Raw genomic sequence first — 144179 nt, forward strand, 5'->3', positions numbered from 1 at the left:
GTTCGCTTGAGAGGGAGCTACACTTGCATGCAGATGAGGAGCTATTAGTTCCTAAAGATGAGCTTCAGGATGTGGATCAGCCACAGGACGAAGTTCATGGAGTGGAAGAGACCACTCATGCAGCGCCAACCATTAGAGGGAAAAATCACTTGACAGAAGCTGAGCGACTGGCTCAAGATGCAGAGAAAGTTGTAGGACCACCTACAGCCCAACACAGGCAGAGAAAGTCACCTGATCGATACACTGGATACATGGATCTTATGAGCAAATGTGTTGTGATTGAGCCATCCTCTTTCGAGGAAGCTGTGGAGGATCCCGCATGGGTAGACGCCATGGTGGAAGAGTATGATTCGATTGTTAGAAACAATGTATGGGAGATTGTCCCAAGGCCGGAAGGGAAATCAGTGGTGGGTTCGAGATGGATATACAAAGTTAAGCAGGTAGCTGACAGGAGTGTGGAGAAGTACAAGGCAAGATTTGTTGCCCGAGGCTTTTCACAGATAGAGGAGATCGATTATGAGGACACCTTTGCACCTGTCGCAAGGTATTCTTCCATACGACGGATTCTTGCTCTCTCAGCGCAGATGGGGTGGCACATTCATCAGATGGATGTGAAGACTGCGTTCCTCAACGGAGTTAGGACGAGGTGTACATTGAGCAGCCCGAAGGTTTTGAGATCTTCAGCAGCGAGTTGCATGTGTGCAGGCTCAAGACAATGCTGTATTGGTTGAAACAAGCTCCACGTGCTTGGTACACATAGATAGACAGTTATTTCATCGGACTTGGATTCTCCAAGAGTGAGGCAGATCCTAACCTATACCAAATTGTGGTGGAGGGTAAGTTTCTTATCATTGTACTTTATGTAGATGATTTGATTCTAACGGGTGATGAGATGTTGATACTTTCATGCAAGGATGATCTTGCTAAGGAGTTTGAAATGAAGGACTTGGGCCTCCTTCATTATTTCCTGGGATTGGAAATTTGTCAGCCCAGTGATGGACTATTTGTTTCTCAGGGTAAGTATACTTGGGAGATACTAGAGAAGTTCAACATGCATGGCTGCAAGCCTGTTGATACTCCTCTTCCTGGAGGTTGGAGGAAGGACGATGCCACTTCAGCAGAAGAAGTGGATGCCACTGTTTATCGACAGTTGGTGGGGTCACTTATGTATCTAGTCAATACACGACCCAATATATGCTATGCTATTAACCAGCTTTCACAAACTTATTATATAAATGTGGTGAGTACACACTGAGGGGTGCACTCCCTTCATTTCTTTGTAAATCCAAGCAAAGGCATCCAGATGTTCCTTTAGCATGTTGCACAACTTTTATTCTTGGTGTATAGAAAGAGATGGGTTGATCTTCAAAGTTCTCTCAGGGCCGAATTTTATGTTTTTGACATGGGTAGGGTTTGAACCAACTAAGCATAGATCAATTTTCTAGTTGTTCTAGGTTTCCTTTACTACTTCCTATAAGGACAATTTGTTGGCAGCTGGACTTTGGAGTATGTGTTCCATCAAATCATCTTCCTCCGGTTGTCCTCCTCGCATGGTTTTTTCTAAGGTATAGAGTTGGGCCAAATAAATTTCATCTTCTTCCTCCTACTCCAGCCATAAAGTTAAGTCATATTCTAGAGATGGCTAGGTAGGAGGGTACAGGGCCAATTTCTTGGACATATGCCCATTTTTTTATAGTCATATTTCTAGCCCTACAGCTAATGTAGGCATCAACAGTGGCTAACCAAGGCCTCCCAAGGATGAGAGGGTAATCATTAAGCTTGGCCTTAGACTGGAGAACTAGGAAATCTGCAGGGTACTCCCAAGTCAATGGAGACCATCACATCCTCCACAATCCCCTTAGGGGTCACTGTGGAACGGTTTGCAAGTTGTAGGATTTTTGTGGTCTTTCTCAATGAACCCTAGAGGTTGACCTTGAGCATGGTGTCCTTGGTAATCACATTAATGGCAGCCCCAAGATCAATCAAAGTGTGTGGGACAATGGTGCCATTGATGTGCACATCTACTACAAGGCTTCTAGGGTCCAAATACTTTGGACAAATTACCTACCCCAGCATTAAATCGGACAGTTGTCCAATGACATTAATGGTAGGGGCATCTCTTTTTCGCCTCCCTGGATGCTTGAAGCACTTCTCCTTAATCTCCTTGTTGTAAATACGTACATCTTTTATAGCTTGGAGAAGTGGAATTTTGACACATAGATTTTTCAATTCTCCCAGAAGTTCAGTCTCTTCCGAGGTAAGATGGATTGGTTGAGTTAATCTCTCAGGAAAGGGTGGTGGATTTACTTTAGGCATGCTTTCCTCTCTTTCTTCCTCACTCTCCCTAGGTGGAGGTAGAGGTTGGTTTTCTAGGAGTACTCTCCCAGATCTCAGGTTGATTTCCTGAATCTCCACAGCATAAGCAGGATAGGATGTCTCTCCACTGTATACTTGTTGTTCCTATCTATTGTTTGGGTTCGGATTTGGCTAGGTATGAATCTAGGGTTGTTTCGGTGGAGCAGGGTGTAAAAGTTGTGGGTGAGAAGGTGGTGAATGCAATAAAGTTGGAGCATTGTTGTATGGGAGCCTCCACCCTTGGGGTGGTGCATTCCACTGAGGCTGTGGTGGAGCATATGGCTGAAATAACTGGCTGGTCAGCTAGGAATGATACTGAGGTGCAAAGGACCAAGGAGGAGGTGTAGACGAGGAAGGATGAGCAGGGAGCCCCAAGAGGGAATGGATGTGGTCTGGTTGGGGTTGTAATACGCATGGGATGACCCTTTCATTCCCTATTGGTATGGTTGAAGACCATTAGGTCTCCTTTGATTTATGTAGTAGAGTTGTTCAATCACCCCTTTAGCTCCGTGATATACAAATGTTAGTCCAGGTAGAGAAGGGCACTTGTATGTGGAGTAGTTTTCTTCACAGACTGAGCAGACTTCAATTGAATTCAATGAAATTCATTCCTAGGGTGCTTCCTTGTGCATCTAGGGCAGAAAATGGCTAAGGCTCTCTCTACTTCCTCCTGTTTTCTATAAATGTGCATAGTGTCCATCTATAGGGAAAGGGTTTGTAGCATCTCACTTTTGAAATCTTCAAGCATGCTTCCAATTTCACCCTTGATGGATGTATTGGAAGAGGATGGACTGATCATAGGTTGACTACCCCTACCTTTTCCTAACTGTCCTAAAATGGTTTCTAAAGATAGTTTTGATATCCTCATAGAGTAATTGGTAGATATCCCTTCCTTTTAGCAAGTTTAGGGTATCCAGAAGATCTTCCCTTGCCCCTCTAAATAGGACTAGCTTCAGTGACTCGGGGTCAAGTGTGCACCTAGCCATTTTATAGCTAAGCTGGAATCTTTCTTCATATCCTCTAGGGATTCGTCTTGCCCTAAGGTAATCCTAAAAAATTCCTCTTTAGTGTCTTTAGACCTGCAGTAGTATCAATACTTTTTGTTGAAGGATTTTTGCATCTGAGCCCAAGTTGTGATGCTATCCCCACGTAAACCCATGAACCAGCGCAAAGTTGCATCCTTGAGAGTGGATGGGAATAGTTTCAACTTATGCTCATCATTGGTGTAATCATAGGTTCTGCATATGACATAAAACTCAAACAAGAAAGTGTCTGGTGTAAGAATTTACAGGGTAAGTTCCTCAGACAGAACACCAAAGGACACCACTCACAACCAGATCGCAGATCAATACACCAGTATTTTTGACGTGGTTAAAACCCTCAAAGAGGGAAACAGTCCACGGCCTAAGCCAACGCGGCCACTTCAGGCAATTTATTAATAAAAGAATGAAAATTTACATAAGCTTCTCTCATAGATGGATTACCCTACAAATGACCCTCCATGCGCTTTAAATAGAAATCATGGACCAATCGGGTGTCAAGCCACAGATCAAGTGTCGGTAATACCGAGGAGAGAATGAACCGTCGGATCACTACATATCGTGACCGTCAGATTGTAAGTTACAAAATGTACAAGGTAAAGAAACACACTTTACCTAACTCTATACTAGACCAAGTTGTACTTAACTATTTCCTATGTGTCGGAATATCCTAACATCCCCCCTTAAGAACAACTTAGGATAGGATTGAAGGATTTAAAAATATGACACAATAGGAGAAGGGGGGAGGCACTAGAGCCTATCCCCCCTTAGTGACAACTTCCTGAACTCCAACCATAAATCGAAGTTTAGTGAACTTCGCCTCTATGAGAGCCTTTGTAAAGATGTCTGCAACTTGATCATCTGTTGAACAATATTGCACTTCAAGAACATGGTCATGAATGAGCTTTCTGATGAAGTGCATGTGTAGTTCAATGTGTTTGCTGCACTGATGTTGGACTGGATCTTTGCATAGGTGAATGGCACTTTGATTATCACACCAAAGTGTAGTCGGATGCTGCTGCTGAAAGCCAAACTCTGACAGGATCTAACGAAGCCACAAGGCTTCCTTACTAACTCCTACGGCACCACGATACTCTGCTTCTGCTGAAGAAAGAGAAATGGCACCTTGTTTCTTGCAGGCCCATGTAATAGGTCCTGAACCAAGAGTGAACACATAACCTGCAGTAGACTTCCGATCATTAGGGTCACCAGCCCAATCGGAATCAGTGAAACCAACCAATAGAGGAGATGCTTCGGCACTGTAATGAATCCAAAACTGAACTGTATCTCGAACATAATGAAGTATTCTTTTAGCTGCTTTCCAATGACTTTCACGTGGATTTTGCATAAACCGAGCAACAAGGCCAACAACAAAGGAAAGGTCAAATCGAGTATGGGTTAGATACAAAAGTTTTCCTACAAGTTGACGGTATAAGGTAGCATCAACTTCAGGAGAAGTACAAGTGACTGAAAGTTTGACTCCAGACTGAAAGGGAGAAGGGGCTGGCTTCCAATCTTCCATGTGAAAGTGGCGTAGAATATCACAGGCATACTTGGACTGAGAAAAGGAAATACCTTCCTTGGATTGCAAGACTTGAAGACCGAGAAAATAATGTAAGTGTCCTAAGTTTGTCATTTCAAACTTCCTTTTAAGGCTAGGCTTCACATGGTTTATAAGGTTGGGATCACTACCAATCAGGATAAGATCATCAACATAAAGAACAAAATGATAAGAGACTTGCCCACTTTCTTGGTGTAGACAGTATTGTCAGAATGACACCTAGAGAAGCCAGATTCTAAAAGAAAGTTATCCATTTTGGCATACCAAGCTCGAGGAGCTTGCTTGAGACCATAAAGGGATTTCTTAAGCCGACATACAAGGCTGGAGTCTGTTTTTATAAAGCCAATAGGTTGTTCCATATAGATTTCTTCATGCAAGTCCCCATGCAAGAAGGCGGATTTAACATCCATCTGATGGACTTCCCATTTGAAAGAGGCAGCAAGGGAAAGAACAAGGCGGATAGAGTTCATTTTGGCAACAGTGGAGAAGGTTTCAGTGTAGTCAATGCCTTCAACTTGTGAAAAACCTTTAGCAACAAGACGAGCTTTATGTTTATCAACTTTCCCATCTGGTCCATACTTGGTTCTGTAAACCCATTTGCATCTAACAAGTTTTCGTCCCTTTGGTAGAGGAACAAGATCCCATGTATCATTTGCCAATAATGAATGATATTCTTCATTCATAGCTGCTTCCCAATCTGGATGGCCTGAAGCTTCTGCAAAGGTGTCAGGATCATAATTTACTGGAGCTTGAGCTAGTAAGGAAGAGGCTCCGTCAAACTGAGAACGTGTGCGTCACTGATCTGTAGGATCACTGACAAGATATCCTGCTGCATCTCGAGTAGTACGAACCCATTTTGGAAGCTGAGGAGCTGAAGGAGGATCCTGAGATGGTGGGGGAGGATTTTCATCCTCACTTTCATCATCTGAAGAAGAAATGTTTTCAAAAGTAGAAGAGATAGGGAGAGGTGGCACATCCGTCGGACTAGGCTCACAGGCCGATATATTTTCATCAAATTTTACATCTCTTCTTATGATAACATTTTTGGACTTAAATGGAATAATTCTATAGCCTTTGACATCTTCAGAATATCCAACAAAAGTACATTTTTCACTCTTAGGTTCTAAAGCTTTATGCTTTTCATCTGGAATATGGGCCCACGCTTCACTTCCAAAAACACGAAAGTGACTTACATCTGGTTTGATTGAGCTCCATGCTTCTTCTGGAGTGATATTCTTTAAAGACTTAGTAGGAGTGCGATTTATTATGTAATTTGCACAGTTAATTGCTTCTGCCCAAAAACTAAGACCAAGTCCTTTAGATTGTAGCATACAATTAGCCATTTCCTTTAAGGTGTGATTCTTCCTTTCAGCTACACCATTTTGTTGTGGAGTATATGGAACAGTATGTTGCATTTGAATTCCATTCTTAGTGCAAAAGTTGATGAATGTGTTTTTAACATATTCTCCGCCATTATTAGATCTTAGCTTAAGAATTTGATGTCCATATTGTTTTTCAAGAAAGGCCTTGAAGGCCAAAAATGTGTGAAATACTTCACTCTTGAGTTTTAAGAAGTATACCCAAGTGCGTCTGGAGAAATCATCAATGAAAGTTAAGAAATACTTGCAGCCAGAGAATGAAACAACAGGAAGTGGACCACATAAATCACTATGCACAAGCTGTAAAGGGGCCGAGGCGTGCCAAGAGGCACGTTTTTCAAAATTGTCCCGATGATGTTTTCCGAGTACACATCCGGAACAAACACCATCTCTGCAAGATACCATAGGAAGACCTGTCACCATATTTTCTTTACATAGATGCTGAAGGGAGCGATAGTTTAAGTGACCAAATCGCTCATGCCAAAGTTTGCTCACTTCATCGCTATGAGCAACAAATACTGAGGGAAGATTTGATGACCCAAAGTTGTGAAACTTATACAAACTTGTAGAATCATCAGCAATGCCAGTAGCTAAAATCTGTTTAGGATCTCTTAGGTCCTTGATTACAACATCATGAGGTGAAAATTCAACGATTTTACCTTCACCTGAATGGGTTATCTGATATACAGATAGAAGGTTGTAGGATAAGGTTGGAACACATAATACATCATTAAACTGACCATTGTCTAGATGAACAGTTCCAGTCCCTACAACACTAAGAGATCTATTATCACCAACATATATATTTTTGGTGTTACAATCATTTAAAGAAGAAAACATGGCTTTGTTTTTGGCCATGTGATAAGAAGCTCCAGAATCAATGAGCCACTCATGAGAATGAGAAGAAGAAGATACATTTAGTGCATAGCCAGACCGAGATGCTTGACAACCACATGTAGAAAGTGCCATTCCTGAAGATGAAGTTGAAGTTGAAGATTGCTCCAAATGGATGTTATGCTTCTTCATTGTTGCTTCCAAGGCTTCCATCTTCTTAAAGCATTTGGATTCTAAGTGGCCATCTCGATTACAAAGGCGCAATGTCTATTAGTCTTCTTCCCTTTGTTTTTATTTGTCTCATCATTTTGTTGAAATGATTTTTCATTTTGAGGCTGAAATTGCTTAGGACCCTTGTTTGGTTTAGGACCATTCTTTTTAGGATATGAATTCTTAGGATTCTTTGAATTTGGTTGCTGCTGGGCGGCTAACGCTTTCTTGGAAGAGTTCCAAGATTAAGAAGACCAAGGTGTAAGAGTTTTTTTGTTCTCTTATTAAAGAATCACAAAAAGAGTCAAAGGAAGGGGACTTGTAGTCTGTTCCTTGAGAAATGAAGGCTTCTCTTGTAGAATGGAAGGTGGAAAGTAGGCTGGTCCCAACTTAGTAAGAATGAAATAGATAAGGTTACTATCTTCTTTCTTAACCTTAACACTTTCCAAGAGATATCTAAGGGTCTTGAACTTGGACAAGAAATATTCAATGCAAGAAAAATTATTAGGGTCCAATGTAAGCAATTCATTTTCAAGTTGATGGGCTCTAAGTTCATTTTTAACTCCAAAAACTTTAGTGATTTGTTTCATTACTTCATCAGGAGTATCAAATTCTGCAATATGGAATCTAAGATCTGGAGAAATAGACATCCCTATCAATCCACGTGCTTGATCTTGCCTATTTTCCCATTTAGCAGCCTTATCTTCATCCTTCGGTTTCTTTTCTTGGCCTGAGGCTATTCTGTAGAGACCTTTACTTCTATGTAAATCCTCAATGTAGGACAACCATTGGAAGTAGTTGGTGTTGTCAAGGGTAACTTGGTATTGACTTTCCATTTCAACAGAAACTAAAGCTAAAGATGCTAAAACCAAGTGTTCCAATGGATAGATCTCGAAAAATTAGGCTAGTTTAAAAAAAACAGCTCTGAAAACGGCTTCCGGATGAAGAAGTTATGGCTTTTTGAAAACAAGTTGTTGAAGTCGCCAACGAAGTGCGGGAATGTGCGGAAATGAAATCCGCCCGCAAAAAATGGAGACTTGAACCCAAGACCTCTACTCTCTTAAAATATCTTTGAACCAATTGAGCTATACAAAAAATTTGAGAGAGAGAGAGAGAGAGAGATGGGGGGGGTGCTTTGGGTTGCGTGCTTGCTTTGAGAAGGCTCTTTTTCCCTACAAAACAAAAAGCACAAAACCCAACACGGACATACAAAAAAAAACGAACCTTGCGGCTCGAAGTTAGCTTTAGCTGAAAAACTAAATATTTTCAAAAATGAACATTGTGGCTCAAAGTTAGCTTTAGTCGGAAACTAAATATTTTCCTCAATGTTTCTGATTTTCCGAGATCACACTAAGGCGCAGGGAAAAGAGCATACGCATGAGAAAAATCCTTCATTTCTGTTTCTAATTTGCCCAGATCGCACAGAGTCACAGGGCAAAGAGCATATGCAGAAATGAAAGGTATAGATCCGGTAATAAAAAAGGCTAAATAAACTGAAACCGATATAAACAGAGAGAAAATAACTGTAAACTGCAAATAAACATTGCATACCTCCAGATCTTAAAAATGACGCAGCTAGGGCTATCGGAAACCTTTTCACGTGAAACAAAAGGGTTTCCTCACTGGAACAGATGCTCCCAACACAACAGAGCAGTCCTCTCGGCCCGAAAGCAGTCAGAAATAGTAGATCTAGGAAATGACAATCGAATGCAGTCCTACCGGCTTCAGATTTGGATCACCAACGGACGCGGCCCTCAAATAGCTCTGATACCATATAGGAATTTACAGGGTAAGTTCCTCAGACAGAACACCAAAGGACATCGCTCACAACCAGATCGCAGATCAATACACCAGTATTTTTGACGTGGTTAAAACCCTCGAAGACGGAAACAGTCCACGGCCTGAGCCAACGTGGCCACTTCAGGAAATTTATTAATAAAAGAATAAAGATTTACATAAGCTTCTCTCATAGACGGATTACCCTACAAATGACCCTCCATGCGCTTTAAATAGAAATCATGGACCAATCGGGTGTCAAGCCACAGATCAAGTGTCGGTAATAACGAGGAGAGAATGAACCGTCGGATCACTACATATCGTGACCGTCGGATTGTAAGTTACAAAATGTACAAGGTAAAGAAACACACTTTACCTAACTCTATACTAGACCAAGTTGTACTTAACTATTTCCTATGTGTCGGAATATCCTAACATCTGGATCTTCTAAGGTTAGGCCATGGAAATGAGGAAGGGAAAAGTGGCTCATATTCTTCATCTTGGTATCCCCATTGGTGTCCCTTATGGGGAAGGCATCCTCAACTCTTTTTCTATTTCCTCTGTCATTTCTATTTTCGGCCATTTGGTCAATTGGAATGGGTTCTTCTTCTTCTCCTCCTCTTTTAGGCTCTTTAAATATCTCTGGTTGCTCACCTAAGGGTTCCTCCAATTCATAGCCATCAAAGAAGAGGGAAGGTTGGTTGTTTGAAGCGATCAGGGTATTTGGAAAAAATTTCCCTAAGTTATCCCTATTCCTACGAGGCATGAAAGAAGTGTTTTTGTTTTGTCTTGTGTTTTTAAAGATTTGAAAATAATTGCAGAATTGAAATTGCATACTGAATGAAAACTGAATCACTAAATGAAAACTAATTGCTTAAATGAAATCTTACTTGCAGAATGGAAAGGAAAGCAAAGAATGCATAATGGAAACGAAAGCAAACTAAATTACTATTGCAGAAATGAAACTAATAGTAGAATATCATATACAATAAATGGAAGAAAGAAAGCAGTAATCACATATTACTCAGACACCTCCCCGACAATGGTGCCAAAAAGTGATGAGCACCAATATTACAGCAAGAATGCTACAACTCCTGGGCTACATACACAAGTAAATGTGATGGGTCTACTCTTTGTCACTGTTATGTTGGCGATAGACCACCAAGGTTTCTCAAACCAGACTTCTATGTATTCATAAGAATCTTGATTACCAATGAGGGATTGAAAAATCTACTCTAAGAGAAAGCTTTTCTACTGCAGTAAGGAAAAAGACTGAAATAAAATGCTAAAACACACCATTTTATAACTAACTTGCTAAGAGACTATGCTTCAAAAGAATTCTAAGTTAACATGCATGCAATCCTACTCTCTTAAGCATGCAAATTCAAAGCATTAAACATTCTACTGTTGTGCATGTACATGAATAAAATAAATATGTTTTTCATTTTGTCATTTTTTATGTGAAAGTGTGAAAGCTAATCTCTTTTGGTGATGTGGCAGATGTATTAGGGATGATGGTGAATGGTTAGAAGGTTGGGGATACCAGTAGGGCTCCTTTGCTAGCTTCCTAGAGGCTTTTTCCTCAATTTAGCCTAAAAACAAGCCACTATAGGAAAACCTACAAGATGTCCTAGTGTGTTCTACAAGATGTCCTGAAAACCTACAGGATCCCCTGTATTTCTATAAGATACAGCCAATAGCAAAAGGATGGGTGATGAATGTGATGGATGGCTTAGGGAAGGTGGTTGGTGGATGGAATGAGGTAAGGGAAAGCCTAGGACCACTTCATAACTCAAAACCAAAGTTGGGAGATGGCTGGATTTTCTCAACAAGCTTGGAGAAGTTTCCTTGAGAAATGATGATATTGGTGTGGGTTTTAGTGAAAGAAATTAAGGACCATGGATGGATGAGGTTGGAATGATGTTGTTAACTATGAAATCTCTCTGTACTTTTGAAACACCTGCAATACATCAAACATTGACATTTACACAAAAATCATGCAAACAAGAAGAATTTCAATTATCTAAGGAAAATAGAATTTCATGAGCTAGCTACCTACTTCATGGATGAGGAAAACTTGCAGAATAAGATGGAACATTGATGAGATCTAATGTAGTACTGAATATAGAAGAAATGATAACTAAAGCCTACTCGTGCAAGCTGATCAAATGATGGCCTAAGTACAAAAAACCCTAAATTCCATGAGAAAGTATAATTTTGTCTTTTTGGGGTTGCATAGGAGTCCTTTACTCAAACCATGATCCATGAAGGAAGGAGTGAGGCCGAAACCACATATTGATAGCTTTTTGATGTTCCTTTATCTCTTCTAAACTACTGCTAAAGTAAAGCACAAATGGAAGTAAACTAATAAGCAAAATAATAAAATCTACACTGCTTGCAATGAAATAATTCTAAAGACAATTCAACCATTAATCTATGAAATCAATCTAAGCATACAAATACAAGAAGAGGAGTATTTTTTGATAGGGTTGGGCCCTAACCCAAGAGCTTTAGCCCTCTGAGTTAACTTAGTGCTAGATCAAGGAAACTCTCATTCTCATTATCAAAACAGAAAATTACATAACAATGTCTTCCACAAGTCTTGAACTTGAAAATGACTAGTGTTTTTACAACAAAAATTTGAATCCTAATGAGGCTCTAGGCCTCTTTATTTATATAGCTGAATTATCCAACAAATTCCTTAAATCTAGGGAGGCTCAGCTCCCAAACTCAAGATAAACTAACTCTTTAACTTTCACTTCTGCGACTGCCTTTTGATCTCCATGACTTGGCTACTTGTACTCACAGCTAGTGTGATTGATGGAGGAATATTCAAATGAGGGAGGAGTAAATGAGGAGGATCTACCTCCTACAATCTCTCCTCCTTGTCTCATTCAATTTTCAGCCCTTAATTAACCAAAATTCCATGATTTTCACTCACAAAATTGCAATCAATGCACATTAGTCCACTATGCCTAATATCTCTTTTTGACTCATCTCATTAAACAAAATACAATCAAAATATGTAATAAATTGTGAGAATAGTTGATTTGACTAAGCTAGGAGGTGGATTAAGCTCAATACAGTTACCCAATGATGAGGCTCATCAACCTCCACCAGTAATCCTTCTCTTCATCCACAACTTTATGTTGAATCCAACCCAAATACGAACAATAGGGGGGGATCAACAGGTTGAGACACTCAACCTTCCTGCATACAGTATTACCACCATGATGTCGCCAGCGTAAATGGCCAAAAGAAGAAAACAAGGATTGTGCTACTACTATGATGACAAGTACTCTCTTGGACATAAATGCAAGAAACCCAAATTCTTTCAAAGTGATGCTAATGATAACATTTCACATGAGGAAGCTCCATCCCTTTAGTTGCCGAAGGAAGAAGTTGTGTAAACCCAAACCGAAAATGATCTCACAACTACGCTAAATGAGCCAGTTATCTCACTACACACTTTGGTTGGAATTTCTTCAACTCAAACTCTCAAAATTGGACACTTTATTAAACATTGACCAGTCGTGGTTTTGATTGATAGTGGAATCACTCATAACTTTATCCATAAGTGAGTCAAAAAAGTTATTCATTTCTTTGTGTGGGTAGTAGATAATTTCCAAGGCATTATCACTGATAGGGGGGCCATGAAATGTGAAGGCCAATGTGAAAATATTAAGCTTCGCACGGGAGACTACCACCTAAAGACCCACATGTTTGCTATTGAAATGGGTGGTTTCCACATTGTGTTGGGTGATGAACTGCTTCACACACTGGGCCTGATCACAATGGATTTCCAGGAGTTATATATGATCTTTAAGTAGAACAACCACATTCATAAATTACATGGACTCCATTCAGGTGCTCCTACTATCATTGGTTCGCATCAAATCGAAAATATTTTGAAAAAAGGCCATCATGGAGTCATTACCAATTTAATGCCATCCAGTCATTTAATCCACTACTCGTCATATTCATCCTAAGATGCAATAGGTCTTAGACCGCCACCAATAGGTATTTGACAAACCTAAAGAGCTTCCATCCTCTAGGGGTGAACATGAGCATAACATCCCTTTGGTCCCGGGGACCCAACCACCTGATGTGCGCCCTGTTATCACTCACGTTGTTCCCCAAAAGTAGTGGAAAAGGGAATATGGCTGAGGTAACCACTAACCAGTCTTTTAGATGCAGATTCTAGCCAATCTGCAGCTAGAGAGGGCTCTCACATTATGATTTAGCTTTGTTTAGCTATATGTTAGGCTAGTTATGAAGTACAAGTATTTGTTTGGTGTTTGGATGGTGACATTCAGTAGAACAGGGCTGCAAATTATAAGAAGTTCAGACCATTGGGTTAATGAAGTCAATGAAAATAAACTTATGGGTATGGTTTCTTTGGCAAAGGAGGAACTACAGAGCAATATAATTAAACATGGAACAATTCTCGAGCTGGAATAGGATGAAATGGAGTCAAGGAATGAAAGGAAATTAAGGATCTTTCATTATGCTAACAGAGGGAAAATGAATAAATATTACCAAGGAGAAGTTAAGAATTCCTTAATTATATTTAGGGTCTAAGAACCAGGGAGACATGAGCAATCAAGAATTCCTACCTATGCTAGTTCTCAAGAAAACATAAAAATTGACAGGAATTGAACACAGAGTACAGTAAAGTAAATTCTGGGCTATTCTTTTTTCCTGCAATTTAGAACATGATACTTAGATGATATATAAAACATAGAAATATTAAAACAAGAGTTAAAAAGACTTATTGATCCATGCGATAATCCAAGAATTCTGCAACATGGGCTTCAACCATCAATTCCATAACCAGAGAGTTCATCAGCAAAGCATTCCAGCAATATTTATTCAGAAGGGTTCTCAAAATTTACAGCGCAGGTCCAGAATGATATTCACCAACCAACACTAATACATCTCTAGAGAAGGTATTTATAAAAAAAGAGTTACAAAATATCTCATAGAGAAAACATCAAGCAATAACTTATTCATCTACTTCTTCAAAGAAGTAAATGACATGGAAAACAGAGCGCAATGAATGTAAGAGTAACTTCTGTTGTACTGGCTGCCTTAGGTGGTATTATATATTTGACTTTTTAAACTCAACAAGTCGGTTGGTAGTTGTCTCTTTAATTTGCGTTGCTACGTTGTTGTTCTAGCCTTTTCATCTGCACCTGATTCCGCTTAAATGAGCTACAGTTCTAGCTTGATTGCCTTCCTCTGTTGTTTTCATCTTTATAATATGTGGCACGCGCATTAAATTTGTTTAAATCCAGATGATCAAAAAGAGAACTAAAACTACCTTGGTAAAACCTCTAACATACCCTTCCACCATTGGTCTGTTGGCAACTGGTGTCTTTGTAGTTTTATTAATGTTTCATCAGCTTCAGTATACCTGTAGTAATTGGGCTGGACTTCAAAAAGATGTGTTATTTCATGCTCGATATAGAACAAATTTTCCAACTTGTCATATAAGCTCTATCCAGAGGGAGGTACTATGTCTTTTGAAGTGCTTGATGAAGTTGTGATCTGGTTGGTAACATATGTATTCACCCTGTGAGCATATTGTTCATGTGTCAACAGTCTCTGATTCATGGAAAATTTTAGGGGCTAATGTTCGCCCAGTGGGCTAATTTTCCATGATTTTTCCACAAAAAAGATTCGCCAATTTCCAATTTTATAAAAGATGATTCGCCCAAATTTTAGAATATAAAATTATTTTACCTTAAAAATCGCCAACATTATATAGAGACTATATATAAAATAATTATAAATTTGAATAATTTTACAAATATATCAATAAACATTTATAATTTGCATATTAGGGATTAGTGAGATTCGCCAATGTTTTAAACTTCAAGAAAATTTTCCATCCTTAAAATTTTCCTTGCTCTGATTGCTGGTTAACAAACTGGGTAGACCCTTTTGCTGTAAGATTGTAAACTTTTCTATAAAAGAATTTATTTCTATCTCCATTTCTTGACACTTTCTCTCTAGATTTTGTATAAAATTCCTCATAGTCAGCACCCTTTTAACTATCAAAATAGTGCCCGTCCTATCCCTAATATCTAGAGCTACCAGTTCTTCTTTGGTGTGAGTATTCAAAAAATTGATTAATCTGTTGGCCTGCTTGGGCATGTTTCCTAATAATGTCCTGGCCTTTTGAATCTCTATTTGGGCCATTTCTATCAGTTCAATTTGCTCATGGATAGTTTGTATTGATCTCCATTAGTCTGTGATGGACTGGCCAATTTTAGTCCACAAAATTGTTTCGATTTCCGATAGAGTTTCATGAAGGGTAAGATCTTTCTCCAAGGATTTTACCATAATTTCCAAGGCCTTTACCTCTCTTGTTTTTTCAGCCACAATTATTTTGGATTTATCATAGCTTACCTCTAACTTGGCCAGTTTTTCTTTGGCTTCCTTCAGTTCTTCCATCTGGAGTTCTAACTCTTTTATTTCCTTCATCATCTTTTCCATGCTCATGCTGGTATCTGGTACTGTTGTTGTTGCTACTGTTGTTGATGTAGTGCTTGGTGTTGTTGATGCCTGATCAGTGGAAGGGACTGCTGATGTGACTGTAGAAGGAGAAGTTGTAACAATTGGAGCTGTTTGAGATGGTTGAGAGGCAACCTCTCCCTGTTTTCCTTGTAGTGCTTCCTTCAATTCCTTCTCTGTTTCTGCCAATCTCTCATTCATCCTCATCAGTAAACCCATCATGTCATCCTCTACTCTCTGTTGTGAAACTTCTGTGGTTTGAGGGTGCATTGTAATCGGCAGCTTTAATTGCTTTTTGAGGGCTGCAATATCTTCCTCCTTCTTTCTTATTAATGTCTGTATGCCCTTGGGATCCTTGGGATCATGTCTTAGCTCAATAATAATTTCCTCCAAGGATTTGATCCTATTATCCTTGCATGATGAGGAGGCCTTTTCCAACTCCAATTGGGCAGAGGTGTTATGTAATGAATTTTGTAGTTTGTGAGCTAATAATGCTTTGTCTGCCAAGGTGGAGTCCACCATTTCTCTAGTCTGTTTATGTAATTCAATCTGGTCCATTGGGTGGATGTCTTTAGAGAGAACTTCTATAATGGTCCTGATATAATCAACAACTGACTGTGGCTACTGCAATGTGAGCCTGAAGTGGCTAAGGGTCATTTTCCCTTCTTGAATATCATAGGCTGCCATTAGCCTTTGTTGATTTGTGGGGGCCATTCTCAGCAATTGATTATAAAGTTGGATCCTTGTTGGCTCATTTCTAGCCTTTATTTCAGTGAATGCTTTCTTGATATCTGAGCCTTGCTTGCTCTGTTGTTTGCTCTGTGGCGTGGTGGATGTAACCTCCACACCATGCTGCCTCTCTAGCTCTTAGTGATATGAGCTAGTTGATGTTTCCAAAATTGGAGGAGTATGTTGTTCAGTTCTTCTCTCACCTCTCAGGTTGCCTGTTCTCTCTTCCGAGAGTTCCTCTTCAGAGTAAGGATTTAACCTTTGCCTCTTTTCCCCTTGCTGTTCTACTGATCCACTTCTAGGTGTGTCTTCCTGCCTGTCTCTTTTCTTGGCTCTTTCCTCATTGAGAGGAGTTTGTAACACAAGGATCTCAGTTGCCTTTGTTTGTGCTGAAGGACCTTGCCCCTTTGATGCATCTAGCTGGTCTACCATTGTTTCCTGCTTTGAATGCAGCACTTCTTTGCCTTTAGATGTCTCTGCAGGTGGAGTACTTTCTTGGGCAGGTTGTTGTGAAGTTGTGGCAGATGATGTGCCCACTCCAATGTGTTGAGGAAATTTGAAAGGGACCTGTCCAAAAGAGTCCAGGTCAAGTGTTTTTTCAAGCTCTTTCATTTCTTTTTCCAATCTCTCTTCCTCAGTAATCTCTTCTACTAATGTGCCTTCTACCCATTCTTGTTGGTTAGCATATTTTTGGATTTTAGGGATTTTGTGGTGAACATATCCTGTAAGCTTGTTTTTGACTTTTCTATAACTTATGAAATGTTCAGGGTCATATGGTGACCAATGAAAACTTAGTTTCAGCATAAGTTGATCCCTTAAAATTTTATCTGCTTCCTCCCAGGCTTCCCTTTTATTGAAGATAAAAGGGCCCAATTGATTTCTTATCTTGAGCTATTCCTTTTTCCTAGCTCCATAGAAATGAGTCAAATCTAAACTAATAAATTTCCTAAAGTATTCCAGGGCAAACAGTCTCATAGGGACATACTTTGGCAGCTTGTAGGGGGATAGTTCACAGCCATAAATCCTGATCACAGTGTGATTTTGGTAAAAGTACCAGTCACAAATACTGTAGTCCTTTGAGAGATGCAAAATTTTTTGCATTTCAGTAGAGAGTCTAGCGGGAGGAGTTATCAATAATAGATAAGTAGATGGATATATGAACAGATCAACAAACTCACAATATGTATAAGGGGAGTTGTGTACTTCATGGAATACTGGGGTCCAGAAAATTACAGATCTCCTTTCTCCTTTGAGGTCCAACTTTCTAAAGGGAATCTGAAAATTATCAGGTTGATTGTACAACAGTAAAATATATATGTAGGATGTGTATTTAAACACTCTTTCTCTGTCCAAGTTCATGAATTGCTCATGGATTTTATTGGCTATGAAGGTGGCATAGTCATATTGGATAGCAGGGGGCTGTCCTGGAGTGAATATGGACATCAACACTAAGACAGTTTCATCAATATGCTCACTGGTTTTGAAACCCAAGATATAGGAAATCATATCAGTAATGAATACACCAGCTTCATTGAACCAGACCTGATTAAAAGGGGGTGGCTGCCTGGGCTGGCTTTCTGGTCTCATGAATAATTGAGCTATTCTAGTTATCTCTGAACTGGGCAGTTTGGCAGCTTGGTCAAGCAAGAATTCCATGGTGAGAGGGGCCAGAGGTTGAGTTGGTTTAAAATGCAGCATCTCATTTATGGATTGAGGGGTAATATAGAAGAGGACAGTCCCAAATTGAGCCATAACTGCTCTTTGTATGGGGTCATAATTTGTACAGCACAAATGGATGAGATCTGGTAGCACATTTACTGAAGGGAGGTAGTAGATGGGCATGTTGGACTCCCAAATTCCAAAGACATCGATATTGCTTCTGTAGCTATTCCTAATTTCACAAAAGGCTTGCAGGTGAGGCTTGTCACCCATCATATCCTTAATTTGGAAATCCCTGTCAGCAAGGGGCATCCATTCCAATTCCTTATGTGGTGCATTCAAGGGGGCAACATTCAGGGCCACTGGAGCCTCCATTTTTTGAATTATTTTATGACTCTTCAACTTGTAATTAGGGCTTTTTCAGCAACAGTATGGTAAAATGATAATTTGTGGGCTTTTCTGCGGAAATTGCAAGCGGAATAAGCTTAATTTCAACTCGATGGGCGAATTTGCAGAGGGAAACACAGTTCACAGGTTTTCTTTGGAAAAAATGGGTAAAGTGGTGACTATAATGCAGAGGTTTGAAGGCAGCACTATGATTTTAATTCGAAATTTGGTTATGCGGGCAATTTTTAGAGAAAAACTTGGAAAAACAGGGTTTGGGAGAAGAATTTGGGTAAATACATGCTTTATGGACACCTGGTGCACAATGTGGGTGGCAGACCAAGCTGAGGAACTGAGCTACAGAGTGAATTTCCCTGGGTGGCGGACTGTGAAGCGAAAATGACATTTTGGACGTCAAAAACCATGCAAACATCGTGCAGAAGAAACAAAGTGGAATGAAAAAAAAATGATGTTTAACGGCTTTTTGACAAAAATTTTGATTTTGGCGGGTTTTTGGTGCGCTTTGTCAGGTGATGTCAGCATGACGTCATCTTTTTCGGGTAGCACGGGTACGGAAGGTGACTTGGCACTGACGCGGCGGACACAGCGGATGAAACAATGACGAGGTGGTAGCTGACGTGGGCGCCGACGTCGACAATGACGTGAGCGCTGACGTCAGTGTTATCGGTAAATCTAGTGTCCACTCAAATCTGCTAGTCCCACTAAGACTGGTAGCTTTCTTAGAAACAAACAAACTAAAACTACTTTCATTTTCATTTATGAGAAGTAGATAAGAGGGGAACAAAGGAGACCAACCTCTCTCTTGCGCTTGGTTCCTTGCTTGATTCCTCTCCCTTCTGATAGATCTTTGTCACTCGCTTCCTTGTCTTCCCAGCTTCAAAGAGCACCTGTGGAATCAAAGCAGCATAACACTGTCGAAGAACAGAGATCTACTATCATAAACAATATAGGACCAGATATATATTGACCACACAAATGCATATATCATCAATCATACAAGAATGTGGAGGAAAACTTGAATAGCTTTATTAATATCAAGAATAGCAAAGAGGATTACAACCAATTGTTCTGACCCATCATCATCCTCTCAGAAAGAAAGCCCTTCTTCACCTCATGAAAATCTTAGATCACCCAACACTATGATGTTACACCAAGAAACCAGCAGCACTTCCTTACAAGATACAAAATTCCCCCCTTTGGATCTTTGGGATGAGGGATCCATATATAGATGTTTTCAAGGGGGGTGAGTTAGCTTCTAAGATTTGATTAATGTCCTCTCTCTGATAGTTCTTGATTCCACTTGGAGATTTATGATCTCTTACTCATCCCTGGGTGAATGCAGAGAGGCAAGTGTCACAGGAGAAGTTTCTGGAAGATTCCATGATCATCCACCTCGCAAATTGACTCTGCCATTTGTCCACTCTCACCCATCGCACCCCATAGAAGGGCTTTTTAGTATGCATCGCACCTCCCGTGTGCATTTAGGTGGGATGCAGCGCACTTTAACCATGGAGCAGGTGAGATGGTCCAGTTTTGACCAGTTCTGAGTAGTTTTTCATGGAGAACTTCTAGGAGATGATGTAATCAGTTGACCTTATTCTTTTAGGGGTTGGAACAACACTTTTAGGGGCTTAGGAGCCCTTGGTTCATGGACATATATGATTGGGGTTGCAGTGCCCAAAAATGTCTATAACAGTTTCCCCCTAAAGCATGAGGTCGTTAATCTTTTAATGTCGGGTGAAATGCTTTATCATGAGGATCTGAAGTTTTTTCGAGCTGGAAGGCAACCTGTAATAAGATATAATACAATACATTATCTTCATGATATTTTCATGATCTAGCTGAGGCAGTCATTCCCATGCTCAGCTTTATAAATTAATTTTCATGTACATAAGACAAACAATCGTCTATGTGCAGAATTGATGATTTTGGTAGAGCCATCATCCCTTAGATTGGATGATTATCTGTGCAGCAATGATGTACATTTGATGTCTTTATTTTCCTGAATATATATCGCAACCCGGATGGATGAAACTAGATCCGGGGTCTTCAATCTCGTTCGATTTTCACTCAAAGTACAAGTCGATCCATGTGAGAGATGTTCTAGAGTCGAACATGGAAAGACATCGCCTAATTACCAGCCAATGATGTAAGTTGTTAACAGGCGTGAGAGGAATCACCGATAATGATGATGACCATCAAGATACTACAGTACAATTCACATGGTGTAAATAAGGGACTTGGTGTCGAACACCACGCAAAATCTTTCGGTCGAAGGCCATTGATGTAAACCTGTCGTCGGAAGTGAGAAACTTGCCATTGAGGCATGCAAGCTTCAAAGTACTGAAAGTGTTGTCCCTAAGTCGACTTCTTGGATAATGAGTTGATGTCGACAAGAAGTGACCTGCCATAGGAGGTCCTTAATGAATCCCACATCTACGGCACGGAACAGAGTAAATGATTTTGGAGGTGAAAACGGTCTGATGATATAGGGTTCAGGGTGGCGATCATGAAAGAATGGAGCGTAAATGTATTGCAGTGGATGAGACACAGGTGAATTCTCTGAGCGACTTCTCTTGAACATATCGGCGACACTGACATGATGGATTGGTGGCGTTAACCCCAAATGTGGATGGTGTGATGGACCAATGGTGATATGACCAGTGAACGGAACAACCCAACCCAACTCAGATACAGAGCGAAAGTGTCATGTTCAAGAGCGACTTCCTACCAATAAAGTTTCTTCAAGTTTTCTTCCCAATTTTTCCCTAGTCATTGCTGACTAGTACCTCTTTATTTTTGTCAAGCTTGAGGAGGATAACATATGCTTGTTCTATTATTTTCCCTTCGGGCAAACCCATCGCTATGTTTTAACGAGCCTAGCGATAGTGAAACTCGTTCTTGTCTGTATGGACACGTTTGTCGCTATTTGGTTTTAACGAGTTTAACCACAAAGATAACTTGGTCCTTTTCAATTTTAGAGAGTCTGAAAGGGACATAAAGAAAACTCCAATAATCCTTTTTTGTCATATAATCCCTTAAGTCCAAAAAAGTATAAAATAATACAAAAGGGATGAATTGTCGGTAATTTTAACGAGCCAAACAAACAAGCGCTCGATTTTTGTGTGTAATAATCCCTCAGGTCCAAAAAGATTAAAATCTAAAGGAGGGATAGCACTTCTGGTCACTTTAACGAGCTGGAGAGGCCAATTACTCACCAATCTTTTCATATTTTACGAGTCAGATGAAAAGAGCTTAAAGGAGACTCGTTTTTCGAGGAACGAGTGATAAATTTGGGTAGCGGCTAATTCCAGGTAAGGTTTGGAACTTTCCAATCATGGCAATGTCACAAGGATGGCTAACAGGATCACTATTTGCGGCTGTTCCTCAAAAAGGGTAAACAATCAAGTGGTGGTGAATGATCGGCCAAAATAGAGTGGAGGTGATGATGAGAACATGACCAAGGCTTCAAAGGCGGAAGATAATGTATTCACGATGGTTATTTACTGGAAATTGGTTCATTTTTTAATGAATGAGCTTAAACTCTGGGGTAAACATTTTCTCATTGCTTATGTTTAATTTTTAACGAGCTTGAACTCCACATAAAAACTGCTCGATATAATGGTCATTAATTACCTTGATTTTACCATTGACAACTTTGTTCCTTCAAAGGTTGTACTGCCTATTCAATTGCTTCATCAAACTAGTTAGAAACGAATAATATATGCTTGGAAAATGAGTCAAAACACTAATATTTTACTTGAATTACGTGAAAAGTAATTTAAAAGTGGTTTTTACCTCTCATTTTACCATTTCATTTGAACTTTGGTTTGTTGGAGCTTTGGAGGTGCTTTCCCCCTTGATTTTCACTAGCCTATTCCGGGAGATTATATGGATGATTCTTGGCGTCGTCTGGACCAGGTAAGAGCTAAACCTGAGCTCTTCAGTTTCATTCTTTCCTTTTTGAATTCTGAGCATGTTTCCAGGATTTTCTGAGCCCCTGGGGTTTGAAGAATTCGCCCTAGCTCCATCGCACCTTTCCTATATCGAAAGGTGCGATGCATGTTGGCTTGGCCATTGGCCAGTCAGCATGCATCCCACCCAATACACTACTGGGGGTGCGATGGGCGCAAGGAGGGAAACTTGTGCATAGTTTTTCATGGAAATTTTTACCTATTTTTTACCAAATCAGGATCCTGACTCTTCTCTTGTTTTTTTTCAGAGATTCATTGGAGAAAAATGCCTGTTACATGGCAAGAACATGAGCATGAAGAAGAGGACATGCTTGCTTTACATGATCCGGTTACGGTAAATGCATTGCGGAACTGTGGCCTATTCAAGTTTTTCCACATCTCTAGCATGAGGCAAGAAATCAACTTGTTGCAATATTTTCTCGATGCATGTGATCCTACCAACCAGGTGTTCCAGATTAGGGGCAAATCCATCCCTTTGACTGTCATGGACATCTATTTTTTGACCAGCTTATCGAGGCGTGGTGCCCCTATCTCATTATCAGGTTCGGCCCGTTGGGGTGAATCCGTGAGAGATTATATTCGTCGGTACCACAGAGAGGGATCTCAGCCGAGTAAGGACGGCAAGATCAATATCCGAGATGTCACTGACAGGTCTTTGAAGACCATTCTGTTCACTTTTTCTAGACTGGATGGTAGTGCGGCTCTTCGTGTGGCCAAAAGGTCTTATATGCAGTATGCCTTGGAATGCCTTGAACCAAAGGCGTTCAACTGGTGTGATGCAATACTCTCTATGATGAAAGAACAATTGACCAAGGTAAAAAATGGAAGATTGAAGAACTTTGGTTATGGTTCTATTTTGACCGCTTTTTCCTTGGAAAAGATCCTGCTAATGCAGCCGCAGTACGTTTCACTTGGTTTACCTCCACCGACTAAGCCACAGATACAAAGATGGGTTGACTTTATGGCCAGACATGCTGGTCAGTCCCAGGTTTCCTTTTCTGATACCTTCTTTGAGTGGTTCAATCATCAAGAGATGGTTTTTTCCGAGTATCCATATGCTGGTATGGATTTTCGGGGTGACCCGGATTTGGTGCTGCCGGCTGGCGAGCAATGAGGTGCCATCGGTAAATTCTCTGACCATATCTCTATTTATCGTTTCTTTTTATAATGTTCTTGTGCTTTCTTCTATCAGGACTAATCAAAAATCATGTGCTCATGCAAATGTTGGACCAGTTCAGCCAGTAGTACGCCTGAGAGTGCGAGCTACCACTCCTACAGGAGAGGCTGTGGGAAGGGCTATCCTTCGCGACCTTGATGTGGCCGAGACTCTTTCAGCATTGCAGGATCAGGTCGAGGGCCTCACTCTTGGTATTCCAGACTTGAGGACTGACGACCTGCCTCTAAGGTTGCAACGACATACTACCGGCGTGTCGAGTCGATGGACTAAGCTTTTACGCATGATTGCACAGGCAGTGACTTGTTATCACCAACATAATTAGACTAGGGTGCCCCCTAGCATTTTGAGTTTTGGGTCATCTGACAACTTTTGTCTTGGTCATAGAACATTATATGTAAACCATAAACAGTTATATATATATTTTGATTTTCAGAGTTTTATTTTGGTTAAGTTACATGATCCTGATGCAAATATTGATGAAATGCTTCTTTTTATAAATGTTGCAAATGTCTATATAACACATAATTTGCCAATGAGTCTGTTAATGTGTTTAAATTTTTGGAAATATGTTGATATTCAATAGAATTAAACTGCCTTTCCAAAATCTTGACACTTAGGAACATGCAATATATAGCTGGATTTGAGACGGAGTAGATACCAGTGAGTTGTAGGATGACGAGTTGTAGGATTTCAGACGGAGTAGATATAAACGCGCTATATTCAGCGATGATATTTGTTGACCGACCAATACATACCCCTCTAAAACTTACTAACTCGCCGCTTGGATAAAAAATGGACCAGGCCGCAGAAGATAGGTTTCGCAAACTACGACTCGCTCCGTCGGCGTATCCAACAAATGATTCCAATAGGTTCGACATCTGCAACAAATGTAAAAAGTGGATTACTTGACCAAAAAAATTACCCTTAGCGAAAACAAAAATGTAACAAAAGCATAGGAGTTACTACACTGAATCATGCGTCATAACACTTAAGGTATAACTCGTTACGGGGTTGCGCCAGTGGAATCCTGTCATAATCCGCTAACTCGTAGGCCCCTTTTGCTAATACACATTTAACAATATAGGGGCCCATCCACAAAGACTTGAATTTACCTGCTCCCAATTTATCGGATTCCTGGTCATAAAGTAACACCAAGTCACCTTCTGAGAAGACACGAGGTTTTCAGACAGAGAAGCATTATCATTGGCAACCAGATTTGTTCCTGGATTTGGAAACGGATTAGTTAATACCGCCAAGGTTTTCGAATTCTTGAAGAATTTTTTAATCTCAGCTTTATATGGACAATCTTTTACCCAATGATCCTCATCACATATAAGACATGGACGATTTGGTTTCTTATCTCCAGAAGCGTTTGTAGAAGATTTTTCAGGTGATGATTCCTCGTTTTTCTTCTTCTTCCCTTTGTTTCTCTTCTTGCCTCCTGGTTGCTTGGTTTCTTTGCCCTTGTCTGTTGATATGGCATTTACTTCCGAGGTGAGAAGTTCTTCTTTTGCATTTTGACTAGAAATCTTATGGGCCTTTTTAGATGTAGCCTTTGTTGATTTCGTGTCTGTCGTATCAATCACGCCATCACCGGCATGAGAGTCATTGTTCGATTTAGGAGGAGGAGGAACGGAAAATTCTGGTCTAGGAGCGTCAGGGATTTTATCATAGAGCGTGCCAGACTGAGTAGAAATCAAGTCTAAATATTGCGCACGAGCAATAACTTGCTCTTCAGTGATGACTCCTCCCTTTGCCACATCTTCTGTAATGAAAAGTAATAATGACTTAATAAACCATTCAGCTAAAAGCTGATCAGGAACATAAGTTTTTGCCATTCTATGACGACGTCGCCACTCATGAATATGATTGGATATGTGAGTGGTCGTCATTTGCTTGAAATTGGTAAGAAGTTCTGTTCCCATTTCGTACCTTATGGGTAACTGAAAATGGGTTAAAAAGGTTGTGGCTAGGGTACTGAAGTTATCAAACGAAGCTCTAGGTAATTCATATACCATTTTGCTGTTGGACCAGTTAACATTCTCTGAAAAAGGTGAAACCTAATCAAATCATCGTTTAGGGTGTTTGATGAACACCACAGATGAAAGGTCATCACATGATTCGACGGGTCTTCACCCGGATTTCCATTAAATTTAGGAATATCTGACAGAAGTTTATGCGGAATCGCTGGCCACCAAGGGGCGTAAGCAATTGGATCGTTCGTTAGCCGATTTAGATCCGGTAACTCTAAAGTCACCACAAAGGGTAACTGTTGATTCAGGTTTGGCGAGGCATACCCAGGATAAGATGGAATCGCCTGGGCAGTTGGTCTTTGCATACCAGCATAATGCATTTGATGTTGGTAACTTTGGTAAGGTTGATGGGCATAACCATTGTAGAATGGTTGATTTTGACCGTTTTGAATATATGAGTGCCCATTATTTGCAAATATTTGTTGCTCAGATCCTTGGTAAACTTGTTGGAATTGCGGTTGTTGATATTGCACCAGCCCTGGTTGTGAAGCCATGTGTTGTTGTCCAATACTAGCTTTTTGACCAAGATGAGGGGTAATTGCATTTGGGCCTGTGTCATTCCACTAGTTGGCGATTGTGGTTGAGTCGCAGGGATAAGAGGCTGTTGCATTACAACCTGAGAAACCTAAGGTTGGCATACAACAGGCAATGCTTGTACTTGCGACACTGTCACAATAGCTGGCGTAGTTGGTATATTTGACACAGGTAAACATTGTTGCATCAAGTATACAACTCTTGGTTGTTGAGGCAGTATTGGCACCCAACCGCTAGATGTAATTCCAGCATAACCTGAATTTTGTTGTGAACTCTCGTATGGTTGTCCTCCCAGAGGAGACAATGAAAGGGTATATTGCCCTTGATACGGCGATAATCCGGTACTTAAAGGAATGGTTTGCCCTTAAGGACCGAACTGCCCAAATTGACACCGTGAAGGATCAATTTGCTGAGACTCAACATAAGAGTCCCCAGATATTATTCTGGATGAACAAACGGGAACGGACCATACTGTCGAAATAGCCCTTGAGTGGGCCCCATCTAGCTATTGAGAGCTAGTTGGGACAGATGGTATGCCGGCGAACATTGTTGGAGTGACAGCAGGAAGTTCTACCGTCGCTGTGTCAGAAGACACAGTCCTAGATGTCGACGGTTGTTCAGACATTTCTAGTCTATCCAAAAGATTTCCTAGCGATTCTACAGGAGCTTCCGATAACGGTAGACTAATTTCTGATGAAGAAGGATATAGGGTGATCCCGACTCCAAATTGCGAAGGAGTACTAGATGGAGGATCCTCCAAAATCTCTTCTATAGCAATCAAACCAGGTGGAAGAGGTAGACCATCAGGTCCATAAAATATTTTCGGTGTCGAAGAAGGTATAAATTCTGCAGCGACAGATGTTTGGGGAATAACACCTTCCGAATCAGCTGTAGATGGAGCTAGTTCAGTAATACAAGTGTTTACCTTCACACTAGGATCAGCTCTACTGTCCTTTGGTGGCTGCGGAACTTCTTCTATAAAGGTAGGGATACCAGAAATGTTTGAAGTAACCGGAGTCTCCGATGGTGTTGGAACACTTGTTATAACTTTACTAGGGGATTTCGAACACGGTTAAACGAGTTCGCTTCGTCCGTAACAGTTTTGATTCTAGAGACAAAGACGGTTGACTCGTAAGCCTCCGTGAATGATGGGGCTTCAATTGACTTTCTTCCACGATTACGGATTACTCGATCAACTAAAAATTAAGGGGAAATATGTTTCTGAATTAAATTAATTTTAGACGCTTTGACACAACTTGCTTTTTCAATTTTTAAGAGTCGAAAAAAAATAAAAGATGACTCTAGTCACCTTCGATTTTTAATGAGCTTGAAGTGACAAGTGCTCAGATGGACCTTTTCCTTTAAGGAGTCTGAAAAGGAACGAAAGAGACTACTCTGGAAATCTAGACAGAGGGATTACCAAACCAATCACAAAACTGCAAAATACTTTTTACGGTACGACAGTCAATCTTCCCAAACGCTGTGTTCAGTGCATTGTGATCGATAGGGCGGCACAAACGGCGTCCTATGGATAAAGGATATAGCCTATCGTGGTCTCCCAATATATACTCAACAGTACGTGGGAGCACAAGTCCATACTGGCACTTGTCATCTCAAGGTGGAGGAATCACCCAACCAGCAATGAAAACAACAGTTATCAGGCTTTACAACACCGGAATATGTCTTTAGCCTAGACTTCTAAATGTTGTGCGTTAGGTTCCAAAGCGTTTTTAGATTCATTAAATTTATTTTACAGTTGATCATGCTTAAGAAATTTTCCTTTTAGGTTCATCGCGCGATGTAGATATACAATTCCTAAAATGCAATCTAAGATGATAGACAATCATTTAATCTTCTTTTTGCAATGAAAATCCTAGCTACTAAAGAAAGAGAGATGATATTCTTTCAACATAGAGTAGAGAGCACACACTATATGCATTGTCCTAAATCAAACCAACAAATAGTCTAAATGCAAATGCACATGCATGTATTTGTTTTCAGCCGTCTTAATGTGTGAATGATAAAAAGAAAGCTAAGCGCAAATCTGAATTGTTTTTCAAAGCGACATTACTAACAAGCTTCTTTTCAAGACAAAATGAAGACAATGACAACACTTTGTGATTTGGAATTGAAAACTTGCTTTCGACACTTGAAAAACAACTAATTCAAATCAAATACAAGAGTAATAGTGTAATCGACTATCAAGAACAATTGGATTCTCTTCTATGACTGCAAACAACACTTGCGACACTTCCAAATCAAGAAACGACAGTTCAATTACGCTACTTATTTGTAAAAGAGAACTGAAAATGGCTCACAATACATAAAAACATTTACAGTTCTTTGCACAATGGAGGTGGAATAATGGCAAGGAAGGGAGTTTCCAACAGAGGTATACTGACTACAGACAGCAAAACTCCTGAATAGAGCTGAAAAGAGTGAAGAAAAACCAAAGTCTGGAGGCAAAATTAGCCTTTTCTTATCAGCACACCTGTTACACAGGGATTCCAGTATGCATCCCACCTACAGCACACAGGAAGTGCGATGCATACTGATATCCTTGAAGAGAGGGTGCGATGGTACAGTGCGAGACTTTTGATCCAGTTCTTGATCACAGTTTGCAGCACAGTTCAGGGATTTAGGCCGAGCAAGTGATAATCAGTAAACAAATCACAGGGGTGTTATCGGGAAATCTAGTTTCTATGCAGAGCTGCTAGTCACACTAAGGCTGGTAGCTACCTTAGAAACAAACAAACTAAAACCACTTTCGTTTTCCTTTATGAGAAGTAGATAAGAGGGGAAAGAAGGAGACCAACCTTTGTCTTGCTCTTGGTTCCTTGCTTGTTTCCTCTCCCTTCTGATAGATCTTTGCCACTCGCTTCTTCGTCTACCCAACTTCAAAGAGCACCCGTAGAATCAAAGAATCATAACACTATCCAAGAACATAGATCTACTATCATAAACAATAGAGGACTAGATATATATTGACCACACAAATGCATATATTATCAATAATACAAGAATGTGGAGGAAAACTTGAATAACTTTATTAATAATCAAGAACAGCAAAGAGGATTACAACCAATTGTTCTGACCCAGCATCATCCTCTCAGCAAGAAAGCCCTTCTTCACCTCATGAAAAGCTTAGATCACCCAACACTATGATGTTACACCAAGAAACCAGTAGCACTTCCTTACAAGATACAAAATTGCAGCCTCTGGATCTCTGGGATGAGGGATCCATATATAGATGTTTGCAAGGGGGGTGAGTCAGCTTTTGAGATTTTATTAGTGTCCTCTCTCTGATAGTTCTTGATTCCACTTGGAGATTGATGATCTCTTACTCATCCCTGGGCGAATGCAGAGAGGCAAGTGTCACAGGAGAAGTTTCTGGAAGATTCCATGATCCTCCACCTTGCAGATTGACCCTACCATTTGTCCACTCTCGCCCATCGCACCCCATAGAAGGGCTTTTCAGTATGCATCGCACCTCCCGTGTGCATTTAGGTGGGATGTAGCACACTTTGACCATGGAGCATGTGAGATGGTCCAGTTTTGACCAGTTCTGAGTAGTTTTTCATGGAGAACTTCTGGGAGAAGATGTAATAAGTTGACCTTGTTCTTTTAGAGGTTGGAACAACACTTTTAGGGACTTAAGAGCCCTTGGTTTATGGACATTTATGATTGGGGTTGCAGTGCCCAAAAATGTCTATAACAATTGCCCCCTAAAGCATGAGGTTGTTAATCTGTTGATGTCGGGTGAAATGCTTTGTCATGAGGATCTGAAGTTTTTTCGAGCTGGAAGGTGACCTGTAATAAGATACAATACAATACATTATCTTCATAATAATTTCATGATCAAGCTGAGGCGGGCGTTCCCATGCTCAACTTTATAAATTCATTTTCATGTACATAAGACAAACAATCGTCTGAGTGTAGACTGATGATTCTGGTAGAGCCATCATCCCTTAGGTTGGATGATTATCTGTGCAGTAATGATGTACATTTGATGTCTTTATTTTCCTGAATATATATCGCAGCTCGGACGGATGAAACTAGATCCGGGGTCTTCAATATCATTCGATCTTCACTCAAAGTACAAGTCGATCCATGTGAGAGATGTTCTGGAGTCGAACATGGAAAGACATCGCCTGATTACCAGCCAATGATGTAAGTTGTTAACAGGCACGAGAGGAATCATCGATAATGATGATGACCCTCAAGGTACTATAGTACAATTCACGTGGCGTGAATAAAGGGACTTGGCGTCGAACACCACGCAAAATCTTTCGGTCAAAGGCCATTGATGTAAACCTGTCGCCGGAAGTGAGAAACTTGCCATTGAGGCATGCAAGCTTCAAAGTACTGAAAGGGTTGTTCCTAGATCGACTTCTTGGATAATGAGTTGATTTCGACAAGAAGCGACCCGTCATAGGAGGGCCTTAGTGAATCCCACATCAATGACATGGAACGGAGCAAATGATTTTAATGGAGGTGAAAATGATCTGATGATATAAGGTTCAGGGTGGAAGTCATGAAAGAATGGAGCGTAAATGTATTACAATGGATGAGACACAGGTGAATTCTCTGAGCGACTTCTCTTGAACATATTGGTGACACTGACATGATGGATTGGTAGCGTTAACCCCAAATATGGATGGTGTGATGGACCCATGGTGATATGACTAGTGAACGGAACAACCCAACCCGACTCGGATGCAGAGTGAAAGTGTCATGTTTAAGAGCGACTTCCTACCAATAAAGTTTCTTCAAGTTTTCTTCCCAATTTTTCCCCAGTCATTGCTGACCAGTACCTCTTTATTTTTTTTAAGCTTGAGGAGGATAACATATGCTTGTTCTATAATTTGCCCTTCGAGCAAACCCATCGCTATGTTTTAATGAGCCTAGCGATAGTGAAACTCGTTCTTGTCTGTATGGACAAGTTTGTCGCTATTTGGGCTTTAACGAGTTTAACGACAAAGATAACTTGGTCCTTTTCAATTTTAGAGAGTCTGAAAAAGGTATGTAAAAAGAACTCCAATAATCAGTTTTCGTCATATAATCCCTTGAGTCCGAAAAATTATAAAACAATACAAAAGGGATGAATTTTCGGTACTTTTAATGAGCCAAACAAAACAAGCGCTCGATCTTTTTGTGTAATAATCCCTCAAGTCCAAAAATATTATAATCTAAAGGAGGGATAGCACTTCCGGTCACTTTAACGAGCTGGAGAGGCCAATTGCTTGGCAATCTTTTCATATTTTACGAGTCAGTTGAAAAGAGCTTAAAGGAGGCTCGTTTTTCGAGGAACGAGTGATAAATATGGGTAACCACTAATTCTAGGTAAGATTTGGAATTTTCCAATCATGGCAGCGTCACAAGGATGGCTAATAGGATCACTCTTCACAGCTGCTCCTCAAAAAGGGTAATGTTATAGACATTTTTGTGCCTATCAGCATGGAGCATGAAATGTCAATAATCTGAGGGATCCAAAGTCCCTAAACATGTTATTCTTACCCTTAAAGGAACAAGGTCTGCAAACCACAGCACTAAAAATCAGTTCTCCACCTGAAAACACTCAGAAACAGGCTATTTCTAGATCATGTCAGCTGCTCCACTGAGCACTTGCGCTGAATGTCAACTGCTCTTCCTTGTACCTGCGCTGAAGGTCAAAATCAATGAAGGCTACCTGCGCTGGGCGAGATTGGCCAAGTGGCACAGTCATTCTGCAAGGTGTCAACTGCCCAGGAACCTTCCAAACTAACACTTGGGTCAAGGAATTCGCCTAGTGATGAGTAAGAGGGTCTTGAACTCCAAGTGGAAGCAAGATTCTCCAAGTGGACTCAAGAACTGAAGATTAACTAAAGTGGGAGAGGACACAAGTCACCTTCAGGCCAGTCTCAAGATGACTCATCCTTTCTCCAAAAACCTATATATAGATCTCTCTCATGAGGTCTAGGGAGGCTGGAATTTTGTGCAAGTAAGGAAGTGTTGTTGGTTTGAGAACAGAGCTATTGGGTGTTATTGCTTGAAGGAGGTGAAGAGGAGATTTCTTTCAGCTGGGAGGTGTTGCTGGATTGGAGCCCATTGTGGTTGTAACTCTCTCAGAACTTTACTTCTATTATTAATAAAGCTTTGAGATTCTTCTATATGCATGTATCTTGATGATGAATTGATGCTTGTATATTTGGTTTATGCTAATCCTTAGATCGATTACAGATGTATGCTTCTTGTAGTTTCTTTTTCTTGTGCTTTTACAGGATCTGTGTGTAGCTGGGCCGGTGAAAGGGCAAGGAGCTAGGAGCAAGCGGCAAGGAGTGAAGACTGGATCGACTATTAAGCGCAAGATAACGGTTAGTAGATCATCCTTTTCTTCCCTCTCTCATCTCGTAAAGAAGAAACTTTTCATAGCTTTGCATTCAGTTGTTGCTGAGGTACTATCACCCTTAGAGTGGGATAGAGGCATTCTGCATTAGATACTTTTCCCCCCAACAAACTGGCGACTCCGCTGGGGAGCGTATCTTGTTGGTTTGTTGTGTTTCTTGCTATTCATTTCACAAACAAGGAGAGTACCGAATCGAACTGTGTTTGAATCCATCAAATACAAAGTAGAGGGCAGCTACTCTGGCTCAGTTTCTGAGCAAGTTTGTGATTTGAAGAGCTGATCCACAAGGACTCTAATAAGCTCTTTGTGATAGCTTTTCATCCTCCTTTACATCCCTTAGTGTTTCCTTGACTGATAGCTTCTGATTTGAGCAAAAACCGTGAATTTTTGAGCAATCTGTGACCCGGAGACCAAGACGGACGAAAGTCTCGTTCTTCAGTGCAGGTTGTACAAAGGCAGTCTGCATTTCAGCGCAGTTCCCGAAGGGGCTACCTGCGCTGAAGGTCAAACAGGCAGTGTTACACCTGCGCTGGACCAGTCTAGGCTTGAGCTGCTGGGGTTTTCTGTTGAGTCTTGCCTTGTTTTCACTGTTGTTTTTGCTGTTTGCTGCCAGTCAGTGGGTCTATCTGAAACCATCTTCCTTTGTCATTATTCCGCCTCAGTTGTGTAAAGAAACTGTATTTGTTCTTTTGTATTTCTTGTGTCATTTACAGTTTCCCATAACGATAGCGAACCAGTCTTGCATTGACCTCTTAGATCTATACCTGTGATTAAGTGTCATTCTGATCTTAAGAGTTAGTTTATTTGTTGTTCATAGCTGATTGAGTTTGTCGCTTTCGTTATATGGTTTGGATTTATAAATTTCTAAGTGTCGAAACAAGTAAATCGTAAAGGTGTCTTTCGATTTTTGGACAAACTTGTTTGTTTTCGCTTGAAATTGAATTCAAAGTTATACAACAACTTTCTTTTTGCATTTCATCAACATTAAGAAAGAGAAAAGAAATACTTGCATTGTGCATGTGCATTATGACAGTTTGCATGTTGATTTAGGAAAGTGCATTAGTGTGTGTTCTATGATCTGTGTGAAAAGGTGTTATCTTCCTTCTCCCTCAGTAGTTAAGGTTTTCAAAGTTGAAAGATTGAAAAGCTTGCTTATCATCTTAGGTTGCATTCAAGAGTGTTTCTATACATCACGTGGTGATCCATAAAGGCAAACTGCTAAACAAGATCAACCTTAAAATAAATTGAATTTACATAACAACGCATTGAAACATAACACAAACATCTAGAGGTCTAAGCTAGAGACGTGTTCCGGCGTCGTTAAATGTGGTATCTTAGCGTTGAGTGGTTGGGTGATTCCTCCACGGTGAAGCGATAAGTATCAATACGGACTTTTGCTCCCACGTACCGTCGCGTATATATTGGGAGACCCCTATAGGATCAAAGCCTTTATCCATAGGAAACCGTGTCGGTCGCCCTACTGATCGCAATGCAGTGAACACAGCATTCACGAAGATCGACCACTCGTACCGTAAAACGTATTCTGTGGTTTTGCGAAAGGTTTGGCACACCCTCTGCCTAGAACTCCAGAGCAGTTTCTTTTGGCCTTTTTCAAACTCTATAACTGAAAAAGTCCATCCGAGCATTTGTCACTTCGGGCTCGTTAAAACATCGAAGGAGACTAGAGTCAAATTTAGCTTTTTCTCGACTCTTAAAAAGTGAAAAAGCAAGTTGTGTCAAAGCGTCATCATAAAATTTATTTTAAACGGAACATAATCACCTCCTATTCCCGCGTTGATCTTTAAGTTGAGAACATGGAACGCCCCAACCAAGGAACTTCACCTGATGGAAATTCTGGTCCTTTCTTCTCTTGGGGAGAAGTTGGTGCACCCCACATGGCCACTTTGTCGCTTCCAGGACTGACAATTGGCCTGCCTGTTTGGCTATTCTCAACTAGTGTAGTTCAGAACACCATGGTTCCTGAGCAATCGAGTCAACAGTTAGATGAGTCTAGAGCTTCCCACCAGCCTTCTACTTCCTCTAACCCTTCCTCCAATCCTTCATCTTCGAAAGGTAAAGCTGGAAAAATCCAAGCTCCCACGGAGAAGAAGGAAAAGAAGAAGAAAGAGAAGAAGAAGAAGGAGCCTAAGGCGACTGGGGGCAAGCAAAAGACATCTAACAAAAACCCACACACAGCACAGACCGGGCCTAAATTGCCATGTGTCATATGTAGAGGAGACCATTTCCATAGAGATTGTCCCTGTATTCCCCGAATACTAAGGGATTGGTCCCCTCGTTTGCACAATTCGGGAGCTTCAACCTCTGATAGTCAGGTTGAGTGCTTACCGTCAACCAGCGAAAGTGAAGGATCAAGACAAAAGGGGGAAGCAAAATCCCCCTGTAGACTGTGTGAAGGCGATCACGCCATCCACCGTTGTCCCTTCTTAGACGAAGCGAAGAGAGTTTTGGAAGATCGTCCGGTTTCACCGTTGAGACTTCCTCCTGGATACAAAAAACTCGTGCCAAGTCCTTCGTTGGTTGAAAACACAGCTGGCCCGCTCAAGTGGTCAACTGAAGAGTCAGTCATTGAAAATGAACCCACTAAATCCAGACCAGACGAAAGTCTAAAGGTCGATACGGCAGTTGACCCGGTTCTTCCTTCAGAGGTTTCATCCTCAAATGACACCGTCACTGAAGATTCATCTTCAAATGACACCCTCACGGAAGAGAATAAGGATGACACCATCCAGATTCTTTTCATCAACACAGATTCTGATGAGCATCAGGGCAGTGCGCCCATTCCTTTATCGCAGGAAGGAACATCGTCAGGATCATATTTGGCCGTATATTCGATCCCACCACCAAGCAACCTGGTTGTGTCCTTTGATTGGAACCAACTGGGCAGACCCCGGTTACCAGCCAGTATACCATTCAGAATCATAGTCCAAATTTATAGAATGATGATGGCTGGAACTATCATTGATGAAGGGGCATCTGTGAGTACCCTTTCCTCTGTTGCTTGGAAAGCACTGGGTTCCCCGGCGCTTTTGCCTGAGATAAGAAATCTCTCGGGCTTTAATAAAGGAACCAGTCGACCATTAGGGATCCTCCCCAATGTGCCTATTACATTGAAAGGGAAGACCGTTAATATGAACGTGATGGTCATTCAAGGACCCTTGGATTATAACCTACTCCTTGGACGTGACTATATATATTGCATGGGAGCTATAGTCTCCTCACTCTTTAGAGTAATGTGTTTTCCACACGAAGGAAGGGTGGTCAAGCTCGTAGACCAACTTTCATTTCCGGGATCACGCATCGCAAATAGTCAAATACCAATCCTCAATGGTCTATTTTCTCAAGAAATGCCTCTACCCCCAGTCCTCCTTCCCGATGAATGTGAGTGATTCGGAAAGATAGGACTGGAACCCAGGGGGCATGCATCCTGGTCTGCTTCGGGCAGAGGAAACCTTGGGTATAAAGTAGAATTTCCGCGAAAGAATATGACTAGTCCGTACCCCGTCCGTGGATGGAAGAGGGGTTGTTCTAGAATAGGATTCTTTTGTCAAAGTTATGTGTTTGAAAATTTGTAGTCATTCACCTTTGTCTAAACAAGTAGGCTACCAAAGAAAGATATTCTATTGCGGCAGCAAATAGTAACCATCTTTGGGTAAAAGGCAAGCCTCACCCATTAAAACTAATGTTTTAAAGGATAAGTAGGGGCAGCCTCCAAAGAAAGAGATTCTTTTGCTGCAACAAGTAGTAACCATCTTTGAATAACCTAATGATAGACATCGCCGAAGAAGTGTTCAGTTTGAAAGATTAACAGAACAATCTTTGGGTAACCTGAAAGAGGTAGGCCTTTCCCGGTAGGATGTTTGTTCTACCTGCAAATTGAGGGGTAACCTTGAAATTTTACTTATACCTGGGGGCATGCAACCTTTTGGAATGCAAGCAAGGGACGACTATTTATTTTTTAAATTTTTAGGTCCTCCCTTTAAACCTGTAGGTCTAACCCTTTAAACTCGTAGGATTAGCGGTTTCCGAACTTGCATAAAGAAAGGATGAGAAGGAGCATAGCTTAGTGAAGATGAAGCTCTATAAAAAATAGAGATCTCACAAGAGACATTTCTTATTTTATGACTGGTATATCGAGCAGTTTTAGCATAAAGTTCATGCTCGTTAAAAAATAAACGCAAGATCCGAGCAGTTTTAACGCGGTCTTCATGCTCGTTAAAAAATAAATAAAAGCAGTGAGCAATGTTTCCTCCAGAGTTTAAGCTCATTTTTATCTAAAAAAAGAACCCATTCCGGTAAATAACCATTGTGATCGTAAATTTATTAGCCATAAAAGCCTTGGTCGTGTTTGTGCACCCGCCACCTCCATTTCATTTGGCCAATCGTTCACCTCCATATGATTGTTTACCTCTTTTGAAGAACAGCTGCGAAGAGTGATTTCACTTAGCCATCCTTGTGACACTGCCGTGGTTGGAATATTCCAAACTGTACCTGGAATCTGCTGCTATCCCTGTTTATCACTCGTTCCTCAAAAGACGAGTCTTCTTTAAGCTCTTTTCATCTGACTCGTAAAATATGAAAAGATTGCCGAGTTTTGGCCTTCCAGCTCGTTAAAAGGACCGGAAGAGCTATCCCTCCTCTAGATTTTAATCTTTTTGGACCTGAGGGATTATTGCACAAAAAGGTCGAGCGCTTGTTTTATTCGGCTCGTTAAAGTTATCGAAAAATCATCCCTTTTGTATTGTTTTATACTTTTTCGGACTTAAGGGATTAGATGACGAAAAAGGAATTTTGGAGTTAACTTTCTGTACCTTTTCAGACTCTCTAAAAATGAAAAGGACCGAGTTGTCTTTGTCGCTAGACTCGTTAAAATGATTAAATAGCGACAAACTTGTCTTTAGACGAGAACGAGTTTCCCTATCGCTAGGCTCGTTAAAACATAGCGATGGGCTTGCCCGAAGGGCAGGTTATAGAACAAGCATATGTTATCCTCCTCAAGCTTGACAAAAATAAAGAGGTACTGGTCAGAAATGACTGGGGAAAAATTGGGAGAATCTCAAAGCTTAATGGTAGCAAGTCGCTCTTGAACATGACACTTTGTCCTCCGTACCACATCGGGTTGGGTTGTTTCATTCGCCGGTCTCATCACCATGGTCCTCGCCAAACCATCCGTATTTGGGGTAATGCTACTGATCCATCGCATCAGCGTCGTTATATGTTCAAGAGATGTGTTCAGAAAGAGTCAACCGTGTCCCATCCACTGCCATACATTATCCGTCATCCACCCATGATCGCCACCCTGAATCATATCTCACAAATTGTTTTCACCTCCACTAAGTCATTAGCTCCGTTCCGTGTCACTGATGTGGGATTCATTAAGGCCCTCCTTTGACGGATCTCTTCTTGTCGACTTCAGCTCATTATCCAAGAAGTTGATCTAGGAACAACCCCCCCAGTACTTTGAAGCTTGCATGCCTCAATGGCAAGTTTCTCACTTCCGGCGACAGGTATACATCAATGACCTTCGACCAGAAGATTTTGCGTGGTGTTCGACGCCAAGTCCTTTATTCACACCACGTGAATTGTACTGCAGTACCTTGAGGGTCATTATCATTATTGGTGATTCCTCTCGTGCTTGTTAACGGTTTACATTATTGACCAGTAATCAAGCGATGTCTTTCCATGTTCGACTTGTACTTAGAGTGAAGATCGAACGAGATTGAAGACCCCGGATCTAGTTTCATCCATCTGGGCTGCGATATATATTCAGAAAATATAAAGACATTTGATATGTACATCATTGCAGCAGATGATCATCCTACTCAAAGGATGATAATTTCAGCAGAGGATTATCAGTCTATCATTAGACGGTCGTCTGTTATATGTACCAAAATGACTTTATAAAGCTGAGCATGGGAATGCCCGCCTCAGCTAGATCATGAAAGCAGAATGAAAAATAATGTATTGTATTGTATTTTATTGCAGGGCACCTCTCAGCGATTGAATGAACTTCGGATCCTCCTAATAAAGCATTTCACCCGATAAACGACCTCATACTTTAGGGGGCAACTGTTATAGACATTTTTGTGCCTATCAGCATGGAGCATGAAATGTCAATAATCTGAGGGATCCAAAGTCCCTAAACATGTTGTTCTTACCCTTAAAGGAAAAAGGTCTGCAAACCACAGCACTAAAAATCAGTTCTCCACCTGAAAACACTCAGAAACAGGCTATTTCTAGATCATGTCAGCTGCTCCACTGAGCACTTGCGCTGAATGTCAACTGCTCTTCCTTGTACCTGCGCTGAAGGTCAAAATCAATGAAAGCTACTTGCGCTGGGCGAGATTGGCCAAGTGGCACAATCATTCTGCAAGGTGTCAACTGCCCAGGAAGCTTCCAAACTAACACTTGGGTCAAGGAATTCACCTAGTGATGAGTAAGAGGGTCTTGAACTCCACGTGGAAGCAAGATTCTCCAAGTGGACTCAAGAACTGAAGATTAACTAAAGTGGGAGAGGACACAAGTCACCTTCAGGCCAGTCTCAAGATGACTCATCCTTTCTCCAAAAACCTATATATAGATCTCTCTCATGAGGTCTAGGGGGGCTGGAATTTTGTGCAAGTAAGGAGGTGCTGTTGGTTTGAGAACAGAGCTATTGGGTGTTATTGCTTGAAGGAGGTGAAGAGGAGATTTCTTTCAGCTGGGAGGTGTTGCTGGATTGGAGCCCATTGTGGTTGTAACTCTCTCAGAACTTTACTTCTATTATTAATAAATCTTTGAGATTCTTCTATATGCATGTATCTTGATGATGAATTGATGCTTGTATATTTGGTTTATGCTAATCCTTAGATCGATTACAGATGTATGCTTCTTGTAGTTTCTTCTTCTTGTGCTTTTACAAGATCTGTGTGTAGTTGGGCCGGTGAAAGGGCAAGGAGCTAGGAGCAAGCGGCAAGGAGTGAAGACTGGATCGACTATTAAGCGCAAGATAACGGTTAGTAGATCATCCTTTTCTTCCCTCTCTCATCTCGTAAAGAAGAAACTTTTCATAGCTTTGCATTTAGTTGTTGCTGAGGTACTATCACCCTTAGAGTGGGATAGAGGCATTCTGCATTAGATACTTTTCCCCCCAACAGGTAAACAATCAAATGGAGGTGAATGATCGGCCGATACAGAGTGGAGGTGATGATGAGAACATGAACAAGGCTTCAAAGGCTGATGATAATACATTCACGATGGTTATTTACCAGAAATTGGTTCATTTTTTAATGAGCTTAAACTCTATGGGGGGAAATTTTCTCATTGCTTATGTTTATTATTTAACGAGCTTGAATTCCGCATTAAAACTGCTCGATCCAGTCGTATAATAAGGATGTCTCGTTTAAAAATGGCATGTTTTCAAAGCTTTTCCTCGCATCCTTTCTTTATGCAAGTTAGGAAACGACCAATCCTACGAGTTTAAAGGGTTAGAGGACCTAAAAATTTATAAAAAATAAATGGTCGCTCTTCGCTTGCATGCCAAAAGGTTTGCATGCCCCCAGGTATAGTGAAGTAGAGTTTCCAGGTTACCCCTCAATTTGCAGACAAAACATTTGTTTTATCGGGAAAGGCCTACCTTTTAACAGAGGTATCTTATTCCGATCTAACCCCATTTTCCTAAATGGACGGGTGTGTCAACCAATCATATATCCTTCATGGAAACCTACCCTATACCTAAGGTTTTCTTGTCGAAACAAGCCAGGGTGCATGCTCCCTGGGTTTCAGTCATATCTTCTGAATCACTCGCGCTCATCAGGAGGACGGACTGGGGATTGATGAGACATTCCTTGCGTGAAAAGACCATTCAGGGATGGTATATGAATATTTGCTATGTGTGAACCGGGGAATGAAAGCTGGTCTACGAGCTTGACCACTCTTCCTTCATGCGGAAAACACATTACTCTAAAGAGTGAGGAGACAATGGCTCCCATGCAATAAATATAGTCACGTCCAAGGATTAGATTATAATCCAGGGGTCCTTGGACTACCATTACATTCATGTGAATGGTTTTCCTTCTCAATGTTATTGGCACATTGGGAAGGATCCCTAACGGTCGACTGGTTCCTTTCTCAAAGCCTGTTAGATTTCTCATTTCAGGCAAAAGCGGTGGTGAACCAAGCACTTTACAAGCAGTTGAGGAAAGGATACTCACAGAAGCCCCTTCATTAATGATGGTACCGGCCATGACCATTCTGTATATTTGAGCAATGATTCGAAATGGTACACTAGCCTGTAAGTGAGGTCTGCCTAGTAGATTCCAATCTAAGGAAACAACTAGGTTGCTTGGAGGTGGGACCAAATAGATGGTCGGATATGACTCTGACGAACTTCCTTCCTGCGGTAAAGGAACGGGTAGGGCTAAGGCTGGTAGATACCTTAGAAACAAACAAACTAAAACCACTTTCGTTTTCCTTTATGAGAAGTAGATAAGAGGGGAAAGAAGGAGACCAACCTCTGTCTTGTGCTTGGTTCCTTGCTTGATTCCTCTCCCTTCTGATAGATCTTTGCCACTCGCTTCCTCGTCTACCTAGCTTCAAAGAGCACTTGTAGAATCAAAGCAGCATAAGACTATCCAAGAACATAGATCTACTATCATAAACAATATAGGACCAGATATATATTGACCACACAAATGCATATATCATCAATCATATAAGAATGTGGAGGAAAACTTGAATAGCTTTATTAATAATCAGGAATAGAAAAGAGGATTACAACCAATTGTTCTGACCTAGCATCATCCTCTCAGCAAGAAATCCCTTCTTCACCTCATGAAAAGCTTAGATCACCCAACACTATGATGTTACACCAAGAAACCAGCAGCACTTCCTTACAAGATACAAAATTGCAGCCTCTGGATCTCTGGGATGAGGGATCCATATATAGATGTTTGCAAGGGGGGTGAGTCAGCTTTTGAGATTTTATTACTGTCCTCTCTCTGATAGTTCTTGATTCCACTTGGAGATTGATGATCTCTTACTCATCCCTAGGCGAATGCAGAGAGGCAAGCGTAATAGGAGAAGTTTCTAGAAGATTCCATGGTCCTCCACCTTGTAGATTCACCCTGCCATTTGTCCACTCTCACCCATCGCACCCTATAGAAGGGCTTTTCAGTATGCATCGCACCTCCTGTGTGCATTTAGGTGGGATGCAGCGCACTTTGACCATGGAGCAGGTGAGATGGTCTAGTTTTGACCATTTCTGAGTAGTTTTTCATGGAGAACTTCTGGGAGAAGATGTAATCAGTTGACCTTGTTCTTTTAGAGGTTGGAACAACACTTTTAGGGACTTAATAGCCCTTGGTTTATGTACATTTATGATTGGGATTGCAGTGCCCAAAAATGTCTATAATAGTTGCCCCCTAAAGCATGAGGTCGTTAATCTGTTGATGTCGGGTGAAATGCTTTATCATGAGGATCTGAAGTTTTTTTGAGCTGGAAGGCGACCTGTAATAAGATACAATACAATACATTATCTTCATAATATTTTCATGATCTAGTTGAGGCGGGCATTCCCATGCTCAGCTTTATAAATTCATTTTCATGTACATAAGACAGACAATCGTCTTAGTGTAGACTGATGATTCTGGTAGAGCCATCATCCCTTAGGTTGGATGATTATCTGTGCAGTAATGATGTACATTTGATTTCTTTATTTTCCTGAATATATATCGCAGCCCGGATGGATGAAACTAGATCCGAGGTCTTCAATCTCGTTCGATCTTCACTCAAAGTACAAGTCGATCCATGTGAGAGATGTTCTGGAGTCGAACATGGAAAGACATCGCCTGATTACCAGCCAATGATGTAAGTTGTTAACAGGCGCGAGAGGAATCACCGATAATGATGATGACCCTCAAGGAACTACAGTACAATTCACATGGTGTGAATAAAGGGACTTGGTGTCGAACACCACGCAAAATCTTTCGGTCGAAGGCCATTGATGTAAACATGTCGCCGGAAGTGAGAAACTTGCCATTGAGGCATGCAAGCTTCAAAGTACTAAAAGGGTTGTTCCTAGATCGACTTCTTGGATAATGAGCTAATATTGACAAGAAGTGACCCGTCATAGGAGGGCCTTAGTGAATCCCACATCAATGACACGGAACGGAGCAAATGATTTTAATGGAGGTGAAAACGATCTGATGATATAAGGTTCAGGGTGGCGGTCATGAAAGAATGGAGCGTAAATGTATTCCAGTGGATGAGACACAGGTGAATTCTCTGAGAGACTTCTCTTGAACATATCGGCGACACTGACATGATGGATTGGTAGCGTTAACCCCAAATATGGATGGTGTGATGGTGTTAGGCCCCTATACTACTAGTGTAACCCCTTATTGTTATTAGTACAACCAACTTATTATATTGATGTACCCATGTCGTGCCCATATTGTTACTATTGTGCCCCATAGAAGCCCACTATTGTTATTATTGTCCCCTTACATTATTATTGTTATGTCTGCTCTAATTATGTTATGACCTCTTAGACTCCTATATATAGAAAGGAGGTATTTTCATTTGTATCATCCAAGAATTGTTCATTTATGTAATGTAAAGGAGGTTGCCCTCTCGAAGAGGCTGAATTCTAAGGCGTAGATTTATCTTTTCTATCTTTTCTTGAGCTGGTTTCATAACATTTGGTATCAGAGCTTTGGATTCTAGGGTTTCGCTGCTCCAAACAGGTCATCGTGGCAGTTTTTCTATAACTTTTTTTCTGTGACGTTTCAGAAGTCGAAAAGAAAACCCATTTGATAAGAAATCGTGTTGAACCTTGGGTCAAACTTTCAGAGCTTTTTACGTGATATTTGCGGAGATATGATCTGAGGAAGTTGGTCTTTTTGCAGAATCCTGAATTACATTCAAAACAGGTGACCTGGGGAAAATCGTCATAACTTTCTCTCTGAGCATTGGATTAAAATTTCGTAAGAAGGTACAAAAAGAGGACAGACTTTAGTTTCCTGTATATATTTGTTAGAGCCAAAGGTCGAAAAATTGACACGTGGAACTTCATACAAGTTCGCTCTTCTGGAAAGGTCTATAATCAGGTCATCTTGGGAGATTGTGCATAACTCTTTTTTGGAGAATCCAATTTGGATCAGACTAGTGGAATTGGAAAGAAGGCACAGAGGGCTACTACAGGTAGCAATTTTAGAACTTAAATATCCGCAAGTACAAAGATACAGTCATTTCAAATCAAGGTCCTAAAATCAAGAAAAAGCAAGATGAGGAAGTTTGATGGCAAGGATCCGGTAAATTGGATACTTCAGATGGAGCAATATTTTTATCTACATGGTGTACCATTGTTACAAAAGGTATGTATTGCATCTTCATATTTAGAACCGGATCAATTTTTATGGTATAAAGGGCTTTGTTCTCGTAAAAAACTTGTTACGTGGTCAATTCTTACGGAGGAAATAATAGCACATTATGAGGGTACAAAGAGCAACACGTTACACCTTCTTTAGAGCAACACCACAACAATTAGAAAGAGTAAAAGGGCTTTGTGACATATTTGAAAGTAAAATTATGGAAACAAGGAAGTCTACCCCTCACAACTTTAAAGATGGACGTGTTGTTTCTCCTAGCATTCCACAACCTACAAGGGTTACACCACAACAATTGGAAGAAAAAAGAGAAAAAGGGTTTTGTTACAATTATGACAGCAAATGCACTAAAGGTCATAAGTGTGTTGAGAAGAAATTATTTTACATAAGAGTATGAAGAGGAGGAAGAAAAGGATCAAGAAATATCAAAAGAAGAGGATATACGCCAGGACCCGACCCCAGAGAAAGAAGAAAGGAATCAGAACATATCTTGTAAACTATTGGCAAGAATGACCACTCCTCAAACTCTCAAGATAGAAGGACATATCAAGAAGAAAAAGGTGCAAGAAATGAAAGATCACATCAAGAAAGAAGAAATGAATCTAGCCATATCTTGTAATTCACTGGTCGGAATTACCACTCCTCAAACTATCAAGATAGAAGGACATATCAAGAACAAAAATGTTCAAGAAGTGAAAGATCACATCGAGCGTCAAGAAATGAATCCGACCATATCTTGTAAAGGATTGGAAGAAATTACCACTCCTCAAACTCTAAAGGTAGAAGGACATATCAAGAAGAAAAAGGTTCAAGTAGTGAAAGATCACATTGAGCATCAACAAAAAGTTCTCCAACTTTTAAAGGATAACGCCACTTCGGTGCAAAATCAAATGAAGCAACAGGTAGATCAACATCATAGTGAAAAATGTTTTGATTTAGGTGACTGGGTATTTTTACTGCTACATCTAAAGCAAGCTATTTATAATAAGGAAATGTTGGCAATACTACATGCACTTAAAAAATGGCGACCTTACCGAATGGGAAGACTCTTCAAGGATGAGGATGTGGAAGCATTGTTTTGTGTTATTTCTATTATCCAACCAGATTGGATAAACGAAGCAAGGGATGAATGGAAGAAGGAAAAAGAAGTATGGCCACTTATTCAAAAGTTACAAAAGATACCAATTCAAACAATATTGCCAAATATTGAAAAGGAAGGAAAAATCATATTGGAACCTGGAGCAGTCACAGAAACAAGAACCCGGCAGCTACAAAATCGATCAATTTCAGAGTATCTCATCAAGTGGAAGAACTTACCCACTGAAGATTCCACATGGAAGGACAAGAATTTTATACAGAAGCATCAAGAACTACTCAAGTGTTGAGGACAATGCTTTTTGAAGGAGAGGGGCATGTTAGGCCCCTATACTACTAGTGTAACCCCTTATTGTTATTAGTACAACCCACTTATTATATTGATGTACCCATGTAGTACCCATATTGTTACTATTGTGCCCCATAGAAGCCCACTATTGTTATTATTGTGCCCTTACATTATTATTGTTATGTCGGCTCTAATTATGTTACGACCTCTTAGACTCCTATATATAGAAATGAGGTCTTTTCATTTGTATCATCCAAGAATTGTTCATTTATGTAATGTAAAGTAGGTTGCCCCCACGAAGAGGCTGAATTCTAAGGCGTGGATTTATCTTTTCTATCTTTTCTTGAGCTGGTCTCATAACAGATGGACCCATGGTGATATGACCAGTGAACGAAACAACCCAACCCGACTCGGATGCGGAGTGAAAGTGTCATGTTCAAGAGCGACTTGCTACTAATAAAGTTTCTTCAAGTTTTCTTCCACATTCTTGTATGATTGATGATATATGCATTTGTGTGTTCAATATATATCTGGTCCTATTTTCTTTATGATAGTAGATCTATGTTCTTGGATAGTGTTATGCTGCTTTGATTCTATAGGTGCTCTTTGAAGTTGGGTAGACGAGGAAGCGAGTGTCATAGATCTATCAGAAGGGAGAGGAATCAAGCAAGGAACCAAGCGCAAGACAAAGGTTGGTCTCCTTCTTTCCCCTCTTATCTACTTCTCATAAAGGAAAACGAAAGTGGTTTTAGTTTATTTGTTTCTAAGGTAGCTACCATCTTTAGTGGGACTAGCAGCTCTGCATAGACACTAGATTTCCCGATAACAAAATGGCGACTCCTCCTTCATTGACCACTCTTCCTTCATGCGGAAAACACATTACTCTAAAGAGTGAGGAGACAATGGCTCCCATGCAATAAATATAGTCACATCCAAGGAGTATATTATAATCCAGGGGTCCTTGGACTACCATTACGTTCATGTGAACGGTTTTCCTTCTCAATGTTATCGGCACATTGGGCAGGATCTCTAACGGAGGACTGGTTCCTTTGTCAAACCCTATTAGATTTCTCATTTCAGGCAAAAGCGGTGATGAACCAAGCACTTTCCAAGCAGTTGAGGAAAGGATACTCACAGAAGCCCCTTCATTTATGATGGTACCGGCCATGACCATTCTGTATATTTGAGCAATGATTTGAAATGGTACACTAGCCTGTAAGCGGGGTCTGCCTAGTAGATTCCAATCGAAGGAAACAACTAGGTTGCTTGGAGGTGGGACCGAATAGACGGTCGGATATGATTCTGACGAACTTCCTTCCTGCGGTAAAGGAACGGGTAGACTGCCCCCATGTTCATCGGAGTCTGTGCTTACGAAGAGAATTTGGATGGTGTCGTTCTTGTTCTCTTTGGTGACTGTATCATCTGAAGATGGATCCTCTGAAGGCAAGACCGGGTCAACTGCCGCCTCGACCTTTTGACTTTCGTCTGGTGTGGATTCAGATGGTTTATCTTCAATGATAGATGCTTCGGCCGACCGTAATGGCGCGTCAGCCGGATTTTCAACTAGTGACAGACTCGGCAAGAGTTTCTTATATCCAGGAGGAAGTCGTAATGGTGAAACCGGATGGTCATCCAAAACCCTTTTAGCCTCGTCTAAGAAGGGACAACGGTGGACGGTGTGATCGCCTTCACACAGTTTACAAGGAAATTTACATTTTCCTTTTTGTCCAGGGACTTCACTTTCACTAGTCGACGGTGTATTTTCAACATGATCATCAGAGGTTGATGACACCGGATTGTGCAAACGAGGAGACCAGTCCCTTAAGATCCGAGGGATGCAAGGACAATCTTGATGATAGTGGTATCCTTTGCAAATGACACATGGCAATTTAGGCCTAGACGGTGCAGTGTGTGGATTTTCGCTAGACGATGCTTGGTTGCCCCTTTTCGCCTTTGGCTCCTTCTTCTTCTTCTCTTTCTTCTTCTTCTCCTTCTTCTTCTCAGTTACTTGATTTTTGGCTTTACCAGCTTCATCAAGCAAAGTGGAAGGAGGAGAGGAAAAATTGGACGAAGTAGAAGGTTGGGGGGTAATTCTAGTATCGTTTAGTTGCTGACTAGATTGTTCAGGAGTCACGATGTTCTGAACGACAAAGGTTGAGAAGAGCCATACGGGTAAGCCGATTGTTAATCCTGGAAGCCACAATGTGGCCATATGGGGTTCACCAACATCTCCCCAAGAGGAGAAAGGACTAGGATATCCTCCAATGGAAAATCCTTGGTTGGTGGACTCCATTTTTCTCAACCTAAGACCAACGTAGGAAAGGTGATGTTTATTCCGATTAAATAAATTTTAGACGCTTTGACACAACTTGTTTTTTCAATTTTTAAGAGTCGAGAAAAAACAAAAGATGACTCTAGTCGCCTTCAATTTTTAATGAGCCTGAAGTGACAAGTGCTCAGATGGACCTTTTCCTTTAAGGAGTCTGAAAAGGAATGAAAGAGACTGCTCTGGAAATCTAGATAGAGGGATTACCAAACCAATCGCAAAACTGCAGAATACTTTTTACGATACAACAGTCAATCTTCCCGAATGTTGTGTTCAGTGCATTGTAATCGATAGGGCGGCAGACATGGCTTCCTATGGATAAAGGATAAAGCCTATTGTGGTCTCCCAATATATACTCGACGGTACATGGGAGCACAAGTTCGTACTGGCACTTATCGTCTCAAAGTGGATGAATCACCCAACCAGCATTGAAAACAACAGTTACCAGGCTTTACGACGCCGGAATACGTCTCTAGCCTAGACTTCTAAATGTTGTGCGTTAGGTTCCAAAGTGTTCTTAGATTCATTAAATTTATTTTACAATTGATCTTGCTTAAGAAATTTTCCTTTCAGGTTCACCACGTGATGTAGATGTAAAATTCCTAAAATGCAATCTAATATGATAAACAATCGTTTAATCTTCTTTTTGCAATGAAAATCCTAGCTACTAAGGAAAGAGAGATGATATTCTTTCAACATAGAGCAGAGAGCACACACTATATGCACTGTCCTAAATCAAACCAACAAACAATCTAAATGCAAATGCACATGCATATATTTGTTTTCAGCCTTCTTAATATGCGAATGATAAAAAGAAAGCTAAGCACAAATCTGAATTATTTTTCAAAGCAACATTACTAACAAGTTTCTTTTCAAGACAAAATGAAGACAATGACGACACTTTGCGATTTGGAATTGAAAACTTGTTTTCGACACTTGAAAAACTACTAATTCAAATCAAATACAAGAGTAACAGTGTAATCGACTATCAAGGACAATCAGATTCTCTTCTATGACTGAAAACAACACTTGTGACACTTTCAAATCAAGAAACGACAGTTCAATTACGCTACTTCTTTGTAAAAGAAAACTGAAAATGGCTCAAAATACATAAAAACATTTACAGTTCTTTGCACAATGGAGACAGAATAATGGCAAGGACGGGGGTGCCAATAGAGGTATACTGACTACAGACAGCAAAACTCTTGAATAGAGCTGAAAAGAGTGAACACAGAAACCAAAATCTAAGAGCAGAAGAGGTCTTGTCTGATCAACGCACCTGTAACATATGGAAAGTGAGATGCAGCACACCTACTACACTTAGGAAGTGCGATGCATCCAGATTCCAAAGAAGAGACAGTGTGATGGTCCAGGGACGAGACTTCAACTGGGTTCTGGGTCACAGTTTGCAGCTCAGTTCAGGGATTTAGGCCGAGAAAGTGGTAATCAATAAATAAATCACAGGGGTAGATCTAAGGAGGCTACTAGAGCCACCACAAGGGCAATTAGAGAGCTTATAAATCGATTGTTCAATTCATAAACAAAACCCAGAGATAGACTAAAGCAGCATTGATCTACTTTGCACTTGCATAGAAAATGCAGTTCGAAGGCTAGCTGGCTTGACTTCAGGCTCCGTCTGTAAGTTTATAAAGAAAACAAATATAGACAAACAAACAATCTATTCGCTCCACAGTGGAGTCGCCATTTTGTTATCGGGAAATATAGTGTTTATGCAGAGCTGCTAGTACCACTAAGGCTGGTAGCTACCTTAGAAACAAACAAACTAAAACCACTTTCGTTTTCCTTTATGAGAAGTAGCTAAGAGGGGAAAGAAGGAGACCAACCTCTGTCTTGCGCTTGGTTCCTTGCTTGTTTTCTCTCCCTTCTGATAGATCTTTTCCACTCACTTCTTCGTCTACCTAGCTTCAAAGAGCACTTGTAGAATCAAAGCAGCATAACACTATCCAAGAACATATATCTACCATCATAAACAATATAGGACCAGATATATATTGACCACACAAATGCATATATCATCAATCATACAAGAATGTGGAGGAAAACTTGAATAGCGTTATTAATAATCAAGAATAGAAAAGAGGATTACAACCAATTGTTCTGACCCAACATCATCCTCTCAGCAAGAAATCCCTTCTTCACATTATGAAAATCTTAGATCACCCAACACTATGATGTTACACCAAGAAACCAGCAGCACTTCCTTACAAGATACAAAATTGCAGCCTCTGGATCTCTGGGATGAGGGATCCATATATAGATGTTTTCAAGTGGGGTGAGTCATTTTTTGAGATTTGATTAGTGTCCTCTCTCTGATAGTTCTTGATTCCACTTGGAGATTGATGATCTCTTACTCATCCCTGGGCGAATGCAGAGAGGCAAGTGTCACAGGAGAAGTTTCTGGAAGATTCCATGATCCTCCACCTTGTAGATTGACCCTGTCATTTGTCCACTCTCGCCCATCGCACCCCATAGAAGGGATTTTCAGTATGCATCGCACCTTCCGTGTACATTTAGGTGGGATGCAGCGCACTTTGACCATGGAGCAGGTGAGATGGTCTTGTTTTGACCAGTTCTGAGTAGTTTTTCATGGAGAACTTTTGGGAGAAGATGTAATCAGTTGACCTTGTTCTTTTAGAGGTTGGAACAACACTTTTAGGGACTTAAGAGCCCTTGGTTTATGGACATTTATGATTGGGGTTGCAGTGCCCAAAAATGTCTATAACAAGGGGTAGATCTAAGGAGGTTACTAGAGCCACCACAAGGGCAATTAGAGAGTTTGTAAATCGATTGTTCAGTTCATAAACAAAACCCAGAGATAGACTGAAGCAATATTGATCTACTTTGCACTTACATAGCAAATGCAGTTCGAAGGCTAGCTGGCTTGACTTCAGGCTCCGTCTATAATTTTATGAAGCAAACAAATATAGACAAACAAACAATCTATTCGCTCCCCAGTGGAGTCGCCATTTTGTTATCGGAAATCTAGTGTCCACTCGGATCTGCTAGTCCCACTAAGAGTGGTAGCTATCTTAGAAACAAACAAACTAAAACTACTTTCGTTTTCCTTTATGAGAAGTAGATAAGAGGGGAACAAAGGAGACCAACCTCTGTCTTGCGCTTGGTTCCTTGCTTGATTCCTCTCCCTTCTGATAGATCTTTGCCACTCGCTTCTTCGTCTACCCAACTTCAAAGAGCACCTGTGGAATCAAAGCAGCATAACACTATCCAAGAACAGAGATCTACTATCATAAACAATATAGGACCAGATATATATTGACCACACAAATGCATATATCATCAATCATACAAGAATGTGGAGGAAAACTTGCTTTATTAATATCAAGAATAGAAAAGAGGATTACAACCAATTGTTCTGACCCAGCGTCATCCTCTCGGCAAGAAAGCCCTTCTTCACCTCATGAAAATATTAGATCGCCCAACACTATGATGTTACACCAAGAAACCAGCAACACTTCCTTACAAGATACAAAATTCCCGCCTCTGGATCTCTGGGATGAGGGATCCATATATAGATGTTTGCAAGGGGGGTGAGTCAGCTTCTGAGATTTGATAAGTGTCCTCTCTTTGATAGTTCTTGATTCCACTTGGAGATTTATGATCTCTTACTCATCCCTGGGCGAATGCAGAGAGGCAAGTGTCACAGGAGAAGTATCTAGAAGATTCCATGATCATCCACCTCGCAAATTGACTCTGCCATTTGTCCACTCTCGCCCATCGCACCCCATAGAAGGGATTTTCAGTATGCATCGCACCTCCCGTGTGCATTTAAGTGGGATGCAGCGCACTTTGACCCTGGAGCATGTGAGATGGTCCAGTTTTGACCAGTTCTGAGTAGTTTTTCATGGAGAACTTCTGGGAGATGATGTAATCAGTTGACCTTGTTCTTTTAGGGGTTGGAACAACACTTTTAGGGACTTAGGAGCCCTTGGTTCATGGGCATATATGATTGGGGTTGCAGTGTCCAAAAATTTCTATAATAGTTGCCCCCTAAAGCATGAGGTCGTTAATTTTTGATGTCGGGTGAAATGCTTTATCATGAGGATCCGAAGTTTTTTCGAGCTGGAAGGCGACCTGTTATTCTAGCTTGGTACATTCTTTTGACTTCCTTTTCAATGAGAGGAAGGAGGACTGGATTAACCCTTCTAGGTTTTTGTTTGAAAGGCTTTTGATTTTCTTTTAAAGGTATTGTGTGTTGGATGACCGAAGTATCATAGGACTTGAGGTTTTCATAGCTCCATGCAAAGACATCTTGAAACTCTTTAAACAGCTCAATGTATTTCAGTTTTTGATTTGGAGGCAAGGCTTTGGACAATTTTACCATTTTAGGGTCCTCTGCAATTCCTATATTAAATTCCTCGATTTCTGCATTTAAAGGTTGCATTTTTGGCTTTCTTGGTATATCATTTGAATCAAAAATATCCTCCAAAGGAGTCAAGCCTGTGGGCAAAAAATTATCCTTCAACTCAATTACTTCAAATTCTCCCTCAGCAATTTCATCAAGGTCCATTTGTTTCAACTCTTGTAAATTTTTGCTGGTAAAGATTTTTGGATGCAAAATGTGATTTGTTGTTTCAGCGGATATATTTTTCTCAATTTTTTCTATTTGCTGTTGATCACAAATGGTTCTTGTGTCTATGTTTGTGCTTGAAAATTCCTCTTTCAATGTCAAGAAATTATTAATTTGTGCATCGTTGTGAAACACCTGCCAATTTTTAACATTTTCTGGAACAGCAAGTCTGTGTTTAATCTCAGCAGTAAAGTGATGTTGGGCTCGAATGGCTACTTACAAGTGCTGGCAAATGTCGCCAAACTGTGAGCATGTAAATTGTGGTTTATCGGAATTTTGGTTAGCTGAGAGTCTAAGAAGGTGTTGAGTATTTCAATTGCTGCCCCTCTATAAGCCCTTAGCCTAAGATCGTTTGTAACAAAGTTTCTTTTCATCTGTTGGATAATCAAATCTAAGTCCCCTAGAATTGAAATCCTAGTTGCCCCTAGACTTTTAATCAGTTTGAGACCTAGCAACAGGGCCTCATATTCAGCCATATTGTTAGTACATCTGAAATTCAACCTATATGCATGTCCTTGAGCATGATCATTCTGCAAGTTGTATCCAAATCCCTGCCCCTGCTCCTAATTTATTCACTGACCCATCAAACTATAAGTACCATAAGATGTATTGCTTACAACTATCATCAATAATCTTGGAAACTGTCTTATTGGGCAAATTTGGATTTTATAACTCATATGGTATGCCTTGTTTGTTTGTTGCATCAATCACTTCAACAATTTTTTGATCTTTAGCAATAGATTCCTCATTTATGTTTCTTGCTTGTGCTGATTGTAGAAGCTTGTGATCAGTTTTGAGACACATTTCAGCATTGTATAAGATAAATGAATCCATATTAGAATGCATGGAATAAATGGGGAAGTTTTAGGGTTTCTCTTGACTTTTGACCACGTACTTCATCAATGTTTCCCAGTACAATCTCTTTGGTTGGCCAAAGAGTGAAATGGTGGCATAAGACATGTCTAGCTGCAAAGATCCTTAAAGTTTTGCACCCCAAGATCTAGACAAAAGCATTCCATACTTTGGTGGGATATCAGCTACCACTACATCCATTAAAATAGTCTTGGCAGGGTATTGCACTAGAGATACACACAAACCTTTGATTAGGCCTAGACACCTGACCTGGCTGGAATCAAATGAAAACAAGTCTTTATATGGTTGTGTGATATCTAGGTCCAATCTTTCCATCACAGACTTAGGCATTAGGTTATGGGAAGCTCCTGAATCAAACATTGCATTATGCAGCACTTTTTCATGAACATTTAAGCTTACATAGAATGGAGGGACTCCTCCATCTACTGTTTTACCATTTACCTCAGGACCAAAAATCAATTCTAGTTGGTCATCTAAAACATTCACTGCATCTCTATTGTCTGATAATTTAAGTGACCTATTGATTTGTTCCCTATAAACCTCATGTTTAGCCAATTCGGGCAGTGGAATGGCTATTTTTAGCTTGCCTATTTATGTTTCTAGGTTGAAAGGTTTTTCCACTTGAATTTTTGTATTCCGGGCAGCAAGGTTTTCCTTTTCTGGTGTGTTTTCAGTGGTTTTTTCTTCATCAGGAGAGCTGTTATGAACTAAATCTGCTTTGAATTTTTTTTCTGGAGAGCTGTTTACATTCTTTTTTGGAGGAAAGGAGGTGGATGGCTAATCACTTGATGGTTGCAAGTCTGATATGTCCTCAATCGTGGGTTCTTTTGGGTTGAGGTCTGTTTTAGCAGGGAGTTCTGTCAGGGAAGTTTTATCCTTTTCTTTTTTAGGCTACTTGGTATCTTTCAGCTTGCTAGGTTCAAGCACATCTACCGTTCCGCTTCTCAGTTTGTACTGTTTGTGAACCTCATAGACAGTTGCATCATATCCTTCTCTGAAATCAAATGATTCTCCAAATTTGGTTTGAAATTGGTTGAAATTATGAGCTTCTTGGTCATCTTGTGTTAAAAAGATTTGTTGTTCACTATTTAAACCCATTAGGTTGATTTAAGTGTCCTCTGTCGGCTCACTAGAGGTTGAAGCTTCGACATAGTTCTCTTGGAATGGAGGTCTGATGTTCTGGTCAGGACCAGCTTTCCCGGTGTTAGGATTTTGATTTTTTCTAAAGTTTGGATTTCTAGTGGTGTTACTTGGTTGACCTTCCCAAGAAGATTTTCTTTCAATGGTTTCTACTCTATCACCGAATCTATCCATTCCTTTGATATTTGCATCTAGTTTTTGCTCAAATGCAGAAGGCTCTTCTTTGAAGGGAGTCCTTCTTTCAACTCTAGCTCGAGCTATTTTAGAGATCAGATTGGCCTCTACGCTAACAGCTATGCTCTGCATGTCTTCTAAGCTTGGAGGAGCTCTTTCCCTTAGTTGATATGCCATATTAGAATCAAATCCATCGGGGAATTTGATCAAGGCTAAGTCAGGTGGAGGTCTAAGGTTCTTAGGAATAACATTGTAGACGTTATTGAATCTAGCACAATAGTCTTGGACAGTTTCTTGTGGGCCTCTTTTCAAACTCTCATATTCTGATAGGATATGCAATGGGTCCTTCTTCTTTTCCCATCTGTTCAAAAAGGTTTGGTACAGGGCATCCGGATCAGCAATTGTGCTTGTAGCAAGTGCCCTAAACCAGGTCCTCACATCACCTGTTAGGCTTTGGACAAAAATTTTCATCCTCACATTGTTATCATCAATTTTATAGTTCTCAAAATAGTCCATCATTTTCTTGGTGTGTTGTTGCGCTGTGTAGGATCCAGTACCATCAAAATATGTAATTTTTCTTTGATAATCTTGAGGCATAGCCCCTGGATTTGCAGGGAACTGCAGAGGAGCATATCGGTTTGCCATATTTACAGGTATAAATGGGACAGCTGGAAGCACAGGGATAGCAGTTGAGATAAACGGGGTGGATGGGGAAGTGGAAAATGTGCTTTGAAGTGATGATGGTGGACTAGAAGAAGCTGCAGCCACAGTAGAAAGGACTGTTACTTTTCCAGGAGGTGATTGGGTAAGGTTTTGCTGAAGTATATCAATATTTAAATCAGCAGAATTTTCTAGACTTTCTTGTCTTCTAAGGTTCTTAGAGATCAAGTTAGGATTTTCAAAAACAGCTGGAGGATTAGGATCTGGATTTGATCTAGTGTGACGAGTTTTCTTCTTTGGAACCAGCTTCTAAGTCTGTTTTTGGTATTTTCTGGAAGTAGTTGAAAAACACAAGTTTTAAGATATCTTGCTAGGAAATTATGAAGTATAACAACTTTGAGATTTCCTGAAGATTTTTTGAAAATAAGAGGAAACTGATTAAATTTTGAGACAGTTGTTTAAAGCCTAAAGCTAGGCTGGAGATTGACTGAAGCAGCTTTTATTTACTCCTGTAATTGCAAAGAAAAAATAGTTTCAAAGGCTACTTGGCTAACTTCAGGCTCCATCTGTAGCTTTAGAAAATAAATAGCAGTAACACACACAGTCATTCAGTCCCTAGTGGAGTCGCCAATGATTTTATCACTCAGGTTGTTCCCCAAAAGTAGTGAAAAAGGGAATACATCCGAGGTAACCACTAACCAGTATTTTAGAAGCAGATTCTAGCCAATCTACAGCTAGAGAGGGCTCTCTCTTTATGATTTAGCTTTGTTTAGCTATATGTTAGGCTAGTTATGAAGTACAAGTATTTGTTTGGTGTTTGGATGGTGACATTCAGTAGAAAAAGGCTGCAAATTATGAGAATTTCAGACCATTGGGTTAATGGAGTCAATGAAAATAAACTTCTGGGTATGGTTTCTTTGGCAAAGGAGGAACTACAGAACAAGATAATTAAACATGGAACAATCCTCGAGCTGGAATAGGATGAAATGGAGTCAAGGAATGAAAGGCAATTAAGGATCTTTCATTATGCTAACAGAGGGAAAATGAATAAATATTACCAAGGAGCAGTTAAGAATTCCTTAATTATATTTAGGGTGTAAGAACCAGGGAGATAGGAGCAATCAAGAATTCCTGCCTATGCTAGTCCTCAAGAAAACATAAAAATTGACAGGAATTGAACATAGAGTACAGTAAAGTAAATTCTGGGCTATTCTTTTTTCCTGCAATTTAGAACATGATACTTAGATGATATATAAAACATAGAAATAGTCAAACAAGAGTTAAAAAGACTTATTGATCCATGCGATAATCCAAGAATTCTACAACATGGACTTCAGCCATCAATTCCATAACCAGAGAGTTCATTAGTAAAGCATTCCAGCAATCTTTATTCAGAAGGGTTCTCAAAATTTATAGCGCAGGTCCAGAATGATATTCACCAACCAACACTAATACATCTCTAGAGAAGGTATTTATAAAAAAAGAGTTACAAAATATCTCATAGAGAAAATATCAAGCAATAACTTTATCCATCTACTTCTTCAAAGAAGTAAATGACATTGAAAACAGAGCGCAATGAATGTAGGAGTAACTTCCGCTGTACTGGCTGCCTTAGGTGGTCTGATATATTTGACTTCTTAAACTCAACAAGTTGGTTGGTAGCTGTCTCTTTAATTTGTGTTCCTACGTTGCTGTCCCGGCCTTTTCATCTGTGCCCGATTCCGCTTAAATGAGCTACAGTTCTAGCTTGATTGCCTTCCTCTGTTGTTTTCATCTTTATAATATGTGGCACACGCATTAAATTTGTTTAAATGCAGATGATCAAAAAGAGAACTAAAACTACCTTGGTAAAACCTCTAACATACCCTGCCACCATTGGTCTGTTGGCAACTGGTGTCTTTGTAGTTTTATTAATGTTTCATCAGCTTCAGTATACTTGTAGTAATTGGGCTGGACTTCAAAAAGATGTGTTATTTCATGCTCGATATAGAACAGATTTTCCAACTTGTCATATAAGCTCTATCCAGAGGGAGGTACTATGTCTTCTGAAGTGCTTGATGATGCTGTGATCTGATTGGTAACATATGTATTCACCCTGTGAGCATATTGTTCATGTGTCAACAGTCTCTGATTGCTGGTTAACAAACTGGGTTTTTCTGTAAAATCATTTATTTATATCTGCATTTCTTGACACTTTCTCTCCAGATTTTGTATAAAATTCCTCATAGTCAGCACCCTTTTAACTGTCAAAATAGTGCCTGTCCTATCCCTGATATCTAGAGCTGCCAGTTCTTCTTTGGTGTGAGTATTCAAAAAATTGATTAATCTGTTGGCCTGCTCGGGCATGTTTCCTAATAATGTCCTGGCCTCTTGAATCTCTATTTGGGCCATTTCTATCAGTTCCATTTGCTCATGGATAGTCTGTATTGATCTCCATTGGTAAGTGATGGACTGGCCAATTTTAGTCCACAAAATTGTTTTGATTTCTGATAGAGTTTTATGAAGGATAAGATCTTTCTCCAAGGATTTTACCTTATTTTCCAAGGCCTTTACCTCTCTTGTTTTTTCAGCCACAGTAATTTTGGATTTATCATAGCTTACCTCTATCTTGGCCAGTTTTTCTTTGGCTTCCTTCAGTTTTTCCATCTGGATTTTTAACTCTTTTATTTCCTTCATCATCTTTTCCATGCTCATGCTAGTATTTGGTACTATTGTTGTTGCTGTTGTTTTTTTTGTAGTGCTTGGTGCTATTGATGCCTGATCAATGGGAGGGACTGCTTCTGTGACTGTAGAAGGAGTAGTTGTAACAATTGGAGCTGTTTGAGATGGCTGAGAGGCCAACTCTCCCTATTTTCCTTGCAGTGCTTCCTCTAATGCCTTCTCTGTTTCTATTAATCTCTCATTAATAGTCATCAGTAAACCCATCGTGTCATCCTCTACTTTCTGCTGTGCAACTTCTGTGGTTTGAGGGTGCATTGTAATCGACAGCTTTAATTGCTTTTTGAGGGATGCAATATCTTCCTCCTTCTTTCTTATTAATGCCCATATGCCCTTGGGATCCTTGGGATCATGTCCTAGCTCAATAATAATTTCCTCCAAGGATTTGATCCTGTTATCCTTGCATAATTAGGAGGCCTTTTCCAACTCCAATTGGGCAGAGGTGTTATGTAATGAATTTTGTAGTTTGTGAGCTAATAATGCTTTGTCTGCCAAGGTGGAGTACACCATTTCTCTGGTCTGTTTATGTAATTCAATCTGGTCCATTGGGTGGATGTCTTTAGAGAGAACTTCCATATTGGTCCTGATATAATCAGCAGCTGACTGTGGTTGCTGCATTGTGGGCCTGAAGTGACTAAGGGTCATTTTCCCTTCTTGAACATCATAGGCTGCCATTAGCCTTTGTTGATTTGTGGGGGCCATTCTCAGCAATTGATTATAAAGTTGGATCCTTATTGGCTCATTTCTAACCTTTATTTTAGTGAATGCTTTCTTGATATCTGAGCCTTGCTTGCTCTGTTGTTTGCTCTGTGGCCTGGTGGATGTAACCTCCACACCATGCTGCCTCTCTAGCTCTTGCTGATATGAGCTAGTTGATGTTTCCAAAATTGGAGGAGTCTACTATTCAGTTCTTCCCTCACCTCTCAGGCTTCTTGTTCTCTCTTCTAAGAGTTCCTCTTCAGAGTAAGGACTTAACCTTTGCCTATTTTCCCCTTGTTGTTCTGCTGATCCACTTCTAGGTGTGTCTTCCTGCCTGTCTCTTTTCTTGGCTCTTTCCTCATTGAGAGGAGTTTGTAATACGGGGATCTCAGTTGCCTTTGTTTGTGCTGAAGGACCTTGCCCCTTTGATGCATCTGGCTGGTCTGCCATTGTTTCCTACTCTGAATGCAGCACTTCTTTGCCTTTAGATGTCGCTGCAGGTCGAGTACTTTCTTGGGCAGGTTGTTGTGAAGTTGTGGCAGATGATGTGCCCACTCCAATGTGTTGAGGAAATTTGAAAGGGACCTGTCCAAAAGAGTCCAGGTTAAGTGTTTTTTCAAGCTCTTTCATTGCTTTTTCCAATCTCTCTTCCTCAGTAATCTCTTCTACTAATGTGCCTTCTACCCATTCTTGTTGGTTAGCATATTTTTGGATTTTAGGGATTTTGTGGTTAACATACCCTGTAAGCTTGTTTTTGACTTTTTGATAACTTATGAAATGTTCAGGGTCATATGGTGACCAATGAAAACTTAGTTTCAGCATAAGTTGATCCCTTAAAATTTTATCTGCTTCCTCCCATGCTTCCCTTTTATTGAAGATAAAAGGACCCAATTGATTTCTTATCTTGAGCTGTGCCTTTTTCCTAGCTCCATAGAAATGAGTCAAATCTGAACTAATAAATTGCCTAAATTATTCCAGGGCAAACAATCTCATAGGGACATACTTTGGCAGCTTGTAGGGGGATAGTTCACAGCCATAAATCCTGGTCACAATGTGATTTTGGTAAAAGTACCAGTCACAAATACTGTAGTCCTTTGAGAGATGCAAAATTTTCTGCATTTCAGTAGAGTCTGGCAGGAGGAGTTATCAATAATAGAGAAGTAGCTGGATATATGAACAGATCAACAAACTCACAATATGTATAAGGGGAGTTGTTGACTTCATGGAATACTGGGGTCCAGAAAATTACGGATCTCCTTTCTCCTTTGAGGTCCAACTTTCTAAGGGGAATCTGAAAACTATCAGGTTGATTGTACAGTAGTAAATGATATATGTAGGATGTGTATTTAAACACTCTTTCTCTATCTAAGTTCATGAATTGCTCATGGATTTTATTGGCTATGAAGGTGGCATAGTCATATTGGACAACGGGGGGCTGTCCTAGAGTGAATATGGACATCAACACTAAGACAGTTTCATCAATATGCTCACTAGTTTTGAAACCCAAGATATAGGAATTCATATCAGTAATGAATACACCAGCTTCATTGAACCAAACCTTATTAAAATGGGGTGGTTGCCTGGGCTGGCTTTCTGGTCTCATGAATAATTGATCTATTCTAGTTATCTCTGAACTGGGCAGTTTGGCAGCTTGGTCAAGCAAGAATTGCATGGTGAGAGGGGCCAGAGGCTGAGTTGGTTTAAAATGCAGCGTCTCATTTATGGATTGAGGGGTAATATAGAAGAGGACAGTCCCAGATGGAGCCATAACTGCTCTTTGTATGGGGTCATAATTTGCACAGCACAAATGGATGAGATCAGACAGCACATTTACTGAAGGGAGGTAGTAGATGGGCATGTTGGACTCCCAAATTCCAAAGACATTGGTATTGCTTCTGTAGCTATTCCTAATTTCACAAAAGGCTTGCAGGTGAGGCTTTTCACCCATCATATCCTTAATTTGGAAATCCCTGTCAGCAAGGGTCATCTATTCCAATTCCTTATGTGGCGCATTAAAGGGGGCAACATTCAGGGCCACTGGAGCCTCCATTTTTTGAATTATTTTATGACTCTTCAACTTGTAATTAGGGCTTTTTCAGCAACATTATGGTAAAATGATAATTTGTGGGCTTTTCTGCAGAAATTGCACGTGGAATAAGCTTAATTTCAGCTCGATGGGCGAATTTGGAGAGGGAAACACAGTTCACAGGTTTTCTTTGGAAAAATGGGTAAAGCGGTGACTATAATGCAAAGGTTTGAAGGAAGCACTGTGATTTTAATTCGAAATTTGGTTCTGCGGGCAATTTTTAGCGAAAAACTTGGAAAAACAGGGTTTGGGAGAAGAATTTGGGTAAATACATGTTTTATGGACGCCTGGTGCACAATGTGGGTGGCAGACCGAGCTGAGGGACCGAGCTGCAGAGTGAATTTCCCTGGGTGGCAGACTGTGCAGCGAAAATGGCATTTTGGAAGTCGAAAACCACGCAAACATCGCGCAGAAGAAACAAAGCAGAATGAACAAAAAAGGACGTTTAATGGCTTTTTGAGAAAAAAAATTATTTTAGCGGGTTTTTGGCGCGCTTTGGTCGGGTGACATCAGCATGATGTCATCTTTATCTGGTAGCGGCGGTACGGAAGGTGACTTGGCACTGACGTGGTGGACACGGCAAACGAAACAGTGACAAGGTGGCAGCTGACATGGGCGCCGATGTGGGCAATGACGTGGGCACTAACGTCAGCGGCGGGAAAGGAGAGTGGTTTATGGTTTTATCTCACCGCTTTATGTACCATGGTGGTTTTGGGCCGAACGGATGCAATACAACATGGTCACGACACGTGGACTTTGTACAGTGGAAAAACCGTCGTTTTCCGGGAGCCTATCGTTCGGTCATCGGGGCGCCTCCGATATCGACGTGGATTGTCCGATGGGAAAGCCCAGATCGGACGGCTAACGGATGGGTGGAGCTGGTGGTGTCTTATGACACGGGGACCCGCCATAATATTAATGTTTTATATGTTTTGTGGGGTATAAAACTTTGGTTATCGAGGTTATTATATGGTTTATGTTGGCGGCCTTGGTTATTTGTTTAACCAAATGTTAAACAAATCCCGATGGAGTGCGTGGAGGGTTGTTATTGGCCCCAGGTGGACCAATAGCTCCCGACAAAAATTACAATATGGCCATAACTTTAGCCGCGGGGGGAGATATTTATAATATTTTTGGGATTTTTTTATGTATTTTTATAAAATAGGGGTGGGGAGACATTATAAAGGAGCTATACAATAAAGTTAATGTTAATATGGTTTTATGAATGTAGGAGGCTAAGTTTGTAAGGTAAAAACTTAGGTTTTCAGGGAAATGGAGGGATCTTTTTACACAAGAAATGTGGCTTGTTTTGGCTAAGTAAACACAGAGTTCCACTTAGTATTTTTCATGAAATGAATTGAACTAGGAATAATGAACAGATCTTAATGTCCTTGTAGGGAGGTTAGTAAATTATTTTTGGGGAAATGAGAAGGGAAATTAGTCATGCTCCAACTATTTTGCAGCCACTTTGCCATGGTACCTGTGATATCCATGAGATAAATCTTATTCAAAAAGACAAAGCTGATCACAAACTTGCTTCTGCAACACCAAACTGCTTACCCAACCTAATACACCTAACATTTTTTTCTTCCTTTTGATTGGGTGCATTTGAACTAGCAAACCCTTTCTCTTTTGTTTTCTTTTAGCTGCCCTCCTATCTAAGTTTGCCCTTATCTCTTCTATGGGCTCAGATTTAGGTGTTGAGCTTCCTTGCTTCTCTACCTAACTAATGATCTGCCAAATTTAAAATGTTTGAACATACCTTATTTTCTAATGCTAAAACAAGAAATTTAACCATGGACTAGCCAAGATTGAGCTATTTGGCCATCCATCAAGTGTAACAAAAGTCACTGATTGCATATTTGAATTTCTTTGCAAAAAATAGGACAGTAGTGGCATTTTTGCTAGCACACTTTCCTGGTCTTTTCTTTGGGGTTCATTTTCTTTCTTTCTTGACCAATTCATTCTTTTTTCCCTTTGATTGTTCTTTTAGGGCATACCCTTTTTACATTTTCTAAATTTTTGATTTTTGAAAATATGGAACCTTTGCAGCATGGAAAGGATGATCATATTTGGCATTTCCACAGTTAATCATGAAATATGACACCTATTGGTATAGGAACCTAACACGCCCATACCAATATCCTTTCACCCAAAATAATGAAATTGAAAAAATCATCAAGGAACTTCTCAAATCTGGGTTATTCGTCCCAACATCAGTCCTTATTCATCACCAGTTGTCATGGTGCTAAAGAAATATGGAGAATGGCGCATGTGTCCAAACTTTCGGGCCCTCAACAAGCTCACTGTCAAAGACAAATTTACTATTCCAATTGTTGATGATCTTCCTGATGAACTGCAAGATGCTTAATTCTATACCAAGCTAGATCTTCACTCTGGCTATCACCAAATATGAATGAAGGAAGTAGACATTCCCAAGACTGCCTTTCGAACTCTTGAAGGTCATTATGAATTCTTGGTCATGCCATTTGGTCTTTTAATGCTACGTCTACTCTTCAATGCCTCATGAACCACCTTTTGAAACCATAGCTCTAAAAATTTGTCCTCATCTTCTTTGATGACATTCTCATCTACACCATAGCCTAGGCAAAACATCTTCAGCATCAAGACCCGATCTTGCAACTTCTCCAGAATCACAAATTAATTGTCAAATTTTCCAAGTTCTCTTTTGGTGTGGAAGAAGTCAAGTATTTGGGACACATTGTGTGTCGTGAAGGAGTGAGGATTGATCCAAAAAAGATACAAGAAATGCAAGATTCGCCCCAACCAAAAACCTTGAAGAGTTTTACAGAATTATTGGGTCTCACTGGCTACTATCCCAAATTTTTCCACAATTATGATTGCATTACTAGACCCCTCACTAATGTTATCAAGAAATATTAATTTCTCTTGACTGATGCAGCTTAGCAAGTGTTCGTGGCTCTCAAACAATCCATGTGCTCCACTCTCATATTAGCCCTACCAAACCTCACCAAATCTTTTGTGGTTTATTGTGATGCTTCTGGTACTGGTATTGTTGTTGTATTAATTCAGGAAGGTCGACCATTGGCCTTCACTAGCAAAAAATTGAGTTGAAAACATCTGTGTCAATCTACCTATGAGAACGAAATGATGGACATCTTACATGCAATAGACACCTGGAAACCATACGTGTTGGGATGACATTTCCAAATCCACATGGACCATCAAAGCCTAAAATATTTTTTGGAGAAACATCTATCATCGCCATAGCAAAATAAATGTCTGGCCAAAATGTTGGGATATGATTATGAGATAATTTCTAAGAAAGGGCGTGACAATGTAGTAGTTTTTGCTTTATCATGCCAATTTGAGGATGAAAGCACCCTATTATCAATCTCTTTTCCCATACCAGATTCGATTGAACAGGCCCGCAAGGAATGGTTCTCACACCCCTCTCTCTCCCACCTTATTAATAACCTAAGAGAAGATCTTAATTCCTCAGCTGACTACTCTTGGAATGATGATATTCTTTGCTACAAGGATCGAGTAGTTATATCACCGACATCCACCCTCAAAACCCCCATTTTGGAATAGTTTCACTCATCTCCAACTTTAGGGAACTACGGATTTCACAAGACTTATGCTTGCACTCATCATTCTTTCTTTTGGACTGGCATGAAAAATGTCATTCTTACTTTTGTAGTTGAATGTGATGTGTGTCAATGCAACAAAGGAGAAACAGTCAAGTTGTTAGGAACCTTACAACCATTTCCACTCCCTACATCTGTCTGAAGGGATGTTTCCATGGATTTCATCACTGGCCTCCCAAATTTGGGCAAAAAATCCATCATCATGGTGGTTGTGGATAGAATTTCTAAATATTCTCATTTTTTCACTCTACCCCACCCATTTACCCCCACTTTGGCGGCTCTAGATTTCATGGACAAGATCTTCAAACTGCATGGCATGCCGACTTCCATTGTGTCTGATCATGACCTGATGATCCTCATAAATGTGTAATTATATGGGCTCATTTTACCTCCTAACCTAGTCAAATCAACCATTCTCTTAGCTTATTATATGCTTTTCTGATTATATTTATGATTATAGAGTGAGTTGAGTTAGTTACGATGCCATGTGGTCTAATATGTTTTTAATGCATTATTGATGAATTTTGTGGTCAAATTCAAGGATCCAGTGGACAAATGGCAGCAATAACTCGAAGTGGACAAAGGGGAGGACTTATAGGATGGAATCCCCCTCAATTATTACTCCTCACTTTGAATTCCCCTTCATTCAGCTCAGAGTACAAGCAGCCAAGTCATGCACTAGAAGGCAGCTGAGCAAGTGGAGGATGACTGATGATTATCTCAAGTTTTGGGAGCCAAGCCTCCCTGATTTTAAGGAAGCTATTGGTAGCTTCATTTGTATAAGTAGAAAGGCCTAGGGCCTCACTAGGGTCGAATTTTCATCAGACTTTCATCGGATTTTTGTTGGATTTTTGCTTATGTAAACTCTGCTCAACTTCGAGCCTATTATTTTGTGACAGTTTCATGTAATCTTGTTATTGTTTTGGAAATAAAGATGGAATCCTTTTTGAGTTAGCACTAAGTTACCTCAAAGGGATGAAGCTCTTGTGTTAGAGCCCAATCCAAGCAACCAAGCTCCTCTTTACTTGTATTTGTATGTTTTATTTCAGTTGTAGATCAGGTTGTTGTTAGATGAATTTCTTTTATGGTTAAGAATAGGTTGTTTTTGATGATTCAGTAGTTTGCTTCCATTTGTGCTTTCTATAGCAGGTTAAGCAGTGATAAAGAAAAGATTAAAAAGGATAGAAATAGTGCCTTTTCCTCTCTTCCTCCCTTTGGGACCATGATCTAAGGAAAAGACCCTCTTGTTACCCCAAAAACACAGATTTCCCTCATTCATAGGACTTCTAGTGTTTGCAGTTTTTAGTCGTTTAATAGTCTAGTTTTCTTTGCTTCAGAACTTCTTCGTCACGCTCACTTCTTGGTTTACAATAGTCTTCTTTCATGCTTTCCTTTCTTGAAGCAGTTATCAACATATCCTTTCATAGATCACAGTTTAGACTAGTTTGATGCAAAACTCTGTTTTTTAAATGCACTTATTTCATTGCTTGCTTAATCTCATTGGTTGACTGTTAGTTTTTTATGCAGCAGATATCCTCTAGTATCAGGCTAGCCTATTATCAATCCCATCCTCCATCTGCTCAATTCCCTACAGGTCGCCCAAGTCTCCCCTCAATTCTGTCTTAGTTTCCTACATTTTCCATAGAATTCCTTCCTCTCTCCTTGAGCAAATCCAATCATCTTTCTCTCTCCTAACTATTCTTGGTAGACCCTAGGTGCCTTGACACTTCATTCCAACCTTCATCCACCTTTTCCACCCACTCTCATACCCTAAAAATAGCCAAAACTTCTCTCGCCCTCCTCTTGTAGGCCTCCTGTAGAACCTTGTATTTCCTCCTATAGATTTCATGTGCCCTCCTGTAGATTTTCTTGTAGGCTTTATTTTGAAGTCCGAGTGTGGGAAAATCCTCCAGAAGGCCACTTGAGACCTCCTAGGACCCATCCACACCATCCTACATCCTCTCAAGTCCCAAAACCACACTCCAATGCCACCTATTCACTGCCACATTCAAAAACAAATAAGTTTCATGCATGTCAAATTCACATAAAAATCCCAAAAGATTATTTTTACTCATTTACTTCTAGAAATAGCTTAGTTAGATGTTGTTTACCTCTTTGAATATATAATGGAATTCTTTTCATGGTTTTCATAGTGCTTTTTTAAAAATTAGGGTTAGTTGGTTAATTAGGATTTACCTGGTTTGCTTTACCTTTCAGTCTTTCTCCTTTCTACAAATTAGAATAGCATCTATTTTTCTTTCCTTTCATCACATATAGAGCTTCTTCTGGAATCAATAGAAGTTGGCTTAAGCTCCTAGTGATCTTGCGCCGGCTAACCAAGTGAAAACCTGCAATAAGAACTAGTAATTGTGCATACAACACTGTCACTTCCAAGTTTGTTATGAACTAACGGGTTGATAAGAGTAAAGTAGGCAGCTTAGGAGGTGTAGCATTATTTCTACAATACTGGTGCTCACCACTTTTTAGGGTCGTTGCTGGGGAAGCGTTAGAGTATTATGTGATTACTGCTTTCTTCTATTTTTCTTCTTGCAACATTCTGCTAATAGTTTATTTCAAAAAAAGTAGACTAGTCCTTTCTTTTCCTTCAGTTCTGCATTTCCTTGCTTTCCTTTTCAATTCTGCAAATTTCATTTCAGCAAAAGTAGACTAGTCCTTTCTTTTCCTTCAGTTCTGCATTTCCTTTCTTTCCTTTTCAATTATGAAAATTTCATTTCAGCAAGTTCATTTCGGTTAGTTGCAATTTGTTTTGTTCAATCAATTTCAGTTTTGCAGGTACTATCAGTGTGGGGAAAAAGAAACAAAAAACAACCAAAAGGATTTCCTTTCATGCCTCGTAGGAATAGAGATAATTCAGGAAAAAAATTTCCCAACACCCCCACTGCTTCACACAGGGAACCTTCTCTCTTCTTCGGTAGCTGCAATCAAGAAGAACCCTTAGGTGAACAACCATACATATTTGAAGAACCTATAGGGGAAGAAGAAGAAGAAAACATTCCTTTGGAGCCAATGGCTGAACACAAAAATGCTAGGGGGAATGGAGAAATAATAGAGGGTACCTTTCCCATTCAAGAGACCAATGGGGACACCAAAATGAAGAATATAAGCCCTTCTATCCTACCTCATTTCCATGGGTTGACTACAGAAGATCCTGACACCTTCTTCTTTGAGTTTTTTGTTATCTGTCAAACCTATGACTATCCAGAAGATGAGAAAATGTTGAAATTGTTCCCTTCTACTCTCAAGGATGCAGCATTCTGCTGGTTCATGGGATTACCTAGTAATAACATCGGAACTTGGGCTCAGATGAAGCAAGCCTTTAACAACAAGTATCGAGACTATTGTAGGTCAAAAGATACTAAAGAAGAAATTTTATGAATGACTATAGGAAATGATGAGTCCCTGGAAAACTATGAGGAGAGTTTCCAACTCAGTTACAAAAGGGTCGGGTGTACACTTGACCTTGAGTCTCTGAAGCCGGTCCTACTCAGGGGGATTCGAGAAGATCTTTTAGATACCCTCTATCTACTGGCTGAGGGAGACATCTACCAACTATCCTATGAGGACATAAAGACTATTTTTAGAAACCATTCTAGAGCAGCTAGAAACAAAGGTAGGGGGAGTCAACCCATAGCTAGTACCTCTTCCTCTAACTCATCCATTAAAGGAGAAATTGGAAACATGTTGGAAGACTTCAAGAGTGAGATGTTGCAGACTCTTGCCATGCAAATGGATACCTTGCATATCAGAAGGAAACAAGAGGAGGCAGAGAGCTTTGGCCATTTTTTTCCCTAGGTGCACCAGGAGGCATCCTAAGAATGAATGCCCATTGAATTGTATAGAAGTTTGTTCAGTCTGTGAAGAAAATCATTCTACAGACAAGTGTCTTTCCTTACCCTGACATAAAGTTGTATATCAAGGGTTGAGGGAGTCACTGAATAGCTCTATTACATAAACCAAAGGAGGCTGCATGAACCTAGACCATACCAGCAGGGGATGCAAGGGATATCTCAGGCATACTACAACCCCAACCAAGTCACCTCCATACCTTCTTAGGTCCCCCGTGCTCATCCTTCCTGGTCCACACCTCCTCTTTGGTCCTTCACATCTCAATATCATGCCCAACCAGCCACCCATTCATTTCAATCCTATGCTCAGCCGCAGCCTCATTGGAATGCACCTAATTAGGGGTGGAGGCCCCAATACAACTCTCCTCCCACTCATTTGCCTCCACCACCTATCCAACCACAACTGCTACCTCCTGCTCCACCAAAGAAACCCCAAATTCCTACCCAGCCAAATCCAAACCCAAACAACAGATAGGCTCAGCAAGTGTATAGTGGGGAACCATCATGCCCAACTTATGCTGTGGAGATTCAGAATATTAACTTGCAATCTAGGAAATTTATCCCAGATATCCAGCCTCCACCCAGGGAAGTTGAGGAAGAGAAAGAGGAGAGTCAACCTAAAGCAATTCCACCCTTTCCTGAGAGACTATCTGTGATAGTCCAGCCTACCCCAGAAGAAACTGAATTCCTGGGGGAATTGAAACATTTATGTGTGAAGATACTGCTTCTCCAAGCCATCAAAGATGTGCCTATCTACAATAGGTTGATCAAATAGAAGTGATTTAGGCATCCAGGAAGGCGCAAGAGAGATGCCCCAACCACCGATGTCATAGGGAAACTGTCCGACCTGATGTTGGGGTAGGTAATCTGTCCAAAATATCTAGACCCTAGAAGCCTAGTAGTTGATGTCCACATCAATGGCACCATGATCCCACACACCCTGATTGATCTAGGTGCTGCCATTAATGTGATGACAAAGGACACAATGCTCAAACTCAACCTCCATGGCTCCTTGAGGAATACCACAACCATGCTACAGTTAGCAGACCACTCCCCTGTGACCCCTAGAGAGATTATGGAAGATGTGATGGTCTCCATTGATTCTTCAGAATACCCTACTAATTTCTTAGTTCTCCAACCAAAGGAAAATCTCACTGGGTATCCTCTCATTCTGGGAATACCCTGGTTGGCTATTGTCGATGCCTACATCAGCTGTTGATCTGGGAACATGACCATAAAGAATGGGCATATGTCCAAGCAGTTAATCCTATATCCTCCTACCCAACCCTTGTTAGAACATGATCTACCTCTCTTGTTGGAGGAGGAAGATGAGGACGAAGTCTATTTTGCACTGCTTTGTGTGTTAGGAATCGCCATGGGGGAAAAACAACAATATGAGGATTATATGATTGAAAATCTGATTCGGAATCCACCTCCCAGTGTATCACCATTAGAGGAGATAGTAAGAGAAACTCAAAACAACCCCTCAACTGATCTCTTTACGGCTGACTCCACCTCTCTCTGTGTTAAGAATATAGAGTTCGGCCCAGAAAGAACCTTGAAAATCAATCCATCCCTATCCACTTCCTAGGAGAAGGAACTGTGTAGCTTGCTAAGAAAACACCTAGATGCCTTCTCCTGGAGTTATAAGGAGATGAAGGGAGTGCACCCCTTAGTATGTACTCATCATATATACATCAAGGAGGATTGCAAGCCACTCAGGCAGCCTCAAAGGAGGATGAACCCAGAACTTACAAATATTGTCAAGGAAGAACTGCAGAAATTGCTTGATGCATGATTCATCTATCCCATCTCTGACAATGAATGGGTCTCTCCTTTGGTGCTAGAGCCAAAGAAAAATGGTAACTGGAGAATCTGTGTCGACTATCAGGAGTTGAACAAAGCCACTAAAAAGGACTATTTTTCTTTACTTTCATAGAACAAGTGTTAGACGGTCTGGCAGGGAAAAAGTTTTTCTCTTTCCTAGAGGGGTTTAGTGGGTACAATCAGATTCAAATCAGCCTAGAAGACTAAGATAAGACCACTTTCACTTTTCCTTGGGGTACCTTTGCATATTGGGTCCTTCCTTTTGGCTTGTGTAACACTCCTACCACTTTCCAAAGAGTGGTATTGAGTATATTCATTGAATTAGTTCATGATGTAGTAGAGATATACATGGATGACTTTACTCCTTATGGCTCTGACTTTTAGGAAGCCTTATCTAATCTAGGAAAAGTTTTGGACAAGTGTATTGAGATGAACCTGTCCCTCAGTCCAGAAAAATGTGATTTTTTTATGACTGAAGGGACCGTGATAGGTCATGCAATATCTCAAGAAGGACAACAGGTGGACCCCAAAAAACTTTCTGTTGGAAATAATACTGAGAGGGGGGGGGTGAATCAGTATTATCACATCAATAAAACTTTTTCATTTCCATATTCAGATTCATATATGCTACTTTCACAACTTCTTATGATTCAGTTAGTTGATCCTTAATGAGTGCATTAGAACATTATCAACCATATTAACAGTAAACAGGTGCAGTAAAATAGAACAGATCATCACACATAAGTCACACACATGAACACCATGATATAAGGTGGAAACCCAATGTGGGATAAAACCACCTGCTGCAAGTCATCTCAATCTTCTTAATAATAAGAAAATCCTTTTACAATATTTATGTACTTGTGCAGTCTTATACCAGTACACAGGCTTCTACCTGCAGAGAGCTACAACTCTCTCTCATTCTCCAGTCTCTCCTGGAAGGGAGCTACAACCCCCATAGTTCTTGTACTAGCCGATCCATTTACTAGTACACAGGCTGCTACCTGCTACAATGCTCCAAAGTTTTCAACTGCTACTAGAAGGGAGCTACCACCCCCTTAGCTCTTGTACTAGCTAAGATACTAGTACGTAGGCGCCGGCCTACAATCTTCTCTCCTCCAGGGACCACGTTTCATGCATTTTTAGACTGGATACTCCTGAAGCACAACACATAATCTGAAAGGCCACGTTTCATCCAATTTTCATTTTGGTCCCATTAATATCATTGAAGCACATAATCAATCAATCTTCTGAATCACCCAAACACCAGATCAATACATATACAAGGATAATATATGTGTTAGCACCCAGATCTAGTCCATCAGATCACATAAATATGAGTCATTATGATCCTGATCCAATATTAGTTCTCATCCATCAATACTGAAGCTAAACACAATCAACCAAACAGGATATGCAGAATACTGACACCTTTAAACTGTCATCAGAACCCATCAACAACCAGAACCACCTGTGACTTCAAATATCATAGCTCAAATTGTATACGCTACTACAATGAACCAAACCTGCATATATACGCGCTTACACCAAAGCCAACCCACGTACAGATCTATAAATATTCAAACATGACTTGCAGTGATTTCAAACTTGAGTTATACCCAGTTCAGATCATTCAATATACAAATCTAGAATAAGCATAATCAAATATAGAGATAGTTCATTTCAAACCATTTGATCCCGATCTATCCGTAGATCTTGTTCTCCATCAACCGGTGAGATCCCTCTTTAGCTCAGATCCAGATCTGCACCATAACCCAATCACAGTATTCCAGATCTAGCACTTTATCAGATATTCAGATGATGCCTTGCCAAATGATTTCCTTCCTCTTTTATAGCCTTAGTCCTTTCTCAATACCACGGTCCAAAACCATAGGATCAAAAAAATTGTTGGACTAATACCATGAACCAACCATGAAAGTGCATGAGATCAACACTTTTGGATGCAATACCACGGGCCAAAACCATAGGATCAAAAACTGTCGGACTAATACCATGAACCAACCATGAAAGTGTGTGAGATCAACACTTTTGGATGCAATACCACGGACCAAAACCATAATAAACCAATACCACGAACCCAATACTTGGGATCAACACTTCTGATGAGGTACCATGGTCCAAAACCATAGGTTCAAATACCAAGGACTAACTACCATGGACCAAAGGTAAGTTCTCCAACATATACGCGCTTTTCCTTGCATGAACAACCCAATACTTGGGATCAACACTTCTGATGAGGTACCATGGTCCAAAACCATAGGTTCAAATACCAAGGACTAACTACCATGGACCAAAGGTAAGTTCTCCAACATATACGTGCTTTTCCTTGCATGAAAGTGCGTGAACTTTTCCTCTACATGAAATAAACTTTTCTCTGCATAAAAGTGTGTGAACTTTTCTCTACATGAAATAAAATTTTCTCTGCATAAAAGTGCGTGAACTTTTCTCTTCATGAAATAAACTTTTCTCTGCATAAAAGTGCGTGAACTTTTCTCTACATGAAATAAACTTTTCTTTGCATAAAAGTGCGTGAAATTTTCTCTACATGGAATAAAATTTTCTCTGCATATAAGTGCGCGAACTTTTCTGCACTATAATTTATCATCTGAGATGAGTGGGTTGCCATCAAGTACAACATATGTATCATAATGCCAACAATCTCCCCCTTTGGACTTGATGGCAACAACAACCAATCACTCTCCCCCTTTGACATCAAGGGCAAAGGGTTAACCAAGATATTCTCTTTCCTAAATAAATATTCCGCTATCCATACTCCCCCTGAGTACCTACTGAAATCGCTGAATGAGCTCCCCCTTTGTATATGCCAAGGTGTACCAATCTGTTCATGCTACATGCTGAAAGCTCTGCTCTTTCTGAATTGTGTTGTTCATGCTCCCCCTGACTGTAGGAAAGATCTGCAAAAGATGTTCTTCAAGAAGAACCAAGACTTATACATCATGAAAGAGATAGAGACGTATTGCAGCAATATTCAAACCAGCATCCATGATCTCCTTCTATACTTCCTCCATAATGCCAGAAATGCATGATATGCTCCCCGTCTGTAAGCAAAGTCTGCAAAAAGGTGTTCTACAAGAACATGACTCTATACATCATACGTGACCTTCCTAGCACCAAATACTCATACATACATCCAACTCCCAACCAAGTGGGGATATACCAGAAAATGACAACCAAGTACATTACATCATTCATCCCAGGCATAGTGGGGAAACCAACATAGGCCGTTACATGACCTGAAGAGATCTCATCAAATGACTACAATAAATAGAGACACACTATTACATCATGAGTCTTGATATGACCTTTACATCGAATGATATACATGACATTTATAACAAAGACCAAACACCTAAATAAGAGCATGATAAACATCAGCAACAACATTGTATGATCTGCTCCATAGCATCTGTCATCAGCAACTAGACCAGCAACTTGTATTAGTGCATGAATAATCAAGGTATGTCTGTATCAACTCATCCTTTTGAACAGAATTCTGTATATACAGAATCATTCACATTCTATCATATGTGAGAAACACCATAGCCATCCAGATCTGCATGAACCAAGTATCATTAATTGGGAATATCTGCATCAATCAACATATGAAACAACCTATCATCATATAGGTAAGAACTCATCATCATCATGTCTCCAACAATGTAACTTTGAATAATCATCCATGTATCCAGCCAATAATCCTCATCCATATATGTGCTAAGAACAATAGGAATCCTGCATCATAACTGTAGTATATGATCTTTATGCATATGACGATAATAGCATATGAGTGACTCATCATCAAGTAAAGAAGATGTGAATTATGTATTGATCCCTATCCTTATGAAGATCACCATGTAAGCACCATTAGAGAATCAACCACAAATTTGATCTAAATATCAACTATGTAACCCAAAGAATCATCTAAACAACTCATAACCATATCATGGCAAGATGAATCATTTATCCATATAAGCATCATCACCAAGGACTATTAACCATAATGCCAACAATGCATTAAGAGCATATGCTCCCCCTAAACCTGTGCCATCTGTCAGATCTGATCATGCATATTAAGAAGTATCAAGACATCAGCAATATCAAGTTAGAACCAAAAAACTTCTAACCATCATATGCAACCATTATCAATTAGAGCAAAAACTGATCCTTTTCTTGAATCTGTCCCTACTGCCTTTCTTCAAACGATCATATACGCGACTGTGCAGTAACAAATTTGCGTATATATATGCAACTTCCCTTTATCAAGCTTGCGTAGGAGATTTAAGTTTTACACTTCCGGCTCCCTCTGTTATGTCTGTATAAGGTGTTGTGCCACCACTTTCTGACTGAACTTCCTTTTTCTTCCATATCTTCAAGTATGATGATGTTTTCTACTTTTGGTGTGATGTCCGGGCTTTGTTCCTGCATTCCTTTGCTATATGTCCAAGCTTGTTACATGCATAACATCTTACATGTTTCATATTCCTTTTGTAGCAATCAGTAGCTTTGTGACCAAACATATTGCAAGCAAAGCAATATCCATTAAAGTACCTTGACTGAGATGATCTGTTTGCTTGATGATCTTGAACCCTTCTTCTTCTACATCTGGCTGCAACATGTCCAAGGTTATGACATACATAACATTCAACATTATTCATAGGAGGAGTAAAAGATTTTCTTTGAAGAATTTCTTTCCTTGGTTGATGATGAGATTGACCTTTCATCTCTCTTATCTCCTTGTTGATCATTTTAGATTTCTCTTTAGAGTTCCTTGCCTCACCTTGTGAACTAGATTCACCTTCAACAGATTCATGAAAGCCAAGACCAGTTTTGATAGCAGGAGATCTTTGACTATTAAGAATATCATCCAAGACTTTAGTACTATCTTGAAAACGTAAGAGCTTATCCTTTTCTTCTAATTTACTTTTCAAGATATTTACCTCAACCTGAAGTTGTTCTTCTTTTTCTAGATATTGCTTCTTCATGTCTTCTTCAGCTTTCCTTTCTTCTTCCAACTGATGCTTTAGCTTGAGAATCTCCTTTTCTTGTTCTTCATTCAGATCCTGTTGCATTTGGCGAATTCTGAAGGCACATTCTAGCTGATATTTTAAGCTGATAACTTCGTTTCCCTGCTTTTCAACATCTTGGACTAGATCTTTATTCTGCTTCTTTGATTCTTCAAGATCTTTCTTTAAAGAGCGGATCGTGGCTTCAAGACTTTCATAGTAACTGGATCTATCTCTGAGTTTCTTGATGGTTGTGTTCTTTTCATTGACTTCATTTCTTAGAGATGTTGCTTCAACCTGCAACTTTTGATATTTCTCCTTGAATAACTCTCGTTGAGCCTTTTGTCTAGTAACAGCTTCTTTGAGGGCACCACTCTTTATGTTCAGAAGTCTTTCTTGTTCACTAATTTTGTTTGTCAGCCTGTTAAATTCTGCTTCTATTTGATATCCTTCTTCCTCACCCATAAGAGCACATTCAGTTGTTTCGTTATCACTTCCAGCTTTTCCAAATGGATAGATAGCTGGAACATGAGAGGATAGCAAATGATAGTTCATCTTCATTCTGAAATGATTCTGAATCTGAATCTGAATCTGAAGAGCTTATTATACCTAATCCCCAAGTTTGGGTATCCAAGAGAATTGGTCACAGATCAAGGTAGTCAATTTACTTCCAATCTGATTGAAGACCTGCTCACACATCATAGAAGCAAGCACAGGACTTCAACCCCTTACCATCCACAAGCCAATGGGTAGATGGAGGTCACTAACAGAGCACTGGAAGGGATCCTGACAAAGGTAGTGAGAAGCAGCATAAAAGACTGGGCGGGCAGATTAGTTGAGGCCACTTGGGCCTACAACACAACATGGAAGACCACTACAAGGTTCACACCCTATGAGCTGGTCTAGGGAAGAAGGCTTTGCTATCAATAGAATTTGAATTCAATACCCTGAGGATGGCATCCTAGTTGGAACTAGATCTCAGCCATGCATAGAAAGAAAGATTACTTCAGCTCAATGGATTGGATTAACATAGAATGCAGACCCTTCCCCATACAGAGGTAGTTCAGCTTCAGAGAAAGATATGGCAGGACAAAAATATCAAGGAGAAGTAACTCCAAGAAGGATATTGGGCACTATTCTATGATTCAAGATACAAATATTTCAAGGGTAAGCTAAGGACAAGATGGTTGGGACCCTACACTGTGGAGAAATGCAATGAAAATGGTTCATTTCTGATCAGAACCATTGATGATGAAGCCATCCCCATGCTTGTCAATGGAAAGTGGTTGAAAGTCTACAAGAAACCCCTCTCCACTTCACCCACTCACTAAAGAAAAAGAAAAAAACAATAAAAAATAAGGACTCAAGTGAAAACCTTCATGAGGTGATTGATTCCCATCATTGGGTTGAAAACCTCTTCTGAGGCGACCCAATGATGTCAAAAGAAAAGAGAGAAAAATAAGATCCCTGGGTGAAAACCTTCCTTGGAGGTGCCCAGGGCAGGCAATTAGGGTGAAAACCTCCCTGAGGCGCCCTGGTTGTTTTCAAATAGAGAAAAATGAATTTCCAGTTGCATTGTAGGTTTGCAGAAGGATTACAGGAAGCATCAAAAGGTGCCAAGGGAGCCTTGAAAATAACACTAGCACCTATCCTACCTTCCCACACATTTCTCCATCATTCTTGGCATTCTTTTCACCTCACTATGCTTCTTTTTCAAAAACTATGTTTTCTACAGGAAGCTTTGTGTTTTCTATAGGAGGCTTCTGTAGGAATTACAGAGAGCCAGAAATGGATATAAAAGGCAGTTTGAGGGACAGGGAAGCTTCATAAAAGATCTATAAATCCTCCTGCAGTATCCAAACCTCCTTTCCATCATTTCTAAGCCTGCATCACATCCCAAGCATCATTCTTATTCATGTCCAAGAAAAACATAGAAAAAACAGTTTTTTTGGAAAAAGAAAAAAACAAAAAAATAAGAAAAGAAACAGCACCATCCACCTCACCAGAAGCCTACCTATTACCTCTCCATATCTATCTACATATCTGGAATCATCCTCACAGCTCCAAGCATAGAAAGAAGCTGAAGTTTCAAAGGGAGAAGCAACTACAGGAGCTCCTGTAGGAATTCCTGTAGCAGCTGATCCCATTAAAATCCAGCATCAGTAGCAAGAGGGTGAAAATATGAAGGTTGAAGAACACACCTGAAGATCAGATCCAGCCAGAGAGGAACCTACACAAAGCATAGCCACACATCAGCAAGCAAACATCATGAATCAAAAGAAACAAAGGCATGCATTAGAGAGAGAGAACCATAGCACCTCACAGCAAATGCATTCGGATCCTAGGTAAGTAACTAACCCGCTCCTCCGTTTGCATTTGTGTAATTAGAAGGCATGAAACAGCAACAATATGGTTGAATGTGGATGAGGGAAAGGTGGCCAATTAACTTGGCCACCTTCATCTAGTTGACTCCACTCATCCAAAGATGTCACCCACACGTGCACACAATCAACTCAAGAAATATGTCAAGGAAAGGTAGTGGAGGAAGTGTGAACTCCAATGCAATCATGAGGGATGATTACGAGGAAAGGGCCATGATGAAAAGGTAGGTGGGGGCCAATGGTCCGAATATGGCCAACGTACACTTGGCCAGCACACCCTACATCACCATAAATATCCATAAAAAGTAATAAATACTCCTCCCAAGCACTCTCACCACCTTTTTCCTACATTCTCTCCTCAAAACTCTGTTCCTGCAAATCTTCTTGAGTCCCCACAGCCTCGAAACCATTTTTCTCCATTGATCTCTCCCATATTCCTACTCTCGGCATTCTCTACAGGAGCACTTACAGGTTCTACAGGAGAACCTACAAGAATTCTACAGGAGGGACAACAGTCTTCTACAGGAAGGCCAATGAGTTGTTTTGAAGGGAAAAAACACGGGTTTTGGAAAAATTCTCAGGCTAAGGAGGTAGGTTCTATGCATACCCCCATTGAATATCAAAATATGCAAGAAGTGGTTTAATTTTGAGGAGGAAATAAAGCCTTTAGGTGGAGGAAATAAAAAATAAAATTTCTGCTTATTTCTTAAAAAACACAATCTCTTTGTTTCTCTGTTTTTCTTCAAAAATTGTTGTCTCCTTCTCCACATTTGGTTTCCCAAAGAAGCATAAACAAAATGATGGGAGGTTTTATGAGGAAGGAGCCCACCAACTTCTCCAGGCTCCATGCACATCCCCAAGTAGTGGACATATTCACAAGAGAAAATTGGATGAACGTTTTTGAGAAATTCTGAGGGTTTGATGAGGAAATTGCTCAAGAATTTGCCCACTTTTTCGCCCTCACACCAAAACACATGCCACTGTCACCTTTAGAGGCCTTTCCATGGAGATAACCCCTGAATTTATAAGTAGGATCACTACCCTTCCTCTTGGGTTGCCTTGGAGTAAGGATGAAAAACCAATTGGCAAGGCTGCCAAGAAAAACTTCTTCCAAAACAATGAAACCCCTGTAGAAGATAAAAATGGCATAAGAACGGATAGCATCCCATATCCTTGGGATGAGGTTAGCTACCAAATAATCAAGTATATTTCTTGTGAAGGGAGGTACAACATTGTCTATGGTTACCACTTTAGAATCCTTCATGAGTTAAGGTATGGCATGGACACTCTAGCCCCTCAGAAGCTTAGCAACCCCTACTTCCTCCTGCAGTCCCTCATTGACTCCAGTACTAAAGTAAAAGCAGGAAATCCAGAACAACTAGCTCACCATGGGTTAATCAAAATTTTAGTGGAAGAAGCCCTCCATACATTTACACTCCCTATAGCATGGGAAATCTTCCGAAACATGACAACTGAAGATGACATAAAGACCCTAACCTATGATATCAGTCCTACTGGCAGTGAGGAGGAAGAGCAGCAAGGGGGAGAAGGTGAAGCAACTGGTGATTTAGAAGAACAAGAAGGGAAGAAGGAAGAAACCAAGATAGAGGAGGAAAAAGCTGAAGAAACAGAGCAGGGAGAAACAAAGCAAACAGAGACAGAGAAAGAGACAGAAGGAGGAGAAAAAGGGGCAGAAAAGACAGAAGTGTCCCCTGAGACTCTAGAAAGAGAGGCAGTAGCTACTCTCACTACCCTCAGCACACCAATTAAGCTGAAATATAAGAGGAAGAGGCAGACCTCAATGTATTTCGGGGCTAGGAAGATCGCAAGAATCAAAACAGGGAAACCCCAGCCTTCTTCAAAAGTGCCAATTATTATTGAAGATTCACCCTTTGCCCAAGGAAAAGAATCCCCTTCCAAGGCACCTATCACATATGAAAGGGGGACTCCTATATCTCCCACATGGAAAGAAAATGTAGAACTACAAGACCCAAAAACAGTCCTACAGGAGGCTCAAACAGTTCTACAGGAGACCCTATTAAAACTACAGGAGACCCAACATCTTGAGAAAAGGGTAGAAGGACAGCCATAGGGAAAGGAGGAAGAGACAAAACTACAAGAACCTGATCCCAAACCAATCTTGGTTCCTACTACAATCTTCTTCAGGGGGGAAGAATAATTCCACAAAAATTTTCAATTCCACTATTCTTTGAATTAGAGAAAGAGAGAATAAGAACACACAGGTGCTTACAAATAGCCAAATCCAAGGGATTTGAGGATATTGGTCATATGGAGAGCAAACTCAAAGAAATGGGGAGAGAGTTAAGTGTTGTCATACACAGAGAAGCAATCACAGGAAGCCACCTTGAAACTGAAAATGAATTGCTAAGAAGACAACTGCAAGAGAAAGAGACCTGACTGGCATGCATGGCCAGCTAGTCCATGGAGGCATTGCAATGTACGACACCAGAAAAATCCTATGGCCTGTATCTCAAGGACCAATGGTTACAATTTCAGATAGATACTTTGGCACAAGGAGGCATAATTCATTTCCAAGATTACAGACAGTTTATGAACCTGTGTGACCAAAGCACATCAGACGATAAGTCAAAGATGGCAGAATTCTACCTGAATAACATGGCCTTCACAGACATGAATGTATGGGACCCCAATGCTAGGCTAGGGGACTTGCAACTAATGGCCATGGCCTCACGGATGAACCATGAAGAGTTAAGGGCAGCAGAAATAAGAAGGTTGATGATAAAGGAGTAGAATGAGCCATTAATGATCAGATCTGAGCCATCAGACCCCATGGCACTCATTAGCACACATAACCTACTTGCAAATAATCCTCAAATTGCCCCTAGATATATAAGTGATCAGGCACAAGCCATTGCACATTTTGAGGATATGGAAAGGTTACTTGGGGATGACTGTGTGCATGCCTGTATGAGGAGATGGAACACTTCACCGCACAGTATGTAGATCAGGGAATATCATTCCCCAATGAGGATGAAGGAGGCATTAAGGAGAGTGCCAATGTACAAGTGCTCCATCCAGAGGCTGAAGGTCAATTGGATTGGCCTCAAATTGAGTCCCCCACTACTACTAGGTATGTTGGAAAGCAGAAGAGAAGAAGAAGAGAAGGAGCAATGGGAAGAGATAGACCTAAGACAAGAAGGCAGGATTCTATGACAGGGAAGAGGATACCACATCAGAAGCATGGGATGCTAGGGAGGCCACCAGAGCCATAAAAGATGAGGAGATGGATTAAGTTGCTCAGAGGATGAGCAACACTTTCAGTAGGGGGGTGATGATGAGCCTCATATATGGGTTATATGGGCTCATTTTACCTCCTAACCTAGTAAAATCAACCATTCTCTTAACTTGTTGTATGATTTTCTGATTATATTTATGCTTATAGAGTGAGTTGAGTTAGTTATGATGCCATGTGGTCTAATATGTGTTTAATGCAGATTATTGATGAATTTTGTGGTCAAAGTCAAGGATCCAGTGGAAAAATGGAAACAATAACTCGAAGGGGACAAAGGAGAGGACTTATAGGAGGGAATCCCCATCATTTATTACTCCTCACTTCGAATTCCCCTTCATTCAGTTCGGAGTACAAGCAGCCAAGTCACGCACTAGAAGGTAGCCGAGCAAGTGGAGGATGATTGATGATTATCTCGAGTTTTGGGATCCAAGCCTCCTTGATTTAAGGAAACTGTTGGTAGCTTCATTTGTATAAGTAGAAAGGCCTAGGGCCTCACTAGGGTGTTGCGATGGATCAGTAGCATTACCCCAAATGTGGATGGTTTGGCGAGACCATGGTGATGAGACCGGTGAATGAAACAACCCAACCCGATGTGGTACGGAGGAAAAGTGTCATGTTCAAGAGCGACTTGCTACCATTAAAGCTTTGAGGTTCTCCCAATTTTTCCCCAGTCATTTCTGACCAGTACCTCTTTATTTTTGACAAGCTTGAGGAGGATAACATATGCTTGTTCTATAACCTGCCCTTCGGGCAAGCCCATCGCTATGTTTTAACGAGCCTAACGATAGGGAAACCCGTTCTCGTCTAAAGACAAGTTTGTCGCTATTTAATCATTTTAACGAGTCTAACGACAAGGAAAACTCGGTCCTTTTCATTTTTAGAGAGTCTGAAAAGGCACAGAAAGTTAACTCCAAAATTCCTTTTTCGTCATCTAATCCCTTAAGTCCGAAAAAGTATAAAACAATACAGAAGGGATGAGTTTTCGATAACTTTAACGAGCCGAATAAAACAAGCGCTCGACCCTTTTGTGCAATAATCCCTCAGGTCCAAAAAGATTAAAATCTAGAGGAGGGATAGCTCTTCCGGTCCTTTTAACGAGCTGGAAGGCCAAAACTCGGCAAACTTTTCATATTTTACGAGTCAGTTGAAAAGAGCTTAAAGAAGACTCGTCCTTTGAGGAACGAGTGATAAACAGGGATAGCAACAGATTCCAGGTACAGGTTGGAATTTTCCAATCACGGCAGTATCACAAGGATGGCTAGGTGAAATCACTCTTCGCAGTTGTTCCTCAAAATGGGTAAACAATCATATGGAGGTGAACGATCGGCCAAATGAAAGTGGAGGTGGCAGGTGCAAAACACGACCAAGGCTTTTTATGGCTGATAAATTTACGATCACAGTGGTTATTTACCGGGATAGGTTCATTTTTTATTTAAAAAAGAGCTTAAACTCTGGAGGAAACATTGCTCACTGCTTATATTTATTTTTTAACGAGCATGAAGACCGCGTTAAAACTGCTCGAATCTTGCGTTTATTTTTTAACGAGCATGAACTTTATGCTAAAACTACTCGATAATACCAGTCATAAGATAAGAAATGTCCCCTGTGAGATCTCTATTTTTTAAGGAGTTTCATCTTCACTAAGCTATACTCCATATCCTTTCTTTATGCAAGTTCGGAAACAGCTAATCCCAAAAAAAAGATAAATAACCGCTCTTAGCTTGCACTCCAAAAGGTTTGCATGCCCCCAGGTATAAAGTACAATTTCAAGGCTGCCCCTACTTATCCGTCAAAACATTTGTTTTCAAGGGTGAGGCTTACCTCTTTCAGGTTACCCAAAGATTGTCTCGTTAACTTCTTCAAACAAAAACATTTCCTCGGCACTGTCTACCGAAATAGACAAGGGTGAATGACTCTTGTCAAACACGTAACTTTGACAAAAGAATCCTATTCCAGAACAACCCCTCTTCCATCCACGGACGGGGTACGGACTAGTCATACTCTCTCGCGGAAATTCTACCTTATACCCAAGGTTTTCTCTGCTCGAAGCAGACCAGGATGCATGCCCCCTGGGTTCCAGTCCCATCTTTCCGAATCACTCGCACTCATCGGGAAGGAGGACTGAGGGTGGAGACATTTCTTGATTGAATAGACCATTCAGGGTTGGTATGTGACTATTTTCGATGCGTGATCCCAGAAATGAAAGTTGGTCTACGAGCTTGACCACCCTTCCTTCGTGTGGAAAACACATTACTCTAAAGAGTGAGGAGACTATTGCTCCCATGCAATATATATAGTCTCGTCCAAGGAGTAGGTTATAATCCAAGGGTCCTTGAACGACCATCACGTTCATTTGAACGGTCTTCCCTTTCAATGTAACAGGCACATTAGAGAGGATCCCTAATGGTCGACTGGTTCCTTTATCGAAACCCGAGATATTTCTTATCTCAGGCAAAAGCGCCGGGGAACCCAGTGCTTTCCAAGCAATAGAGGAAACGATACTCACAGATGGCCCTTCATCAATGATAGTGCTAGCCATTACCATTCTGTATATTTGGACTATGATTCTGAATGGTATACTGGCTAGCAACCGAGGTCTGCCTAGTTGATTCCAATCAAAGGATACAACCAGGTTGCTTGGTGGTGGGACCGAATATACGGCCGGATATGACCCTGACGATGTTCCTTCCTGCGATAAAGGAATGGGCGCATTGCCCTGACGCTCATCAGAGTCTGTGTTGATGAAAAGAATCTGGATGGTGTCATCCTTATTCTCTTCAGTGAGGGTGTCATTTGAAGATGAATCTTCAGTGACAGTGTCATTTGAGGATGAAACCTTTGAAGGAAGAACCGGGTCAACTGCCGTTTTGACCTTTGGACTTTCGTCCGGTCTGGATTCAGTAGGTTCATTTTCAATGACTGACGGTTCAGCTGACCACTTCAGTGGGCCAGCTATACTCTCAACCATCGAAGGACTTGGCACGAGCTTTTTGTATCCAGGAGGAAGTCTCAACGGTAAAACCGGACGATCTTCCAAAACTCTCTTCGCTTCGTCTAAGAAGGGACAACGGTGGATGGCGTGATCGCCTTCACACAGTCTGCAGGGGGATCTTGCTCCCCCTCTTTGTCTTGAACCTTCACTTTCACTGGTTGACGGTAAGAATTCAACATGGTTATCAGAGGTTGATGCTCTCGAACTGTGCAAACGAGGGGACCCGTCCCTTAGTATCCGGGGAATACAGGGACAATCTCTATGGAAGTGGTCTCCTCTACATATGAAACATGGCGATTTAGGCCCGGTCTGTGCTGTGTGTGGATTTTTGTCAGATGTCTTTTGCTTGCCCCCAGTCGCCTTAGGCTCCTTCTTATTCTTCTCTCTCTTCTTCTTTTCCTTCTTCTCCATGGGAGCTTGGCTTTTTCCGGCTCTACCTTGCGAAGATGAAGGATTGGAGGAAGAGTTATAGGAAGTAGAAGGCTGGTGGGAAGCTCTAGACTGATCTAACTGTTGACTCGACTGTTCAGGAACCATGGTGTTCTGAACTACATTGGTTGAGAATAGCCAAATTGGCAGGCCAATTGTCAGTCCTGGAAGCGACAATGTGGCCATGTGGGGCGCACCAACTTCTCCCCAAGAGGAGAAAGGACTAGGATTTCCATCATGTGGAATTCCTTGGTTGGTGCGTTCCATGTTCTCGACCTACAAATCAACGCAGGAATAGGAGGTGATTATGTTCCGTTTAAAATAAATTTTATAACGACGCTTTAGACACAACTTGCTTTTTCACTTTTTAAGAGTCGAGAAAAATCTAAAGATGACTCTAGTCTCCTTCGATGTTTTAACGAGCCCGAAGTGACAAATGCTCAGATGGACTTTTTCAGTTATAGAGTTTGAAAAAGGCCAAAAGAAACTACTCTGGAGATCTAGGCAGAGGGTGTGCCAAACTTTTCGCAAAACCACAGAATACGTTTTACGGTACGAGTGGTCGATCTTCGTGAATGCTGTGTTCACTGCATTGCGATCAGTAGGGCGGCCGACACGACTTCCTATGGATAAAGGCTTTGTTCCTATAGGGGTCTCCCAATATATACGTGATGGTACGTGGGAGCACAAGTCTGTATTGATACCTATCGCTTCACCGTGGAGGAATCACCCAACCACTCAACGCTAAGATATCACGTTTAACGACGCCGGAACACGTCTCTAGCTTAGACCTCTATGTGTTTGCGTTATGTTTCAAAGCGTTGTTATGTAAATTCAATTTATTTTAAGGTTGATCCTGTTTAGCAGTTTGCCTTTATGGATCACCACGAGATGTATGGTACAACTCCTAAATGCAGTCTAAGATGATAAGCAAGCTTTTCAATCTTTCAACTTTGAAAATCTTAACTACTGAGGGAAAAGAAAGACATCATCTTTTCACACAGATCATAGAGCACACACTAATGCACTTTTTCCTAAATCAACATGCAAACTGTCAAAATGCACATGCACAATGCAGGTATTTCTTTTCTCTTTCTTAATGTTGATGTACTACAAAAAGAAAGTTGTTGTATAACTTTGAATTCAATTTCAAGTGAAAGCAAACAAGCTTTTGTCCAAAATCAAAAGACACCTTAAGATTTACTTGTTTCAACACTAGAAATACATAAATTCAAACCATATGACGAAAGCAAAATCTCAATCAGCTATGAACAGCAAACAAACTAACTCTTAAGATCAAAACGACACTTATCACAGGTCTAGATCTAAGAGGCCACAGCAAGACTAGTTCACTTTCGTTATGGGAAAATGCAAATGATGTAAGAAATACACAAAGAACAAATACATTTTCTTTATACAACCGAGGCAAAATAGTGGCAAAGAAAGGTGGTTTCAGATAGGTACATTGACTGATAACAGGCTGCAAAAACAAGGATGAAAACAGGGCAACAGAAAGCAGGGAACCCCAGTTGCACAAGGCCTAACTGGTTTAGCGCAGGTAGTACACTGTCAGTTTTACATTCAGCGCAGTTAGCCCCTTCGGGACCTGCGATGAAATGCATACTGCCTTCACAGTGCCTGCAATGAAGAGATAAACTTTCGTTTTTCTCAGTATCCGGGTTACAGATTGCTCCAAAATCAACAATTTTTTGCCAAATCAGAAGCTATCAATCAAGTACACACTAAAGGATGAAAAGGAGGATGAAAAGCTATCACTAAGAGATATTCAGAGTCCTTGTGGATCAGCTTCTTCAAATCATAAACATGCCTAGAAACTGAGCTAGAGTAGCTGCCCTCTACTTTGCATTTGAAAGATCCAAATGCAGTTCGATTCGGTACTCCCTGTGTTTAGGAAATGAATAGCAAAAACACAAACAACCAACAAGATACGATCCCCAGTGGAGTCGCCAATTTGTTGTTGGGAAAATTATCCAATACAGAATGACCCTATCCCACTCTAAGGGTGATAGTACCTCAGCAACAATCAAAGCAAAGCTATCTAAGATTTCTTCTTTATGAAAGTAAAATAGGAGAGAAAGGGATCCACTAACCGATGTCTTTCGCTAATGATTGATCCAATCTTCTCTCCTTGCTGCTTGCTCCCAGCTCCTTGCTCTTTCACTGGCCCAGCTACACCAAGATCCTGCAAAATGGTAAGAGAGGGAAACTACAAGAAGCATACATTCATAATTGATTCAAGGATTAGAATAAATCAAATACACAAGTATAACAATACACCATTGAGACACATGCATATAGAAGAACCTCAAATGCTTTATTAATGGAAGAAGTAAAGTTCAGGAAGTGATACAACCATAAGAGGCCCAATCCACCATCACCTCCTAGCAGAAAGAAATCTCCTCTTCACCTCCTTCAAAGCAAATCACCCAATAGTTCTATACTCAAACCAACAACAATTCTTTACATTCACAAGATTCCAGCCTCCCTAGACCTCATGAGAGAGATCTATATATAGGAGTTTTGGAGAAAGGATGAGTCAGCTTGAGGCTGGCATGAAGTTGACTAGTGTCCTCTCTCACTTCAGTTATTCTTCAGTTCTTGAGTCCACTTGGAGATCTAGACCCTCTTACTCATCACCAGTCGAATTCTCTGATCCAAGTGTCATTTTGGAAGCTTCCTAGGCATTGACACCTTGAGGAATGATTGTGCCACATGTCCCAACTCGCCCAGCGCAGGTAGCCTTCTTTGCAGTTGACATTCGGCGCAGGTAGACAGTGGAGCAGTTGACATTCAGCGCAGATGCTCAGTGGAGCAGTTGACATGATCCAGAATTGCCTTGTTTTTTAGTGTTTTTAGGTGGAGAACTGTTATTTAGTGTTGTGGTTTGCTGACCTTGTTCCTCTAGGGGTAGGAACAATATGTTTAGGGACTTTGGATCCCTTAGATTATGGAAATTTCATGCTTCATGCTGTAAGGCACAAAAATGTCTATAACATAGGGTCAGATTTTCATCGAATTGTTCTTGGATTTTTGCTTATGTAAACTCTACTTGACTTTGAGCTTATTATTTTGTGACAGTTTCATGTAATATTGATATTGTTTTGGAAATAAAGATGGAATACTTTTTAAGTTAGCACTGAGTTACCTCAGAGAGCTGAAGCTCTTGGGTTAGGCCCCAATCCAAGCAACCAAGATCCTCTTTACTTGTATTTGTATGTTTTATTTCAGTTGTAGATCAGGTTTCTATTAGATGAATTTCTTTTATGGTTAAGAATAGGTTGTTTTTTATGATTCAGTAGTTTGCTTCCATTTGTGCTTTCTATAGTAGGTTAAGAAGTGATAAATAAAATATTCAAAAGGCTAGAAATAGTGCCTTTTCCTCTCTTCCTCCCTTTGGGACCATGATCTGAGGCAAAGACCCTCTTGCTGCCCCAAAAACACAAATTTCCCTCATTCATAGGACTTCTAGTGTTTGCAGTTTTTAGTTGGTTAATAGTCTAGTTTGCTTTGCTTTAGAAATTCTTCATCATGCTCACTTCTTGGTTTACAATAGCCTTCTTTCATGCTTTCCTTTCTTGAAGTAGTTATCAACATTTCCTTTCATAGCTCACAGTTTAGACTAGTTTGATGCAAAACTCTGTTTTTTAGATGCACTTATGTCATTGCTTGCTTAATCTCATTGGTTGACTGTCAGTTGTTTATGAAATATATATCCTCTAGCAGTAGGCCAGCCTAACATCCATCCCATCCTCCATCTGATCCATGCCCTACAAGTCACCCAAGTCTCCCCTCAATTCTGCCTTAGTTTCATGCATTTTCCATAGAATTCCTTCCTCTCTCCTTGAGCAAATCCAATCATATTTATCTCTCCTAATGATTCTTGGTAGACCATAGGTGCCCCAACACTTCATTCCAACCTTCATCCACCTTTTCCACCCACTCTAACACCCTAAAAACAGCTAAAACTGCTCTCGGCCTCCTCTTGTAGGCCTCCTATAGAACGTTGTTTTTCCTCCTGTAGATTTTTTGTGTCCTCCTGTATATTTTCTTGTAGGCTTTCTTTTGAAGTATAAGTATGGGAAAAGCCTCCAGAAGGCCACCTGAGACCTCCTAGGACCCATCCACACCATCCTAAATCCTCTCAAGTCCCAAAACCACACTCCAACGCCACCTATTCCCTGCCACATTCACAAACAAATAAATTTCATGCATGTCAAATTCACATAAAAATCCAAAAAGATTTTTTTTTGCTCATTTACTTCCAGAAATAGCTTAGCTAGATGTTGTTTACCTCTTTGAATAGATAATGGCATTCTTTTCATGGTTTTCATAGTGCTTTCTACAAAAGCAGGGTTAGTTGGTTAATTAGGGTTTACCTAGTTTGCTTTAACTTGCAGTGTTTCTCCTTTCTACAAATTAGAATAGCATATATTTTCCTTTCCTTTCATCACATATAGAGCTTCTTCTGAAATCCATAGAATTTGGCTTGAGCTCCTAGTGATCTTGCGTCGGTGACCAAGTGACAACCTGCAGTAAGAACTAGTACTTGTGCATACAGCACCATCACTTCCAAGTTTGTTACGAACTACCAAGTTGATAAGAGTAAAGTAGGCAGCCCAGGAGGTGCAGCATTATTGTTGCAATACTAAGTATTTCCTATCATCCCCAAACCAATGGTCAAACAGAAGTAGTAAACAAATGTTTGGAGACATATCTAAGGTGCTTCACTTCATAAAAGCAATATCAATGGGTACAGTGGCTACCTTTAGCTGAATGGTGGTATAATACTAACTATCATGAAGCCACCAAGATGACTCCATATGAGGGAATGTATGGCAAACTCCCACCTTCACCTAATTATTATATCCCTGGATGTTCTAAGGTGTAGGCAGTTGATCAACTCCTAAGAAACCGTGTCGTCGTGATAGCCCATCTCAAGGATAATCTATATCAAGCTCACAATTAAATGAAGCAACAGGCAGACCAAAATCATTCCAAGCACACATTTCAAGAAGGGGATCATATATTCCTACGACTGCAACCATATAAGAAAACATATCTCAAAGAAAATGGTTCCCAGAAACTAGCACCAAAATTCTATGGACCTTATCAGATACATCAATGCATTGGAGCAATCACCTACAAACTGAAGTTGCCACCAACTCCAAAACTCCATTCGGTCTTCCATGTATCATGCCTCAATAAAGTGGTGGGGAGCAATTGCATAATTCAAACCAATCTACCCAAATTGGATGAGGAAGGATTACTCTGGATCCAACCAGAACATGCCCTAGATACTCGTGAAAGACATCTTCGCAATCGCATAATCAAGGAAGTCCTCGTGAAGTGGAAAGACCCCTCTCCAAAAGATGCGACCTGGGAACTAGCCACTATTCTTCAGCAGTTCCCGCAGCTTCAGCATTGAGGACAAGGTTTCTTTTAATGGGGGAGGGCATGTTAGGGTCCAACCCTAACCCCTTTATTTATGTAATAAGCCCAATGGGCAGAGTCATATTCATAGTTAGTTAGAGATTAAATAAAGCCTGCATTAATAATTGTAAATGGTTGACCCGCATTAGAGAAAATGGACCACAGTTAGTTGTAAATGGTCCATAGTAATAAATAAAGTGGTTAACCCATGTTATGCAAGGGACCACTAGTAGTTAGGGTTTTGGATGTCATTTAACTATAAATAGTCTTAGTTAGTAAATGAAATCTCATTGAGTCTTACTGTAATCAGTCTCTTCTCTATTGGAGGTTGCCCCCTCGAAGACGTAAGTGAACATTGAATCTATTTATGAATAATAAAATATTTTCTTTTTTTCTCATTTTATTTTGTGTTATTGGCTATAATTCTTCGCATTTCTAGTATTTTGGAATTTCACATAGGTTAAGAGCATAACATGTTTATATATGATTATTTGGTCAAAGATGCTAGTTTGACTTGTTGTGACAGGAAGCGAACATAATTGCAAGTATACCTTATTGACAGACCACCTATGAGGTATGATTTGAAGTTATTAAATTTATTTTGAATCTAATGGAAATTATGTGCTTGGTACACAAAAGCATGAAATACCCGGTTAGATGGTTGAAATTGACGGCAGACATTAGCAACAATAGCAAAAGGAATTGGAACATGCAACAATATGCTGGTAAAGTATTCAAGAGTAGGTCAATTGTGGGACACTGGTACCCAATAGTGTCCATTGATTTCCATTAGCATGCTATGACCGGTTTGATGGTTTGAGGCATGGATATGCCTTGGTGTCTAGACCTTTCAATGCAAGGAAACCTTGTCAAGGGATGGACTTCCCGAGATGGGGGTTCCATTGGAACTTGGAATGCATGTGACTGCACAGAAGGGGTTGACCAGATTGCTTGAGGGACTGTGTAGCAGAGAAGGGAAGGTTGGGGATGGATTTGTTTTGGTCATTAGCAATTCCAGATGGAACCAGATGTGCATTGGGAGTGTACCCTAGAACAATGAGTTGGTAAGTACTCACTGAGAGGATAAGTGGTGTTGGATTGTAGCACTCTACATTGGATGCAGATTTGACCTTGCAGTGGATTTCATACTTCCTGGGAAGGAAGTGAATCTTGGTACTACTTTTGAGGGTGGAGGTGTGAGTCTCTGGATTCCCTTATTGATTGATACAAGCATCATATCATTTTATTTGTTCGTTAAGAAAATTTTCACATGTGAAAATATGTGTATTATTTTAAATATTGTATTGAGCTAGATTTATAAAGCTCCATAGACAGTATGGCTATTTGCTAGTTGAAGCAAATGTGCATGAGTATATTTAGTTGTTATTGTAAATATCATAATGAGTTGTGTAATAAAGCTCCAGTAAATGGTATGATTGTCATGTTTCAGCAGTGATCATTATAAATACTGCAACGAGATATGTTTTAAAGCTCCATGGGTAGTATGTTTTGTTTTCAACAGTCTTGTTGGTTCTATGTGTCATTGGACACCGAGGATGGTGTTCCCTGTGGGGGAGGGTTATGTAATATCCCTGGTTAAAAATACATGTAAATATAAAAATATAAGCCCACGATCATGGGACATGTATTCTAAGTTGAATGGTGGGAAAAACATCCTAGTGGGTGTAACTCCGGTTTATTATGGCCAAAGGAAATTGGAAAAGGAAATGAAAAAGGTTTTGGAAAGGAAAAGTGGAATTTTGGAACATTTATTTATGAAAATAATGGAAATTAGGAGAAAACGAAGTTGAAAGATCATAGGTTGCATGTGAGGAGGAAAATTAAGGAAAATAATGGAATTGAAAAAAATAGAGACCTCATTGATAAAAAGGCTTTTGAGGATCAGTTAGCAATATTTTTTATCAGGCTTGGTCAGTGTAGCTTTGGTCAGTTCAGTTTTTGAGCTCTCATTCTATTCTCTCTCTCTCTCATACTCTTACACACTTAGAGTTTTCTTGCAGCACTCTTGGAGAGTGTAGCATACTTGGATGCTTGGAGAAAGAAGGAAGAGGAAGAGCAGAAAAGCGCAAGAGGACCTTGAGATCAGTAGCTACATTGGGTTTTGCTTGGAGGTATCGAGTTTCATGTATGTTTTCCTCACTAGTTTTGGCATGCATGGCTTATCCATGTGGTTTATTGGTCATGGTCTTGTTAGGTTCCTATACCAATAGGAGTCATAATTTTTGAATGGCTGAGATTAAACCTGTAATATGTACATACCTAGCTTTCTGCAAATGTTTTCCATATTCAAAAAGTTAAAAATGTAAAGAGGGTTGTTGGAGAGGTAAATCCCCTCTACGGATAGAGGCGATCCCTATTAGCCCAGCAAGGGTCTAGCAACAATTAAACAATGTTGCTATGCATGTTCCTAATTACAATTAAACAAGAGGTAAAGAGCACCTACTTGGATTCCAGCGCTGTCGTTTGATGAGGAGATGCTGCCTTCACTCCTTTGCTTTGGCTGGTCACAATCCTCCGCGATCCCCGCGAATAGATACCTGCACACACAAAGAGGAAACAAACGCAAGCGTGAAATCTAGTAAAAGCAACCATACATCAGTCAGAAAAGATGTAATTCACATTTAACCATTGCATAGACAAATGAGAATGGAACAATAATAGCAGTCATCTATTATTAATCAAGACAGAGAAGAGTACAACCAAATGTTCTGACGTCGGTATCCTTCTCAGGAGGGGCCAGTCAGCAAGCGTCTCAAGCATTCACCTTTGGAAATGATTCTCCCAAGACAAGAAACTCTCTCTCACACAAGCAACACAAAACAACATTCCCTAAGCTATCAATCACTTCCACACTTAGCACACCAAATACCTATAGTAGCAGCAATCTGAGCACTATAAGCTCTACACAATCCAAGCTATTCCAAACTAGCTACTCATGGTAATGGTGGAAGTTTATATAGGAGAAGGAGCCTCCTAAAAGGGTGGAAGGATGAGCTTATCCTTGAGGGAAGTGGTTGCAAAGGGTCGAACAGACATGCCATAGAAGGGAGTCGATACTCACAAAGCCAACAACCAAACCTGGAGTTATCTGGAAGGCTGGCTGTTGGAACAAATTCGCCCAAACAGGATCAGCGCGGATTATAAGGTGACTGACACGCTGACGTCGCGCCTCAATAACTGGGAAAGTCATGTCAGTGCGACCCAATACAAAGGAGAGGTGCGCTGGCTCATAAAATAAGACCAGCGCGGAAAAGTGATGTGCTTCCGCGCTGGCAGCGCACTGAATACACTACAAGCCGCCAAGCAGCGCGGATATTTTGGAAACAGACGCGCTGATGAGGAAAACTTTGGAAAAGTGGGTTTTGGGCCAGTTCAGAAGGCATGAACTTGATTATTGTGAATTCTTGACACAGTAGGGTAACTGACAGGGAGACAGTGACAAATTACTGTGTAACAGATGCCCCCTAAAGCATGAAGACCGAGAGAGTGGGAGGGGTGAAATGCTTTACAACACTTTGTTGAACTGGAACACCACCAGGAAGGACCGAATATCTCTAATAATCAAGTACATGCAGTCTAGGCATGGGCGCAGCCATCCAAAAGACATGCGAAAACGTCTGTGGAATGGACGCAGCCACTCAGCTTAAGAGACCAGAATAATGATAAGGTATGGTCGCAGCCATCCATGAAGACTCGGGTATGGGCGCAGCCATCCATCAATGAGTCATGTAATGATCATCCACAAAATCGCAACCTGGACCATAGCAGACAGGGATCCAGGGTCTTGTGCTCCGTCCCGACCCGAACAAAGTACAAGTCCAAGCATGTGAATGCATGAGCTGAAGTCGAACATGCATGAACATCGTCTGATTACCGGTCAATGATGAAAATTGTTAACAGACGCGAGAGGTAACACCAATAATGAAAATGGCCCTCAAGGTACTATAGGTACAATCCGCGGAGTGTGAATCAATGAGCTGGTGTCGAACACCCACGGAATCATTCAATCGGAGGCCAATGACGTAAACCTCGCGTCGAACACGAAGAACCTGCCATTAGGGCATGCAGGCTCTAAGGCACCTGAAGGGAGTCTCTAAGTCACCTTCCCGGATAATGAGCTGAAGTCGACAGGAAGTGACCTTGATCGAAGGTGGGCCATAATGATTCCCACATCATCGACACGAGACAGAGGTAAAATGATTTGTGTGAGATAGCAGAGGAGGTTGTATTATTGCAGAGGTCAACTTCTCTTGAACATATCGACGGCACCATAACGGATTTGGCAGTATTTGACATCGAACGAGCAACAGGTATGGTGATGATGGCAATGAGCAGATGAAAGGTCAAATAGGATAACCCAAACCCATGGAGGCCAGTGAAAGAACAGGATGAGATGGGCCCACCCAGACACAAAGCAGAGGAGTGCCATGTTCAAGAGCGACATACTGCCGACGCGACGATTGCAGTTCCATTTTCCCCACCATTTCTGGCAGGTACCCCGGTTATTTTTGGATGACAAGCTTGACGGGGATAGCATATGCTTGAAGAGTGTCATTTCGACAATGCCCGATGTCATCAAGTGTTTAACGAGCCTGACAAAGGAAAAACTCGGCGTCTTTTCTTGTTTAGAGAGTCTGAAAAAACAGCGGAAAATGAGACTCCAGGGGGGTCCTTTTTCGTACAGTTGTGTCTCTCGAGCCCGAAAAAGTATAAAATGATGCCTGAAAGAACCGCCTAACCATTACAATCGAGGAGTACTTTTCGTAAATAGTTCTTTCGACCTGAAAAAGTAAAAAAGCGGTCGGAAACACGTCGTTTTAGAGACGATAACGAGTGCGAAACGACAAACACCCGGCAATCTTTTTAAGTTACACGGTCAGAAAAAGAGCTTAAAATGACCGCCTCTTGTTCCCTTTAACGAGCTGAAAGGAGGCTCGGCCATCTTTTCTTGTTTTGTGTCAGAAAAGAGCTCAAAAACGACATTGTTTGGGACCAAGTGATTTTAGGATCATTATGATTTTCACCGTTTCTGAGGACCTGCACAATAAAAATACCCGCATAAATCCGTTTGACACGTTAAAAACATATTGAAACATGTATAAAACATTGACAGAAGTGCTGAATCCATGGTAAAAGTATGACCAAAAACCCATATTCGTAAAAATTATAGTCAATTAAGCCATTTTTACTATAAATAGAAAGGTAAACAGTCATTTTCACCATTGTTACCAAATTGAGCCTTTGAGAACGTTGTGAAGCTGTGAAGTTGACGGAGCCAATTCTTCCTCGTGCGGACACCATTCGGCGAACGGCTTGCTCCAGGTGGGTTCCTCTTGCCATGCGCCCTTTTTTGAGTCTTTTTGTAAGCATTTTGGCGGTTGGAATGGCCCAATTGGGCAATTTTTTGAGCCATTGGTGCGCTCTCGGTCAGCGCGGGTTTCCTGCTCGGGACCGCGCTGACCGATGAAAATTACACGTACCAGATTTCGGGTCAGCACGAAAAACCCGTGTTCTTCCGCGCTGACCTGGAGAAAATACAAAGGATCCGCCATTGTCAGCGCGGCTGTTTTAAAAACAGCCGCGCTGGCGCAGTCAAATTTCATTTTTTATATTTTGAACGTGAAATTCTCATTAGCCAGCATTCTAATTGCTTTTAATGCTCATGCAGGACGCAATGGCCTTCCAGTGGCAAGAGAGGGCTCATGATGTTGAGGACGTAGCCGCTTTTGCAAGAGCCGATTGTCGAGATGCCATGCGGGCGTGCGGATTCTTAATATTCTTCCTGACTCCACGCTTGAGAGCTCATCATGACTTACTTGAGTTCCTGATCCGGTCATGGAACCCAATAGACGACAAATTTACCATCCGCGGTAAAGACATTGAGTTCGACCACATGGACATATATTTCTTGACTGGATTGTCGCACTGGGGTGCGAGGCCCATTCTGGAGGGGCAGTGGCCCAGCGGCGAGACTCTCGACCAACTCATGGCTCGAGTATGTCCAGGGGCGGAGAAATCGCGGAGTGGGAAGGTGTCAATTCCCACGGTGAGAGATATAGTTCTTCGCACCATCCTTTTTATGGTGACCCGGGCAGCGGGAAGCTTGGCCAACCATGAGGCCTCGAAGACCCACCTGCTGCTAGCTCTTGATTGCCTACAGCCTACTGTGTTTGACTGGGCCACTGCGGTGACCAACAACATGAAGAGGTAACTCAGCAACTGTCGACGCGGAGAGTCGAAACAGTTTGGCTATGGGTCACTCTTACTCCCACTCATTCTGGAGCGGGTGCCAGTCATGCGGCTGCAGACTATGGCCGTGGATCCTCCTAGAGGTCCCCGGGAGACGAGGGCCACTCGGTGGGCTCGCATTATGCCACGCGGGGGTGGTGGCCGGCCAACTACTTGGGGAGTGATCTTTCGAGAGTGGTTGGAGCAGCAGATCGTTTTCGTTGAGGACTGGCCGTACGCGGGTATGGACTTCCGCAACGATCCTGACATGCCACTGCCCGCGGGAGACCACTGGGATGATGGAGGTATGACACTTTGATTTTTCTGAGTTTTTTAATGTTTTTTGATTTTAATGTATATGTCTTGATAAATGTCACTGTGTGCAGATGTGGGACCTGTTAGACCCATCGGCTTAGCCCCAGAGGCACGGAGAGAGGGGCAAGGAGCCGATGTCCTTGCCTTGGTCCCTCCAGGAGTTGATACTTCAGAGACCATAGCTCGCAACCTTGAGGGGTTGCTGGAGGGTGTGCCAGACTATCAGGGAGTCGAGGAGGTTCCCATAGAGCACCAGATCCATACAGTGGGGGTGGCACCCAGGGTGCACCGCTTGTTGAGGCGGGTGGCACGAGCGGCTGTGTGCTACAGAGAGCACAACCAACACAGTAGTCGCCTAGGTTTCTTTTTGATGTTTTGCGAGACATATGTCTCGAATGTATGGAGAACAATGACTCTTTATTTTTGACACATACACTTATTTTTGAGCGCCTCAGTGCGCCACACGATATATATATATACATACCGATTTTTGGATGGATCTCGTTTACATATGATGATGTTTTTGCTTATGTTATGCAAATGTTCAGTACAAATGTGATCTTATGTATGAATTGCACAACACATGACCCATGTATTTTAATGTTTTTAATGCAAGCTTAAAAGCACACACAGCACGCATGCAAACTATGCTTGAGAAAATATTTACATATGTTTTACTCTATTATGATTTCTATGTCTTCTTGCATGATGTTATCTATTTCACAAATGTCTGTCTAACACATGATTTGCCAATGCATCAGTCAACGTGTTTAATCGTCTCGGAATATGTTGATATGTGATATAATCAAAATTTATTTCTAACAATCTGACACGTAGATACAACCTTAGGATACGTTGGTCTCTGACGGAATATCGCCTGTTAAGTTGATGAACGACCAGTTGGGAGTCCAGGTTTACCATCATTGCTCGAATGCCGAGATCAACTGCTTCGGCTAGTAGCTCAATTACGGCACTGTATTCAGCAACATTATTAGTGGTACGACCGAGACAGACTCCTTGAAGATCTAGCAAGTCTCCGTGAGGATCGTAGATCGCCCATGCCACAGAAGAAAAATTGCAGGTACTACGGCAGGCGCCATCAGCGAAACCAACATAAGGTGCACTAAACATCTGCACAAGAACAAGAAAACACAATAAGAGGCAAGCACGCCTTCACACCAAAGCAAAACATGAAATCATGCACACAAAACACACTAAACACGCGTATGTACAAACTGAGTGCATGAAGTCACGCATAATATTTCTTCAGATACAGCCCGTTGCGGGGCTTGTCAAGGGGATTTCCTTCGTAATCAATCAACTCGTATGCGCCCTTTTTTAAAACTCTTTTCACGATATAGGGACCTAGCCACATGGACTCGAGTTTTCCTGCCCCCAACTTATCTTTAGCTTGATCATAGAGCAGTACTAGACACATCAGGCAGTTCCAACGTTGCTAAGAATGGTAACTGCGAGTTAAAGGACATCTGTGGCTGCGGATTCGAGGCGACATTAGGGTTCCAACCAGATGGTGGTTGCCCCCATGAACTCTGTCCGGACGGACCTGGCCCAAAAGGGCCTGGCGCGTAAGAACTTTGTCCCGATGGACCTGGCCCAAAGGGGCCTGGCGCATAGGGAGCTTGTCCGTAGGGGTTCTGTCCATACGGATTCTGGCCATATGCGGACGGTTGTCCCTGTGTCTGCCCCCCATCTCCCCAAGTATTAGCAACTTGCCCTACAGGTGCACCATACTGATAGTTTTGGTAAGGAGTGACCTGTGGCTGTTGGAAATTTTGGTAAGGAGCAAAGTGAGCTTGCCCCTAGGGTTGCTGGTAGCCATATGGTTGTTGGGCCCCATACTGAGCCTGATAGGGAGGCTGCGTCTGGTAGGAAGGTTGAGGTTGTAGCCCACCTTGCATTTGATAACCCGTTTGAGTTTGAGGCCCAGCGTAATGTCCTTGAACTGGCGGGGCTTGGATCATCTGGCCCAAAGGTTGACTTGGTTGGATCTGAGACGGGCCTGGCTGGCCAGCAGGATGAACTTGTTGGGTGCCTGGTTGTCCGTGGACCACCGAAGGTTGTCCTTGCGGAACAGATGACTGAGCCGGCTGAACAGCTGGTCGGCCCTGAGGTCAGCCAGTTTGTCCAGATAAACGAATAGGGCGGACAGTGGGTCGACCTTGCTGCATAGTCTGCCCCCCAGGGTGCACAGACTGAGCAGAGGGCTGGGCTTGCTGTGTAGCGGGCTGCCCTCCTTGGTGCATAGGCTGAGCAGTGGGTTGGCCTTGCTATGTAGCAGGCTGCCCCCCTTGCCCAGAAGGGTTCATGGATTGAGCAGTGGGTTGACCCTGCTGAACATAGGGTTGCCCACCCTGCCCAGAAAGATGACCAGACTGGGTAGTAGGTTGGCCCTGCTGTAAGTAGGGTTGCCCCCCCTGCCCAAGAGGATATCCCTGCTGGACTGCTGGTTGATTTTGAGGATTATAAACTGACCCAGTTTGTCCAGATGGGTACCCTTGCTGGAAACCGGATTGGCCTTGTTGAATGTAAGGCTGCCCGGGTTGTCCAGTTGGGTAACCTTGCTGGGTACCAGGTTGCCCTGGATATCCAGTAGGTTGACCTTGATATGAATACGACGGGCCTCCAATGCCCGAGGGTTGTCCCTGGTAGGGTTGTCCCTGTGGAACCCCAGATTGTCCTGGGTAAGGCGGGTCATAAAGTGGTTGCCCCTGAGGGGTTTGCACATAGAGTGGCTGGCCTTGATTGGGTGGTCCTTGGGGCTGTCCGGAAGGATTCCGGGACCCATGAAAAACGTGAGTAGCGGGATCATACGTAATATCTAACGGTTCCTGGTTCTCTTCGAAAGGACGATGAGGAAGGACCGAAATGTTCTCGAGGTACTCACCGTTCACATCATAATAAAAGAGGGGACCTTCGTAATCTGGGTCCGTAATGGGTTGCCCATGAGCATGATACGGCCCTGCTCCTGGAATGCCACCAGAAGAGGGACCAGCTTCAGGGTTTGTAGATGAGGACGCCGGTACAGCACTGACGACCGGAGTCGAACGTGCTACACAAACGGTGGGTCTGGTGGGAACTGAGGTAACAGGCGTATTAAGACCTGAAGTAAGAGGTGTACTGAGAGATTGCGAAACAAAGGGCCCTGTGGTGGCGATAAGACTAGGATCCCATATAGTCGTAGAAGTAGTTCTAGTGGCTATCCTGTCCCTTACTGATGAATATCGCGGAGGGACTGGGGAGGAGGCCGGGATCGGAGTTTCAATATCTGTCACAACAGGTGTTTCACCCGTGCTGGAAGATATCTCATCCATGGGGGAAGTAGACATCGGAGACGACATACCGAAAGGAGTACGGGGGGTACTGTCGCTGTCAGGCTCCCAGATAGGATTCCAATCTTCTATGTAATCTTCGTCGCCCGGGGCAGTTATGTTGATAGGCTGGATACTCGAGACAATGGGAAGAGTATCGCTTACAACTGGTACCTCTGGAGCAACAGAAGATGGAAAACTTTGATCACTTGGACCGGGAGTTGACGGGTCAGCAAGGATGATAAGACCCCTCAGAAAACCTAAAGCAAACTAACAATAAAAACCCTACTCAAAACTATCGCACACAAGATCTAAAACAGGTGATGTTATCGTGGCCGAATTAATTTTAAGACACAAGAACCAAACTTGACCTTTTCATGTTTCGAGAGTCGAGAAAAGGACGAAAAGATGACTCCAGTCTCCTTCGAATGTTTAATGAGCACGAAGTGACAAGACGCTCACAGGCACCTTTTCATTTAGGGAGTCCAAAAAGGATCAAAAGTGACTGCTCTGGAGACTCTAGGTAAAGGGTTTACCAAGCGACCCGTAAAACTGCTTATACACCCCAGTAATCATATGAGAGCCAAGGACTTTCCGTACTGCAGTCAATCTTCCCGAATGTTGTGTTCGGTGCGTTACAGTTCACGAGGCGGCAGACTCGGCTTCCTATGGATAAAGGATAAAAGCCTAGTGGGGTCTCCCTATATACGCGACGGTACGTGGGAGCGCAGTCCGTGTTAGACCACTATCGAGTCACAGAAGGAGGAATCACCCAACCATAATGTGAAACAACAGTGACTATGTTTAAAGACGCCATAACACGTCTCTAACCTAGACCTCTAGATGTTTGCGTTTAGTTCCAATGCATTTTTAGATTCATTCGGTTCATTTTATAGTTAATCTTGAGTTAAGTTTCGATTTCAGGCTCTATCGTATGTTCTCTCACAATTACCTAGATGCAAACTATATGCCAAAGAAAACCATTTTGTTCGATGAATTCTAGCTATGAAAGGGTAAAGAGATTTCGATCAAACAAAACGAATACAAGCAATCAAACAACCTAATGCCGCTAAAAGCAAGGAAAGGAAACTTTTTCTTTTGAAAATGCAAATCAACGAAACGTTCTTTTCCTTTTCAATTCTCAAAAGCAAAGCTACTAGTCTGATTTTCTTTCAATGGCACAAAGCATCTAAATGAATTTGAAGGAATGAGAACACCAAGCCAATCACTTAGTGAAAGCACACAAAGTTCCCAAAACACCCAACAAAGATTTCCAAATCGAAAGGAAAACCAAATTCCGCACGAGCTATGTGATCTAAGCTCGGCACGACAAGCAAGGATTCAAGCAAGGAGGAAGCGAAAACCACTCGGAAACACAACCAAAAACACTTCAACAATCACTAAACAAGCGTATAAACAAATCTTAAGTTGGCTGGTCAAACAAGAAAACAAAATCCCTACGGAAGGCTTGACACACACACGGCCACTAGATGCCCTAGGGCTAGAGTGCGAAATCAAATGGAGAAAAACAAACACCCGGAGGATAAGAGTCCCAACCAGTCAAATAGAGATTCGACACAATCCAGCAGCTGTAAAAGTGATGGCGGAAATACAAACCAAGCAGCGAAAGCAAAGAGGAAGGTATTTGCAAAATCGAAAAACGAGCAAAACGAAACCCTGTGGAACAAGACTTCGCAAGCAAGCAGCTCAGAATTCAGATAATGAAAAACAAGTCACAAACCAAGTGGAGAGAAGAGGGGAAAGCTAAAGCAACAAGTTCAGGAGGATAATCTCTACAAAAATGAATTTTACAGGATCAGCGCGGGTGGCCTTCAGCAACTCGGCACTGACAGGAAGAGGCTTGTAGCAACTTTGCGACGTCAGCGCGGAAATACACGGATAAAGCGCGCTGTCTCAGAAAAACGAGGTCAGCGCGACTATTAATCACACAGGCATGATGACAGGGAGAACAAAGAAGTAGGTGTGCAACGTCAGCGCGGAAGCACACGGATAAAGCATGCTGTCTCTAAAAACAAGGTCAGCGCGACTATTAATCACACAAGCACGATGACATGGATAACAAAGAAACAGGGGTGCGACGTCAACGCATCTGTTCTGAATTAAACCGCGACGATGGTGAAAACGAGTAGAATCAAGGCAGAAAACTCCCAAACCAAAGGTAGAAAGTCTTTTAACAGTCAAGACACTTCCCAGATGGCTCCAGGAAGGCTACAAGCAGGAAAAACAATCCCCAAAACTCGAAAAGAGAGAAAAATCAAATTCAAGCACAAAGAGTGGACACAAGAGACAAAAAGGCTGATCCCCAGTGGAGTCGCCAAATTGTTGGAGAGGTAAATCCCCTCTACGGATAGAGTCGATCCCTACTAGCCCAACAAGGGTCTAGCAACAATCAAACAATGATGCTATGCATGTTCCTAATTACAATTAAACAAGAGGTAAAGAGCACCTACTTGGATTCCAGCGCTGTCGTTTGATGAGGAGATGCTGCCTTCGCTCCTTCGCTTTGGCTGGTCACAATCCTCCGCGATCCCCGCGAATAGATACATGCACACACAAAGAGGAAACAAACGCAAGCGTGAAATATAGTAAAAGCAACCATACATCAGTCACAAAAGATGTAATTCACATTTAACCATTGCATAGACAAATGAGAATGGAACAATAATAGCAATCATCTATTATTAATCAAGACAGAGAAGAGTACAACCAAATGTTCTGACGTCGGTATCCTTCTCAGGAGGGGCCAGTCAGCAAGCGTCTCAAGCATTCACCTTTGGAAATGATTCTCCCAAGACAAGAAACTCTCTCTCACACAAGCAACACAAAATAAACCTTCCCTAAGCTATCAATCACTTCCACACTTAGCACACCAAATACCTATAGTAGCAGCAATCTGAGCACTATAAGCTCTACACAATCCAAGCTATTCCAAACTAGTTGCTCATGGTAATGGTGGAAGTTTATATAGGAGAAGGAGCCTCCTAAAAGGGTGGAAGGATGAGCTTATCCTTAAGGGAAGTGGTTGCAAAGGGTCGAACAGACATGCCATAGAAGGGAGTCGATACTCACAAAGCCAACAACCAAACCTGGAGTTATCTGGAAGGCTAGTTGTTGGAACAAATTCGCCCAAACAGGATCAGCGCGGATTATAAGGTGACTGACGCGCTGACGTCGCGCCTCAATAACTGGGAAAGTCATGTCAGCGTGACCCAATACAAAGGAGAGGTGCGCTGGCTCATAAAATGTGACCAGCGCAGAAAAGTGATGTGCTTCCGCGCTGGCAGCGCACTGAATACACTACGAGCCGCCAGGCAGCGCGGATATTTTGGAAACAGACGCGCTGATGAGGAAAACTTTGGAAAAGTGGGTTTTGGGCCAGTTCAGAAGGCATGAACTTGATTATTGTGAATTCTTGACACAGTAGGGTAACTGACAGGGAGACAGTGACAAATTACTGTGTAACAAGGGTATGTCCTAAAGAATAATCAAATGACAAAAATAATAAAAAGGTCAAAAAAGATGAAAAATATGAACCCCAAGAAAAGAAAAAAGACCATGGAAGTGTGCATTCAAAATGTCACTACTATTTACTTTTTGTGCACAATAAATGATTGTGTGCAGTTTGCAACCTTTGCCACAATCCATGATAGTCAAAATGTTTAAACTTGGCTATTTCATGTTTCAGTTTCATGTCTATAGATAGAGAATAAATATCTAACCAAACTGTTTAATCTTGGCAAATAAGTAGATAGGTAGAGTAAATAAAATGAGCTCAACTGTTTAATCTAATCTCTTGGATGTAATAAGGTTAGAATTAGTCAGTTTACTATTGTAAAGAGAAAGAAAAATGTTTGATAAGGGCTTGCTAGCTCAAATGCACCCTAATAAAGAGAAGTGAAAATGGTAGGATGAGTAGGTGGGTAAGTAGAAGAAAGGTTGCAAAAGTATGATGATTGGTTAGACAAAAGCACATTTATCATCTTTCAACATGTATTTCAAATTTGAAAGGGCAAATAAGCATGCAATGGATATCAAAGTCAATTAATTAACCTCCCTTATTCATTTCACCTTTCACTTAACTAATTTCCCACAATAAAGATCAAAGTCCTTGAAAACCCTAAGTCAAAGAGGCTCAGAGCATTTCTCTGACTTTTGGAGGGACCAGACCCTCGACTCAATGACTTATAGGCAATAAGTACTAAAGCCCCCTCATAAACATTCATTCCCCCCTTCTATTCATTCATGTTCCCTAAAAATACTATTTTCCTAAGGTTAAAATTACTTTTACCTAGGCAAGGTGTTTATTCCCCCCACATGACTCATTTTGATATCAAAAAACCCATAAAAACACTATATCCTAAGTTTTTATGTTATTAATGGAAAATAAATAAAACATGAAATATCAAATACTTAGGGTATTGTACCCCTTTCCGCTCATTTTACTAATTACTGATTTATTTATTAAATCCCGAATAAAAACCCCTTTTCCCCATATATATTTAACACCCGCAATATTAATAAACCCTACCCTAGATTAATTATATAAACTATAATATTACCCAAAACCCCGAAAACTCACTGACTAATCGATCCGTGATTAAGTTAGTCTAAAATCCAGTTAAACCCTCAACTAATCAGCCCAATACCTTAACCCCGCCTTAATCACTCATTAAATTAAAAACCACCGCGCCTAAACGCCTGTCGAGCCCCCCACTACCTTCCATGAAACTCCACTACCCAATCACCACATGATCACTCCCCTCCACATCTGATGGTCCTCATCCATTTCGAAAGTTCCCAACATCCAAACATTACCAACCCAAAATGGGTTGTTTTCCGGTGGGCCCCCGAGGCTATGTGTCGCTCGATGAGTGGAATCGGGCGGCCTCCCCCCAATACCACCAAGCGCCCAAAAGTTGTGCAAACGAAACCACTTAACGCCAGCCCGCTACATGCCAAAATAGCTACTATTCACTCCTCTAGACAAAAAACGACCATTGTTCACCCGTACCCTGCCAAAATTGACTTTTTGCGCTTAAAGCTAAAAAGCCCCAAATCATTTGTTTTTATCGTTTGTTTAACTATAAACCTCCATGCACACACTTGTAAACATCAAAATTGTCAACCCACGTACAATTTGCACCCTAAAGACGCCACAAAGCTCCCAGATTGCCTTCCAGCCTGTTGTTGCACAAAAATTGTCACCTTGACATTCTGCAATCTGTGTGAGTCCATCACAACTCATATTTTCCTCCTTTGCAAGTCTTAAGCCTCAGTTCCTCATATCAAGCCTTGAAAATGAGAGAAAGCCCTCAAAAGTCTATAAAACTCTGGTTCCGCACTTTCTCTTAGCATTACCTGCAGTCCCGCACCTAAAGGTCATGTCCCCTGCGCATCTGACCACTCTGTCTCTGTGTTATGGGTGCGGATCCCTGTAAAAGTAAAAAAGGCGCAAGTATATTCTTAGAAACTCACTTTGAGTCATTTCTAGAAGCTTCTGGAAGGAATCTTGAGGTGGCAAGTTTGCTCCTTTAAGGTTCATGCATCCCATACCTTAAGGAGCTAACCCCTTGATGTGAGGAGCTTATCCCCTTGAAGGAGGAGTCTATCCCTTCATAGGTGGACCTGTAACCTCCTTCCTTTGCACTATAAAATGAAGCATTGGGCTGGTTACTTGAGAGGCTGAAAGCTGAATATTTTTGAGGTGAAATGTTGCTGGAACTTAGTCTTCCTAATTGAGCTTTTGTGAGGAGAGATTACATACCTCTTTGATCTCATTTGGAAGAGTGTGAGGCTTGTCAAAGTAAAGGAGATTCCTGTTTCGGACCCTGCTATCAAAAGATATCTAGCAACAAGCAGGACAAGCAAATCTATCTTTCTCTAAACATATTGCGATTCATTAATAAAAACTATAGAGGTGTTTAGACCCTACCTTAAGTCCAACGCTAGTTTGTAGCATCCATCCTTCAACCATCCAAAAGAGTTTCCTTTTGAGAACCTACAATTAAATCGATCTTGCGGACAAGACCAACGATAGTTTTTTCCTGTGTCAACCTCGTTAAAAAATGAAACTAGGAAGCGAGGATAGTTTTTTACTGTGTCAACCTCGTTAAAAAATGAAACTGGATGTCACGAGGATAGTTTGTTCCTGTCTCAACCTCGTTAAAAAATGAAACTAGATGTCACGAGGATAGTTTTTTCTTGTGTCAACCTCATTAAAAAATGAAACCAGATAGCTGGAGCATAGTTCCTTGTCTTGTGTCAAGCTCATTAAAAAATGAAACAAGGAGTCATGAGCATAGTTCCTTGTTTATTTTTCTCAATAAGTTTATTTTTCTCAAGGAGAGATTACATACCTCTTCGATCTCATTTGGAAGAGTGTGAGGGTTGTCAAAGTTAAGGATATTCCTATTTCGGACCCTGGGAAGAGCTTGTACAATATCAAGGCACCAAAGGTTGTAAGGTTCTTCTATTTCAAAGTTAATACAAATAAGTTTATTTTTCTCAATAATCTATGTTTTATGGTCTATTTTATGGATTCCTTGATCACCATAATGAACATTAGCTATGCAGGTGTTATTTGATGTGTGCTTGTTTGTGATTGCAGGTTCTCAAAAGGAAACTCTTTCGGACGGTTGAAGGATGGCTGCTACAAACTAGTGTTGGACTTAAGGTAGGGTCTAAACACCTCTATAGTTTTTATTAATGAATCACAATATGTTTAGAGAAAGATAGATTTTCTTGTCCTGCTTGTTGCTAGATATCTTTTGATACTAGGGAGATCGGCCTTGTCCACAAGATTGATTTATCTAGCCAAGTATAAAAAATTCATATGATTTCATCCAACACTATTGTTTTTGATGATCCTCGAATCGTACCTTCCGATTCTGAGGTGGATTCGTTTCATGGTGTGATGCCTATGAGTCCCTTTGAAATTGCATATTAGGCTATACAGTCGTTATATGATTCCTGACCAATCACGAGGATAGTTTCTTCCTGTCTCAACCTCGTTAAAATATGAAACCGGATGTTTCGAGGATAGTTTTTTCCTGTGTTAACCTCGTTAAAAAATGAAACTAGGAGGCGAGGATAGTTTGTTCCTATCTCAACCTCGTTAAAAAATGAAACTGGATGTTTCGAGGATAGTTTTTTCCTATGTCAACCTCATTAAAAAATGAAACTAGGAGGCGAGGATAGTTTCTTCCTGTCTCAACCTCGTTAAAAAAATGAAACCGCATGTCGTGAGGATAGTTTGTTCCTGTCTCAACCTCGTTAAAAAATGAAACTAGATGTCACGAGGATAGTTTTTTCCTGTGTCAACCTCGTTAAAAAATGAAACCGGATCGCTGGAGCATAGTTCCTTGTCTTGTGTCAAGCTCGTTAAAAAATTAAACAAGGATTCATGAGCATAGTTCCTTGTCTTGTGTCAAGCTCGTTTTAAAAATGAAACAAGCGTTATGAGGATAGTTCTTTTCCTGTTTCAACCTCATTAAAAAAATGAAACAACTCCCTCAAAAGTGAACCTTCATTCCATTCACTTGGTTGAATGCAATGAAGCTTGGGGGGCATGTACCTCGTTTTGAGTCATTATGCTGTGGGCATCCGAACTTATAACAAGCATAGTTTTTCATTTCAAGCTTGTGTAAACATGAAACCAAATCCAAGCAGAGTTCTCTATAGTTCAAGCTTGTGTAAAAATGAACCCATACCCATTTTACATCTCGTGATTGTCGTTTTTATCCACTAAATTCTGCTAGATGAGCCTTGGTTGTTTTCTTTCCATCACCACCATCTCTTTGGCTGATCATACGCTTCCACTTGATTGTTTACCCTTCCTGAGGGACCACATCTATGAGTGGTCTTATTAGCCAGCCTCTTAACCATTACATGTTTTGAGCAGTTCCACCATTGCCGAAACCAGTTGCTACCCTTTATACCACTCGTTCCTCTAGGACGAGTCTTCTTTAAGCTCTTTTTTGACTCGTAAAATATGAAAAGATTTCCAAGTTTTTCCCTTTTTAATTCGTTAAACAGAATTAAAAAGGCATTCCACTTACAACTCTTTTCTAACTATGTAAACATGAAAAGATCGTCGGGCTTTTGTCATTTCAATTTCGATATTGGTTATAAAATGACGTGTCTTCGATCGCTTTTTTACTTTTTCGAATCGGGGACTCTAATTATGAAAATTACTCCTTGATCATAATGGTCAAGCGGTTCTTTCAAGTATTATTTTATACTTTTTCGGGCTTGGGGAAGACAAATTTACGAAAAAGGACATCCATGGAGTTTTCCTAAGTTTTTCTTCTGACTCCCTAAAATTGAAAAACGCTGAGTTTTTCCTATACTGGACTCGTTAAAATTTAACAGTAAAGGACCTGTTCAATTTTAAACAGGAACGAACCACTCCTTCTTAGGGTTCGAATATTAAACTAAGTTGGACTCATCCAAAGCATGAGCTTATAAAAAACCAAATGTTATCCTCCTCAAGCTTGTCAAAAATAAAGAGGTACTTGCCAGAAATGGTGGGGGAAAAGAGAGAAAAATGAACCTGTTTGTTACACTTTGTGTTTTAGAAAAGCAGTTAACCACTCTTGAAGACGACACTTTTTGTTCACCTGGGTTGGGAAATCCTTTTCTTAACAGTTAATCAAACCATATTGAAAGTCTTCAGCCGGTTTCTGGGTATTAGCTTTAGGTAAATTGTCACCAAACCATCTGCAGTGTCATTATGTGTTCAAGAGGCCAGTTCAAATAGACCATTCATCTGCAAAATATCTGTCATCCATTTTGACCATCCCTGAATCAGCCCTTGCAAATATATTTCTTCAAAACTTGATCTATGATTTCGTGTTGTGGGCTTGCCTACAACAGATCACTTTCTATCGACTTCAACTCATTATCTAGAAAGATGGTCTAGAAATCATCAATACCTTGGAATATGCATGCCCTAATGGCAGGTTTCTCATATTCGAGGATAGGTTGCATCATTGACCTTCGATCAAAGGATTCTATCACATGTTTGACATCAACTCATTTATTCACATTTCATGGATTGTACTGAGTACTTTGAGAGCCATTGACATTATAGGTGGTTTCTCTCACACTTGTTAACAGTTCACATAATTGACTGGTAATCAAGTGATTTCTACCATGTTCGACTTCGACACATTCATTCACATGGATAGAATTGTACTAGTTCGAGAAGCAGAAATCAAGACCTTGGATCTAGTTTCCACCAACCAGGCTGCGAGGAATTTTGTTATTCATTATACAGTGGACTATTCATAAACAAATAGTTGCGTCCATACTGTGTCTACATATGTCTATACTCATGATGTATTAGAAAATCATTCCTGTATCAAAGCAGTTTAGTCAGCTTTCTAGTCAATTTGGATCTAAGTATGGGAATGCCTACCTCAGCGATGATATGTTCACATATATATATTTTGCATTGAATTTTTTTACAGGTTCCGACTGGGGTGTCCACAGGATGATCCTTGAAATGATAAAGTACTTCACTCTTCTTAGATGACAAATTTATCTTCATCTATTACAGACTTTGCACTTTAGGGGGCAATCTGTTGCACAAAAATTGTCACCTTAACATTCTGCAATCTGTGTGAGTTCATCACCACTCATATTTTCCTCCTTTGCAAGTCTTAAGCCTTATTTCCTCATATGAAGCCTTGAAAATGAGAGAAAGCCCTCAAAAGTCTATAAAACTCTGGTTCCGCACTTTCTCTTAGCATTACCTGTGGTCCCACACCTAAAGGCCATGTCCCCTGTGCATCTGACCGCTCTGTCTTTGTGTTATGGGTGTGGACCCCTGTAAAAGTAAAAAAGGCACAAGTATATTCTTAAAAAATCACCTTGAGTCATTTCTAGAAGCTTCTAGAAGGAATCTTGAGGTGGCAAGTTCGCTCCTTTAAGGTTCATGCATCCCATACCTTAAGGAGCTAACCCCTTAATGTGAGGATCTTATCCCTTTGAAGGAGGACTCTATCCCTTCATAGGTGGACCTGTAACCTCCTTCCTTTGCACTATAAAATGAAGAATTGGGTTGGTTACTTGAGAGGTTGAAAGGTGAATATTTTTGAGGTGAAATGCTGCTGGAACTTAGTCTTCCTAATTGAGCTTTTGTGAGGAGAGATTACATACCTCTTTGATCTCATTTGGAAGAGTGTGAGGCCTATCAAAGTAAAGGAGATTCATGTTTCGGACCCTGGGAAGAGCTTGTACAACATCAAGGCACCAAAGGTTGTAAGTTTCTTCTATTTCAAAGTTAATACAAACAAGTTTATTTCTCTCAATAAGCTATGTTTTATGGTTTATTTTATGGATTCCTTGATCACCATAATGAACATGATTTATGATATTAGCTATTCAGGTGTTATTTGATGTGTGCTTGTTTGTGATTGCAAGTTCTCAAAAGGAAACTCTTTCGGATGGTTGAAGGATGGCTGCTACAAACTAGCATTGGACTTAAGGTAGGGTCTAAACACCTAAATAGTTTTTATTAATGAATCACAATATGTTTGGAGAAAGATAGATTTTCTTGTCCTGCTTGTTGCTAGATATCTTTTGATATTAGGGAGATCAGCCTTGTCCGCAAGATTGATTTATTCGGCCAACACCTGCTTGAAGCCTTTTTGACCGTTCATAGTTTCCAGACACCTGGTTCAGACCCAGTTTTCTTCAATTCTAGGTATTTAAGCCATAATTCACTGAAAACCTTGTCAATTTCAGAACCAGTCACTAAGTTTTCTTAATTAAAATAAAAAAGAAACTCTCGTAACTCAAACTCACCTGGAATTGAACCACCATTGCCCTAAAAAGACTGAAAATCACCTCCCCCATTCTCAAATCCACAAGAACTGAGAATGGCTACCCCAATTTCCATGGATGTGAGACCAATCTCCTCTCCTCACCTAGACTTAGATCACCCCCCCCAGCTAATAAAGATTTCCAAATCAAGGACACCTCTGTCCATGAATCCCCTCTCAAATTACACTACCGATACAGAGACCAATACCTAAACCATGCTAATAAAATTGGTCTTTGGGAGTCCAATTTTCCCAAGTACCAATTCCCTGAAGTTCATATTTTCCTAGAAATTGTCCATTACTGCCATGCAAACTATATCCCCAGCCAAAGAGCAGTGGTGTCCCCTAACCAGACTGTATGTTTCACCATCACTGCTGCATCAATTAATGAAATGTGGCAACTACAACCAGGGAAAAACCTAACTCCTATTTCAATTGGAGACCTATTAGACCGATTCCCCAAGCTTACCACTACAAAACTTGCTGAGATGTTCCAAACCTTCATTGTAGAAGAAAAGCATATTCCAAAAGATCCTCCTCTATATGGATACACCATATTTTCCAAATTTTGCCAGGATATTGTAGAAATGATATCCAGTATCCTAGGTTATATCACTAGTGAGTATATAGATAAAATCATCCCAGATTTCATGTCCATCTTCACTCCAGGACAGCCTCCTGCTGTCATTTATGATTATGCCAAGTTTCTAGCCGATAGGATGCATGACCGATTTCTTAGGATGAGTAATGAGAGAGATTTCAAGTATTCCTCTATTTTGTATCACCTTTTTCTATACTATCAAGCAGATAAGTTCACCTTTACTCTCCAGAAGCTTGATACAAAAGGTCACCCTAGGTCAATGATTTTTTGGACTCCATTGATCCATAAATATGACTCCCCATATTCATATACAGACTTCATAGACCTATTTGTACATCCTGTTAGAGTCGGTCTAGTAGCCCTCCATCACCGATCAAAGCTCTTTGCATTTGCATAAGTAGGTGTCTCATCAGTGTCATCTCATTGCATTCCATTAGGCATGCCATAACCCTGATGGAGGAGCTGGTGTCTTTATTCCCCTCTTGGCACTGCTGGATCAAGTTGTTTCAGTCAATAAACTCTTTCAAGGTTACTTGTCTTGTCTTGAGGTCAAAAGTCCTAGGTCTAGGGTTTAGGTCCAATTTTTCTTTGAGGTCATGTCTTTAAAAGTCAATAAATGCCCAGCAGGCCAGAGGGATGACTATCAAAGTATTTCTTCAAAAGATTTCATCTTGTACAGCTAATTTTTACCTTGGATTTAAAAACCTTGTTTTTAAAGACAAGGTCATTTTCTCATATTTGTAAAAAGTTGTAAAATTTCAAAATTCTTCGAAAGTCAGCATGCATCCCTGGTCCCCTTTGCCAAGATTTCTCAGAAGCTATCCCTGCAAAAATTTTCAACAAAATGCATCAGTTCAACCAATTTCAGGACAAAAAGAAACCATAAAGTCAGCAACATTTAAATTTTAAAAAAAGTGTCAAGTTATAAACATTAGAAAGAGGGTTTGAGGGGAAATTAATTTAAATCAAGCCTATAAAGCCCCTCTCTCCCTCCATTTGATCATCATTTGCCTCAAAGCAATAGTGAAAAGCGATTTGGAGAGAAATTGGGTGAAATTGCAGACAGAGCCCGCGCGCGACCTGTCAAGACCTGCGCGCGACGTGTTGGGCAGGCGCGACGTGTCAGGGGGGTCATAGCAGTTGAGAAAAAGCACTGGCGCGACGTGTTGGGTGCGCGCGACCCGTCCAGACCAGCGCGCGACGTGTTGGGAATTCATCCACAAAAAATTGCCTGTAAACTGCAAAACGACCCCAAATTTCTTCAAGATTGCAGGTAGGCCTCTGATCATCAAAGTATTTTTCTTGATAAAGAAAAATGAACATGGGAAATTTGTTTTAATGCCATCAAGTTGAGATGAGAAGTTTATGTATATTTGCTTTAAAAATGTCAAAGTGCAAGTAGAGATAGGGTTTTGTTTTTCTGCTCTCAAGGTCATCCCTTTCACTCCCATTTTTTCCCCCACATCCCAACCATCTCCCTTATCATTTTTACCTATTCTCCCTACTAAAAAATATTAAAGGCCCAAAACCCTACCCATATCCATAAAATCCAATAATATAACCTTAAACTCTACTTCCCATAAAATCTTTGCAAATGATAATGGTATGATGTTGTATATGTCATGATTCCTTCCCTTAATTCCCTTTTTCATGTATTTTCCCTAATTCCCCTTAGAAGTCTCCCTTCCCTAACATCTCCCTTGTGTTATTTGTCCCCTTGAAGCAGCATTTCAAACAGGGAAAAACAGTAGGTCATTTGAGCAGAAACAGCAGTACATTTCAGCCACTTTGCTCTTGAAACCATGTCAGAAACCGAAACCGACTATGAGCAAAGTGATGACCGTGAGTCAACACCAGAGGTTGAGGTACAAAGGAGGCCTCACAGGGGTGGTAAGAGTGGTCACCATGTGAGAGAGGAGCCCACCTCTTTGACCTATTTGCAGGCTTGTCCACTTGCAGTCACATGTTTCCGCTACCTCTCATGTTATGAATTTTGCGAGAGGATTTCTCAAATTCAGCACCATAGGGAATTGGTCCGCTTGTTTGTTTTGCATCTGCATGATGGGCATGTAAATCTTGCAGGGGTGGATTTTATATTGTCGTCTGAAATTATTGCTCAAGAAACAGGGATACCCAATGTGGGAGAAGAGTGGAACAAGCGCAAACTATTGGACAGATTTCAGTATGAGCCCTACATTAAACCTGCCTACATGAGGTACATGACTGGTGTATTTCCTTTCAGGTTTTTGAGGGATGAGTATGCTCCCTTGATGAGGCTCATCATGCGTTATTTCACCTGTGAGGGCAGATTTTCATGTTTGTATTCGTACCATATTCGCTTGTTGATGCATTTCACATGGGTACGGATGATGAACATACCATTTTTCATGTGCCGGAATATTGAGAAGATGGTGCCCTTGGTGCAGAGAAAGAGCCCAACACAGCAACACAGGAGCATCTATCATTATGGTTTGATCCAGCTTGTGGTCATACATCAGTTGGCTCAGCAGGGTATCACATGGGAGGATTTTATCTCTCGAGATTTTTTCACAGCACCAACATCATCACCCCCTGAGGTTGTTTATGAGGAGGGAGGGCCTTCACAGCAGCATGATATTCCTGAGATCAGACATGTCAGCTCCCCTCTATGGGTCACATATCAGAAAGGCCACAGGGCCTTATTTGCATCAGCTAGGCGAGTATTTTCTCCACACCAGGTGGAAGGGGTCTCGCCTTCTTCATCAGCACCGCGAGTGTTATCTCCACACCAGGTGGAAGGGGCCTCGCTTCCGACAGCAACACAGGTACAAGAGAGAGGCAAGAAGCCCAATATTGATGAGGGGCCATCAGGTGATCCAGGCATAGATGTTGTTGACCTCGATATCAGTTCTCCTAGCCTAGAGTCAAAGGAGATCATTCAGCACCTAAGGGCTGAAAATGACTCATTGTAGCAAAGATTGGAAATGGAAAATTGGACAATCACCTACTTAGAGCAGTGCAACAAGCAACTTGGAGATGAGCACACTCTTGATGAGTTGTGGAGGATCCATGAAGACCGCAACTTGGCGCGCAAGAGACCCGGTGATTTGGTACCCGTTGAGCGAGAGGCTATGCTTCTCCGGGTCAATGCTCATCTGGAGAGGCTGCTGGCCAAGGCTAACAAAGATAAGGACCTACTCCGGAACATGAAAAACCACTATTGGACCCGAATGCACGTATGCAAGGCGAAAATGAAGGTGATCCAAGGGTTGTTGGCTAAAGAACTAAAACGAAGGAAAAGGCCCGATCCCCTCCACATCTTGGCTGAGGATTCCTTGAAGGAGCATGATACTAAATGACTTAACTCCAGCATAAATTTCAAAAAAAATTGAGCATTTTTTGTCACTTGTGAATTTTTGGGCAAAAAACAGGTTTTCTCCACCAACACGTCGCGTGCCGCGCGCGACCCTTTCGATGGGCAACTCCATTTTGGGAAAACTCAGCATTTTTGGATTTTTCATGCAAAGATACACCTGCTCAGCAATTACCAAGAGATTTCATCAAGTTTTGAACCTCCAGAAGGTCAAAAAACATGCAAAAAATGACTTTCTGCCACCTTTTTGACACACAGGGAGCAGTCTTGGGAGATTGCAATTTTGGAGGGGAAAATGGCCACCAAATTCAGAAATTCCACTTGGGTTGGAAAGTAGACATCCAGACCTTTCCAACACGCCCACTTTTGCCTCATTTGGACACCTGGAAGTGCCACAAAAGCAGCGCCAAAGGCGCGCGCCCTGTTCAGGATCAGGGCGCGACGTGTTTGGGTAGTTTTCACAGAAATTCACCTACAGCTCAGCAAAACGCAGTTTTGACTGGATTTGAATTTTTGGAGTAGATTTTGATCCTCCTTGTTGTAAATGATTTAATTTTATGATATTTTGACACTTATTTATCTCTGCTAGAAGATTCATTCATGAGATAGGCAAAAATTTAATGAATGAATTGGTTTCCTAGCTTATAGAGGCAAGTTGTTTTGACTGCCTAGTTTTTAGTGCTCAGTTTAGAATTGGTTGAAACAGCTCCTAGGATAGTGAGCTCGACCCCTAGAGGCAAGGAAAGATGTTAGATTGCCTATATTATGTACTTTCTTGGTCATTTTCATGGTTGGACTCTTGAGGGAGAAAGCTCTATCGTATTACTCATTGTATCTCTGCAATTTTGGCAAAGGAAGAAAGACCATGGTTTTGCAGTCCTTTTTGGGATTCATGTGGTTACATGTGTTGATGGTGTGTTTCTCTTTGTACTTGTAAGTTTGTTATGTGATTCATCTTCTTACTTTTCCTTCTACAAATTAGGCAAATGAAGTGTTAAAGTAGAATTCATGATTGTCATGCTCTGCTTTTAAGTTTGCTTAATATCAATGTTTTCATCTGTTTAAGGAGAACTCAAGGTGTTTACTTGTTCTCCTTAGCTCCTCACCAGTCATTCTTGCCCATCTGACTCTTTCAAAGGCATCAATACAGTCTCCTACCTTGCCCCAAAGAACCTCCTGCAAAAACTGTGTCCAATCCCCACACCCAAAATTGCCTTTTCCCGATTTTCCACCAAAATCCTAAAAATCTCAAATTAAACCTTTTTATCAGTTTACTAGACTAAAATCAGTGTTTCCTTATTGGTTATCTTACCCGTTGAAGATCTTTACCGAGATATACCGGAGAGAGCCCTCTTCTGCCCCGTAGGGCTAGCTACGAGGCTAAGTGGTTTGATGTTGCCTTGGAGTTTGCCTTTCTCAGCCTGAGGTGAAATTTCAAGCGTTAACATATTGGCGACCATACTGGGGAGAAAATTCGACTTGTTTATTGTCTTGTCCATGTACATGAAATCAAATTGCAGATCTGATGCTGATGGTGGACAGCAGTCAGACACATATGCAGGCTGAACCATTCACCTGGCGACTCCAACTCGATCCAGACAGTCCAGTGCTCGCTGATCCATTTATGCAATGGTGGGGTATGTGGCAAACCCTGCCCTGTGTGAAGCTCTAAACGAAGTTAGAGAATGGTTAGTGGATATTGAAATTAATGAAGAATTTTTCAGTACCTTCCTTCAATGTTTGAAATCTCCGAAGTTTCATCTTGAAACTAAAACTGGTGTCTGTGAGTTAGTTGTTGAAAGAATCGAAAAGGAGATTCAATGTTTAGATGAGCAAATCCAGTCATATGATTTCCAAGACCCTAAAAAATTCTGGGAAATCCTTCCTCCTTTGCAACAAGAAATAACAGACTTGCCTATAGATGTTTACATTGACAATGTGCAGCTGGAGGTATGTATTGCAGAGTTGGGGCAGCCAACAGAGTCCGGTTTCCGTGATCCAATGGCAGCATACATGGAAACGTTTTTCAGTTTGACTGACAAATCAAGCTGTCTTATACATAGCCAGGCTCATTACGTGCATGAAGGGCTACCAGCAATTACATCTGTGTCCTCATGGAAGCATTCTCGAGCGGCATCATTTTCATGTTTACTGGAATGGTTGATCTGGCATTTTAGTATTACCTGATCTACTGTTTTTTATAGCAAAGTAGGGTAGATTTTGTAAATAAATAAGCAAACAAAGGGCAGTATTTTGTTCCAGTTTCATTACAGTTTAGTTTGAAGTTTGCCGAATTAGTCTTTCAATCAATTCAGTGAGTTTCCAGTTAATAAGTTGAGTCTTCAGTTGTGTTGATTTGTTGAAATAATGGACTCCATTGCCCAATGATTGAAAAGCACTGGTCTGCTCTCCCAGAGGTCTAAGGTTCTTGGTACCTCCAAGGAGCTACCATCCCCATTGGAGCCAATGTTAGAGTCGGTCTAGTAGCCCTCCATCAAAGATCAAAGATCTTTGCATTTTCATAAGTAGGTGTCTCATCAGTGTCATCTCATTGCATTCCATTAGGCATGCCATAACCCTGATGGAGGAGCTAGTGTCTTTATTCCCCTCTTGGCACTGCTGGATCAAGTTGCTTCAGTCAATAAACTCTTTCATAGTTACTTGTCTTGTCTTGAGGTCAAAAGTCCTAGGTCTAGGGTTTAGGTCCAATTTGTCTTTGAGGTCATGTCTTTAAAAGTCAATAAATGCCCAGCAGGCCAGAGGGATGACTATCAAGGTATTTCTTCAAAAGATTTCATCTTGTACAGCTAATTTTTACCTTGGATTTAAAAACCCTGTTTTTAAAGACAACGTCATTTTCTCATATTTGTAAAAAGTTGTAAAATTTCAAAATTCTTCGAAAGTCAGCATGCAGCCCTGGTCCCCTTTGCCAAGATTCCTCAGAAGCTATCACTGCAAAAATTTTCAAGAAAAAGCATCAGTTCAACCAATTTCAGGACAAAAAGAAACCATAAAGTCAGCAACATTTAAATTTTAAAAAAAGTGTCAAGTTATAAACATTAGAAAGAGGGTTTGAGGGGAAATTAATTTAAATCAAGCCTATAAAGCCCCTCTCTCCCTCCATTTGATCATCATTTTCCTCAAAGCAATAGTGAAAAGTGATTTGGAGAGAAATTGGGTGAAATTGCAGACAGAGCCCGCGCGCGACCTGTCAAGACCTGCGCGCGACATGTTGGGCAGGCGCGACGTGTCAAGGGGGTCATAGCAGTTGAGAAAAAACACTGGCGCGACGTGTTGGGTGGGCGCGACCCGTCCAGACCAGCGTGCGACGTGTTGGGAATTCATCCACAAAAAATTGCCTGTAAACTGCAAAACGACCCCAAATTTCTTCAAGATTGCAGGTAGGCCTCTGATCATCAAAGTATTTTGCTTGATAAAGAAAAATGAGCATGGGAAATGTGTTTTAATGCCATCAAGTTGAGATGAGAAGTTCATGTATATTTGCTTTAAAAATGTCAAAGTGCAAGTAGAGATAGGGTTTTGTTTTGCTGCTCTCAAGGTCATCCCTTTCACTCCCATTTTTTCCCCCACATCCCAACCATCTCCCTTATCATTTTTACCTATTCTCCCTACTAAAAAAAATTAAAGGCCAAAAACCCTACCCATATCCCTAAAATCCAATAATATAACCTTAAACTCTACTTCCCATAAAATCTTTGCAAATGATAATCATATGATGTTGTATATGTCATGATTCCTTCCCTTAATTCCCTTTTTCATGTATTTTCCCTAATTCCCCTTAGAAGTCTCCCTTCCCTAACATCTCCCATGTGTTATTTGTCCCCTTGAAGCAGCATTTCAAACAGGGAAAAGCAGTAAGTCATTTGAGCGAAAACAACAGTACATTTCAGCCACTTTGCTCTTGAAACCATGTCAGAAACCGAAACCGACTATGAGCAAAGTGATGACCGTGAGTCAACACCAGAGGTTGAGCTACAAAGGAGGCCTCACAGGGGTGGTAAGAGTGGCCACCATGTGAGAGAGGAGCCCACCTCTTTGACCTATTTGCAGGCTTGTCCACTTGCAGTCACATGTTTCCGCTACCTCTCATGTTATGAATTTTGCGAGAGGATTTCTCAAATTCAGCACCATAGGGAATTGGTCCGCTTGTTTGTTTTGCATCTGCATGATGGGCATGTAAATCTTGCAGGGGTGGATTTTATATTGTCACCTGAAATTATTGCTCAAGCAACAGGGATACCCAATGTGGGAGAAGAGTGGAACAAGCGCAAACTATTGGACAGATTTCAGTATGAGCCCTACATTAAACCTGCCTACATGAGGTACATGACTGGTGTATTTCCTTTCAGATTTTTGAGGGATGAGTATGCTCCCTTGATGAGGCTCATCATGCGCTATTTCACCTGTGAGGGCAGATTTTCATGTTTGTATTCGTACCATATTCGCTTGTTGATGCATTTCACACGGGTACGGATGATGAACATACCATTTTTCATGTGCCGGAATATTGAGAAGATGGTGCCCTTGGTGCAGAGAAAGAGCCCAACACAGCAACACAGGAGCATCTATCATTATGGTTTGATCCAGCTTGTGGTCATACATCAGTTGGCTCAGCAGGGTATCACATGGGAGGATTTTATTTCTCGAGAATTTTTCACAGCACCAGCATCATCACCCCCTGAGATTGTTCATGAGGAGGGAGGGCCTTCACAGCAGCATGATATTCCTGAGATCAGACATGTCAGCTCCCCTCCATGGGTCACATATCAGAAAGGCCACAAGGCCTTATTTGCATCAGCTAGGCGAGTATTTTCTCCACACCAGGTGGAAGGGGTCTCGCCTTCTTCATCAGCACCGCGATTGTTATCTCCACACCAGGTGGAAGGGACCTCGCTTCCGACAGCAGCACAGGTAGAGGAGAGAGGCAAGAAGCCCAATATTGATGAGGGGCCATCAAGTGATCCAGGCATAGATGTTGTTGACCTCGATATCAGTTCTCCTCACCTAGAGTCAAAGGAGATCATTCAGCACCTAAGGGCTGAAAATGACTCAATACAGCAAAGATTGGAAATGGAAAATTGGACAATCACCTACTTAGAGCAGCGCAACAAGCAACTTGAAGAGGAGCACACTCTTGATGAGTTGCGGAGGATCCATGAAGACCGCAACTTGGCGCGCAAGAGACCCGGTGATTTGGTACCCGTTGAGCGAGAGGCTATGCTTATCCGGGTCAATGCTCATCTGGAGAGGCTGTTGGCCAAGGCTAACAAAGATAAGGACCTGCTCCGGAACATGAAAAACCACTATTGGGCCCGAATGCACGTATGCAAGGCGAAAATGAAGGTGATCCAAGGGCAGTTGGCTAAAGCACTAAAACGAAGGAAAAGGCCCGATCCCCTCCACATCTTGGCTGAGGCTTCCTTGAAGGAGCATGATACTAAATGACTTAACTCCAGCATAAATTTCAAAAAAATTTGAGCATTTTTGGTCACTTGTGAATTTTTGGGCAAAAAACAGGTTTTCTCCACCAACACGTCGCGTGCCGCGCGCGACCCTTTCGATGGGCAACTCCATTTTGGGAAAACTCAGCATTTTTGGATTTTTCATGCAAAGATACACTTGCTCAGCAATTACCAAGAGATTTCATCAAGTTTTGAGCCTCCAGAAGGTCAAAAAACATGCAAAAAATGACTTTCTGCCACCTTTTTGACACACAGGAAGCAGTCTTGGGAGATTGCAATTTTGGAGGGGCCAATTGCCCCCAAATTCAGAAATTCCACTTGGGTTGGAAAGTAGACATCCAAACCTTTCCAACAAGTCCACTTTTGCCTCATTTGGACACCTGGAAGTGTCTCAAAAGCAGCTCCAAAGGCGCGCGACCTGTTCAGGATCAGGGTGCGACGTGTTGGGCAGTTTTCACATAAATTCACCTACAGCTCAGCAAAACGCAGTTTTGACTGGATTTGACTTTTTGGAGTAGATTTTGATCCTCCTTGTTGTAAATGATGTAATTTTATGATATTTTGGCACTTATTTATCTCTTCTAGAAGATTCATTCATGAGATACGCAAAAATTTAATGAATGAATTGGTTTCCTAGCTTATAGAGGCAAGTTGTTTTGACTGCCTAGTTTTTAGTGTTCAGTTTAGAATTGGTTGAAACAGCTCCTAGGATAGTGAGCTCAACCCCTAGAGGCAAGTAAATATGTTATATTGCCTATATTATGTACTTTCTTGGTCATTTTCATGGTTGGACTCTTGAGGGAGAAAGCTCTATCGTATTACTCATTGTATCTCTGCAATTTTGGCAAAGGAAGAAAGACTAGGGTTTTGCAGTCTTTTTTGGAATTCCTGTGGTTACATGTATTGATGGTGTGTTTATCTTTGTACTTGTAAGTTTGTTATGTGATTCATCTTCTTACTTTTCCTTCTGCAAATTAGGCAAATGAAGTGTTAAAGTAGAATTCATGATTGTCATGCTCTGCTTTTAAGTTTGCTTAATATCAATGTTTTCATCTGTTTAAGGAGAACTCAAGGTGTTTACTTGCTCTCCTTAGCTCCTCACCAGTCATTCTTGCCCATCTGACTCTTTCAAAGGCATCAATACAGTCTCCTACCTTGCCCCAAAGAACCTCCTGCAAAAACTGTGTCCAATCCCCGCACCCAAAATTTCTTTTTCCCGATTTTCCACCAAAATCCTAAAAATCTCAAATCAAACCTTTTTATCAGTTTACTAGACTAAAATCAGTGTTTCCTTATTGGTTATCTCGCCCGTTGAAGATCTTTACCGAGATATACCGGAGAGAGCCCTCTCCTGCCCCGTAGGGCTAGCTACGAGGCTAAGTGGTTTGATGTTGCCTTGGAGTTTGCCTTTCTCAGCCTGAGGTGAAATTTCAAGCGCTAACACATCCCATTCTGACAATGTTGATAGGAAGCCCACCTCCAAGAATCAGTTCAGATATAACGAGGATCCTGCAACTCTCAAAACAACACAAAGTGGGGGATTGGTACTTGTACCAAACCACACTAAAATTAGAATATATGGTTGTGAGCTGGCCCCATATAAGCTTCCCAAATACCTCCCAATGAGGTTATTTTCTCTGGAGTACTACAGGCAGATAATCAATTCAGATGAGGTACACTTTGTCAGAGCCAAAAAGAAGGAAAAGAATGGCTCATCCCTTCTTCATAGTTTTACGAGCTCGAGGGAGGGGAAAAACTTGGGGATTTTTCGATTTAAGTGTGAGAAACGGTCCCAAAAAAGAAAGTGCTCTTGCTACTGCCGTATCTTTTTAATGAGCCCAGTAACAAAAACTTGGGAATTTTCAGTTTAACGAGCGAGAAAAGTACCTAAAATAATGCTCGGGTCATTTTTATCAATTTTAACGAGCCTAAAGCCAAAGCTCGAGATTTTTTCAATTTAAAGAGTGAGAAAAAAGTGCCTAAAAAGAATGCTCCCTTGGTCTTTTTCAGTTGAATGAGCTGGAAAAAAGACCAAAAAATAGTTGCTCAGAGCATCGTTGTATTGATTTAACGAGCGCAACGATGAAAACTTGGAGATGTTTCTTATTTTTTAAAGAGCGATAAAATATCACAAAAAGTGCTCTAACCATCGTCACAAAGATTTAACGAGCTTAACGATGAAAACTCAGAGGTGTTTATATTTTTTAAAAAGCAATAAAATATCTCAAAAAGTGCTCTATATCTTTGTTGTAGTAGTTTAACAAGCCCAAAGAAGGAGACTCGAGGTTTTTCAGATTAACAAGCAACAAAAATACCATAAAAAGAATGCTCAGTCATCTTCATGGTAGTTTAACGAGCTTGAAGAAGGAGACCCAAGGATTTTTTGGATTAACGAGAAAGAAAAATACCATAAAAATAATGCTCGATCTTCCTTGATCTCATGCTTGACAATAGAAGGGTCTATGCCATGCATTTCCTCATAAGACCAAGGGAAAACATCGTAGAAGTCCCTAAAAGGGTAGGTGAAGCTCCCAATTTCCTCAAGATTGTGATTGGCTCTAATCTGTATGTTTTCCAAGATGCCTGTCATGATAGAAATATCGATGAGCAATGTTTTTGAAATATTTCCCATGTTTCCTTCATCCTCCAAAGGTTGGAGGATCGTATAGGGTGAGGAAATGATTTCTTGTATGTCAGGGGATAGGATTTGAAGAGGCATCATGTTCGAATCAGATATTGAAACACGATGGTGCGAGTCCTCCCAAGGTCGCTCTTCTAAACTCATGATCTCTCTAATAGCTTCATCCATAGGTAGGAGTTGATCGAGTAGATCAAAAGGAGGAGCATTTATGGGAATGGCAGTGGTACCGTCGGCAGTAACCAACATGAACGGAGATGCGAATGTGGATTGAATGGCTTGCTAGGCCAATTCAGTTGGTGATAGCGGCATCTATTCTCCTAATGTGTCAAGGTCTGAAGGAGCCAGTAGGATCCATGGATCGGTCTGTTCATGAGAAAAGATTAAAGCATGTTGAACAGTTGTGAAACCTTTGTTGGCTGAAGAGGAAAACAACCCATGAGGGAAGAAGCCTTCAGTAGACCGGTACCTAAACTGACATAGCAGTCAATTCCACCTCCTACTAGGGGTACAGAGTCACTTGGTAATGGTGAATAATCAAGGGTGCAAAAAGACAACTAATCCATTGTAATAACCTTTCTATCCAATGGAAATTGGATGATGTGAAAGACAGTAGATATGATGGCCACCATGGCATGTGTCCAACTGTGACCTAGCAAGAGATTATAGTCGAGTTTTTTGTCTACAACTTCTATGTCCACCGATTTTCCCATGCAAAGTGATGGGGAAACTGGCTAGGTATCCTTTTTGGATAAAGGTGTGGTCGTCGAAAGCTTTAAGGGAGTTCGACAGTGGGGATAGGGTTGGAGAACCCAGGGCGAGCCAACATAAAGCCGACATGACACAGGTAGAAGAACCTTCGTCGATGACAGTTCTATGTATACCTTTACCTTTCGAAGTGATATGCACCTAGAATGCAAGCTGGTGAGAAAGGGGAGGTTTACACTTGTCCATGTCGAAAATAGCAAGCATGGAATCCACTGGGTCAATACCTCCAATAGCTGAAAGCAAAGCTTTCCGTTGCATTGGGCATGTTTCTAATACTTTGAGTGCCGACATGGCCAACGGCGCTTGTGCCAAATCCTCTATGATGTTGTAGTGTTGGGCGACATGTGCAGATGTATTGTGCATTGTGCATCGAAGTGCCCCTTTTGGGGGTTGAATTACAAGGTCCTCAACTCACCTTTCAATACGAAAATCATTGCGCGGTGGTGGGTTTTGACCTGAGGATGGTTCTGCTACAGAAGCGACAGGAGCTCCATAAGATTTGGCTCTTGTGGCAAGTTCTACCATTTCAAACGTGAAAATGGTAGAAGACCCTTCACCAGCTAAAGGATGTTGTGAACCATCATTGCCCCCTTGTGGGGGTTGCGGTTGGTTTGCAATAAGATTTTGTTGTTGTTGAGCGAGGAAAGGATTTTTTAGGACAGCGGTGGTCCTACCAGTATCCTTTTGAGCAATGTATTATGTGCATTCCTGAAGACGTGGACAACGATAGGTCATGTGGTCTTCAACACAGATTTTGCAAGGAAATGTGGCGGGTTTATCCTTTCCATCGTTAGTAGGCGCAGCGGCCTTCTATTTTGGGTTTTGCTACTTTATTGACTACTCTTCAGAAGGAGAGGTCATTTTCTTATTCTTCTTTTTCTTACCACCGAGATTTTGTGTAGACTGCACAGAGTTTATCTCAGTGGTAGGAAGAGCAGTCGATTTGGTAGTAGTGGAAGCATTGGGGTTTCCAGGCGCAGTGGGGATTATGTCGTAAACAGTGCCAGACGATGAATATATCAAATCTAAGTGTTGGGCATGACGTATGGATTTGTCTTCTGTGACCGCACCACCTAGAGCAACATCTCTAGCCATTCGCAGAAGTAAGGACTTGTAGAACTAGTCCATTAAGAGAAAGTCTAGGAGGGGAGCTTTGACTAGCCTCCGCCTATGTCTCCATTCATGTATATGATCATAGATGTGGGTGGTGGTATCCTGAAAAAATGAAGTGGGGAGCTTTGTCCCAGTCTCATAGTGAATAGGTAACTAGAAGTGCTTTAGGAATTCCATTGCTAAAGTGTCAAAGGTGTTTACTGACATGTGTGGTAACTCAATATACCATTTCGTTGCGTTGCCAGTGAGGGTGCGGGGAAAGAGACGTAACCGGACACTATCATCCACCATAGAGTTTGAAACACAATAGAGATGGTAGGTGGTGATATGGGTGCCTAGATCCTCCCCTTGTTTTCCATCGAACTTTGGGATGTCTGTTGGTATTTTATGCGAGATCGGCGGCCATTGTAAGTTGTGATAGATGGGGTCGTTTGTCAACTTGTATAAGTTAGGTATATCCAACATTGCTAAGAAAGGCAGAGAGTTAGGTGCCCCCGACTCAGACCATGGTGATGAAGGATGACTTGAGGAGCTTTGCGCTCCTCCCATCGTTTGGTTCCCCATAGTGTACATGGGTTGCGTGGTGTAGCAGTTGCTTTGAGGTATGGTGTTGTAGAGTGGATTTCCACGAGGATTTTGATACTGGGGTATGGAATTGCCCCCAGAATAGGCGGTGCCCCCTCGACTCATTTGAGTATGTGAGTAGGGTGCCCCCATGGACTAGTTGGGAACCCCTTGTGGATTCTCGCCCGACACAGAACTGACCATTTGGCCTTGATTGACAGAGGGAACACTCATGTCAATTAGCGACTGACCATGCATGCCTGAGAATAGAGGGGGAACTATTACGTTCCCTACCGGCATGTGCATATTGGGAACCCCCTATGTATATGAATCTAGGGGTTTGAACTGTACATTGGTGGCCAACCATGTTGTTGGTAAACGGGAACTGCGCCCATAGTGCCGCATTGAGTGTTATAAGGAGCACTATATGTGGCACTTGTCGAAGGTATGCAATGTGGCACCATAGGGGTGGAACCTGACATCTGCGAGGTTCTAGTCATAGAGGGTGTCGTGTGAGTGGTTGTACCTGGGACAAACAGAATAGCAGGATTCCACATTATCGGTGTTGTGATGACTGTCGACTTGGGGAGAGGTGAAGGACCAAAAGTATCCCTAAAGTTCCACAACCCGTTAGGCATCGACTGGATAGATGGAAATGTTCCAACTACTGAAGCAGGAAGTATAGGTACCACGGGAGCCAAGACAAGTTCTAACGGATCCGTGAGCAGAGGGTTAAAGGGGGGAAGAAATCCCTCGGTGAAGAGATCCTCCGGCAAACTTGAATCGTTGGTTGTCCAAACAGATCTTGTGTGAGATCTAGGAGATTGATCCCTTGAAGATGAGGAATCTAGTTCAGTGGAACTTGGCGGATCCTCCACAATGAGTGGAGGAAGTCCTAACAATCGCTATAGTGACGATGAGGGCCGGATGTAGCCACGGTGACAGTTAATTTTATCAATAAATTTTTATCGTGATATTCTTTAAAGTCTCAAATGATAGCACTCAAGTGCCAAAATAAATATAAAAAATAAACTAAATGAATCAATCAACAAACAGTGGGAAATTACCTCGTCTGATAAGCATTGATCACTAGAGATGAAACTCGGTCTCTCAATGAATAATAGAAAAGGATGGCCAAATGTACCATTATGGTTACTCTAGAGCTTCACCCGAACCTCAGATTGAGGGGCCAAGTACTCTCGTGAAGATGAGCACCCTCCCAAAAACTGAAGACAAAGTAGATCCATCTGTGTTAGGTACCAGGACAGCCTGTCCCAGTCACCTTGTGTAAGTACCTATAAGTTTGGCCACTAGAGATACCTCAAATCACAGACATCATAGGGGGGGACATAGTCGTAGACAACATGCTATGTGGGTAGGATATCTGAGTCCCCGACTCAATTCCGAAATCCCCAAAGGGACCCCCAATACACAGAATGCCCAAAGGATTTGTAAGAGAAGGCGGGCTACCTTCAATTACAATATGATGTTGTCTCGTATTTCGCTCCATTGTTAGTGGAGTGGTCCCAGTAATATGAGTGCAGAAGGAATTTTTCGCTCATTAACAACACTAGTTTTGGCTTTCAACCTTGGGAAGTTCACTCACATGCTTATCCCAAGATCCTAGCCTAGCTAATTTTGGTTTGCTCAAAAGAGTAACTAATTGATTTTAATGTAAATTTTATGTGTATTTGATTATTGCCTTTGTTAGGGGTGTTGACGTATGAAATACGGTGAGACTCTTGACTCAATAAATCGTTCAGAAACAATGCTTCAAAAAAAAAATCAATTTGATGCATACAAGTTGTATTCTACATATTCATATTTTGCACATATTCATAGATTCGTCTATGCATCTATAGTCTTTCAACACATGCATAACCAAAAGATTCTTTTCCAATATTTCATAACAACTACAAAAAACCAAAATGAAGCAACTCGCAACTATTTAAACAGAAGGACGAACACAAATTATCAGTCTTTCTTTCAGAAAAAAAAATAAATAAATAAATAAATAAAAAATATAAATAAATAAATAAAGAAAGAAAAAATAAATAAATAAAAATAAAAATAAAATAAATAAATAAATAAAAATATAAAATATAAAATAAAAAATAAAAATAAAAATAAAATAAATAAAAATTAAAAATTAAAAATAAAAATAAATAAAAAATAAAAATAAAAAAATTTCTAAGAGAGAAAAATCAAAACTTTTTCCTAAAAATAAATTTCTAGGACACCAATTTTGCTAACATGATATAGTTACAGATCTTATTTCAGCCCATGAGAAGATTTTCCATCCCTTTTGGTCCATAGATACTACTGGAAATCAATGCAAAGGGAGACTAACGTTCTGTGACAGTGGCTACAGAGAGTTAGTAGGGTCACTAATGCTCCTTGCACACAGGCACAGTGCTTTATAAGGCTCTGTGTAGCCTGGTAACCTGCGTTAGTGTGGGAAATATATCACAACAAGGGTTTCCAAGATTAGTTTCTGAGATGAATGTATACTAGTAGGATGCAGCAAGATATTTGGTGGATCAGAAAAAGGATTGTTGAAGAATAGGGAGCTCTCGGAATGAAGAGAAAATATAGAATAGTCTGGGTAAACTAGGAAATAGATGTATAGTCCCCATCGGAGTTGCCAATTCTGCTATGTGGTAAAATGCATGGTGTATGGAGAATGAAAACTACCCTCAAAGGCCTTCTAGGGACCTTCGACAGACTATAAGATTATCTCCAGAATCTACCAAGTTATACACATGTTCATCTAACAAATATTATATTAGATATCATTTTTGGATTCAACCGCGTTAGGTAAGTCATTCACGTATGACCATGTCCATGAGAGGTAGTCATGTTAACAAATATTAGTTAACAAAGTATGGAAAGAGGATTACCTTAAGTCTCCTTCTAGATTTGTTTGGAGATCGCAATGTGGCCAAGAAGAACTCCTTCAAAGCCGGCTCCAAATCAATTCCTGCACAAAGGAAAGGAAAACACAATCACAACATACGATCTTGTACAACTAAACCACTCATCTAAACAAGTATCAAATGAACAAATTAATGAACAAAGGTTACCGACACCATGGAGTATTGAACACAACTGCAGTTCTGTATTAATAACAGAAGAGTGGCTACAACCATCCGTTGTATCAGTCTTCCTTTGCCCCTTCCGCTTCTCTCTCTCTCTCTCTCTTTCATCTCACTTCTTCAAGTATATGACCATTCACAATAGCTTAGTAGGCTATCCTTTCAAATGATCTGACCCCTTTCACAATGGCCCTCTCACTGCTTATGTAGCAATCGTGTTAGGGTTAATAAGCTCTTCATAGAGTTCATTAGGGAAAAAGCAATGAACCTGCCCTGATTTCCAGCTCTTTCCCATTTGCCTTCTTTTTCAGATTGGAATTTCCCCAAATAGTTTGATTTTTGGGAATTCCCTTGCTTTTCTTGAGCAAATTTAGGGATAAATATCTAGATATTTGTGAGCATATTCGTTGGTTTGACCCACTAAACTTCCCTTAGTTTCACTAACGTTGCCCCTGGTCTAACAACTTGAGTTAGCAAGGTCACTAACACACCCTTAGGCTTGGTAACAAGCTTTATAAAGCAGGTTCTCAGTGTGCAACTAGCGTTAGTGTGGAGTCAAGGCTTGCAATTGTGGTCTTTGCTTCAGTCATGTTGTCTTTCACCTCTGACTTGATGAGGAGGTCATTTTTTTGTATAACAGTATCATGACAGTGGCTATGTATAGATATCATCATGTTTTTACTTTTAAATGAATGAACAATGTATCTATGGCCTAATAGATCATAATGCAGCTAATGTTATATGGAAACAATGCCTCATAGAGAATATCAAATAATTATGAATCCCTTATGATCAGTTCTACTGTAAAGACCTGTAGCTTTCATGTATGATGAAATTCCTGTCATGGCTAGTAGGGGTCCAGTCTAGTCCTTATTGATGTTTTGGAAAAGGTATCTTTGTTCCACTGTGAAATTTCATTTTTGAACCGTCATTGAAATCTACACAGTGACCTTGATTCTGGGCCTGAAAAAGTGGCAAAAAATCTCAGATTCGCGAGCACAATACCAAGGAGAAAAGTCCCCAGACACACCCATGGCCTTTTATGGGAGAGAATGAAGCCTCCTAGACATGCCCTTGTCCATATCAAGGGAGCGTCTAGGGTTTTAATGAACTAAAACTTTAGCTGGTCTCAGGGGCTTGTTACCTGAGTGGTTGGGATGGCTCTTGGGAGTTATGTTGCTAATGTGGAAGGTTTGTGTGATGTGTTATGCCAGTTCCACTTCTGTAACTGATACATAGGGAGTCGAATCATATCATAGTAACTTCTCGTCACATGTTTACCCTATTTTCCCAGTTACTTTGGTAGATGTGGGAGGAGGGTGTTATAGTTTTAATGGTTAGTTATGTCATTTGGGCTTTGCAATGCACCTACAACATTCGTGAGAGTTATGAATGATGTATTGAGACCATTCCTTGATGATTTTTTCATAGTATACTTAGATAATATTCTGATTTTTTAGTAAGACTTGTGAAAAGCATGTCAAGCATGTGAAACAAGTTTTAGATGTATTGAAAAAAGAGAAGTTGTATTTGAAGATATCTAAGTGTGAATTTTTGGGAAACCTCTTTGGTTTATTTGGGTCATATTATAGGAGGGAGTGAATTGAAAATTGATCCCTCAAAAGTTGATGTTATTTTGAATTGGCCTAAACCCACAATGTAATAGAAGTTAGGAGCTTTTTGGTGGCATCAAAATATTGGAGAAAATTTATAGCTAACTTCTCACTCATTGCATCACCACTACATGTTTTGACAAGTGTGAAACAAGTCTTTTAGTGGGGAGGCAGCAAACAAAAATCCTTTGACACTTTGAAAGAGAAAATTAGTAAAACACTAGTTCTAGCAATTTTAGATATTAAGCATCCATTTGAGGTTCAAACCAATGAAAGTGATTACGTTATGGGAGTATTTTTGATGCAGTGTGCTAAGCTTATTAGTTATCATTCTGAAAACTTTACCAATGTGGTTGTTATAGACATATTTGGGCACTGCAACCCCAATCACATATGTCCATAAACCAAGGGCTTCTAAGCCCCTAAAAGTGTTGTTTCATACCCTAAAGGAACAAGGTCAGCTGATTACATCATTTCCCAAAAGTTCTCCCTGAAAAACTACTCAGAACTGGTCAAAATTGGACCATACAGACTGCTCCATGCTGAGGGTGTGATGCATCTCACCTGTTACACATAGAGGGTGAGATGCATACTGAAAAGCCCTTCTTTAGGGTGCGATGAGTGAGGGCAAACAAATGGCAGAGGCAGTTTTCTAGGTGGAAACCCAGAGAATATTCTAGAAATTGTTCATTTAACACTTACCTCTCTGAATTCACCCAGGGATGAGTAAGAGATCTTGAAATCTCCAAGTGGAACCAAGAACTATCAGAGAAATGACACTAATCAAAATCCCAGAACCTGACTCACCCACCTACAAATATCTGTATATGGATCCCTCATCCTAGAGATCCAAAAGGCTGAAATTTTGTATTTTGTAAGGAAGTGCTTTTGGTTTCTCTGTGAAACATCATAGTGTTAGGTGATCTAGATTTTCATGAGGTGAAGAGGGCTTTCATGCTGGGAGGATGGCGCTAGGTCAGACCAATGGGTTGTAATCCTCTCTTCTACTACTTCCATCAATAAATCTTTTTGAGTTTTCCTCCATATTCTTGTATATTTCTGAATCTTGTATTGATATATGCATTTGTATGGTTAATATACATCTGATCCTATATTGTTTATGGTTATAGATCTCTATGCTTTGATGGTATTATGCTGCTTTGACTCTAAAGGTGTCTCTTTGAAGCGAGACAAGTGAGGAAGGAGTGGCAAAGCTCTATCAAAGGAGGGAGGAAACAAGCAAGGAGCCAAGCGAAAGACTGCGGTTGGTACTCTCTGCTTCTCTCTCATCTATCTCTCATAAAGGAAAACACAAGTAACTTTATTTTGTTTGTTTCTAAGATAGCTACTTGTCTCAGTGGGACTAGCAAATCTGAATGGACACTAGTTTTCCTGATAACAAAATGGCGACTCCACTGGGGATCGAATAGCTTGATTGTTAGTCATTGTTGTTTGCTTTATAAACTACAGACAGAGCCTGAAGTTAAGCCAGCTAGCCTTCGAACTGTTTTTTCTATGCAGTTGCAAAGTAGATCAACCCTACTTCAGTCAATATCCGAGTTATTTTATGAACTGAACATCTAACTTGCAAACATCCTAAGTGCCTTGGTGGTAACTCAAATAACCTCATTAGATCAGCCCCTATACTTTGTGTTCATTGCCCATCATTAGCTTAGCCTAAATCCTTGAACTAAGCTGCAAACTGTGAGCAAAAACTGAGCTCAGTCTCGTCCCTAGACCATCACACTGTCTCTCATTAGCAGTCTGGATGCATCGCACTTCCTGTGTGTTGCAGGTGAGATGCATCCCTGTTTCCCTGTGTTACAAGTGCGATGATTAGGCGAGACTATTTCTGCTTCTAGATTTTGGTTTTCTCTTCATTGTCTTAAACTTTATTCAGTGGTTTTGTTGTCTGTGATCAGTATACCACTATTGAAACTCTCTTCCTTTGCATCATTCAGCCTCCATTGATAACGAATTGTAAATGTTTTTATGTATTTTTCATCATTTACAGTTCTCCTTTGCAAACAGTAGCTTAATCGAAATGTCATCTTTTGATTTGAAAGTGTCGCAAGTGTCGTTTTCAAACAAAGAAAAGAGTGTTGCATGGTCTTCCTCTTTTAGATAGTCGATTACACTTTTTCTATTGTATTTGATTTGGATCATCAATTCTTTGAAGTGTCGAAAGTATTTTTCAAATCGAAATTGAAAGTGTTGTCTAAATCTTCCTTTCATTTTTGAATAAGAAATTGCTAAAGTGTCCCTTTGAGAAAACATAGCTCAGATCTGTACTAATTTTTATTTTTGTCATTCTCACATTAAGGAAACTGAAAAACAAATACATGCATGTGCATTTCCATTTAGACTGCATGCGGAAATTGATTTAGGACAGTGCATCTTAGTGTGTGCTCTCTACTCTATGTTGAAAGGATTTTACTTCTCTTTCCTTAGTAGCTAGGATTTTCATTGCAAAAGAAAGTAAACGACTGTTTATCATCTTAGATTCCATATTTAGGAATTGTATATCTACATCACACGGTGAACATTAAAGGCAAACTTCTTAAGAAAGATCAACTGTAAAATAAATTTCAATGAACATAAAACCACTTTGGAATCTAATGCACAGCATCTAGAAGTCTAGTCTAGAGACATATTCCGGCATCGTAAAGCCTGGTAACTATCATTTTCATCGTAGTTTGGGTGATTCTTCCTCTTTGATACAACAAGTGCCAGTATGGACTTGTGCTCCCACGTACCGTCGAGTATATATTGGGAGACCACAATAGGTTATATCCTTTATCCTTCGGAAGCCATGTCTGTCGCCCTATCGATCACAATGCATTGAACACAACATTCGGGAAGATTGGCTGCCGTACGTAAAAAGTATTCTGCAGTTTTGTGATTGGTTTGGTAATCCCTCTGTCTAGATTTCCAGAGTAGTCACTTTCGTTCCTTTTTAGACTCCTTAAAAGAAAAAGTCCATCTGAGCACTTGTCACTTCAGGCTCATTAAAAATCGAAGGTGACTCATCTTTATCTTTTTCTTGACTCTTTAAAATTGAAAAAGCAAGTTGTGTCACAGCATCATAAAATTCATTTAATTCGGAATAACATTTTCCCCTTTTTATTTTGAGTTGGTCAAGTAATCCGCAATCATGGAAGAAAGTCAATCAAAACCCCGTCGTTCGCGGAGACTAACGAGTCAACCGTCTTTGACTCCAGAAATGAAACCATTCCGGGCCAAGCAATCTCATTTAATTGGGTCAAAGTCTCCTGGTTTATTTGAAACTTGTGTTTCAACATCCTCAGAGACTCTAGTTACTTCAACTATATCTAGTATCCTTGCCTCTACAGAAGAAGTTCCGCAGTTACAAGAGGACACTAGATCTGATCCTAGTGTAGCGTCAAACACTTCTATTTCTGAACCAGCTCCATCTAGGGATGATTCGGAAGGTGTCACCCCTCCAGCACCTGTCGCTGCAGAGTCTATACCTCCTTTGGCACCAGAAATATTTTACGGACCTGACGGTCTACCTCTTCCACCTGAGTTGATTGCTATAGAAGAGATTGTGGAGGATCTTCCATCCAATACTCCATTGCATTTTGGAACTGGGATCCACTTATATCCTTCTACTACAGAAGTTAGTCACCCTTCATCACAAGTTCCTATAGAATCACTAGGAAATCTTTTGGATAGACTCAATATGTCTGAAAAACCATCGACATCTAGGACTGTGTCATCCGATACAACAGTAGCAAAACCTCCTGTTGCCACTCCGACAATGTTCACTGGTGTACCATCTGTCCCAACTAGCTCTCAACCACTAGATGTAGTCCACCCAGGGACTATTTTGACAGTATGGTTTGTTCTTATTTGTTCATCTAGAACCTTATCTGGAATTTCTTATGTTGAGTCTCAGCAACTTGATCCTTCACATCAGTATCAATTTGGGTAGTCCAGTCTCCAAAGGCCAATTTTCCCTTTGAACACTAGATTACCGCCATATGGGGGGCAAAACACCTTTTCATTGTTCCCTCTGGGAACACAACCATATGAGAGTTCACAACAGAATTCGGGTCAAGCTGGAATCACATCCAGTGGTTGGGTACCAATACTGCCTCAACAGCCGAGAGTTGTATATTAAATACAACGAAATAAACCTATGTCGAACATTCCCACTACACCGGCTATTGTGACGATGTCGCAAGTACAAGCGCTGCCTGTTATATGTCAACCTCCAGTCTCTTAGGTCGTAATACAACAGCCTATTGTCCCCACGACTCAGTCACAACCGCCGATTAGTGGTTCCTTAACTAAAGCGACTCAGGCTCAAATGGGTACTATAACCCCTCATCTTGGTCAAACATCCAGTATTGGACAACAGCAAATGGTCTTGCAGCCATGGCTGGTGCAATATCAACAACCGCAATTCCAGCAACCTTACCGAGAACCTGAGCAACAAAGCTTTGTAGGTAATGGGCAGCCGTATATTCAAAATGGTTACCAACAATCATATTACAATGGTTACGCCCATCAACCCTATCAAAGTTATCAGCATCAAATAAATTATGCTAGTATGCAAAGACCCATGGCTCAGGCAATCCCATCTTATCCTAAGTATGCTTCACCAAACCTCAATCAACGGTTTCCTTTCATAGCGACTTTATAATTACCAGATCTGAATCGATTAACGAATGATCCAATTGCCTATGCCCCATGGTGGCTAATGATTCCTCATAAACTTCCATCAAATATTCCCAAATTCAATGGAAATCTAGGTGAAGATCCGTCGAATCACGTGATGACCTTTCATATGTGGTGTTCATCCAACACTCTCAATGATGATTCGATTAGGCTTCACCTTTTTCAGCGAACGTTAATTGGTCCGGCAGCAAAATGGTACATTGAATTGCCTAGGACTTCATTCAATAACTTCAGTGCCCTTGCCACAACCTTTTCAACCCATTTTCAGTTACCCATAAGGTATGAAATAGGAACAGAGCTTCTTACCAATTTTAAGCAGACAACAGCCACTCACATATCTGATCATATACATGAGTGGCGATGTCGTCGTAGAATGGTAAATACATATGTTCCTAATCAGCTGTTAGCTGAATGGTTTATTAAGTCATTTTTACCTTCTATTACAGAAGATGTGGCCAAGGGAGGAGTTGTCACTGAAGAGCAAGTCATTGCTCGTGCGCAATATCTAGACTTGATCTATACTCAGTCTAGCACACTCTATGACAAATTTCTGATGCTCCTAGACAGTATTTTTCCATTAATCCTCCTCCTAAATCGAACAGGGACTCTCATGCCGGCGACGGTGTGATTGGTACCTCCAGTATAAAAATTGCGAAGGCCTTGTCTAGAAAAACCCTTGTAGTTTCCAGTAAAAAGGAAAATGAAAAACTTCCTACCTCAGAGGTTAATGCCATGTCAACCGACAAAGGCAAAGAACCGAAGCAACCAGGGGGCAAGAAGAAAGGGAAAAGAAAAAAGAAGTTACAGGATGATTCATCTCTTGAAAAATCTTCTGAAAACCCTTCTGGGAAAAAGAAACCTAATTGGCCATGTCATATATGTGATGAAGACCATTGGATGAGAGATTTTCCACATAAAGTTGAGATTAAGAAGTACTTTAAGAGTTCAAAAACCTCAGTGGTATTGACCGACCCATTTCCAAACCCAGAAACTAATATGGTTGCTTGCGACAATGCTTCCCCATCCCAAGTGGTTATGTTTTCCATTTCGAAACAACAAAATGATGCTTTGATATTGACAATGAATAAAGATTATGGGAATCCACACTGTCGAACAACAAGGCTACTGATCAACCTAGTAGTTCGACAACAACTTCGACCGAATTTGCGCCACCCATCATTCCTGAGCTAATGATAAAGCCACCAAAGGGAGTACTACACAAATCGACATTTAATCATTGTGCCAGAGCAGCATAGAATTATAATATAGTGGAGGATCTGGCCCAATCGCCATCCGCTATACTTGAAGTACTGTAAAATTGCCCCTCCCAAAAGCAAGCTCTATTATCAGGAATAGGTGGGATTGACCCAGCGGATTCCAATCTTGTGGCCTTTAATCATAAAGAATATGAACCTCAGTTACCAGCTCAACTCACTTTCCTCATCCAAGTGAAAGCCCTCAACAAAACTGTTCATCGAACAATTATTGATGGGGGGCATCTACATCCATTATGTCAATGAGTTGCTAGAAAACTTTAAGCTCACCACCCCTGTCACGATCGTCAACGACGTTAAAGGCATTCGATGGATGAACATACACCCCATACGGGATATTAAGTAGCTTGCAAGTTGAACTAGGGTGCAAGACAGTAGAAAGTGACGATGAATTTATCGATGGAAACCTCGATTACAATATCCTACTGGGAAGGCCCTGGATTTATGCTATGGCTGCAGTTGTGTCAACATACTTTAGAAAGATTGCATTTCCTTTTCAAGGAGGAACTACAATCATTGATCAACAAACTTTCCTCCCCAACAGTTCACAAATTACGGGAAGCATTCCAATGATCCATGGAAGCTCTCAATCGCTTCAAAATATTGGAGTAGGCCTCCTAAAAGACCCTACCTTAATGGGTACTTTTGCCCTATCGCCTCCGAATAATCTAGCGGAAGTGGCCACAGTGGAAACCTACAACATGATATCTTCTATATCTACAGAGGTCTAAAAGATTTCTGGACATGATGATAACATGGATCATTGCCAAGTATTGCCTCCAAGCCCAATAGAAATATTGTAGCAATCAATTTTCTCATCCTGGGTAGCAAACCCAAATCAACTCCATCGAGTGTTTGGTTAGATAGGTCTAAGGAATATGGCACCTCTTCAGATCCTTGGTCACATGTACATTCTACAAATGAAGGAATCATTCAATCAATGATGATAGGAGAGCCACCATGGGAATATCACCACCATCGTTCCCATCTTCCGGATTACCATGAAGATTATTCCAGCAGCCTTAATCATCCTTCAGTTTTTTATTTTCTATCAAATACTGTAAATAAGGTGGATTCTGAGCGAAATCGGTCTAATATTGAAGAAACTATCACCACAAATATCTCGACCAAACCAGATGTAGTGGAGAATATTCATGTCAGAAAATATTGTTCTTCCTCAGAACTGGAAATATATGATGCTCTCTTTCGCGAGTTCAGAGATGTCTTTGCATGGTCATATGAAGAAATGCCAGGCATTGACTCAAGTATAGTTGAACATGAAATCAAGATGTATCCAGATCTCAAACCTGTATGACAACAGCTTCGGCAGGTGCACCTAAAGAAAGCCATTGCCATCAAGGCAGAAGTTGAAAAACTTTTACATGCTAGCTTCATTTACCCAGTTCCTCTAACTGATTGGGTATCAAATATTGTTCCTGTGATGAAAAAACAAGGAACGATTAGAGTGTGCATTGATTACAGGGATGTAAATCAAGCTTGTCCAAAAGACAACTATCCTACACCCTTCATTGACCAGATAATTGATGAATGCGCTGGAAGCGAAATCTTTTCCTTCATGGATGGATTTTCCGGGTATAATCAAATTAATATCTGCCCACAAGACCAGTCGAAGACTGCCTTTATATGTCTGTGGGGCACATTTGCATACCGTAAGTTACCTTTCGATTTAAAGAACACAGGGGAAACTTTTCAGAGGGCTATGAATTATGCCTTACATGACATCAAGAACATCGTTCAAACATATCTCGATGATCTTCAGGCTCATTCGCAAAAGCGGGCTGATCATCCGCAGCATTTAAGAGCTATATTTCTACGTTGCCGATACTACAAGATACGACTCAATCCGCACAAGTGTGTGTTTTGTGTCGATTCTGGTCATTTACTTGGCTTTATGGTTTCAAAGGATGGGATTCGTCTCGACCCATGTAAGGTTCAGGCAATCATCGATATGCCTCCACCTTCAAATTTGCTTCAGATTCAGAAACTCCAAGGAAAGCAAACTTTCTGCGGAGGTTCATTCCAAATTACGCCGAACTTTCTAAAGGTTATACGCGTCTTTTGAAAAAAATAGCGCCCTTTAACTAGGATCAGGTCACACAAGCTTCCTTTGATGCTCTAAAGGAGTCCCTAATAAGAGCATCACTAATGTACGCTCCTGATTATCAAAAACACTTTAACCTATATCTAGCTGCGGCAGATACGACCATCGCAATGGTTTTAGTTCAAGAAGACAATGGAATCGAACATCCAGTCTATTATTTAAGTCGAAACTTAAATGATACAGAAAGAAGGTACTCCTATGTTGAAAAGCTGGCTTTTGCAGCTGTTCAAGCAGTACAGAGATTCAGAAACTCCAAGGAAAGCAAACTTTCTGCGGAGGTTCATTCCAAATTACGTCGAACTTTCTAAAGGTTATACGCGTCTTTTGAAAAAAATAGTGCCCTTTAACTAGGATCAGGTCGCACAAGCTTCCTTTGATGCTCTAAAGGAGTCCCTAATAAGAGCATCACTAATGTACGCTCCTGATTATCAAAAAGACTTTAACCTATATCTAGCTGCGGCAGATACGACCATCGCAATGGTTTTAGTTCAAGAAGACAATGGAATCGAACATCCAGTCTATTATTTAAGTCGAAACTTAAATGATACAGAAAGAAGGTACTCCTATGTTGAAAAGCTGGCTTTTGCAGCTGTTCAAGCAGTACAGAGATTCTAACACTATATCCTCTTTCGCAAAACTACCATTTTGTTAGATTGCAACCCTATGACTTACATTCTGTCGCGTCAATTACTTGGGGGCAAATATTCGAAATGGATATCAATTTTGCAAGATTTTGATCTAGAATTTGTAAAATCCAAATCAAAGAAATCTCTAGTTTTCGCGGAGTTACTATGCGACTTCCCATCGCCGTCCAACGATTCAACATCCAAAGCATCAATCGTGGATGAATATTTTTTTCTGATATCGTCGAGAGATCCGTGGTATGGAGATATAATCATCTATCTCCAAACCCAAACATATAGGCTTAATACCTCTCACTTAGAACAACGACGTACTCGATACCAAGCAAAATACTACATGATCATCGGTGATACACTTTACCATCGAGGTATCGATACAGTTCTGCGAAGGTGCCTCACCCATGAGGAGGCCGAAAAAGTCCTGAATGATTGTCATTCAGGCACGTGTGGGGGCATCAATCTATTTACGCTATGGCACAAAAGATCTTACGAGCAAGTTAGTTCTGGCCAACAATGTTCAAAGATTACATAACCGCAATCAGAAGTTGCCATGCTTCTCAAATCTTCGATCGCAAAACCAGAATACCACCCACACTCTGCATCCAGTAGTTATCCTCCTCAAGCTTGACAAAAATAAAGAGGTACTGGTCAGAAATGACTCGGGAAAAATTGGGAAGAAAACTTGAAGAAACTTTATTTGTAGCAGGTCGCTCTTGAACATGACACTTTCACTCCATCACCATGATTGAGTCGGGTTGGCTTATTTCGTTCACCAGTCATATCACCATTGGTCCTCCATACCATCCATTTTTGGGGTTAACGCTACCAATCCATTTCAGTGTCGCCGATATGTTCAAGAGAAGTCGCTCAAAGAATTCACCAACCTAGGTTACACCTCATCCACTGCAATACCTTCACGCTCCATTCTTTCATGACCACCACCCTGAACCTTGTATTATCATATCGTTTTCACCTCGGCAAAATAATTTGCTCCATTCCGTGTCATAGATGTGCATTAAGGCCCTCCTACGACAGGTCACTTCTTGTCGACATCATCTCATTATCCAAGAAGTCGACTTAGGAACAACCCTTTCAGTACTTTGAAGCTTGCATGCCTCAATGGCAACTTTCTCACTTCCGGCGACAAGTGTACATCAATGGCATTCGACCAAAATATTTTACGTGGTGTTCGACATCGACTCATGTATTCACACCATGTGAATTGTACTGCAATACCTTGAGGGTCATCATCATTATTGGTGATTCCTCTCGCGCCTGTTAACAACTTACATCATTGGCTGGTAATCAAGCAATGTCTTTCCATGTTCGACATCAAAACATCTTTTCACATGGATCGACTTGTACTTCAGGTGAAGATTGAATTAGTTTGAAGACCCCTGATCTAGTTTCATCCATCTGGGCTGCGATATATTCAGGAAAATAAAGACATCAAGTGTACATCATAGTTGTACAGATAATCATCTAAGCTAAGGGATGATGGCTCTACCAGAATCATTAGTCTGCCACACAGACGGTTGTCTGTCTTATGTACATGAAAACGAATTTATAAAGCTCAGCATGGGAATGCCCACCTCAGCTAGATCATGAAAATTTTATGAAGATAATGTATTGTTTTGTATCTTATTATAGGTCACCTTCGATTTCGAAAAACCTCGGATCCTCATGATAAAGCATTTCACCCGACATCAGAAGATTTACGACCTCATGCTTTAAGGGGCAACTGTTATAGACATATTTGGGCACTGCAACCCCAATCACACATGTACATAAACCAAGGGCTTCTAAGCCCCTAAAAGTGTTGTTTCATACAATAAAGGAACAAGGTCAACTGATTACATCATTTCCCAGCAGTTCTCCCTGAAAAACTGCTCAGAACTGGTCAAAATTGGACCATACAGACTGCTCCATGTTGAGAGTGCGATGCATACTAGAAAGCCCTTCTGTAGGGTGTGATGAGCGAGAGTAGACAAATGGCAGAGGCAATTTGCTAAGTGGAAACCCAAAGAATCTTCTGGAAACTGTTAAGTTGACACTTGCCTCTCTGAATTCACCTAAGGATGAGTAAGAGATCATGAAATCTCCAAGTGGAACCAAGAACTATTAGAGAAATGACACTAGTCAAAATCCCAGAAGCTGGCTCACCCACCTGCAAATATCTAAATATGGATCCCTCATCCTAGAGATCCAAAAGGCTGGAATTTTGTATTTTTTAAGGAAGTGTTGTTGGTTTCTCTGTGAAACATCATAGTGTTGGGTGATCTAGCTTTTCATGAGGTGAAGAGGGCTTTCATGTTGGGAGGATGGTGCTAGGTCAGACCAATGGGTTGTAATCCTCTCTTCTACTACTTCTATTAATAAAGCTATTTGAGTTTTCCTTCATATTCTTGTATATTTCTTAATCTTGTATTGATATATGCATTTGTATGGTTAATATATATCTTATCCTATATTGTTTATGGTTATATATCTCTATGCTTTGATGGTATTATGCTGCTTTGACTCTACAGGTGTTTCTTTGAAGCGAGACAAGTGAGGAAGGAGTGGCAAAGCTCTATCAAAGGAGGGAGGAAACAAGCAAGGAGCCAAGTGAAAGACTGAGGTTGGTACTCTCTTCTTCTCTCTCATCTATCTCTTGTAAAATAAAACACAAGTAACTTTAGTTTGTTTGTTTCTAAGATAGCTACCTGTCTTAGTGGGACTAGCAGCTCTTTATGGACACTAGTTTTCCCGATAACAGTGGTAATTAAATATCCAACTTATGATAAAGAGTTGTATGCTTTGGTACAAAACGTGAAGAAATGGAAGCATTATGTGATGGGTAATGAAATGATTATTCATACTGACTATAAACCTTTCCAATATTTACAATTTATAACCAAGCTAAAACAAACTAGACATTTCATGTAGATGAGATTCCTACTACAATTTCATTTGGTAATCAGGTAGAAGAAAGGTATATACAAAAAATTTGTTGATATGTTATTAAGGCATATTTTTAATTCATTTGTCATTCTTAAGCATAACTCAATTATGTATGAAAGTTATATTGATCAGTATGCTCAAGATAAATATTTTAAATATGTTTATAAAACTTTGAGTCAAGGAAATCATGTTGAACAATTGGATTATCGTGTTCATAACAAGTTTTTGTATCATCTTGGCAAGTTATGTGTTCCACAGGGTGAAAGAGTCAATGTCATAAGGGAAACCCACACTTCTCTTATTGTTGGTCACTTTGGTGTCGGAAAAATAGCTGCAAAAATTCAGAGGTATTGTTATTGTCCTTGCATGAATGAAATTATTTCAAGATATGTAAAGGGATGTTCCATGTGTGACACTAGAAAGCCTAGAAATAGGAAATTGGGTTTGTACAATCCACTTCATAATATTTCTTGTCCTTGGGAAAGTGTTTCCATGGATTTTGTAGGGGGACTACCAATGTCTAGGAAAGGTCATGATTATTTATATGTTGTTGTGGATCGTTTCAACAAAATGTGTGTGTTGATGCCATGTAAAAAATAGGTTACAGTTGAACAGATCACAAAGATGCTTTTCCAAAATGTATGGGTTCATTTTTGGTTACCCACTTCTATTATTTATGTTCAAGATTCTCGATTTGTCGGGAATTTTTGGTCAAGTTTATGGGAATTCATGAACACAAATTTGAAGAAGAGAACCGCATTTCATCCACAAAACAATGGTCATATAGAAGTGGTAAACATAATAGTAGTGCATCTCCTTCGATGATATTATGGTAAGCATCCTAAGCTTTAGAATGAAAATTTACATATCATCCAACATGCCTCCAATCATGTCATGCACTCATATACACAAATATCTCCATTTGAAGCTTGTTTGGTTTATTTGCCAAAGTCTCCTTTCGACTTCATCTTTGGTAAAGATATTGCAGTCGATGGACATAATGATGTGGAGAAAGCCAAGAATTTCATTGAAAAAATTTAGCTAGTGCATCAAAGAATACAAGAACAGCTAGAGAAAATCAAAACCATGTACAAAACAATACATGACAAGCATCGGGTTTGTTATAGACATTTTTGGGCACTAAAACCCCAAGCATGAAATGTCCATAAACCAAGGGCTCCTAAGTCCCTAAAAGTGTTTTTCTAACCCCTAAAGGAACAAGGTCAACTGATTATAGCTTCTCCCAGAAGTTCTCCATGAAAAACTGCTCAGAATTGGTCAAAACAGGATCATCTCAGCTGCTCCATAGGCAAAGTGTGTTGCATCTCACCTAAACACATTGTGTGGGTGCGTTGCATTTCAAAAAGCCCTTCTATGGGGTGCGATGGGCGAGAAATGACAAATGGCAGTGTCATTCCGCGAGGTGGAGAGGCAATGGAAGCTTCCAGAAACTTCTCCTGTGACACTTGCCTCTCTAAATTCGACCAAGGATGAGTAAGAGATCATCAATCTCCAAGTGGAAGCAATAACTATCAGAGGGAAGACACTAATCAAATCACAAGCTAACTCATCTCCCTTACAGATATCTATATATGGATCCCTCATCCCAGAGATCCAAGAGGCTTCAATGGAAAAAGGTCCATCTGAGCACTTGTCACTTCAGGCTCATTAAAAATCGAAGCCGACTAGAGTCATCTTTTGTTTTTTCTCGACTCTTAAAAATTGAAAAAACAATTTGTGTCAAAGCATCTAAAATTACGTTGATCTTGGGTTGAGAAAATGGAATCTACCAACCAAGGAATTCCCCTTGGGGGAAATCCTAGTCCCTTCTCCTCTTGGGGAGATGTTGGTGCACCCCATATGGCCACATTGTCGCTTCCAGGACTGAAAATCGGCTTGCCTGTATGGCTCTTCTCAACCTCTGTCATTCAGAACACCGCAATTCCTGAACAATCGAGTCAACAACTAGACGAGTCTAGAGTTACCCACCGACCTTCTACTTCCTCCAATTCTTCCTCTCCTCCTTCTTCTTCGCTTGATAAAGCTGGTAAAGCCAAAAGTCAAGTACCTGAGAAGAAGAAAGAAAATAAGAAGAAAGAGAAGAAGAAGAAGGAGCCAAAAGCGAAAGGGGGCAACCAAGTGTCGTCTAGCAAAAATCCACACACTGCACCGACCAGGCCTAAATCGCCATGTGTCATTTGCAAAGGAGACCACTATCACAGAGATTGTCCTTGCATCCCTCGGATCTTAAGGGACAGGTCTCCTCGTTTGCACAACCCGGTGTCGTCACCCTCTGATGATCATGTTGAAAGCACACCGTTGACTAGTGAAAGTGAAGCCCCATGACAAAAAGAAAAATATAGATTTCCTTGTAAACTGTGCGAAGGCGATCATGCCATCCACCATTGTCCCTTCTTAGATGAAGCTAAAAGAGTTTTGGACGATCGTCTGATTTCACCATTACGACTTCCTCCTGGATATAAAAAACTCTTGCCAAGTCCGTCACTAGTTGAAAATCCGGCTGGCCCGCTCAGGTGGTCAGCTGAAGCATCTATCATTGAAGACAAACCATCTGAACCCATACCAGACGAAAGTCAAAAGGTCGAGGCAGCAGTTGACCCGGTCTTGCCTTCAGAGGTTCCATCTTCAGATGATACAGTCACCGAAGAGAACAAGGATGACACCTTCCAAATTCTTTTCGTAATCACAGACTCCGATGAACATGGGGGAAATTTACCCATTCCTTTACTGCAGGAAGGAAGTTCATCAGAGTCATACCCGGCCGTCTATTCGGTCCCACCTCCAAGCAACCTAGTTGTCTCCTTTGACTGGAATCAACTAGGCAGACCCCGTTTACCGGCTAGTATACCATTCCGAATCATTGTTCAAATATATAGAATGGTTATGGCTGGTACCATATTAGATGAAGGGGCTTCTGTGAGTATCCTTTCCTCGACTGCTTGGAAAGCGCTTGGTTCGCCATCGCTTTTGCCTGAAATGAGAAATCT

The sequence above is a fragment of the Pinus tabuliformis genome, chromosome 5_1 (genome assembly GCF_031772625.1).
Source record: "Pinus tabuliformis cultivar Carrire ecotype Pingquan chromosome 5_1, CPIR1, whole genome shotgun sequence".
NCBI lineage: Eukaryota > Viridiplantae > Streptophyta > Pinopsida > Pinales > Pinaceae > Pinus > Pinus tabuliformis.